General features: G+C 39.7%; 2 protein-coding genes and 10 non-coding genes across 12 annotated transcripts in view; 5 read left to right on the top strand and 7 right to left on the bottom strand.

Annotated features, from left to right (window-relative positions):
- Window positions 1–26,044: 26,044 nt before the first annotated feature.
- On the bottom strand, window positions 26,045–26,116 carry TRNAA-AGC. Its single transcript has one exon. It is a non-coding gene; the product is annotated as a tRNA-Ala (tRNA).
- A 20,016-nt stretch (window positions 26,117–46,132) lies between these two features.
- On the top strand, window positions 46,133–46,204 carry TRNAA-UGC. Its single transcript has one exon. It is a non-coding gene; the product is annotated as a tRNA-Ala (tRNA).
- Window positions 46,205–53,660: 7,456 nt separating this feature from the next.
- Window positions 53,661–53,732, top strand: TRNAA-CGC. Its single transcript has one exon. It is a non-coding gene; the product is annotated as a tRNA-Ala (tRNA).
- A 12,498-nt stretch (window positions 53,733–66,230) lies between these two features.
- On the bottom strand, window positions 66,231–66,303 carry TRNAR-CCG. Its single transcript has one exon. It is a non-coding gene; the product is annotated as a tRNA-Arg (tRNA).
- An 8,985-nt stretch (window positions 66,304–75,288) lies between these two features.
- TRNAK-UUU lies at window positions 75,289–75,361 on the bottom strand. Its single transcript has one exon. It is a non-coding gene; the product is annotated as a tRNA-Lys (tRNA).
- A 3,780-nt stretch (window positions 75,362–79,141) lies between these two features.
- On the bottom strand, window positions 79,142–79,213 carry TRNAA-UGC. Its single transcript has one exon. It is a non-coding gene; the product is annotated as a tRNA-Ala (tRNA).
- A 15,777-nt stretch (window positions 79,214–94,990) lies between these two features.
- TRNAF-GAA lies at window positions 94,991–95,063 on the top strand. Its single transcript has one exon. It is a non-coding gene; the product is annotated as a tRNA-Phe (tRNA).
- A 2,547-nt stretch (window positions 95,064–97,610) lies between these two features.
- Window positions 97,611–97,682, bottom strand: TRNAA-AGC. The gene has a single exon. It is a non-coding gene; the product is annotated as a tRNA-Ala (tRNA).
- A 14,110-nt stretch (window positions 97,683–111,792) lies between these two features.
- Window positions 111,793–111,864, bottom strand: TRNAA-AGC. The gene has a single exon. It is a non-coding gene; the product is annotated as a tRNA-Ala (tRNA).
- Window positions 111,865–120,025: 8,161 nt separating this feature from the next.
- LOC119540329 (KRR1 small subunit processome component homolog) lies at window positions 120,026–121,256 on the top strand. The gene has a single exon (XM_037844465.1). The coding sequence runs from the start codon at window positions 120,028–120,030 to the stop codon at window positions 121,171–121,173; it is 1,146 nt and encodes a 381-aa protein (XP_037700393.1). The 5' UTR covers window positions 120,026–120,027; the 3' UTR covers window positions 121,174–121,256.
- A 4,255-nt stretch (window positions 121,257–125,511) lies between these two features.
- TRNAS-UGA lies at window positions 125,512–125,593 on the top strand. The gene has a single exon. It is a non-coding gene; the product is annotated as a tRNA-Ser (tRNA).
- A 13,591-nt stretch (window positions 125,594–139,184) lies between these two features.
- LOC119540330 (zinc finger protein 239-like) overlaps window positions 139,185–144,179 on the bottom strand; it is a 13,778-nt gene continuing 8,783 nt past the window's right edge. Inside the window, exon 5 of the mRNA XM_037844466.1 lies at window positions 139,185–143,509. Coding sequence (XP_037700394.1) covers window positions 142,662–143,509 — 848 coding nt within the window. The 3' untranslated portion in view covers window positions 139,185–142,661. The remainder of the gene's footprint in view (window positions 143,510–144,179) is intronic.

The following is a 144,179-nucleotide window of genomic DNA, read 5'->3' as shown; positions in this document are numbered from 1 at the left end:
GTAAATCAATTTCAGTATAATTTGCAGATCATGTCTTTTTACATCTAATAGTTCAGTGTGTATTTCCTATTTGACAGTGCAATTGTCAAACTCAGAAAGTTTAACATGAATATAATACTATTCTAATTTATTAATTTTCACTGGAGGTAAGTGAATTTCTTGAAATCCATTTGTTCAGAAAATATTTCACATTCACACAACTAATAAAAATTTTAAAAATTTTCTGGTGGTCTAGATAACTCAGAAGAAGCATTCCTCATTTTCTCTTTTGATATTTGGTTTGTTTATCTGAGCTAAACATCACTAAAGAGTGCTTAAAATTACATGATTGAGCAATTAATCTCTTATGTTTTCTGAGAGAAAGAGAGGAGGAGAGAGGAAAAAAAGAGAATGTGATTGGAAGCTATCTAAAGAAAGTTACAATAAGCTAACTATGTTCTTTTTGCTAGAAGGGAAAACACACTTATCCCCTCAATTTCACAGACACACATATACACAAAAGAGATATTGCAGCCTCACTTCTACAACTTTAGCCATCAGTCAAAAGAAAATACAGAACACAAAATGAATTAGTCTTGGGCTCTGGTCCTCAAATACCTTTATATTCAGACACATATATACACATGAACATATATATATATATATATATATAGTATATAAGAATATGTAAATATGTATACACACAGAGATTTATACACACACATACACACATTCATAGTAGCTTATATATAGTAGAAGTATCCAAAAGGATCAACAAATTAGAAAATCCAGAAGTTATAAGGATCCCCAAACAAAAATACTAACCAACGAAAGATCAGAGTCTCTGTTTCCTGCCACACAATAGATACCATTGAAAGATCAGATTGTAAAATCAGAAACAAATTCCTTCTTAATTGCTACTAATGGAGACATAATCAGCCACTGAAATTCCAAATCACCTTGGTACAATGATGCCACTTAGTGAGTGAACACCACAGTTAGGATTATACTGAGGATACAGAGAGGAGGCAGGAATTCTGCTAGGAAAAGGCTACAAGCTTAGATATAGAGAAATACATCTTAACACATAAGAAAGAAGACTCATGTTAGCCTGTTTTTAACTATGTCTGTGAAATGAAGTCTCTGCCCATAACCGTTCAGTCAAGGCTGTATGACCAATAACTTTAAAGCCATTAGCCCCAGAGTATGGAAACATAAGAGGACAGCTTTCTCCATTAAAAACATGATCTCTCAATATCAACAGTAACAAGATATATTGATAGTATATATCCAAGATATGATGTGATGAAAATGGCACCTCATTCCCTAAAACTCATAACCCAGGCTAATCATGACAAAAACGTCAGACAAATTCATTGATCGTAATAATGTACCATCCTAATGTAAGATGTAATAGTTGGTGAAACTGAGTGCAGGGTACATGGAACTCTGTAATAACTTCTCATTTTTTTTCTGTGAATCTAAAGCTGTTGAAAAATAAAGTCTATTTATAAAATAAAATGATCTCTCTTTTAGACACCCAAGACAAAAGGGTGTTTAGAAGGACTTAGAGCAATGATTTTGCTCCAGAGAGTGAATGCATTTCTAACAGGGCTCTTGTACCCATTAGTGCCCAAGTTCAACAGGTAACTTATGAGGCTTACGCCACTCTCTGATTTCTATGAAGATTTCCTTGTAATACTCAACACAGGCTCAAACCAAATAGTAAATAGAAAACATAAACAATTCCAGAACTTTGTTGAAAAAGAACAAGGAGTAGAAGGAAGATAAGGAGAACAAGGAGAAGTCATAGGCAAAAACAGTATTTCACCAAGGAAAGGAAGTTTCTATCAAAAGCCTTCTTTTGGTTCTCAAAACTCAGGAGAGCCAAACATTGTTCAGAAGTTTCCACAAAGTTCTCAAGATCAAAAATTCAAATCCTAGTATGAAAAAATAAATTTAACTAACTTTAGTGAAAATAGTTCAGTGATACCAGTCCAAAACTCATATGATTGAGACACAGTTAAACCGACAGTTTTGAAGGATGGCCGGAATTCAAACCCAAAGGGCTCAGTGAATATACCCTAATCACATGAAGAATCTTCGGTGTTTGTCAGCAAAATGAACAAAAAGTCCTTTAAGAAATCTCAGATGGATTTATAAATTGTTGAGAAAAATTAAAATTCAGTGACATATGAAAAATAGAAGTGGAATTTATTTCTTGCTTGATCAGGAGAGAACTGCATGCAGAAATGGAATGCCTCACCAAATGAAAAAAAAAAAAAGGCAGGGTAGACAAAGGATTTTGATGTATTCTTAAGCATAGGTTAAATTTAAGCAAACAATGCATTTCTGTGGTTCAAAGCAAAAGGGACTGCAAATTAGCCCTGGGCTGTCCTACACATCCCTTTTTACTGAGGAACTATAAAGTTGAGATAAATGTCGATGCTTTTTTCCAGTGTATTTGTTGTGAAATCCATGATTTAATGCAATGCTATTCTCAATTCACTCAATTTATATTTTCATTCAAAGTTCAAGTTTGAAGATAAGTTTGGATAGTGATGGCATTGATATTACTTGCGGAGTGTAAGTTTTACCCCACGTAGTTGAAATTTTCAATAATTTTTATTGTTAAATTTATGTATACTAAAATATTCCATCTACATTACGAACATAACATTCTTAGGTTTTTTTTTTTTTTTTTTTTTTTTTTTTTTTTTTTTTTTTTAATGATCATTTTATTGAGATATATTCACATACCACGCAGTCATACAAAACAAATTGTACTTTCGGTTGTTTACAGTACCATTACATAGTTGTACATTCATCACCTAAATCAATCCCTGACACCTTCATTAGCACACACACAAAAATAACAAGAATAATAATTAGAGTGAAAAAGAGCAATTGAAGTAAAAAAGAACACTGGGTACCTTTGTCTGTTTGTTTGCTTCCCCTACTTTTCTACACATCCATCCATAAACTAGTCAAAGTGGAGTTTGGTCCTTATGGCATTCCCAATCCCACTGTCACCCCTCATAAGCTACATTTTTATACAACTGTCTTCGAGATTCATGTGTTCTGGGTTGTAGTTTAATAGTTTCAGGTATCCACCACCAGCTACCCCAATTCTTTAGAACCTAAAAAAGGTTGTCTAAAGTGTGCATAAGAGTGCCCACCAGAGTGATCTCTCGGCTCGTTTTGGAATCTCTCTGCCACTGAAGCTTATTTCATTTCCCTTCACATCCCCCTTTTGGTCAAGAAGATGTTCTCCATCCCACGATGCCGGGTCTACATTCCTCCCCAGGAGTCATATTCCACGTTGCCAGGGAGATTCACTTCCCTGGGTGTCTGATCCCACGTAGGGGGGAGGGCAGTGATTTCACCTTTCAAGTTGGCTTAGCCAGAGAGAGAGGGCCACATCTGAGCAACAAAGAGGCATTCAGGAGGAGACTCTTAGGCACAAATACAGGGAGGCCTAGCCTCTCCTTTGCAGCAACCGTCTTCCCAAGGGTAAAACTTATGGTAGAGGGCTCAACCCATCAAACCACCAGTCCCCTATGTCTGTGGTCATGTTAGCAACCATGAAGGTGGGGTAGGCAAATACCCCTGCATTCTCCACAGGCTCCTCAAGGGGGCACTACATCTTTTTTTTTTTTTTTTTACCTTGTTTTTCTTTTTTCTTTTTCTTTTTTTTTTTTTTTTTAACTTTCCCTTCTTTTTTAAATCAACTGTATGAAAAAAAAAGTTAAAAAGAAAACAAATATACAATAAAAGAACATTTCAAAGAGACCATAACAAGGGAGTAAGAAAAAGACAACTAACCTAAGATAACTGCTTAACTTCCAACATGTTCCTACTTTACCCCAAGAAAGTTACATAATATAGCAACATTTCAGTGAACTTGTTCCTACTACATCCATCAGAAATTAACAGACCATAGTCATTTCTGGGCATCCCCAGAACGTTAAATAGCTTATCTGTTCTTCTTGGATTATTGTTCCCCCTTCCTTAATTGCTCTCTACTGCTAGTTCCCCTACATTCTACATTATAAACCATTTGTTTTACATTTTTCAAAGTTCACATTAGTGGTAGCATATAATATTTCTCTTTTTGTGCCTGGCTTATTTCGCTCAGCATTATGTCTTCAAGGTTCATCCATGTTGTCATATGTTTCACCAGATCGTTCCTTCTTACTGCCGCGTAGTATTCCATCGTGTGTATATACCACATTTTATTTATCCACTCATCTGTTGAAGGACATTTGGGTTGTTTCCATCTCTTGGCAATTGTGAATAATGCTGCTATGAACATTGGCGTGCAGATATCTGTTCGTGTCACTGCTTTCCGATCTTCCGGGTATATACCGAGAAGTGCAATCGCTGGATCGAATGGTAGCTCTATATCTAGTTTTCTAAGGAACTGCCAGACTGACTTCCAGAGTGGCTGAACCATTATACAGTCCCACCAACAATGAATAAGAGTTCCATTTTCTCCACATCCCCTCCAGCATTTGTAGTTTCCTGTTTGTTTAATGGCAGCCATTCTAACCGGTGTTAGATGGTATCTCATTGTGGTCTTAATTTGCATCTCTCTAATAGCTAGTGAAGCTGAACATTTTTTCATGTGTTTCTTGGCCATTTGTATTTCCTCTTCAGAGAACTGTCTTTTCATATCTTTTGCCCATTTTATAATTGGGCTGTCTGTACTATTGTCATTGAGTTGTAGGATTTCTTTGTATATGCAAGATATCAGTCTTTTGTCAGATACATGGTTTCCAAAAATTTTTTCCCATTGAGTTGGCTGCCTCTTTACCTTTTTGAGAAATTCCTTTGAGGTGCAGAAACTTCTAAGCTTGAGGAGTTCCCATTTATCTATTTTCTCTTTTGTTGCTTGTGCTTTGGGTGTAAAGTCTAGGAAGTGGCCTCCTAATACAAGGTCTTGAAGATGTTTTCCTACATTATCTTCTAGGAGTTTTATGGTACTTTCTTTTATATTGAGATCTTTGGTCCATTTTGAGTTAATTTTTGTGTAGAGGGTGAGGTAGGGGTCCTCTTTCATTCTTTTGGATATGGATATCCAACTCTCCCAGCCCCATTTGTTGAAAAGACCATTATGGCTCAGTTCGGTGACTTTGGGGGCCTTATCAAAGATCAGTCGGCCATAGATCTGAGGGTCTATCTCTGAATTCTCAATTGGATTCCATTGATCTATATGTCTATCTTTGTGCCAGTACCATGCTGTTTTGGCAACTGTGGCTTTATAATAAGCTTCAAAGTCAGGGAGTGTAAGTCCTCCCACTTCGTTTTTCTTTTTTAGAGTGTCTTTAGCAATTCGAGGCATCTTCCCTTTCCAAATAAATTTGATAACTAGCTTTTCCAAGTCTGCAAAGTAGGTTGTTGGAATTTTGATTGGGATTGCATTGAATCTGTAGATGAGTTTGGGTAGAATTGACATCTTAATGACATTTAGCCTTCCTATCCATGAACATGGAATATTTTTCCATCTTTTAAGGTCCCCTTCTATTTCTTTTAGTAGAGTTATGTAGTTTTCTTTGTATAGGTCTTTTACATCTTTGGTTAAGTTGATTCCTAGGTACTTGATTTTTTTAGTTGCTATTGAAAATGGTATCTTTTTCTTGAGTGTCTCTTCAGTTTGTTCATTTCTAGCATATAGAAACATTACTGACTTATGTGCATTAATCTTGTATCCTGCTACTTTGCTAAATTTGTTTATTAGCTCTAGTAGGTGTATCATCGATTTCTCAGGGTTTTCTAGATATAAGATCATATCATCTGCAAACAATGACAGTTTTACTTCTTCTTTTCCAATTTGGATGCCTTTTATTTCTTTGTGTTGCCGGATTGCCCTGGCTAGCACTTCCAGCACAATGTTGAATAACAGTGGTGACAGCGGGCATCCTTGTCTTGTTCCTGATCTTAGAGGGAAGGCTTTCAGTCTCTCACCATTGAGTACTATGCTGGCTGTGGGTTTTTCATATATGCTCTTTATCATGTTGAGGAAGTTTCCTTCAATTCCTACCTTTTGAAGTGTTTTTATCAAAAAGGGATGTTGGATTTTGTCAAATGCTTTTTCAGCATCTATTGAGATGATCAATTGATTTTTCCCTTTTGACTTGTTAATGTGTTGTAATACATTGATTGATTTTCTTATGTTGAACCATCCTTGCATGCCTGGAATGAACCCCACTTGGTCATGGTGTATGATTTTTTTAATGTGTCTTTGGATTCGATTTGCAAGTATTTTGTTGAGGATTTTTGCATCTATATTCATTAGGGAGATTGGCCGGTAGTTTTCCTTTTTTGTAGCATCTTTGCCTGGTTTTGGTATTAGATTGATGTTAGCTTCATAAAATGAGTTAGGTAGTGTTCCATTTTTTTCAATGTTTTGAAAGAGTTTGAGTAAGATTGGTGTCAGTTCTTTCTGGAAAGTTTGGTAGAATTCCCCTGTGAAGCCATCTGGCCCTGGGCATTTATTTGTGGGAAGATTTTTGATGACTGATTGGATCTCTTTGCTTGTGATGGGTTGGTTGAGGTCTTCTATTTCTTCTCTGGTCAGTCTAGGTTGTTCATATGTTTCCAGGAAATTGTCCATTTCTTCTGCATTATCCAGTTTGTTGCCATACAGTTGTTCATAATATCCTCTTATAATTTTTTTAATTTCTTCAGGATCTGCAGTTATGTTACCTTTTTCATTCATTATTTTGTTTATATGGGTCTTCTCTCTTTTTGATTTTGTCAGTCTAGCTAGGGGCTTGTCAATCTTGTTGATCTTCTCAAAGAACCAACTTCTGGTGATATTTATCCTTTCTATTGTTTTTTTGTTCTCTATGTCATTTATTTCTGCTTTAATCCTTGTTATTTCTTTTCTTGTACTTGGTTTAGGATTGGTTTGCTGTTCATTTTCTAGCTTCTTCAGTTGATCCATTAGTTCTTTGATTTTGGCTCTTTCTTCCTTTTTAATATATGCGTTTAGTGCTATAAATTTCCCCCTTAGCACTGCTTTTGCTGCATCCCATAGGTTTTGGTATGTTGTGTTCTCATTTTCATTCGTCTCTATATATTTAGCAATTTCTCTTGCTATTTCTTCTTTAACCCACTGATTGTTTAGGAGTGTGTTGTTTAACCTCCAGGTATTTGTGAATTTTCTAAGTCTCTGATGGTTATTGACTTCTAATTGTATTCCATTGTGGTCAGAGAATGTGCTTTGAATAATTTCAATCTTTTTAAATTTATTGAGGCTTGTTTTATGTCCCAGCATATGATCTATTCTGGAGAAAGTTCCGTGAGCACTAGAAAAGTATGTGTATCCTGGTGATTTGGGATGTAATGTCCTGTATATGTCTGTTAAATCTAATTCATTTATCAGATTGTTTAGGTTTTCAATTTCCTTATTGGTCTTCTGTCTGGTTGATCTATCTATAGGAGAGAGTGATGTGTTGAAGTCTCCCACAATTATTGTGGAAACATCAATTGCTTCCTTTAGTTTTGCCAATGTTTCTCTCATGTATTTTGTGGCACCTTGATTGGGTGCATAGACATTTACGATTGTTATTTCTTCTTGCTGAATTGCCCCTTTTATTAGTATGTAGTGGCCTTCTTTGTCTCTCAAACCATCCCTGCATTTGAAGTCTATTTTATCTGAGATTAATATTGCTACACCTGCTTTCTTTTGGCTGTAGCTTGCATGAAATATTTTTTTCCATCCTTTCACTTTCAGTTTCTTTGTGTCCCTGTGTCTAAGATGAGTCTCTTGTATGCAACATATTGATGGTTCATTTTTTTTGATCCATTCTGCGAATCTATATCTTTTAATTGGGGAGTTTAATCCATTTACATTCAACGTTAAAACCGTGAAGGCATTTCTTGAATCGGCCATCTTATCCTTTGGATTATGTTTGCCATATTTTTCCCTCTGTCTATTAATATCCTTTATTGTACCCATACCGAATCTCTTTAGTACTGAACCTTTCTCCAGGTCTCTCTGTCCTGTCTTTGTTTCTCTGTCTGTAGGGCTCCCTTTAGTATCTCCAGTAGGGCAGGTCTCTTGTTAGCAAATTCTCTCAGCATTTCTTTGTCTGTGAAAAATTTAAGCTCTCCCTCAAATTTGAAGGAGAGCTTTGCTGGATAAAGTATTCTTGGCTGGAAATTCCTCTCACTCAGAATTTTAAATATATCGTGCCACTGCCTTCTTGCCTCCATGGTGGCTGCTGAGTAGTCACTACTTAGTCTTATGCTGTTTCCTTTGTATGTGGTGAATTGCTTTTCTCTTGCTGCTTTCAGAACTTGCTCCTTCTCTTCTGTGTTTGACAGTGTGATCAGTATATGTCTCGGAGTGGGTTTTTTTTGGATTTATTCTATTTGGAGTTCGCTGAGCATTTATGATTTGTGTATTTATGTTGTTTAGAAGATTTGGGAAGTTTTCCCCAACAATTTCTTTGAATACTCTTCCTAGACCTTTACCCTTTTCTTCCCCTTCTGGGACACCAATGAGTCTTATATTCGGACGTTTCATATTATCTATCATATCCCTGAGGTCCATTTCGAGTTTTTCAATTTTTTTCCCCATTCTTTCTTTTATGCTTTCATTTTCCATTCTGTCATCTTCCAGGTCACTGATTCGTTGTTCAACTTCCTCTAGTCTTGTACTATGAGTGTCCAGAATCTTTTTAATTTGGTCAACAGTTTCTTTAATTTCCATAAGATCATCCATTTTTTTATTTAGTCTTGCAATGTCTTCTTTATGCTCTTCTAGGGTCTTCTTGATTTCCTTCATATCCCGTACTAGGGTCTCATTGTTCATCTTTAGTTCTTTGAGTAGCTGCTCTAGGTGGTGTGTCTCTTCTGGTCTTTTGATTTGGGTGCTTGGGCTTGGGTTATCCATATCGTCTGGTTTTTTCATATGCTTTATAATTTTCTGTTGTTTTTGGCCTCGTGGCATTTGCTGAACTTGATAGGGTTCTTTTAGGGTTTGTAGACCAGTTGAAGTCCTTATCTCTAATTTATCAGATCTACAGCTTCGTGGAGTACACTTTCTCTAACTAACCAGCAGGTGGCGTCCACGAGCCACCTGTTCTCCACAAGCCAGATCTCCCCTGCTTAGCCTTTTTGGTGAGTGGGGGAGTGAGTCTTGTGGGGCCCAATTGGTGTACCAAGCTTGCGTGTGTAGTTGGTGTTGCCTGCCCTGTATGTGGGGCGTGTTTCTGGGCAGTCGGGGAGGGGGGGTGGCCCTAACAATCAAATCTCCCTGATGATCCTAGAGTTTTAAAGCTGCTGCAATAGTCTAATCCTTCAGTTCAGTCCTGCCACAGTTTGTCTCCGCCACTGACCCACAAGTCTTTGGTATTGGCGTATGGCTCCTGAGACTTGCAAGTGGGCCCCTCTTCCAGGCTGTGCACCCCGGGTCCTCTGTTGAGGGATGACTGTGCTATGTCACAGATGAGTGCCGTCCCCCCAGGGCAGTTCTGGGCTGCTGGGCTGTGTTGGGAGGCTCCCAGTCTGCTCAAATGATGGCTGAATGGGGCTCTGTTAATTCACACTGCTCCCCCTTCCCAGCTCTGGGACATTCAGCTGAGGTTGCAGGGAAGGCTAATGTCCACGCCCAGTTTTGTGGTGTTTGCCTGTTATTTGAAGCACTTCCGTCACACTGGGTTGTCTGGGGCAGCTCTGGGCTATGGGGCTGGCGATGGGCAGGAGTGTTTCCTGTCCACCAGGATGGTGGCTGTGAGCGGACACCCCCCTTTTCTTGGGAAGTTGTGTTGTTTAGTGAATTTTCTCAGCCACTGGAATATTGCCTTTTGTCTCAGAGCTCTCTTAGTTCTGCTCTTGACTTGACGTGCCCAAATTTCAATTCTTTGAAGCTTTCTGTATTGAGCTTCTTAGAGTAATTGTTTTAGAAAAAGCAAAAAGGATTTAAAAAAAAAAAAAACAAAAAAAAAACAAAAAAAAAACGGCCCTCCTCAGAGATCTAATGGGTTATTGAAATGCTAATAGACAAAGCAACCAGGGCCATTAAGGAAAGGTCCACAGGGCAGAGAGATCAGCTTTGCTTCGGGATTTGCATATGCGCCTCAAGGCCTGATCTCCGCCTTTCCCCTTTCTGTGTTCACCAGAACTCGAAAAATCCTCTGCTTTTATTTTGGAGTTTTTCGTGTTGTTTTTTTTCTATGTCTGTCTCCTCTCTGCTGGGCTGGCTGCTCTCAGAGTCTCTGGTGTCTGGTCTCAGTCTATCTATGGTTGGAGTTTGAATCAGTAGAATGAGTTTCCGATAAGAGCAGGCACTGCAATTCTCCCTTCTCCTTCCTGGAGCTGACAGCCCCTCCTCCCCCGGGACTGAGCCTGGCAGGGAGGGGCGCGGGTCCCCTGGCCGCAAAAACTTACAGATTTCGCTGATCTCAGCAGTTCCACGTTTTCATGAGTGTTGTATGAAGTATGCCCAAAGACAGATTGCTCTGTGGTGTCCAGTCCACGCAGTTCCTGGCTTTTTACCTACTTTCCTGGAGGAGTAACTAAAACATACAGCTCACCAGTCTGCCATCTTGCCCTGCCTCCTCTTAGGTTTTTATATAACACTGAAGAAAATATTGTTAAAGAAGCCTCTGGTTCCTTGAGACTTCCTGAGATATGCTACCTACAAGATAATCTATAATCTTCCCCTCCTCCCTGTCGATTACAATCAGTCTCACCCTACATTTCATGACCCCCCTCCCTGCCTTATGCTCTCATACCTATTGGAATGTCGATATTATTTGTGATATAAGCCCTGTCAAGTGTAGGGGAAACTGTTCATCAAGAAGAAATGAGATTGTTGAAGTCATGAAAAGCAAAGTTGAAAATCTCTTTCAGGAAGAATCACCAACAAAAGGGAAAAAAATTTTTTGTGGAAATTTGGAAGTCAAACGTGTAATGTCATGGAGACACTGAAACCTCAATCTTCTTTCACGAGAAAAAAGTCTTTATTGGTTAGGTCATCAGTCTAAAGCTGTGGAAAATCCCATTGCAATCTACTGTATTTGTTTTTATAGAACTTGTGGGTTCACAGAACAATCATGTATAAAATACAGGATTCCTGTACACCACCCCACCACCAACATCTGGCATTGGTTTGGAACATTTGCTGCAATCGTTGATAGCACATTTTTATAATTGTACTATTAACTATATGTGGGAGCCCCAGGCCCCCAAGTGTCTTGTAGACTGCACATAGCAGTTTGCTTGACCTAGGATAGTTAAGGTTTGACCTATTCGCCTTGTAATATCAGGTGCTCGGTGTAATCTATACCGGAAACTACCGACTCCCTGAGATACGTTATCTATAATCCTCCCCTCCTCTCTGTTGATTACAATCAGTCCCTCCCTACATTGCATGACCCTGCTCTCCACCTTATGCTCTCACACCTATTGGAATGTCGAGCCCTTATAACCAGCTTATTCAGCTCCCCCAAAGTATGGATTATTTCCACATTGAGTTCTGAACTCACCGCCATTCAGAGAAGCTCCTGAATTCCAGGCAACATGACCTGACTTTCCCACCCTGTAGGTAAGCCTCATAATAAAGGCTCATGTCTCAGAGCATAAGGCAGGGAGCAGCGTCCTGCAATGAAGGGAGAGACTGATTGTAATCAACAGGGAGAATTCTTTAGTCTTTTGGCTACAAAAGCCCTCTTGGGCTGTGACACTATAGTCCAGGGTTTAACTTAGGGTTCATTGTGTAGCATAGTTCCATGGATTTTTTTAAAATTTTTATTCTCTTACTGTATATATAGTCTAACATTTAACCTTTTAATCATATTCAGATATATATTTTAGTGCTGTTAATTATGTTCAGTGTTGTGCTACCACCACCCTCATACCAAAGCCAGATAAACATAAGTCAAGAAAATAAAATTACAGACCAATCTCTCCAATGAATATAGATAGATGCAAAAATCCTGAACAAAACACCTGCAAACTGAATCCAACAACATATTAAAAGAAATTTACATCATGATCAAGTGGGATTTATCCCTGGTATGCAACATTGGTTCCACATAAGAAAATCAACTACTGTAATACACTATATTAACACAGGGAAGGGAAAATAATCACATGATCATCTCATTTAATGCAGACAAGGCATTTATCAAAATCCAGCACACCTTCCTAATAAGAACACTTGGACACCAGGAATAAAGTAAACTTCCTCATCATGAGAAAGGACATATGTGAAAAACTCACAGCTAACCTCCTACTCAATGGTGAAAAATGGAAAGTTTACCTCCAAGATCAGGAATAAGACGAAGATGTCCATTGTCACCACCATTAACCAGCATTGTACTGGAAATTCTTGCCAGAGCAGTTAGGCAAGAAGAAGAAATAAAAGGCATCAAAATTGAAAAGGAAGAAGCAAAGCCCTTCCTATTTGCAGATGACATGTTCCTATATACTGAAAATCATGAAAAATCCACAATAAAGCTCCTAGAGCTAATAAATGAATTCTGTGAATGTTTTCAGAACTATGTCTAGAGTCCTTAACCTAGACCTAAGGACTCCAATTAATCTGAAGCCAGATTACATTTCTATTCTAATTTCATAATCCTATGTGGCAAATGCATTTGTTTTTCTTATCAGTGTAGAGCTCTTTAGTTATTCATGACCCAGTTTAAATGCAACCTCTTCCACTAAATGGGGGTTGAAAGCCACAGGAATGTAAAGGCTCTGGGGTATTTAACTAGGTCCCAACCTAAGTCTTTTATAGAAATGTTTTCACAGAGTCATGCTCCTAACTTTCTGACCTCTCTTGGCCTTGGATTCGACACCAATAAGTTTGAGGGTTAACAGTAATACCCCAAGGAGGAGCATGAGTGGTACAGATGGTGAGGCAGTCTGAATTCATGCTTTCATTTGTAATACAAAAAGAAAATACAGGCTTAAAAGCAACAGGAGGAGGAAATCAAGAAGAAAATTCCATTTACAACAGCAACCAAAATAATCAAGTATTTAGGAATAAACTTAAACAATGCCACAAAAGACCTATACACAGAAAACTACAGGAAGCTGCTGAAAGAAATCAAACAGGAATTAGAAGACTTAATATAATTAAGATGTCAATTCTACCTAAACTGATTTATAGATTCAATGCAATACCAATTAAAATCTCAACAACTTACTTTGTGGAAATAGAAAAACCAATAACCAAACTTATTTGGAAGGGCAGTGTGCCCCAAATAGCCAAAAATATTTTGAGAAAGAGGAATGAAGTGTGAGGTCTCACACCACCTGACTTCAAAACATAATACAAAGCTACAGTGGTCATAAAAGCATGGTACTGGCATAAAGACAGATATACCGACCAATGGAATCAAATTGACTGTTCAGAAATAGACCCTCTCATCTATAGACAATTGCTCTTTGTTAAGGCAGTTAAGCAAATGCAACTGGAACAGAGCAGCCTCTTCAATAAAAAGTGTTTGGAGAACTGGGTATCCATTTCCAAAAGAATGAAAGAGGACTCCTATCTCACACCTTATACAAAAATTATCTCAAAATGGATCAAAGACCTAAACATGAGAGCTAAGACCATAAAACTTTTTGCAGACAATGTAGGGATATATTTTAAAGGTCATGTGATAGGAGGTGGTTTCCTAGACCTTATACCCAAAGCACAAGCAGTGAAAGAAGAAATAGATAAATGGGATCTCCTCAAAATTAAACACTTTTGTACATCAAAGGACTTTGTCAGAAAAGTAAAAAAGCAGCCTATGCAATGGGAGACAATATTTGGAAACCACATATCAGATAAGGGTTTAATATCTGGAATATATAGAGAGATCCTACAACTCAACAAAAGAAAGACTAACAACCCAGTTAAAAAATGGGCAAAAGACATGGACAGACACTTTTCTGAAGAGGAAATACAAATGGCTCAAAAACGTATAAAAAGATGCTCAACTTCACTGGCCATTAGGGAAATGCAAATCAAAACCACAATGAGATATCATCTCGCACCTACTAGAATGGCCATTATAAAAAAACAAAGAAACAGAAAATTACAAGTGCTCAAGAGGATGTGGAGAAAGAGGCACACTTATTCACTGTTGGTGAGAATGAAGAATGGTGCAGCCACTCTGGAAGGCAGTGTGGCAGTTCCTCAGGAAGCTAAGTATAGAATTGCCACATGACCCAGCAATTTCACTTCTAGGTATATAGTCAGAGGAACTGAAAGCTGAGACACAAATGGACATTTGTAATCGATGTTTATAGTGGAATTATTCACAATTGCCAAGAGATGGAAACAGCCCAAATGTCCATCAATGAATGAGTGGATAAACAAACTGGTATATACATATGATGGAATATTAGGCAGCTGTAAAACAGAACAAAGTCATGGAACATATAACAATGTGGATGAAACTTGAGGACGTTATGTTTTGTTGTTGTTGTTAATTTTAAGATTACTTTATTTATCAAATAAAAAAACATTTCCAACAAAACAAAATCAAAGCAATGGGAAAAACAAATATCCTGAAAACATCATTCCTTCCAATATATTCCTATACGTAAGTCAGTAATGTTCCTATACAGCAGAAATGACATAACTGAAGGGACACTCAAGAAAAAGATTCCATTGTCAATAGCAACTAAAAAAACTGAGTACCTAGTAATAAACTTAACCAAGAACGTAAAAGACCTCTACACAGAAAATTACATAAGTCTACTAAAAGAAATAAAAGGTGTCCTAAAGAGATGGAGAGATAGTCTGTGTTTGTGGATAGGAAGGCTAAATGTCATTAAGATATGAATCTTACCCAAATTGACCTACAGATTCAACGCAATTCCCAATAATCTACTTTGCAGACAAGGATGTTATGTTGAGCGAAGTTAGCCTGAAACAAAAGGACAAACACTGTATGGTCTCACTAATATGAAGTAACATTAATGAGCAAACTTTGAGAGTTAAAGCTGAGAACACAGGTTATCAGGAGATAGAAAGAGGGTAGAGATTGGGCATTTGATGCTGAAGGAGTATGGAGTGTTCAACAGGATTTTTTGTATAGACCTGGAAATGGATAGCACAACACTGGGTGGCAGTAGCACAATATTGTAAGTACACTGAACAAAGATGTCTGTGAGTAAAGAAGAACAAATGAATGTCAATCTTGCAAGGTGTTGAAAAAGGGATGGTATTGGGGAAAAATATAATAAATATAATATATAATATAATAAATGCAAACTAGAGTCTATAGTTAACAGTAACAGTGTAATATACTTCCATTAATTGTAACAAGGCATTATACCAAAGCTAAATGTCTATAAGAGGGGGATATAAGGGTGGTGTATGGGATTCATGGTGATGGTGTTGTTGCCTGACCTTATTATTGTATTTTATTTTATTTTTATTTTATCTTTTATCTTTTTCTTATTCTTTAAAATTTTTTTTTTGGAGTAATGAATATGTTCAAGTGCTGATTGTGGTGATGAATGCACAACTATATGATGATACTGTGAACAATTGATTGTACACTGTGGAAAGCCGCCTCCCGAATCGGGCCTAGCGTATGCGCTGCAGCCTGCTCTAGAGTTACCCCCGCCCATCGAGTGAGCCAAGATGGCGCCTGCATCCTGTTTCCGCATAGTGACGCATGTATCCGCCACCCGCTCCTACCAATCGAAATCCTGTATACGCGATACTAGCCTAGAAGCTTATTGGTTGTTAATTGTGTATAAAAGGTCTTACCCGGACGGGGTAGGGTGAGACAGCCCACAAGGAGCCGTGCCTGACGGCCACATCGAGGCTGCTCTCCCACGAGGCGCCGTGCCCCGTGTGGGAACCAGTAACACAGAATGTTCATCTAGCTGTAGTAAAGGGCTTGCTTTCACAACTGCCGTGTGGTTCGAGTCGTGATTCATGACCAGGTTAGTTCGCGCAGTCTGCATCTCTCTCTCTCCTTCCCTGTTTCCCCTCGCCGGCCGGGAACTGGGGACCGAGCGGGGCAGCGCCGGACAAGTGGTGGCCCGTACGGGGAAGCTCCTCCTCCTGCCTCGCTCTCGACGGTCCCTCTGTGAGGAGAGCAGCGCTGCGCGTCGAGCTTACGGCGGACTTCCCGCGCCTGATCAACGCGAGAAGGTGAGTGCGTCTTATTACATGATAGTTAGGGCCCGTGGGTTTTCAGGTGACCCCGGGGGACTCGGAAGAGCTCTCCGAGTGACTGAAGTATAGTGCCGACTGCAATCATGGGGCAGTCCGGAAGTTCACCTCTCTTAGCTCCCTTAAAGAACCTTTTGAAACAACAGGGTATCTCGGTCAGGAAAAGCTCCCTTCAGCGTTTTCTTGATGATGTTGATACTTTTGCCCCTTGGTTTGCCTGCACCGGCAGCCTTAGCCTACCCTCTTGGATGAAGCTCGGTCGCGACATAGACCGAGCGCGCCAGACGGGCGTGTGTATGGACCCGATTCTAGTACCCATATGGGAGACCGTCCGTGCGGTCCTTGAACTAGAATCGGCTACCGGCCTAAGCCCGCCCTCTGTCTTGCAAGAAGCACGGTGCGCGCTCCAAGAAACCCAGTCAGTTTCGTCAGCGGACGGCTCCTGTAAGGGCAAACCGCCGGAGTCCAGTGACTCTGACTCAGAGTCAGATAGCGATACTGACGAGAAGGCGGAAGCATCCCCGCTAATTGAGTGGGAGGAGCCTCCCGCCACACCCGTGCGGCCTTCCGCCCCGCCAATGTCTACCGCTGCACCCCCAGGGACACCCCAGCTCCCAACTGACGCCTTGGGCGGTCCCACCAAAGGACCTTGCCGAGAGCTCCCTCTAGTGGCCATGCCCAGTAAATGTAATTATCCTTTGCTGCCAGACCCGGAAACCCCGATGGGTCGGTCAGGGGAGGGGCAACCTTTGCCGTACCCCCCGCCCGAGTATACAGGCCCTCAGGACCCTTTGCCATTAGGTAGTGGTGGGAGACATTTCTGGAGATGGAACCCTTTCACAACATTTAGACCTTTTGGCATGCTGGGTGGCTACCAGCCACTTGAGCCGCAGCCAGTCTCAGAAATGTACCCGGTTATTATCAATCCCCAAGGTGGCAATCGGCACGAATCATATGATTACAAACTATTGAGGGAATTGAGGCAGGCCGTCCATCAGTATGGCCCCAATGCCCCTTATACCTTGAACATGATCGAGAACCTCTCTGCTCTAAATCATACACCCGCAGATATTTTTCAGCTAGCCCGTGCTTGCTTGCCGTCAGGCCGATTCATAGATTGGAAAGCATGGTTTGAGGAGTTAGCTGAAGAGCAGGCCGCAAGGAATGCGGCGGGGAGACGTGGCGGGTGGAATGCTGACATGCTGTTGGGGAGAGGCGCCCATGCCCAGAACCAAACGGGTTTCCCACAAGAGGTCTATGCCCAGATCTTCCGCTGTTTTGTGGGTGCCTGGAAAAAGCTAACAGGTGAGGGAGAGGCTCAGGCCTCACTCAGCAATATACACCAAGGCCCCACAGAACCATTTGCGGATTTTGTAGCCAGGATGCAAACCGCAGCTGAGAGAATCTTCTCAGATCCAGGAGTAGCAGAGACTGTGGTTAAGCAAATGATTTTTGAGCAGTGCAACAAGGAGTGCAAAGTTATCCTGGCACAAAACAGAGCAAAAAATTTGACAGAGTGGGTCAGGCTCTGTAGAGATGCTGGCAGCCCTTTAACTAATGCAGGTCTAGCTGCCATGCTAGCCAGCTCCCTACAGGTGGCTACAAAAAGCCCGAGAACCTTAGGGGCAAAGTCTAACGGGTGCTATGGCTGTGGCCAATCAGGGCACTTTAAGAGAGATTGTCCCAATAGACGTCAGCCCCCTGCCACTCAACGGTTTGGCGAACCAGGTGCAGCAACCAGGCCGTGTGGCCGTTGCCACAAAGGCCCCCACCGCGCAGAAGACTGTAAATCGGTTTTCGATGCGCAGGGTAGACGCCTCTCTGGCCGCCCCGAGCAGATTCCAAAAAACGGGAAGAGGGGGTCCGCCCTTTCGACGGACCCCCTTGCATGCCATTCGACAACACAGGATCCGATCAAATTCGTGCGTCCCCCGGCTCAGCAGGACTGGACCTCTGTGCCACCTCCAGACTCGTACTAACCCCCTCCATGGGTGTCCAGTTAGTAGGGACCTCCTTCAAGGGGCCCTTACCGGCTGGTACTGTAGGGCTCATATTGGGAAGAGCATCCACGGCCCTGAAAGGATTAACAGTTATACCAGGACTTGTAGATTCAGATTTCACAGGCCGTGCCCAAGTTATGGTTCAATCTCAGCGGGGCACCTTAGTCATTGCAGAAGGTGATAAGCTGGCGCAGCTCCTGCTCTTACCCAGCTTACATGCAGTCTTTCCAAGCAGAATCAGACAGAGAGGGGAAAAAAGGGTTCGGATCCAGTGGAGCGATTTTTGAGGGACTCCATATGTCCCTGGAGTCTCGACCTATGCTAACCATTAAGGTGCAAGGCAGATCTTTCTTGGGCCTGCTCGATACAGGGGCCGATCGGTCTATCATAAGACAACAAGAATGGCCCCCCACCTGGCCAACGAGCAGGGCGGAAGAGCCCATTAGAGGAATAGGCCAAATTTCAGCGCCCATGCTCAGTGCAGCTGCCCTTCATTGGGCCGATGAAGAAGGACACCAAGGCAGTTTCCAGCCTTATGTATTAGCCCTGCCTGTGTCTTTGTGGGGAAGAGACATTCTGACCCAAATGGACGTTACTTTAATTAGCGGCTACTCCCCAACCTCTAAGCGACTGCTAAAAGAAATGGGGTATACCCCCGGCAAGGGTTTAGGAGCTTCACTGCACGGACGTGCGGAGCCTATACAAGCTGCCCCCAAGTCTGACAGACGAGGCTTGGGTTTTTCATAGGGGCCACTGAGGAGAGATTCCCACCCACACCTATAAAACTAAAATGGAAAACCGAGGCTCCGGTGTGGGTGCCTCAGTGGCCCTTGCCACAGGAAAAACTTGCAGCGTTGCACGCCCTAGTATCAGAACAACTAGAAAAGGGCCATATCGCCCCTTCCACGTCACCGTGGAACACCCCTATATTCGTAATAAAAAGAAATCTGGTAAATGGAGACTGCTACATGATCTAAGAGCTATTAACGATTGCATGGAGCCTTTAGGGCCCGTTAAGATGGGACTGCCCCTCCTCTCGGCATTACCGGAGCACTGGTCGATTTTCATCATAGATCTGAAAGATTGCTTCTTTTCTATTCCGCTCCACCCTGAAGACACCCCTAAGTTTGCCTTTACTGTGCCCTCTAGTAATCAAGAGGAGCCCTGTCAACGCTTTGAATGGACAGTCCTGCCCCAAGGCATGGCTAATAGTCCTACCATGTGCCAGCTGTATGTCGCTGCGAAGCTAGCTAGCACTCGGCAGCAGTTCCCTCAAGTGAAAATCATCCATTATATGGATGACATTCTCTTAGCCCATAGAGACACAGATCTTCTTAAAACAGTTTTGTCACATTTAGTCCTTAGTCTTAGAGAAGCTAACCTAGAGATTGCCCCTGAAAAAATCCAAATGACTGACATTACCACTTTCCTGGGGGCGAAAGTCGCACCCACTCATGTTTCCCCCCAAAAGGTGTCTCTCAGGCTAGACAATATACACACTCTCAATGATCTACAAAAACTCATGGGGGATATCAATTGGATCCGTCCATACCTAAAAATACCCAATGTCAAACTAACACCTTTGTTCGACCTGTTGAAGGGGAATTCTAATATAAACTCACCTCGAAGCTTCACTCCAGAGGCAAGGCGAGCACTATGCCAGGTGGAACAGGCGCTCAGTGGCGCTGCATTGAAGAGAATAGACCCTGATGAGCCTTTTGAAGCCTGCGTGCTGCCGACAGAATTACAGCCCACTGTGGTACTGTGGCAGCGGGGGCCGCTGCTCTGGGTCCACCCTGGAGTTTCCCCCAAAAAAGTCCTAGAGCACTATCCTACAGCGGTTGCAGACTTGGCCCTAGAATGCATTAAAAGGGCTGTGCAGCATTTCGGTCAGCAGCCCAAAAATCTCAGGGTGCCTTATTCTTCCCAGCAGCTTGAGATACTCACCGGATGCATAGATCAATGGGCCATTCTCCGGTGTACATTTCTTGGTCCCATTAACAATCAGTTCCCTAAGGCTCCTCTCTTGCAGTTTGTCACCCAGCACCCAGTGATTTTTCCCAAAGTAACCTCTCCTAGGCCACTAGCAGGCGCCCCCACCGTATACACGGACGGCTCCAGCTCTGGAACAGGGGCGTATTGTGTGGAGGGGGACACTCCTAAAACAGTGCTCTTCCAACCACAAAAGCCTCAATGGGTAGAACTGCAGGTTATCATTGCAGTCCTGGAAAGCCTTTCCGAGCCCTTAAATGTCGTCTCGGATTCTGCTTATGTTGTGAACTCTGTACAAATTTTAGAAACGGTGGGCATTGTTAAACATTCCTCTACAGTAAGGACGTTCTTTGCCAAACTACAGGAGGTTATATGGACCAGGCAACACCCTTTTTACATAACCCATATTAGAGCCCACACAGGTTTGCCTGGCCCTATGGCCCAGGGGAACCATAGCGCAGATGTAGCCACTCGACAGCTGCACATCTTTCCGACGCTGGTACCGTATCAACAAGCCCGAGAATTCCATGCCAAGTGTCACATCAATGCAGGTACCCTAGCTAAGCGGTTCAGCATACCACGTGCAGCTGCTCGAGATATTGTCCGAGCCTGCAACAATTGTGCAGAGCAGAGAGCAGTCCCCTCGGTTGGGGTCAACCCTAGGGGTCTCACCCCAGGGGATACTTGGCAGATGGATGTCACTCATCATTCAGAGTATGGTAAGATCAAGTACTTACATGTGTCGGTGGACACATGCTCCCAAGTTTTATTTGCCTCTGCTGAACCAGGAGAAAGAGTCTCCCACGTCATTGCACACTGCCTTGCTGCATGGGCAGCTTGGGGTAAGCCAAAGACGTTAAAGACGGATAACGGGCCTGCCTACACTAGTAAATCCTTCCAAAAATTTTGTGACAACATGGATGTCCAATTAAAACATGGCATCCCCTATAACCCTCAGGGGCAAGGAATCATTGAAAGAGCGCACAGATCTCTCAAAGACTTGCTTAAAAAACAGAAAGAGGGTATAGGCCACGGCCTGTCCCCAAAAGCTCGACTGTCTGTAGCCTTGCTCACATATAATTTTTTAAACGAAAATTCACAAGGAATGACACCTGCCCTGCAACACACCACCCCGAGTCCTCCGCATAGAGGTCTAGTCCGTTGGAAGGATGTCCTGTCGGGGCAGTGGAAAGGCCCTGACCCGGTGCTCAGCTGGGCCAGAGGCTCTGTTTGTGTTTTTCCCCAGGAACCAGGACGTCAACCAGTGTGGGTTCCGGAAAGACTGGTGAGAACCGTGACATCACCTGAAGAAGCCAAGGAACAGCTGTCAGAAACGCCAACGAATATACAACCTGAACCATTAGACCAAGCCTCCGACCCTGCTGATGATGGCGACGACCGACAAGACGATAATAGTAGGACTGACCACCCCGCGGTTGCCCAAAAGAGGATCGGTAACTCTGTTCTTTGCTCTCCTATAGCAATCCTTCTAATCTGCCTTTTTCTTTTTAGTGGAACTATATTTCCTCCACAAGCTTCAACGAGTCCTTCCTCCTCACCAATGACACACTGATCCTCTCTTTTGCTAACCTCTCTGTCAAGGTTGTCAACACCACAGTTGCGGCGAATGCTACTTGTGAAACTGGTAATGGCGAGTTAAGTAAGGGAGTCTTGCTTGAATTTCTTAACGTTACAGGGAAGAGCCGCCAGTCTTGTGAAGGGATCTTGAGTAAAAAGGAGACTCAAAGGTGCCTTTTCCTTCCAGGGCTTGCTCCTACAGTCTGCAACCGTTCCAAAGACCCGGATGCCTCGCCGCCCCGCTATCCTAGTGTATCGCCCAAGTTATGTCTGGCTCCCCGTCAAGGCAACCGACTGGGTTGGCCCTGTTTCTCAAGTTGTTTCACTTAACAATATCCCCTTCTCTAAGTCTAGGCGTCCAAGAGGCATAAAAGAATGGCTATCGAATGCTGCCAGTGTAGCTTCCTCTTTGTTTGTCCCAACGATCGGGCAGGCTGTGCTACAAGCATGGACAGATCGGCAGCTCGCCATAACGATGGAAACGGTAAATGGCTTGGTCAACCTTATCCGAGACGTGCTACGCCGCCACAATCAGATGCTGAACTTAAATTTCCAGGCCATTCAGAAACTCCAAGCGGAGATAGATGAACTTGGACTGGAAATAGATGGACTCTGGAGAGTGCTTCAGCAAACATGTGACACCCGGTGGCTTACGGTTAAACTCTGTGTCACTCCTGTCAGGGCCAACGTGACCGGAAGCATTTCCAGAGTCTCTGATTGGCTGAAAAGGTCATATTTTCCTGAATTTGTTAATCTCTCCCAACAGGTGGAATCTAGTTTAGACACAATTGGGGGGATCAAGTTAAAACCCGTTAAAGTCGATCTCTCCGGGTTAGGCGAGGTTCTACAGAAACTATTGCACAGTGTTTCTTCCTGGTTCTCTTGGCCCAATTTAACTAATTGGATCCTCATTGCAGTGGGATTATTGGTGGGATTAGTCATTGTTAAATGTTTGCTAGAACGCCTGTTTCAAGCGCAGCAGCAATTGCGTGTTACCACTATGATGGCTATGACTCCCACCTCTGTTACCCCCGATAGTGACCGATTTATTAACCATACCCCTTCCTGGTCGCCTCAGGTGGGGCGCTTTGGAGCAAAATTTGTAGCGAATCGCATGGCTGTTTCTCGGGTGTAAAAGGCGACACCAGTAGTCATAATTTTGTCTCAGGTGGGTCTCTAGGGCAGAGTCCTAGTTGTGGCCAGACTGGACCCTAGCCATTGCACAGAGACACCTAGTGACACCCCCGACTCTGGTTACTGCTGTTCCTGCCCCCGTCGTTGTTCCCCAGTTGCCAGGCAAAGCACTGCAGGGAGAGTCACGTTGCTTCCAGCTTACGGACTCTCCGGTCTCCATATGACGTGAGCATTCTGGTTGGTGCTAGAGGCTCCGCCGCTGGATGGCTGAGGCCTAGTCCAGACTCCCCAAAGCACCAAAGAGGTTGTGAACCATTTGGGTTCACGGGAGCACGCTCATCACTGGAGACACTGGGTCAAAAATAAATAAGAAAGGGGGAGATGTGGAAAGCCGCCTCCCGAATCGGGCCTAGCGTATGCGCTGCAGCCTGCTCTAGAGTTACCCCCGCCCATCGAGTGAGCCAAGATGGCGCCTGCATCCTGTTTCCGCATAGTGACGCATGTATCCGCCACCCGCTCCTACCAATCGAAATCCTGTATACGCGGATACTAGCCTAGAAGCTTATTGGTTGTTAATTGTGTATAAAAGGTCTTACCCGGACGGGGTAGGGTGAGACAGCCCACAAGGAGCCGTGCCTGACGGCCACATCGAGGCTGCTCTCCCACGAGGCGCCGTGCCCCGTGTGGGAACCAGTAACACAGAATGTTCATCTAGCTGTAGTAAAGGGCTTGCTTTCACAACTGCCGTGTGGTTCGAGTCGTGATTCATGACCAGGTTAGTTCGTGCAGTCTGCATCTCTCTCTCTCCTTCCCTGTTTCCCCTCGCCGGCCGGGAACCGGGGACCGAGCGGGGCAGCGCCGGACAGTACACCATGGATGATTGTATGATATGTGAATATATCTTTATAAGATTGCAGGGGGGAAAATAAGAAACAGAGGGATACAAGTGCTGGAGAAAACATGGAGAGAGGGATGTACCTATTCACTATTGGTGGGGAAGCAGAATGGTGCAGCCTATCTGGAGGACAGTGTGGTGGTTCCAGACGAAGGTACATATGTGGGTGCCGTAAGGTCCTACAACCTCATTATTGGGTATATACTTAGAAAATTAAGAGCAGGAACACAAATGGACACTTGCACACTGGTGTTTATGGTGGCAGTATTCATGATTTGCAATGGATGGAGGTGGCCTAAGGGTACATCGACTGAAGAACAAAATGGTGAACTATGGTGTTGGGGTACAATAGAATACTGAGTGGCTGCAAGAAGGAATGAAATTGTGAGATATGCAACTAGGTGAATGAATCTTGAGGGCAGCATTTTGAGTGAAATAAGCAGAAACAAAAAGGCAAAAATTATAACACCTCACTAATATGGACTAACTATAATGTGTAAACTCTGAGAATTGAATCTTAGAGCACAGATTATCAGGGGAATGCTTGTTGTAAAGGTCCCTAGATTGTAAATTCTTACAGCAGTCACATCTATTCCTGAGTTGCAATGTTTATCTCTAAATTCTGAGATGCTGAGCTCTTTGTATATAACCTGATCCATCTCTGGAACTGTGGGTATCTGTGTGACACCTCTGACTCAGAGCTAGAGTTTGGCAGCTATGAATATCAGTATTACCTCATACAGCAACTGTTAAAAAAGCTGAGAATCCAGACTTCAATTAGAGATATGAATGAAGCAGACCTGGTTAGGACTAAGGCAAATCAGGCCAAAGGGTAAAGGACAATATTGACTGTGTTTTACAACTTCAACTTCTGTGGGAGACCAAGGGAAGAGATGTCTATTTGGTGCAAGATCTATATTTTCTGTAGCACAGTAAATAATTTAACTTGTATGGTCAGTTTATTCAAACACCATAATTACATGGAACCTAGAATAGAAAGTGAGATCTGGTAGGTTTGTACAGGTTAGTGAGAAACCCCGATACATCCCAAAGTAATTTGGGCAGGGAATAAAAATGTATTTGCAGGGGCCCCCTGAAGAACTGGGGGAAAATGTGGAAATTTAAACTTCCCCTTCTGGGGAATTACTGGTATTCTCACAAGCATTGAAAACTACCAATTTAGTAGTCCAAGCCCTTGATCTTGGGGCTTGCCCTTATGAAGCTTGTTACTGCAAAGGAGAGGCTAAGCCTAATTATAACTGTGCCTAAGAGTTTCCCCCAGAGAACCTCTTTTCTTGCTCAGATGTGGCATCTCTCTCTAAGCCAACTCTCCATGTAAATTCACTGCCCTCCCCGCTATTTGGAACGTGACTCCCAGTGGTGTGAATCTCCCTGGTGACAGGGGGCATGACTCCTGGGTATGGGCCTGGACCCAGCATCATGGGATTGAGAAAGACTTGACCACGAAGGAGAGGAGAAATGAAACAAAATGAAGTTTCAGTGGCTGGGAGATTTCGAATGCAGTGAAGAGGACATTCTGGAGGTTACTCATGTGTTATGCAGATATCCCATTTTATTTTTGGCTAGGAGGAAGCACCCAAGACTGTTGAACTGCAATCCAGTAGCCTTGATTCTTGAAAATGATTAAATAACTGTATAGCTTACACAGTATGACTGTGTGATTGTGAAAACCTTGTGGCTCATGCTCCCTTTATCCAATGTATGTCAGATGAGTAGAAAAATGAGGACAAAAATTAAATGAAAAATAGGGTGGGAAGGGGGGATGGGGTGTTTTAGGTGTTCTTTTTTACTTTTATTTTTATTCTAAATTTGATTTTATTCTTAATTTTATATTTATTTATTTTGAGTAATGAAAATGTTCAAAAATTGATTGTGGTGATGAATGCACAACTGTATGATGGTACTGTGAAAAACTAATTGTACACTGAGGATGATTGTATGGTATGTGACTATATCTCAATAAAACTGAATTTTAAAAAAAGACAAAAAATGTGACATTTTCTCTTCTTCAGTCTGTCAGCTGACATGGACATAGAGAGAGAAAGAGAGGGAGGTAAGGAGAGAAACGGGTGAAAAACAGAGAGAGAGCAAAAATCTAAACGATTGTCTGACGGCTTCACGTTCTGTTTTCCCTTTACATTAGTGGTTTCTTTCCTTTTCACACCCTAATATTTAGTACTAATTCATTTTGGCGCCTAAGGCCTTCATTAATCCCAAAATGCTGAAGCGACTTCAACTAGGAATAAGTTGGATTCTCTGTTACTATACAATTTAGGAAAAGTCGGACCCACGTAAAAATGGAGGTACTGGGGATTGAACCCAGGGCCTCGTGCATGCTAAGCACGCGCTCTACCACTGAGCTATACCCTCAGACATGCATACCTCCTCAGGGTACTGGAAGAACTGATTCCAGTATTATCTGCTAGTGTTGGACGCTTTATATCGAGAGGTCAAAATCTATTCTACTGTTTCTGAAACCCTCTAGAAAACAGACATTGCATTCTGGAGCGAAAGACCCTGTTCCTGCAACTGGGGATCTTTTCGCATTCGTCGGCCCCTCCAAGGACTGCTCCTAGTTGACTTCATAGCTTCATGGTAGTTCCTTACCAGTTCCAAGAAGAGTCCCAGGATGGAACATTCTCTTAAGACTTCAAATCCCTTCCTTTCAACCTAGAAAAGACAGAGTGCGGTAAGATATAAAAATCAGTACGGAGACAGCTTCTCAGGAAATTTAGGTACAGGTGGGGAGATAAGACCGAAGTGGAATTAACTCACAACACTTGGCGTTGTGAGCCCAGTTTCTTTGTCTGGAAAAGTGGAAGCGGCCTTCAAGCGGCCTCCAAGACGCTTTCTGTAACTAAAGACACGGAGGAGAGGATTAGGAAGGGCGCTCCTGTCGATTCTGCCTCTTTCAGACAGAATCCTTTCCGCAATGAGCGAACACAAGGGGAGCCAGAGAAACAAATTAGCTTTTTGTAAACCCTCCCTACGTCTGGACAGATCTCAAACCCAGGCTTTCCCAGGGGCACAAAAAGTAGACGTTTCCCTCCTCTATACAAAAAGTGTGCGACAATCAACCCAGACAAGTGCTTTGGAGGAAAACATGACACGAGGGGAGGGGCAGCAACGTACATAATTTTAGTTGCCGTCCCCGCTCCCATCCCCCACCCCCCACCAGTGATTATGAAAATCAGCAAGGTTAGGCTACCACTAGACTAGCAAGTCAAATGTCTGAGAGCTGGAGAGGGCTGAAGAAGAGAAATGGCGCGGAGGAAAGGTATAGAGAGGCGAGAGCATTATGACACGAAAGTGGGGAAAGTAAGGAGGCAAGTGTGCGAAGCAAGTGGGAGAAGTAAGAAGCAGGGAAGAGAGAGCAGAAGAAGGAGAGGACAGGAAGAGGTTTGGAGGCGACCCTCTAAACACAGATAGAGTTAGGATAGGCAAGGATGTTGGACGCTGTCGCAGCCCAAGAGGGCCATGCCAGTCCAGAGGCCAGAGAAGACCACGAGCATTTTCTGATACACGAACTTTTATTCAGGGCTTACTTACAGGGTGAGAAGTCGTGGAGAGATCATGATGGCTCTCTCAGGCTGGGCAGGCATCACGTTCGCAGGGAAGACGACCCAGGATGCAAAAAGGACAGAAAGCCTTTTATAAGGGGTTAAGACAAAGGCCTTCCTAAGGGTTGGGGAGCATAGATGCAGGAACAGATTACTTTGACCGGGGGGTGGTGCAGGAAGGACTAGAATAGCACTTAAGTAATTACATTTTGCTCTTTTTGTGAGACTAAGCCTCTCACTTCCTACCTGCTTGCATGAAGTTACATTTTAAAGTCTTACTGGCTTAGAAAGACAAACATTTAGGTTAAACATTTAGCTCCCTAGGTCATGCAGACTTGTGCACCAAAGATCTGCAGGCCTGTTTTGCTCAGGCCACGGGTTGCTACAGAGGCATGCAAGCTCCTCGTTTCCCCAGCGTTTTCACCAGGTCGGCAGTAAGAGGGAAGGCTCCTTTCTTTGGCAAAGTAGGCTGAAAACGTAAGTCCCAAAAGAAGATCCGGTTCGTTTTGTCCAAGATTATCATGGTTTGAGAGCGCCTCGCTGGATAAACAGGTTGAGCAATTTGTGGAACGCTTATGTGTTAGAATTTTTGTTGCAGTGCAGTGCCTGTTGGAATCCGCACCTCTGTACAGAGAAGCAGGAAAAGACGCGTTGTCTGTACTGTTGTCTGTCTGTGACTGTAGCCGGAGCAGATTGAGTGTAGAAGCAGGATCCACCGGCGGCTTTGGGCTTAAGTATCTGAGGCAGCAATTGATTTTTAGCTTGTTGGGCTTGGAATATCAGGGGAAAATGAGAAAGGTAAGTCAGACAAAAAGCAAATATATTTGACTTGAGTACTTTTTCAAGAATGCTAATGTCACCGCTTCGGAGAGCTCATCAGATTTAATCTGAGGATCCAGACTGCAAGTCTTTTCGCCGATTCTTTAGTTCTTCCATTCTTGTTTCCTGTTCTTAAACAGAAGTTCCTTGAAACCCAGTATTCTTCTGGAAAACTCTTTGGGCATTTTCGATGTTCTCCTTTACTATTAATATCCTGCACTTATCTCAGCGGGAGTTTGAAAAGGCAGGGTTTGAATAGGGGAAGTCAGGTTTACAGTACCATTTGAGAACAACCCTATAGTTTATGTAAATATCTTGTTCTTGTCAAAGTTTCATCCATAACGTCGGTATTGATTAGAGAATTGTGCTTGAATCAATCATTACATGATAGTGCAAAATGATGACTCTATCATTCCTTCCCCATTTATTAATTGGCATAACTGTAAGGAAAACTTTCTCTCCTTACTTCCTTCTCTTTTTCCTTCCTTCCTTCCTGTTCTTCTGCTTTTCTCTTTTTCTCTTTCTTTTGTATCAATATGGACTCAAGTAGATTTATTTTATTCAGTGGGTTATACTCCCTCTTGTTCGTTATTCATTTCAATGTTCAGAGTTTCCAAGATTTGCCCAAGTAGATTCTATGGCCTTTTGAGTTCCAACCACCTTTTTTTTTTCCCTAAGAAAATCACTTTATTCTAATTAGTTCACAGATAATAACATCACTGTAGCTTGTTTAAAGAGGCCACACAAACATTTGTCCAGCTCCAAACTCTACACTAGCTCAGTGGACTTCTATACTATAAGAATACCTTCTCACTTTGTGATTCTGCAGCAAAGGGTCTATTAACCATAGAGGAGAGGTTTAACTGGTGACTTTACACTTATACTTTCATTATCAATTATAGTTTTATGCTACATTAGCTTGGACATGAGAGCAGATTTTCCATTTCTTCATTTTCAACTTCTTAATTAGGTGAATCCATTTGCAAATCTGTTCTGCTTCGGCACCTCACTGAAACCCTCACAAATCTTAAGGTCACCCAAGTTCTGGGCACACTCCAAAAACTATTCCATCTCATGGTAACAAGGACCAAACTGCTGCTGCTGGTAGTGGTGGTTTGCTGGCTGGGCTTCCTGAGGCTCCTGCTAAGTGATGTTGGGCCCTGAGGCCCACCAAGCCCCCAGTGATAGCATGACCCAGGGCTATTTTCTGCCTTCCTCTTTCCAAGTTTTGTGTATTGCTTTTCTCATAATGAGAAGAGTGGCTTCCAATGACAACAACATATTTACTCATTTGCTCAATCCTTAGATACACAAAAATAAAATCCTAATTGCTGCACTTATAGCCCTACAAAAATTTATTTGTGGCTCTTTTGTCTCTGTAATGTAATATAAGTTCAAAGTACTGTGAAAAACTTACTTGGATTAATTCATTTTTTTTTTTTCTATTCAGTGTGGTTATATTATCATTTGAAATGCAGTTATTGTTTTTGTTGTTTTTGTTGTTCTGTTTGTGTTCAAATTTAAAGTGCTTTTCCTCTATACTTGTTAATCTGGTTTGAAATTTGTCTATAAAAACTATTAACATAATCCCAAGAGAAGTGTCACTGAAAAGAGAGATTTTGAAATTGCAAGAGAATGTTGTATCTTGGGACTCTCTGAAGTGGAGGAATGGAAGTGTCCGTAAGTCATCTTCTCTGGACTGGACTTAAGGGTGGGCTGACAGGAGTGGATAGATCCTAGGAACAGTGCCTTTCTGTCTAGAATGGTTACCTTTTTCCAGATGGAGCTGTGAAAGAGAATGCAACATAGGGGTTTCAGAAATAGCAGAATTGTGTATAAGAGATCTTTGTGCTACAAGTTTCGGGTCCTCTAATACACACAGGCAATAATGGATACATGCCATAAATATATCTTGAACTTGGCACACAGCTCAAGGAGGGGGGATATAGCTCAGTGGTAGAATGTATGCTAAGCACACATTTGTTACTAAGACTTAGATATGAAGCCACTAAAAGTTTTGTACAGAGGAATGACCTTGTCTGGTTTAGTATGTTCTTGTCTAGTTTAGTCTCTAAAGAGTCATGAGAGACAGATGCGGAATTACGGAATACACTGAGAGGCAACTGAATTCATCTATGTGGGAGATGGTGGCTGAAAAGTTGGTGAGATGTGGTAATATTATGCATGTATAATTTTTTTCATTTTTTTTTATTGTGGAATATAACATATATACATAAAAGTGATAACTTTCAAAGTGTGATTTAATGAGTAGCTAGCAAATTTCAAAGAATGTTATGGGTTACAGTTCCACCATTTTAGTTCTTTCCTTCTAGCTATTCAAATACCCTAAGAATGAAAAAAATTATGTAAAGATTCACTATTCATAATCCTTTGTTAGATTCTATCTTGTCTGTTGTTACCCCTTCTTCTAGTTTAATCACTTGTCAGATCTTCAGGAATGTCTAGGCAGTGACCACCCTAACTTGTTCATGTTGAAAAGGGATTGTGCCAGTTTGGATGTATTATGTCCCCCAAAATGCCATTATCTTTGATGCAATCTTGTGGGAGCAGATGTATTAGTGTTGATTAGATTGGAATCCTTTGATTGAGTTTTCCATGGAGAAGTGACTGAATCAACTGAGAGTGAAATGTTTGATTGCATAATTTCCATGGAGGTGTTACCCCTCCCATTCAGGGTAGGTGTTAATTGGATCACTGGAGTCACATAAAGGAGTTCACAGACAGAAGGACCTCAGAGCAACTGAGAGTGACATTTTGAAGAAGAGCTGCAGCTGAGGGACACATTTTGAAGATGGCCTTTGAAAGTAGACTTTTGTTACAACAGAGTTTGCTCCAGAGATACTAAGAGAATACCCCCAGATGTCTAAAGAGAACTGTCCTGAGAGAAAGCCATTTTGAAACACAACCTGGGAGCCAAGGAAGAAGACATCTGCCACATGCCTTCCCAGACAACAGAGGTTTTCCAGATGCCATTGGCCATTCTTCTGTGATGGTACCCTATTGTTGATGCCTTACCTTGGATACTTTATGGCCTTAAGACTGTAACTTTGTAACCAAATAAACCCTCTTTATAAAAGCCAATCCATTTCTGGTGTTTTGCAAAATGGCATCATTAGCAAAACAGAACAGGGGTGTTGACATTATAGGAAAGGGGGATGCATCTGGTTGGTGTTCTTGAAGAAGATGTTGCCTCTGGTTTGGAGACTTATCTGGCTTGGGAACATGCTGAAGGTTTTAAGTTCCTGAAAAATAAACTTAGTGAGTGAAACTTTTATAAAGTTTCATATAGGGACCAAGGTATTCTTTAAGGTTTCCAGGACTACTGTTGATTTGGGCTTGTCATACGGTGGCTGTTTGGCATATCTAGCTAAATCTTGCATAGGATTAACCTCCAGGATAGCATCTCAACTCTATTTGAAATCTCTTAGCCACTGAAACCTTATTTTGTTGCATTTCTTTTGCCCCTTTCGGTCAAAAGGCATTCTCAATCCCTTGATGCCAGGGTCATGCTCATTCATGGGATCCATGTCCCACATTGCCAGAGAGACTCACTCACCTGGGAGTCCTGTTCCTCATCAGGGGGAGGGTGATGAATTTATTTTCAGACTTGGGCTTAGAGAGAGAAAGACCACATCTGAGCAGCAAAAGAAGTCCTCTGGAGATGACTCCTGGGTGTAATTGTAGGTGAACTTAGCCTCTACTTTACAGCCATAAGTTTCACAAGAGCCAGCCTCAAGATCAAGGGCTTGACTTAATAAGTAGGTGGTTCCTAATTTCACATAACATATGTTCTGTCCAAGATAAACAATCTGTGGCTCACGTTATCTTCATGTGGTTGTACCATCATCATCACTCTCCATTTTAGTCAGTTCTCATGGCCCAAAACACCCGAAATCTCTTATCAGCACTTAATTATTTATCCCTAGTATTTGTGTGGTACTAGTAGGGTATTCCTATTGATTGTATTCCCTAGTATTCAATAGATAGTTTTTCCCATATACCACTCTGTTGTTAACTGTTTGTACCAGTATCATAGCTTAGAGATATATCATGCAAGCACTTACTTATATTTGTAGTGCTAATCTTTGGGATACATGCCTTTAAATAACCCCTTTCCACCATGTTCACCTTCAATGCAACTCTGATACTTATAATCCCATTAACGAACAATCATCACCCCTATCTATTCCCGTAACTTTGAACTCCCCCTCATTAACATATCTGAACATATTAGGTTATCATTTCCTTTTCACTAGCTTCTGTCTATCCTTGGTCCCCCATATTCTACATTATAAGACATGATTTTACATTGTTCAGGGAGTTCATAATAGTGGTAACATACAGTATCTCTCCTTTTGTGTCTGACTTTTTCACTCAGCCTTATTTCTTCAAAGTTCATCCATGTTGCCATATGTTTCAGGACCTCGTTCCTTCTTAGTGCTGCATGGTATTCCATGACTTGGATGTACCACATTTTGTTTATCAATTCATCTGTTGAAGGACACTTGGATTGTTTCCATCTCTTGGCAATTGTGAACAATGCCACTATGAACATCAGTCTGCAAATGTCTGTTCATTTCCCTGCTTTCTTCTGAGTATATACCGAGAAGTGGAATTGCCGGATCATAGGGTTACTTGATATCTAGTCTTCTGAAGAACTGCCAAACTGTTTTCCACAGGAGTTGTACCATTATACATTCCCACCAGCAATGAATAAGAGTTCCAACTTCTCCACATCTTTAGCATTTGTTGTTTCCTGTTTGTTTAATGACAGACATTCTTATTGGTGTGAGATGATATCTCATTGTGGTTTTGAATTGCATTTCCCTAATACTTAGTGAAGATGAACATTTTTCCTGTGTTTTTTAGACACCTGTATTACCTCGTCAGAAAAATGTCTTTTCACATCCCTTGCCCATTTTATAATTAGGCGTGTTTGTATTATTGTTGTTGAGTTGTAGGATTTTTTATATATGCAGGTTATCAGTCTCTTATCAGATATATCATTTCCAAATATTTTCTCCCATTGAGTTGGCTGCCCCTTCACCTTTTTGATGAAGTCTTTTGAGGCACAGAAGTTTTTGATTTTGAGGAGTTCCCATATATCTATCAAGACCTCCCACTTTGTTCTTCTGTTTTAGAATGTTTTTGGCCATTTAAGACCATTTTTCCTCCCAAATAAATTTAATAACTCACTTTTCCAAGTCTGCAAAATAGGTTGTTGGAATTTTGATTGGAATTCACTCTTAAACTTGATATCCTGTAACTTAAATACATCATAACAGTCCTCATATCTATAACTGGTCATAGCTCATATTTATCACTAACTTCTTCCACTACCCATTCCATGTTCCCTTTACCCTCAGCAAGCACTTCAGCTGGCTGTGGTTCTTTGCCTGGTGGGGTGACACAAACCTTCATTCCTGAAGATTCTGGGCCATTGGTAGTCCTGCCTGGATTGGGTTGTTGCAGTTTTTCATTGACTTTAATCACAGAGTATGGTAATACTAAGAGATACCCTAGGGAATCTCTTGTATTCCAGGAAAATTCTTCTTTACCTCTAGTGTGTAATTGCAGTCCCAGTTCCCCTTGCTAATCAGGATCAATCACCACCTCCAGTGCAGTAATTCCCTTCCTTGTCTGATGATTCAGAAGCATGAGAAGCCCAAAGTGGCCAGGTGGCAGTCTTAATTTCCAGTTCAACGGAATTATTTTGTCTTCTGGTAGGAGCAATCCTCCTTTCAGAACTAAGACCTGTAGATGAGCAGAACTTAAGGTTGCAGAAACAGGAAGCGAAAATTTTTCTAGTAGACATTAGGGGTGATAGTGAATGGTGCCACTCCCATTTCCACCCCTTGATTCCTGGACCTGTGAATCCTGGCTATGCGAGAAACAGCATCAGAGTGAATGCTGATTCAGAGCATGCACAGCCTCCTGGAGAACATTTCCCCAGCCCTGCAAGGTATTGCCATCTAGTTAGCACTGTAATTGAGTCTTCAACAGGCCATTTCATCGTTCTGGCAACCCAGCTGCCTCAGGATGGTGGGGAACATGATAAGACTAGAGAATTCCGTTAGTATGTTCCCATTCCCATACTTCATTTTCTGTGAAGTGGGTTTCTTGATCAGAAGCAATGCTGTATGGAATACCATGTTGGTGGATAAGGAATTCTGTAAATCCATAGATGGTAGTTTGGGCAGAAGCATTGTGTGTAGGGAAAACAAACCCATATCTGGAGTATGTGTCTATTCCAGTTAGAACAAATCATTGCCCCTTCCATGATGGAAGTGGCCCAATGTAATTAACCTGCCATCAAGTAGCAGACTGACCACCTCAGGGAATGGTGCCATATTGGGGATTGAGTGTGGGTCTCTGCTATAGCATATTAGGCACTCAGTGGTAGCTATGGGCAGGTCAGCCTTGGTGAGTGGAAGTACATGTTGCTGAGCCCATACATAACCTCCATCCCTACAACCATGACCACTTTGTTCATGAGCCCATTGGACAATGACAGGAGTGGCTGTGGAAAGAGGCTGATTGGTATCCACAGAACAGGTCATCTTAGCCGCTTGATTATTAAAATCTCCACTGCTGAAGTCATCCTCTGGTGAGCATTCACATGGGACACAAATATCTACATGTATTTTGCCCACTCAGAAAGGTCTATCCACATACCTCTTCACCAGACTTCTTTGTCACCAATTTTCCAATCATGTTCCTTCCAAGTCCCAGGCCATCCAGTCAAACCATTAGCAACAGCCCATGAATCAGTATACAAACACACCTCTGGCCAGTTCTCCTTCTGAGTGAAAAGAACAACCAGGTGCACTGCTCGAAATTCTGCCCACTTGGAGGATTTCCCCTCACCACTGTCCTTCAGGGACATGCCAGAAAGGGGCTGCATTGCTGCAGCTGTCCACTTTCAGGTGGTGCCTGCATATCATGGAGAACCATCTATAAACCAGGCCCAAGTTTTCTCTTCCTTAGTCAACTGATTGTAAGGAACTCCCCAAGAGACCATGGCTCTGGACTGGGAAAGAGAAGGTAATGTGGCAGAAGTGGGGGCCATGGTCATTTGGGCCACTTCCTCATATAACTTACTTGTACTTTCAGGACCTGCTCAAGCCCTGTCTTGTATATACCATTTCCATTTTATGTGCTGTACATGCCCAATGTATGGCTTGGTGGGTCAGAAAACACCCAGCTCATGATAGGTAACTTAGGTCTCATGGTAACTTGGTGGCCCATGGTTAAGCATTCTGTCTCTACTAAAGCCCAGTAGCAGGCCAAAAGCTGTTTCTCAAAAGAAGAGTAGTTATCTGCAGAGAATGTTAAGGCTTTACTCCAAATTCCTAATGGCCTGAGTTGTGATTCTCCTATAGGAGCCTGCCAAAAGCTCCAAACAGCCTCTTTATTTGCTACTGACACTTCCAGCACCATTGGGTCAGCTGGATCATATGGTTCAAGTGGCAGAGCAGGTTGCACAGCAGCCTGGACCTGTCACAGAGCCTCCTCTTGTACTAGTCCCCATTCAAAACTAGAAGCTTTTCTGGTCACTCAGAAAATGGGCTGGAGTAGCACACCCAAATGAGGAATATGTTGTCTCCAAAATCCAAAGAGGCCAACTGGCATTATGCTTCTTTTTTGGTCATAGGAGGGGCCAGATGCAACAGCTTATCCTTCACCTTAGACGATGTGCCAGTTTGAATGTATTATGTCCCCCAAAATGACATTATCTTTGATGCAATCTTGTATGGGCAAATGTATTAGTGTTGATTAGATTGTAATTCTTTGAGCATTTCCATGGAGATGCAACCCACCCAACTGTGGGTGATAACTCTGACTGGATAATTTCCATGGATGTGTAGTCCCGCCCAATCAGCATGGGCCTTGATTAGTTTACTAGAACACTATATAAGGTCAGACAGAAGTAGTGAGCTTGCTACAGCCAAGAGGGACACTGGAAGAATGCAGGGAAGCTGAGAGAGGAGCTAAACAGAGACATTTTGGAGATGACCTTTGAAAGCAGACTTTTGCTCCAGAGAAGCTAAGAGAGGACAAACACCCCAAGAGCAACTGAGAGTGACATTTTGGAGAGAAGCTGAAGCTTAGAGTGGACCATCCTAGAAGAAAACCACTTTGAAACCAGAACTCCAGAGCAGAAGCCAGCCATGTGCCTTCCCAGATAACAGACGTTTTCCGGATGCCATTGACCATCCTTGAGTGATGGTACCCCCTTACCTTGGACACTTTATGGCCTTGAGACTGTAACTTTGTAACCAAATAACCCCCTTTTGTAAAAGCCAATCCATTTCTGGTATTTTGCTTAATGGCACCATGAGCAAACTGGAACAGGAGAGATATCTTGACCTTCCCCACATCACTGGACACCTAGCAATTTTACTGAGTTGGAAGTCCCCTGTATTTTTGTGGGACTTATCTCCCATCCTCTCACATGCAAATGTCTTACCAATAAGTCTAGAGTAGTTGCTACTTCTCGCTCACTAGGTCCAATCAACATATTATCAATATAACGGACCAGTGTGATGTCTTATGGGAGGGAGGAATGATCAAGGTCCCTGTGGACTATACTGTGACATAGGGATGGAGAGGTTATATACCCCTGAGGTAGGACAGTGAAGGTATACTGCTGGCCTTGCCAGCTGAATGCAAAGTGTTTCTGGTGGTCCTTACTAGCAGCTATTGAGAAAACAGCATTTGCCAGATCAATAGCTGCATACCAGGTACCAGGTGATATGTTGATTTGTTCAAGCAATGGTACCACATCTGGAACAGCAGCTGCAATTGGAGTCACCACCTGGTTAAGTTTACAGTAGTCCGCTGTTATCCTCCAAGACCCATCTGTTTTCTGCACAAGCCAAATAGGAGAATTGAATGGAGATGTGGTGGAAATCATCACCCCTGCATTGTTCAAGTCCTCAAGAGTGGCATTAATCTCTGCAATCCCTCCAGGAATCCAGCATTGCTTCTGATTTACTGTTTTGCTAGGCAGGGGCAATTCTGGTGGCTTCCATGTGGCCTTTCCTGCCATAATAGCCCTCACTCCACAAGTCAAGTAACCAATGTGTGGATTCTGCCAGTTGTTGAGTATGTCTCTTCCAATGAGGCATTCTAGAACTGGGGAAATAACAACATAATGGGTCTGGGGACCCACTGGACTCACCATGAGATGGACCTGAGCTAAAACTCCATTGATAACTTGACCCCCATAAGCCCCTACACTGACTGATGGACCAGAGTGATGTTTTAGGTTTCCTGAAATTGTCACTTCTGAGACAGTATCTAGTATTCTCCAAAATATCTGATCATTTCCTTTTCCCCAATGCATATTGACTCTGGTAAAAGGCTGTAGGTCTCCCTGGGGAGGACTGGGAGGAAGATTAACAGTATACATTTTTGGCAATGTAACAGGATCTTTCCCTCATTCAAGGGGCTATGGGTCTATAAACTGTCTTGTCTGGGAGTTGATTAAGGGGCCATGACTCTGGTTTTGTAATTCAGGCTAGACTTTTGTTCACTTGACCTAGAATTCTTCTGCTTATACAGATCAAATGAGAATTTACTAGACTGCCCATCAATTTTACTTCTCGGTAACCTATGATCCACTAGCCACTGCCATAAGTCTCTGTGAGTCAGATTATTTTGACTGCTGGTTTGAGCCTGCTTTCTGTTTTGGTAGCCATGCCCACCTTGTCTCCAGGATTAACTGCTGCCACGTAACTTTTGCCAACTGGAGTTCCAATTATCCCCATTGTGTTTAAGGATTCCAGCTCAGTGACAGCAGTTCCCACAGGAGTAGCTGCCCTGCAGAGAAGGGGGACTACAGAGCTTCTCAGGGATGATGAAGCTAGTCTCACAAATTTATTCCTCACAGTCCTAGTAAAAGGTGTGTCTTCTGGACATTCCTGGGTTGTGAGTAATCCTGGGATTACTTATATGTTGCCTCATCCTGAAAGGAATATAAGGCTTTCTTTTGATCCCCATATGGAGAATATAAGGAGAGTGCTACAAACATTGTTTTCCAATCATTTATTCATTAGAAAGTATTTATAAATTATGTGTAATGTGATAATCATTGTAAGAATCCTTTATATTTCCAGGCTTTGCACATTAGGAATTACTAAAGGATAGGTAGTCTGTGGCTTCAGGAAGTTTTGTCTGGTGCTAGAGGGGCTGTGGGAGACAAATGCATCAGAAATTACAATATTAACTGATAGGGTGACACACAGTCCTTTCAGTTATTTGGGTGAGGAAGCCATTTTTCAAGATACAGTGTTGAGGGGCAGTACCACCACCTTGGATGGCAGAAGATAATTATTTTTATATTCCACATACTAATATTGAAGTACTTTTTTATTTCCCGAGTGGAGATGCCCAGTAATCAGACTAAAACACATATCTGGGCTTCACATGTAATTGTGGAGGGTAGAAGGTTGGAGGGGAAGATGGAGATTAATTGCAGAGAGAATGCGCTTAAAATCACATATTTATGGAAAAGCTGATCCAGAGATGGGTTGAGTGATAGGAAGAATATATGACAAAGGAAAAAAACTCAAAGAATCACTAAAATTTTAGGACTCTGTTGTAAAGAAGCCCAAGAATAAGCTTTAAAAAGAGATTTAAAGAAGTTGGAGGGGAAAAAGGTATCCAGGAAAAATAAGCTTCAGTGGCAGAGAGATTCCAAAAGGAGCCGAGAGGTCACTCTGGTGGGCACTCTTACGCACAATATAGACAATCCTTTTTAGGCTCTAATGAATTGGGGTAGCTGGTGGTAGATACCTGAAACTATCAAACTACAACCCAGAACCCGTGAATCTCTAAGACAATTGTATAAAAATGTAGCTTATGAGGGGAGACAATGGGATTCGGAAAGCCATAAGGACCATACTACCCTTTGTCTGGTTTATGGATGGATGAGTAGAAAAATAGGGGAAGGAAACAAACAAACAAACAAACAGACAAAGGTACCCAGTGTTCTTTTTTACTTTATTTGCTCTTTTTCACTTTAATTATTATTCTTGTTATTTGTGTGTGTGTGTGCTAATGAAGGTGTCAGGGATTGATTTAGGTGATGAATGTACAACTATGTAATGGTACTGTGAACAATCGAATGTATGATCTGTTTTGTATGACTGCATGGTATGTGAATATATCTCAATAAAATGAAGAGTTAAAAAAAAAGAGTGAATTTTAAAAATGGCATGGCAGTTGAAAGCAGCCCAAGTGTCCAGGAGCAGATGAATAGATAAATAAAATGTGGTATGTACACTAAATGGAATATTATTCAGCCATAAAAGGAATGAAGTCTCTGATGCATGCTTCAAACATGGATGAATCTTGAAGACATCATGTTGAGTGAAATAAGCCAGACACAAAAGGACAAATATTGTATGATTTCACTTATGTGAAATACCTAGGTTATGTGAATTCAGAGAGACAGACAGATTACCGGTTACCAGGGTGGGATGGGGTGGAATTTAAGGGTAAGGAGATATTGCATAATGGGTGCAGAGTTTCTGCTCAAGATGATGAAAAGTTGGGGTAATGGATGCTGGTCATAGTGGCTCAATACTGTGAATGTAACTAATACCACTGAATTGTACACTTGAAAGTGATTAAAATGGGAAATTCTGAGTTGTATACATACTACCACAATAAAAAGTTTAAAAAAAAAAAGGTACCCAGGAAGCTCAAGGAGGACTGAGATGTAAGGAAGTGGTCAAGGAAGATATGTTCAATTCTTAAACCCTGGTAGCTCTAAATGTAATGTTTGGAAATAGGGTTTTTGCAGAAGTAATCAAGTTAACATGAGACTGTACTGGATTAGGTTGGGCCCTAAATCCAATGACTGGTGACTTGATAAGAGAACAGAGAGATGTATTTGAATACAGAGATGAGAGGAGACAAAGGTAAGAAGGTGATGTGACAATGCAAGCAGAGACTGGAATGACAACTACAAGGTAAGAAATGTCAAAAATTGCTGGGAACCACCAGAAACTAGGAAGAAACAAGGAAGTATTCTTCCCTAGAGCCTTCAGAGGGAACACGGCCCCGCTGGCAACTTGATTTCAGACTTCTAGCTTCCAAAATTCCCCCAAGAGTTTCTTGTAACCTACCTCCCCTTTGGGCGGTTCCCCTGCATGACAGCCTCTGAAATTTCACATGCTGTGAGATTTCCCCTCCCACACAAACTGTCAAGCTAATGCCCCAATAATTAGCTTGTGTTTTTTTGCCATCTACTGGTCATACCTTTTTCTTGGTCAGCTCTGAAATTCTCACACCCAAAGTCTTGACAGCATATAGAGAAGAAAAATCAACCAATCTAATACAAGCCAGAATTGATACAGAAACATTCCAGATATTCAGGAAGTTAAGTATAGACACAGAAGATAAAAAAGAGGTCTATATTCAACTTTTAGTGATGAAAACTCAACACTTGAGAAGAAAAAGTTACACTTGATAAATGTAAGAGCAGATTTGACATTTCAGAAGAAGAGATTAGTGAGGCAGAGGACATAGCATTAAAAAGTTTACAAAGTGAAACACAGAAAGCAAAAACAATTAAAATTGAAAAGAGGACCAGTGAGATGTGGGACAACTTGAAGTAGCCTAATAAATGGATTTGGAGTTTTCAAAAGAGAGAGTAGGACAGACAAAATATTTGAAAAAGTAATGGCCAAAAAATTCCCAAACTTGATGAAAAATATGCGCTCACAGATACAAGAAATCATTGCACCCCCAACATAAGAAATATGAAAAAATCCATACAAAATGGCATCATAATCAAATTGCTAAATACCAGTGGTAAAGAGAAAATCTTATAAGTAGCCAGAGGAAAAAAGATATGTTACATACAAAAGAACAAATACAAGAATTACTGTGATAAGATATGTTACATACAGAAGAACAAATACGAGAATTACTGTAATTACTTGTTGGAGCCAATGCAAGTGAGAAGACAGAGGAGGAACATCTTAAAGTGCTGAAAGACAAAACTTAACCTAGAATTTTACATTTGGTGAGAATATCTTTCAAAAATGAAAGCAAACTGCATACTGATGTTCATAGCCGTGTTATTCACAATAGCCAAAAAGTGGAAGCAACCCAAGTGTTCATCAACAAATGAATGGATAAACAAAATGTAGCACACTCACACACACACACACACACACACACACACACACACACACACAATGGAATATTATTCAGCCATAAAAAGGAATGAAGTTCTGACACATGCTACAACATGGATGTGATAGGTTGAATTATGTGCCCCAGAAAAAAAACATGTTCATAATCTTAATCCATTCATGTGGGTGTGAACCCATTGCAAATATGAATTTTTGAAAATGTTATCTTTAGTTAAGGTGTGGCCCAAGTGAATGAGGGTAGACCTTAATCCTATTACTGGAAGGTTTATGAAGAGAAGGGCACATGAAGAAAAAGCAGCTGGAAGTTAATGGAACCTAGAATAGAAAGGAGAGGACATTACCATGTGACATGAAAGCCAAGGAACCCAAGGAACTCTAGTAGCAAGCACCAGAACACCATGGTCTTTGGGGAGAAAGCGTCACTTTGCTGACACCTTAATTATGAACTTCTCCTAGCCTTAAAACTGTGAGCCAATAAATTGGCTTGTTTAAGCCAACCCGATGTATGGTATATGTGTTAGTAACCTGGGAAATCAAGACAATGAATGAACCTTGAAAACATGTTAAGTGAAATAAGCCAGACACAAAAGGACAAATATTGTGTGATTTAACTTACATGAAATAACTAGAATATGCAAATTTATCACAAAGACAGGTTGCCAGGGGCATGGGGTGGGAGTGAATGGGGAGTTGATGCTTAATTGATACACAGCTTTTGTTCAGGGTGATGGAAAGTTTTGGTAATGGATGGTGTTGATTACATACAACATTGTGAATGTAACCAACACCATTGAATTGTATACTTGAAAATGATTAAAATGGGAAATTTTATGTTTTATATATTTTACCACAATAAAAAAAGTTTTAACCCCCCCCAAAAATGAAAGCAAGCTAAAGACTTTTCAGATATACAAAAACTGAAAGAACTCATCACCAGCAAGCTCACATTATAAGACCTGTTAAAGGCAGTGCTCCAGTCAGAAGAAAATGACAGCAGATTAAAATCTTGACCTACATAATGGAGTGAAGAGCACTGGAAATTGTAATGATGTGGGTAAACATAAAAGTTTTTGTCATTATTTAAGTCTCTTTAAAGATCATTTTTAAAATGCAAATAAAAACAGAGTATTGTGGCTTTATGGTATATGGAGTAGCATAAGGCACAAACACTGGAGAAGAGACATGGAGGTATACTGTTGTAAAATCTTTATACTATACATAAAATAATATAACCAATTGATATTGAAGGTACATTGTACTAACTTTGAAAGGTATACTATGTAGCTTAAAGAATCCACTAAAATTGGACCATAGATTTAAAAGTAAAGCATAAAGCCATAAAAGTTCTAGAAGAAAATAGGAGAAAATCTTTGTGATCTTGAGCTCAAAGTGCAAACCATAACCAAAAATTTGATAAATTCCACATTGTGAAAATGTAAAAATTCTTCTCTGTAGAAGACATGGTTAAGAAAATGAAAAGACAAACCACAAGCTAGAAGACATTCTTTGCAAAGCATATATCTGATAAAGGATTTGTAGCTTATATATATACAGAACTCTAAAAATTCAATGATAGGAAAATTCAATTTAAAAGTGGACAAAATATTTGAACAGGACTCCACCAAAGAAATTATAAGGATGGCAGCTAAGCACATGAAGAGATGCTCAACATCATTAGTTATTAATAAAATGCAAATTAAAACCCTAATGGCATACCACAGCACACCTACTAGGGTAGCTATTATTATAAGAATGACCATACCAAGTGTTGACAGAAATGAGAGGAAATGGAACTTTTTTACATTACTTTGGAAAACAGTTGGGTAGTTTCTTAAAAAGTTAACCATGTACCAACCATATGATTCAACCATTCCACTCCTATGTATTCACCCAAGTGAAAAGGAACTATATGTCTGTAGACCTGTACTCAAATGTTTGTATCAGCTTTATTTGTAATAGCCAATAACTGCAAACAACTCAAATGTCCATCAAGAAGTGAATGGATAAACAAATTGTGGTATATCCATATGTTCTAGTTTATTAATGCTGCCAGAATGCAAAACACTAGAGATGGATTGGCTTTTATAAAAGGGAGTTTATTTGATTACACAGTTACAGTCTTACAGCCATAAAGTGTCCAAGGTAACACATCAGCAGTTGGGTAACTTCACTGGAGGATGGCCAATGGTGTCCGGAAAACCCCTGTTAGCTAGGAAGGCACATGGCTGGCGTCTGCTCCAAAGTTCTGGTTTCAAAATGGCTCTCTCCCAGAACATTCCTCTCTAGGCTTCAGTTCCTCAAAAATGTCACTCTTGGTTGCACTTGGGATGTTTGTCCTCTCTCAGCTTCTCTGGAGCAAGAGTCTGCTTTCAACGGCCATGTTCAAACTGTCTCTCATCTGCAGCTCCTGTGCTTTCTTCAAAGTGTCGCCCTTGGCTGTAGCTCCTCTTCAAAACATCACTCACAGCTGCACTGAGTTCCCTCTGCCCGTCAGCTTATTTATATGGCTCCACTGATCAAGGCCCACCCTGAATGGGTGGAGCAACACCTCCATGGAAATTATCCAATCAGAGTCATCACCCACAGCTGGGTGGGGCGCAGTCTAAAGAAACACTCAAAGAATTACAATCTAATCAACACTGATAACGTCTGCCCACACAAGATTACATCAAAGATAATGACATTTGGGGGGACATAATACATTCAAACTGGCACACCATACAATGAAATACTTCCAGCAATGAAATGTAATGAAATACTAATACATGCAACATGGGTGAATTTCAAAATAATTATGGTAAGTAAAAAAAGCAAGACACAAAAGAGTAAATTCTATATTATATTATTTGCATATACCTCTACAAAATTCAAATTAATCTATCCTGACAGGAGGCAGATCACTGAATACTTGGGATAAAGATGTGGAGAGGTTTGGGAAGGAAGGATTACAAAACGGCATGAGGAAACTTTTGTGGGGGACATACATGCTCACTATATTGCTTGTGGTGTTGGTTTCATGGATGTATACATATATCAAAGATTATCAAATTGTATATTTTAAATATGTGAAATTTCTTTTATGTCAATTATACATTGATAAAGCTGTGGGGAAACCCTTTTTTAATTATAAAGAAAACAACAATGAAATACCACTTCATCCCACTAAAATTTCTAGTATTAAAGACTGCCAACAACAAATTTTGGTGAGGATGTGTGTCAACTGGAACCCTTATTTTTCAGAAATGAAAATGATACCGACACTTTGGAGAACAGCTGGCCAGCTTCTTGTAAAGTTAAACATATGTGTATTAGTCAAGGTTCTCTATGGAAACAGAACCAACAGGAGATATCTGTAAATATGAGATTTTATAAATGTCTCACACAACCGTGGGGATGCACAAGTCCAAATTCCACAGGGCAGGCGGTGAACTAGCAACTCCAGTATAGGGCAGGAAAGGTTGGCTGGCTGAAGAAGAAATGGAAGTTCTCTCTTCTCCCTTAAAAGTCTTCAATGAAGTGGATTAAATCCAACTGATAGGATTCTTTCATTGCGGAAGACACTCCTTTAGTTGACTGTAATCAGCCACAGATGCAATCAACTAACTGATGATTTAATAACCCAGCCTTCTGGTTTATTAACCAGCCACGAAATGTCCTTGCAGTAACATTTAAGCCAGTGCTTGCTTGATCAGACAACCGGGCACCATCACCCAGCCAAGGTGACACATGAACCTAACCTTCACAATATACCCACCCTATAAGCCAGTAATTCCTCCCGCAAGAAAAATAAAAACACAAGTCCACAAGAAGGCTTGTGAAAGCATGTTTATCGTAAAGCCTTGATCTCCCTGTTTGTAAAGGAGAAACAAAACAATATACCAACCAGGGATTTTTTTTATGCTGCCACAGCTTGAAAGAAATCGGGTGCTGTCCATCTTTCCCTTCAAGAAGAATCAGAAGTAGCTTTGCACATTGTCTTCTATTCATTCAGTTAAAGATATTTATTAACCATTTATTATCGATAAATAATTACTTCATTCAAAGGCAAGAATGAAGTGGTTCCTGACCTGATGGAGTTTGACAGGAGGGGTCAGAAGGTAAATACATCAAAGCCCACAAGACTGGTAACTGGGGACACCCTATTTCTTCTCTGGAGTTGCCAATTATGGACTGAGATCATTTCTCAGGATACGGAACTGAGGGAAAGAACACAACTGAAACTAAGAGACAGTGATTTTTATTTTGCACAAATTGATGTTGAGACGTTTCCTGTATTTTCCAGAGGAAAATATATTGGGCTTTATTTATAGATTGCTGGTGAGAAAGATAAGGCTGCGTATAAAAAGCGAAGGCAGAGACTAACTGCAGCTACTTGAAGACATGTGAGGACAAGAAAGCCGAGGGAAAAAAGTTAGAACGGTCTACAGGAGAAAGACACGATAGAGACGAGGAGGATATTGACAGGAGAATTCCATCCTGGAACTTTCCGTGGAAGCGGTTCCAAAACAAAACAAAGCAGAAAAATGGGCATTCCGATAGTGAGAGGATTTTGGAGAGACTGACGGGGCTGGGAAGAAACTAGGATCAGGAACTGTATCTTTTAGTCTATAATTCATTTATCCTTGAGTGTACCGCAGAAGAGGGTCTAGTTTAGATTATAGAAATAGAGTTGAATGTACTTTCCACTGACAAAAATATAGCTTTTCAAGGGACTACAGAAAAATAAATGATATATTTCCAAATATATACTGAAATGTATACTGAAATATATTCAAATATATTCTGAAAAATATATGAAAACCGCAGTTTTGCGTGGGGGTGTAGCTCAGTGGTAGAGCGCATGCTTTGCATGTATGAGGCCCCGGGTTCGGTCCCCGGCACCTCCAATCCGAAACCAAACTCTTTTTAGTCCTTGATACAGCACCTCCAACCGCAAGCCAAACTCTTTCCAGTCTTTAATACACATTATACCTATTATGCTTCAATTGGCTCTCCGACTTTTCTGTCTTTCCTTAATTTTTATTCCTACTCATTTCCTGCTCTCGAGGAAAGTAAGCATTGGTGCTGTGATAGCTGAAGAAATAAACGAGAAAGGTACGAATTTTGCTCAATATCCACCGAATGCTATCAAATTAACCAGTTTTTTACCTAGACTACCATTTTGCAATATTACTGAAGGAAAACACAAAGAAGAAACTAAAAAGAAACCCATGTACAGTTTCTTTAGCCATAATAGCTAATCCAACAAACACTACGCAGTGGAGAAAATGCAGATGCTATGGACAGAATTCCAACTGTCCCTGGAAAAACGCTTTGGACTGCAAATCTAATGCCTTGGACAAACAACTACTCATGAACCTCGATGAACCTCCTTTATCGAGTACCTGGAATAGATCTCGTGAATAGGAATAAAGGCTCTTATTTCTAGAGTAAGAAACAAAAGAAAACAGAGCCCTATCACCAACCTGTTTTAATTTTGAAGACAAAGCGTTTTTAATACCGTGTGTTGGAGAACACTTGGCTCAGATAAATTCAGTTGATGGAGAGGTTTTGGCTTCTAAGAAGTCAGCCATCTCCCAGTTTTCTTACCTTACCTTCCACTAAATCTGAAAAATATTGAGAAGCAGATGCTCAGCACCAGTTGTGTGTTCCGGAAACAGAAACGCATTTGGTTTCTTTAACAGGCACTGTCCAGTAGAAATATAAAGTGAACCTCATAAGTAATTTTAAATTTTCTGATAGACACATTTTAAAACCAAAAAAGGAAGGCATGAAATTAATTTAGTAACATTTTAGTTATTTAATCCAAAACATCTAAAATGTTATCATTGCAACATGTAATAAATACTTTAAATTTTTTGAGATATTTTACATTCTTTTTTCTTTAAGTCTTAAATCTGTTATGTATTTTACATTTATAGCCCATTTCAATTCAGATACTAAATATTTAATCAGAAATACTTGATCTGTATTTAGATTTCTTAAAACTTACAGCTAGAAAAGTAGATTCACTTCCCTAAAAGTTTTGCAATAACTAAATCAAGTAACAAAAATATGTTCCCTTAATATTTGCACCCACAAAGGCGAAGTGATTCATCTTTTCAGATGTCTTGATTTGAATTTTTTTTTTAATTTTTATTGGGATTGTTCAGATACCATACAATTATCCAAAGATCCAAAGTGTACAATCAGTTGCCCCTGGTACCCTCATACAGCTGTGCATCCATCACCACACTTAATTTTTGTTCAATTTTTAGAAACTTTTCATTACTCCAGGCCAGAAATAAAGTGAAAGATGGGGGGAGGGGGAAGAAAAGGAAACTCAAATCCTCCCGTATCCCTAACCAACCCCCCTCAATTACTGACTCGTAGTGTTGGTATAGTACATTTGTTACTGTTTATGAAAGAATGTTGAAATACTACAAACTGTAGTATATAGTTTGCAATAGGTATATATTTCTTCCCTATATGTCCCTCTATTGTTAACTTCTAGTTGTATTGTCATAACATTTGTTCTGGTTCATGGAAGAGTTTTCTAATATTTGTACAGTTAATCATGGATATTGCCCACCATAGGATTCAGTTTTATACATTCCCATCTTTTGACCTCCAACTTTCCTTCTGGTGGCATATATGACTCTGAGCTTCTCGTTTCCACCTCATTCACATGCCATTCAGCACTGTTAGTTATTCTCACATCTTGCTACCTACACCTCTGTTTATTTCCAAACATTTAAGTTTGTCCTAGTTGAACATTCTGCTCATACTAAGCAACCACTCCCCATTCTTAAGCCTCGTCCTATATCTTGGTACCTTATATTTCATGTCTATGAGTTTACATTTTATAATTAGTTCTTATCAGTGAGACCCTACAATATTTGTCCATATGTGTCTGGCTTATTTCACTCAGTATACTGCCCTTGAGGTTTTGATATCAACCCATTTTTTTTTAAGATGGTTTTGTTCACACCCCATACATTTCATCTCAAGTAAACAATTGATAGTTCTCTTTATGGTCACATATTTATGTGTTCACCACCTTCACCACTATCTATATAAGGACATCTACATTTCTTCCACAAGGCAGGAGGGAGCATCAAAGAAGGTAGAGAGGGAAAAGAAAGAGGAAAAAAATGACAGCTAGGAAGTAGCAAAAGGAAAAGTAATCTTAAATCAAAGTAGGGTAAAGAGTCAGACAACACCACCAATGTCAAGTGTCTATCATGCCTCCCCTATCCCCCTTCTTATCTGCATTTACCTTGGTTTATCACCTTTGTTACATTAAAGGAAGCATAATACAATGATTCTGTTAGTTACAGTCTCTAGTTTACATTGATTGCATCCCTCCCTCAATGCCTCCCCATTTTTAACACCTTGCAAGGTTGACATTTTCTCGTTGCCCTCGTAAAAGAACATATTCGTACATTTTATTACAATTGTTGAACACTAGATTTCACCGAGTTACACAGTCCCATTCTTTATCTTTCCTCCTTTCTTCTGGTGTCTCACATGCTCCCAACCTTCCTCTCTCAACCATATTCATAGTTATCTTTGTTCAGTGTACTTACATTGCTGTGCTACCATCTCCCAAAATTGTATTCTGAACCACACACTCCCGTCTTCTCCTATCATTCTGCATTGCTCCCTTTAGTAATTCCTGTAGGGCAGGTGTCTTGTTCACAAAGTCTCTCATTGTCTGTTTGTCAGAAAATATTTTGAGCTCTCCCTCATATTTGAAAGACAGCTTTGCTGGATATAGGATTCTTGGTTGGAGGTTTTTCTCTTTCAGTGTCTTAAATATATCACACCACTTCATCCTTGCCTCCATGGTTTCTGCTGAGAGATCTGCACATAGTCTTATTAAGCTTCCTTTGTATGTGATGAACTGCTTTTGTCTTGCTTCTTTCAGGATTCTCTTTTTGTCTTTGACATTTGATAATCTGATTATTAAGTGTCTTGGCATAGGCCTATTCAGATCTATTCTGTTTGGAGTACGCTGCGCTTCTTGGATCTGTAATTTTATGTCTTTTATAAGAGATGGGAAATTTTCATTGATTAGTTCCTCTATTATTGCTTCTGCCCCTTTTCCCTTCTCCTCTCCTTCTGGGACACCAATGATACGTAGATTCTTGTATTTTGTTTCATCTTTAAGTTCCCAGAGATGTTGCTCATATTTTTTCATTCTTTTCTCCATCTGCTCCTTTGCGTGTAGGCTTTCAGGTGTTTTGTTCTCCAGTTCTTGAGTGTTTTCTTCTGCCTCTTGATGTCTGCTGTTGTATGTTTCCATTGTATCTTTCATCTCTTGTGTTGTGCCTTTCATTTCCATAGATTCTACTAGTTGTTTTTTTGAACTTTCAATTTCTGCCATATATATGCTCAGTGTTTTCTTTATAGCCTCTATCTCTTTTGTGAAATATTCTCTAAAGTTTCTGAATTGATTTAGCATTAGTTGTTTAAATTCCCGTATCTCAGTTGAAGTGTATGTTTGTTCCTTTGACTGGGTCATAGCTGTGTTTTTGTTAGTGTAGGTTGTAGTTTTCTGTTGTCTAGGCATCGGACCTCCTAGGCCACCCCAATCAGGTTTTCCCAGATGAGAACAGGTTCAGGTCACTGGAGGAAATATTCAGTATCCAGTTCCCCTGATGGTTTTTCTTAGAGGATTAATAACAACTATGCTTTTCTGTTTGGCAGGTGCAGTCTGTCACTGCCTGTGTAAGGGGGTGTGGCCTGTGGCTCCCCTCCCTCAGGCTTTGGGGTCTGGTTCCGGAAAGGCGGGCGGTAAAGCTGGGCCCCTCGCTTTCCTTTGGGAAGCTATGCCCCCTCCAAAGAGGTCACTGCCTATCAGGAAGTTCTTCGTTTCTTTGACTCTGCTGATCAAAGTATTTTGATTTTAAAATAGCTGAGTCTGTCTTTACTGCAAAGCGCTGGGGGCTGAAAGCGGCTGCAGTTTTCTCCACAGAAAGCAAAAGGGACAGAAAAGCTCCCAGGTTCACCCGTCAGCCTCTGAGCTTCTCGTCCTGAGACAGATATGTCCCTCGACTCTCCGAAGGTCAGTTATCCCCAAAAGTCTCTGTCTGCTCGTTGAGGATTCACTGTCTGTATTTAGCAGTTAACATTAAAATCCCAGTTGGAGCTGGGCGCGGTGCACTAGCTTGTTCGGAGAGTGCTGCTCTCTAGCACCGCACGGCTTCTGTGAGGGAGGGGCTCTCGGCTCTCGGCTCTCAGCGCGGGTCCGCAGTTTTACTTACAGATTTTATGCTGTGATCTCGGGCATTCCTCCCAATTCAGGTTGGTGGATGGTTAAGTGGGCAATCACGTTTGTCTCCCTGCAGTTATTCCTGGTTATTTACTAGTTTTTTGGTCATTTATGAATTGTTCTCGGGGGAACTAACAGTTTTCCACTTCTCTCTATGCCGCCATGTTTTCTCAGTTTTCTTGATTTGAATTTGAAGCACATACATATTACTTTCAAAATTATTTCTGTTCAAGTAAAGTAAATTCATCAACTCTTGTGTCAATTCTATTATCAGATTGAAAAAGGTGTTGCATTTGAATGAAACTCAAAACTGCCTGATAAAACAATTTTAAATTTAACCGTATGAACAAAGTATCTATGCTGGTTTGTATATAAATATATTATGTTCCCAAGAAAAAGCCATACTCTTTGACGCAATCTTGTGGGGGCAGATACATTAGTGTTGATTAGGTTGTAATCTTTTGATTGTTTCCATGGAGATGTGAGCCAATCAACTGTGAGCAAAATGTCTGATTGGATAATTTCCATGAATATGTGGCCCCTACCCATTCAGGGTGGGTCTTGATTTAATTACTGGAGTCCTATAAAATAGCTCACAAACAGAAGGACCTTAGAACTTCTGCAGCCAAGAGAGACACTTTGCAGAATGCACAGGAGCTGAGAGTGGAGCTGGAACACAACCTGGTATCTGCAGCAGATGCCAGCCACATGCCTTCCCAGCTAACAGAGTTTTTCCAGCTGCCAATGGCCTTTCTTTGGTCAAGGTACCCCATTGTTGATGCCTTCATTTGGACATTTTCATGGTATTCAAACTGTAATTTTGTACCCAAATAAACCTCCTTTGTAAAAGCCAATCCATTTCTGGTATTTTGCATAATGGCAACATTAGCAAACCAGAGCTGTTTTCTTCAAATAGGTCTTGCAATTTTTCTGGCCAGTCTACATGATATTGTCAATTACAACTGAAATATTTTCTTTGGATGGATTATATGGTGTGTGAATATATCTCAATAAAATTGCATTTAAAATCTGCATATTGCTTAGGTTATAAAAATCTGTAAATTTCTTATTGATATATATTATGAAAAATTTCATACTTAACATAAATTCTCATATCTGTTTAGCTAGCTCACTAATAAGCTTTTCTTTGCCTTGGATCTTCTAATTTATCTTGTTCAAATGAATTGTGACATCTGTGAGAAAATGTAAGTTACACTGCCATTTTTCTTTGGCTATTGATCATTTGATAAACACTGCTTTTGTTTCAAGGAAATGTTGAATTAAAGTTAGTAGTAAATCTTTGTAAAACTTTTACATGATTCAAAAAAAAGGGAAGAGTGTTTCATAGTCTTGTATTCTCTGGCAAAGAATATAAGATCATCAAATTCATTCTCTTATATTCCTTTCACTAGATCCAAGTACTGGCAATGATTCACAGCATTTGCTCACATATACTGAATGAGTTTAACAACTGTATCTATAACAATATTTATAGAGTTTGCCTCAGAAAACTGAATACAACTCTTTTCAATAGTCATACAGGAAAACACAGCAATAAGGGAAACAGCCTCTTTATCTAAAATTCCAGTAAATCTGGAATGTTTGATTTAACATACCTGAAGCACCATCTATTGTGACATAGACTGTATTTTTTCAGATCCTCTTTGATAGATATAAAACAATTAAAATATGCTATGAATTCAGATTTTTTAGGCCATGAGCTTTTCCCTTCTTTTTCTTTTCCCTTTTCCATTAATGGAGTCTCCTGATCCAAATCTTCAGCATCCACTAACCGTGGTCCAGGGTTCCTAGAACAGTGCCTGTCTGGTAAGAATGTTTGTCGTTCTTCTTTTAACACGAGTTTTTTTTTTTTTTTAATTATTATTCATTTTATTGAGATATATTCACATACCACGCAGTCATACAAAACAAATTGTACATTTGATTGTTCACAGTACCATTACATAGTTGTACATTCATTACCAAAATCAATCCCTGACACCCTCATTACCACACACACAAAAATAACCAGAATAATAATTAAAGTGAAAAGGAGCAACTAAAGTAAAAAAGAACACTGGGCGCCCTTGTCTGTCTGTTTGTTTGTTTCCTTCCCCCACCTTTCCACTCATCCATCCACAAACTAGACAAACGGGAGTGTGATCCCTATGGCCCCCCCAATCCCACTGTCCCCCCTCATAAGCCACATTTTTATACAATTGTCTTCAAGATTCATGGGTTCTGGGTTGTAGTTTGATAGTTTCAGTTATCCACCACCAGCTACCCCAATTCATTAGAACCTAAAAAGGGTTGTCTAAATTGTGCGTAAGAGTGCCCACCAGAGCGACCTCTCGGCTCCTTTTGGAATCTCTCTGCCACTGAAGCTTATTTCATTTCCTTTCACATCCCCCTTTTGGTCAAGAAGATGTTCTCCGTCCCACGATGCCGGGTCTACATTCCTCCCCGGGAGTCATATTCCACGTTGCCAGGGAGATTCACTCCCCTGGGTGTCTGATCCCACTTAGGGGGGAGGGCAGTTAACACGAGGTTTTGTGAATTCAGATCTAAATTTCCAGACCAACATTAAAGTTACTCATCTTGCCATATGTCATATGTCATTTTCAAGTATTGTTAAATGGTTCTTTTCCATCTTTTCTCCCCACATTGACCTGAATTGCCTGAGGCAGCACACTAGCTACTCTTTTTGTATTTTTGCAATACTTTTTGTGTCTCTCTGGCAGTTTTGTAGGCAGAGGGAAAGAAATTGAAAGAAAACGAATTGGGGACAGAAGAGCATATTCCAACATGGGACTCTCCCTGGTGGTAGAATGGAACTGGCATTCTTAGTTGCTAATGAGTGGACTTGGGAGCAAGATAGCAAGAGTGGCAAAGTAGTAGGATCACAGACTGTAGCCTTCGAAGTAACATCCAGTTACTCTTCTAACGAAACCGCCAGAGAATAACCAGTTTACTATACTCAAATAACGTAATTTAACCAGTGTATTTACCCAAGTTTCCGAAAATAAAAGCAACAAAACCGCGGAGAATGTTTGGTAAGAATCCCTCCAAAGAGCGACGTTGTCGGAGGGGGTGTAGCTCAGTGGTAGAGCGCGTGCTTCGCATGTACGAGGTCCCGGGTTCAAACCCCGGCTCCTCCAATCGCTCTTCTTCCTCCCCCCACAACAACCTGAAAATGGAATAACCTTCCCCTTCTTTTAATACACCTTGTTACCATTTCCTTGCTCACACTAACACACTTGAAAAAAAAAAGGCCACTGAATATCATTTCCATTCCATGTTCCATATTACCGCTCAGGGCACAGGCATGGACAGAAGGAAGAGGTGGCGAAAAAAACAAAGCAACCACACCCATCGAGATCTACTTCACCCATTCACTCTGAGTTCACTAAAGAGCAGGATAGGAAAAGAAGAACGGAAGTGGGGTAGGGATGGGAGAGCAGCTCCGCGAAACAATTGTCCTGCATTTCCCTAGTTTTATGAGCATTGGGTTATCCAAGGTGCAGGGGCAGAAAAGCTTCCTACTGGTTTTCTTAGACCTCTCTTCTACGGATTCCCCCTTTCCCTCACAGCCTCCGCCGCCCCCAAAAGTTGGATCCAAGCAGCAAAATTAGGTTCCAAGTTTTTCTAGACGAGTGCGTGGACATTGGACAAGCAAGCGGTGGCACTTAGACAAGCCTTTGCCACAAGAATGTTTAGAACCAGCTCTCACTTTCGCTGAAGTAGCTTCAATGAGGAGCCTTCCACCAAGAGGTTTTCAAGATTCCATCCCGGATTTCCGGAGCACAGTTATTTTTGGTTCATATTAAATAGGCTTTCCCAAGAAGTTTCCACACAATATTTGATAGAAGACAAACACCAACTCCTTATTCTCACTCAAATACAAAACCCCTAACTGAAGTAAAATCGGAGCACCGGCGGATAGCGGATTTAAATTTCTTGTCTTCTACATTTCCTTGCTGAACTTCAGTGTTTTGTTTTTTAAATCTTTAAATGAATTCATAACATCTCACTTCCCAGAGTAAGATGGGGGAAAAAGATGTTTGGGTATGGAATAAAAGTAGCTATATAAATTGCTCGTATTTCCATAAAGAAACAATTGTTAAAGGGTCAGCAAAAAACTATAGTTTACCATTGTTCTTCGCTGTGCTTTCTATACTAGTCGTGTGATGGGTGGGTGTACGCAAAACAGTTCCATTATTTCTTAAAACCTGTGCACGATACCTTTTATATTAGAAAAACGGTTTTAAAATTGTAAAGCCGAAATTTAAAAGATGACTTCGTTTTCTGTCCCCAGATCTCCCGCTTAGGAACTTCAGCGCGTTTTAAACCGGCACTCTTGCTGAGCTATCTCCATATAGATTGTTATGCTGATGTCTAAATTGTTTCAAGGCGAAAACTGAGTTGATAAACTTTCCTTCTGTTGACTCTCATCCCCTTAACTCCTGGCTGGGGCTCCGAGTCGCCCAACAGTGAAAAACAGCTTGAGCGGCCTTCGGTTCTGCCCATCTTTTTCTCTTGCTCTAGGTAGCCTCACTATATTTGGTGTGGAGCCCCGATTCTGCCCGAGGGAAACTCCCAGGCAGCTGGCAAAAGTCGGGAGAGAATTTTTGCCATAAGGCAACAGAACTCTGGCCACTGCTGCTGTCGAGAGAATCCACGTTATGGATGTCTTCTCACGGGGAAAGGGAATAACTAAACCCTAGGACCTCCAAGCTTCAGACACTGATATGGATGACAGGCGTTAACTCAGGTGGCTTCTGCCTGGAACTCTGAATTTGCTCCTCTTTCTCCTAACAGTCTCCGCGGTATCACAGATTTCCCACGCCATCACACAAGGCTCCCTGTACCTCCACTACTTCTGGCTCAGAGCCACAGAGGAAACTGCTAGGCGGAGGGTACAAAAGAGCGGAACTCGACAAGTTGGCTCGGGAAATTTCGATGCAGATAGAAAGAGAAAACCGGTCCTAAATGAAAAATAAGTATACGAAGTCACGAGCAGTCACTGCTCTAGTAATACCTGGAACCCAGCATCATGGTTGGGAAATCCGACAGTGGCTTTGCCTTGGAACTCCCCAGATATATGTTTAGTTCCTTGATGAAGGGCATCCGCTTCGTCAAGGTTGGAAGCAGTGATCCCAGTCAATTCTGGTGGATTCCAGCTTGTGCCTTCCTGTCCCTGCTGCCTCTGCTGCAGACTTCAAGCTCCAACAACAGACACAAAGACAACGGCTTACAAGAATGCTAAAGTAGCACCCACAATTGTATATTGTCAAATTCCCATAATAAAACAATCGTCAATTAAGAAATGTAAAGCGTTAGTCCCATAGGAAGACGAAGCTCTTTTTGCACAAGGCAGTCGTGGCTCTGAGAGCGCCTTAACGCTCCTATTTGTGGAAATTATTTTCTCAACAGTGGATTTTGGAAGGCTCAGTTTCGTGAGAAGCGTCTTTCCCTTGGACAGCATCCTAGAAATTCTTCACCGAGAAAGAACTGAGATCACAGGTCTCCATGACTAGTGGTTAGACCGACCTTTTGCTGGCCAAGATTATGTGGGAGGGAAAGGAAGCTTAGGGACCAGAGGGAAATGGAAAACGAGAAGGAAATTTTTCTCTTTAGCCTGCAGTCTGTCCATGGACACAGGCACAGTTGAGAGCGGGGGTGGGGGGGTGGGGAGGGAGTGGGGAGTGTATCTAAAAGTAATTGTGCAAGGGCCTTTTTTTTCCCCCTTCTCTTTCCATCTGCCTTTTATTTCTTCCCTGCCTAATAATAATGAGAAATGGCAGCAAAGAACGGGCCTTCTGTTGTGTGATGTCATGCTTGTTGCTTCACTTTCACTGAGTGAGCAGCTTTTTTATCCCAGTTTGTTCCTGACTTTATTGTGCTGAAGATGTCAGGTTAAGAGGACTGTGGAGTGTCAAAGGCTATAGTAGAAATTAGTAAATACCATTCAGTTCACCTTTGCTGTGAGGAGGAAAAGGGCAAGTAAAGGTATTCACAAAGAAGAACGGGAAAAGACTGAAACAAATTTATAAACATTCAGCTGTGAGAGAGCGAGGTAAATACTAGAAGCTTGGAGCATCGAACCCAGGACCTCGTGCATGCTAAGCACGCGCTCTACCACTGAGCTACACCCCCTTATTCGACTGGTTTTTTTGATAGCATCTGATATTACGGATCTCCAAGTCCATTACATTCAATTCCTCTATTTCTGAAGCCCCTTGACGGGATCCTGTCTCGCCCTATAGCAGGAGGAGAACTGCATTCTGCACCGCAAGATTTTTCAATCTTCCCATAGTCATAGGCGCCTTCGAGGACTGTTTTTAGCCAAGGGCCTGTGAAAGTGCCAGGATTGAACATTGTTATGTCTTAAGATTCTCCCTTCTTAAAAAGTCCTTCTTTTCTGCCTACCAAGATGCCAAAAAGACGCAAAAAGTACTGCAGGGGAATACAAAGACGAGTCTCAAGAGTAATGTCGAGGGAAGATAGATCCAGGTGGGGAGATAAGACAAGAAATTAATTATTAGACCATAGTTTTCCAAATATAAAGCGACAAATGAATGTCTCGGGCAGTCTTGCACGTTCTTGCAAACCACTGCGGCTGGGTTTGGAAACGTGGCAGCGGCTTTGTCTCTGCGACGTTGTAGTTCAGGCGTTGTAGGCAAGACACAAGGGGCGGATGACAAAGGAGAGAGGGGAAAGGCGGATGCTTCTGTCGTTACAGCGTCTCTTGCAGACCAAATTATTTCCGCAATGAGGAAAGCACAAGGGAAGCTGGGCACAACCTGCGAAACAAATTCACTCTTTGTAAGCCCTCCCTACGGCTGGATAAGTCCACAAATGCCATCAGTCCTGAGACGCATAAAGTGGACACTTGCCACCTTTAGACTAAATTTGGTGCGGCTGTTAATACAGATACGAATTTTAGAGAAAATCCTAAATCTTCCTGATGGGGAAGACGGGTGCCCGAAATCTAGAGATAATGTTACTACTACACTAGAAAGACTAGTGTCTGGGAACTGGAATGAGCGGAGGAATGGAAGCGAGAGTGGGAGAGGAGCGAGTGGCCCGGCTCCCGAAGAGAAGGTTGAAGCTAAGCGGGGAAGAAAAGAAGCAGCAAAAGAGAGAAGAAGATGAGAGGAGCAGGGCTTGGGGACAGGTCAGTAAGGATGGATCTCACTCCTTTTCTCACATTCAATTACTCTGATGAGCTTCCTTCTTTCTGGGCCAGCTAAGGGACAAGTTGTTCTAGAAAAATCAAGTTCTCCCTAGTTCTAAGGGGACTTCATGGGATTCCTGTGAACATGGAGAAGATTCCCAGTTGGATGGAAGGAGTGAGAAGTGAAGGTCTCAAAGGCAGGTGTCATACACAAAGATGTGCAGTCACTTGTGCAGAGACATGATGATGGGCAGGAATTAACTTGGTTCTGGATCTTATTGTAAAACACAGTTAGAATAGTTTGGGGTTAATTATTATGTCATTGGTTGCATTGGCTTGTTTAGTTAAATTGAACCTAAGCTTTGGAATCATCAAAATTCTATATAGACTTTACCTCTGTTTCTTTTGGGGAGAGATTCCATTTCTGCTTGGAGTACTCACCTGCATAAGCAAGAAATAAACAAACAAAACAGCTTCGTTTTTCAGATGTGAATGAATTTTCATTTTCCTCAACAATTTTTACCTCCCTCTAAGATTTCTTAAAGGACTCCTGTCATTTTGCTGACAGGCACCAAAGATTCTTAATGTGATCAGGTTACTTTCCCTGGGCACTTTGTGTTCAAATTCTGGCTGTGCCAATTTGGATGTATTATGTCCCCCCAAATGCCATTATCTTTGATGCAATCTTGTGGGGGCATATGTATTGGTGTTGATTAGGTTGGAACCTTGTGATTGATTGTTTCCATGGAGATGTGACCCACCCAACTGTAGACACCTTTGATTAGGGTGTGACCTCTTCATTGAATGTTTCCATGGAGGTGTGGCTCCACCCATTCAGTGTGGATCATTATTGGATCACTGGAGTGCTTTAAAAAGAGCCACACAGGCCCAGACACTGCTGCAGCCTAGAGAGAAACATCATGGGAGAAAGCCGTTTTGAAACCACAACTCCAGAGCAGACACCAGCCACGTGCCTTCCCAGCTAACAGAGGTTTTCCGGACGCCATTGGCCATCCTCCAGTGAAGTTACCCGATTGTTGATGCCTTACCTTGTACACTTTATGGCCTTAAGACTGTAACTGTATAACCAAAAAAAAAAAAAAAAACCCTTTTATAAAAGCCAATCCTTTTCTGGTGTTTTGCATTACGGCAGCATTAGCAAACCTGAACACTGGCCATCCTTCAAAACTGTCAGTGTAAATGAGTGTCCTAACCATGTGAGTTTTGAGCTGTTACCATCGAGCTCCTCTTACTGAAATTAGCTAAACTTATTTTTTCTTACTTAGGATTTGGATTTTTGACCTTCGGGACATTGTGGAAATTTCTGAACAATGTTTGACTCCTGAGTTTTGAGAGCCAAAATATTTTTGAAAGAAACTTCTTTTTCTTGGTGAAATACTGTCTTTGACCTCTCTGTCTTTTTCTCCTTCTCCTTGTCCTTCTTCTTCAACAAAGCTCTAGAATTGTTTATATTTTCTGTTTACTATTTGGTTGGAGTCTGTGTTGAGTGTTCAAAGTAAATCTTCATAGAAATCAGAGAGTGACATAGGCCTCATAAGTCACCATCTTGTTGAACTTGGGCACTAATGGGTACAAAAGCCCTGTTAGAAACGCATTCACTCTCTGGAGCAAAATCTTGGGTGTCTAAAATAGAGATCACTTTATTCTATAAACAGACTTTATTTTTTGAACAGTTTTAGATTCACAGAAAATAAAAGAAGGTATTACAGAGAGTTCCCCTACACCTTGGGCTCAGTTTCCCCTATCTTACTTTAGAATGTAATGTTTGTTATAATTAACATACAAATATCGATGTATTTTTCTAACTAAAGTCCATAGTTTATTCAGGTTTCTTTAGTGTTTACCTGTATCTATTTTCCGTCCAGAATACCACATAACATTTAGTTGTTATGGCTCTGTAGGATCCTCTTGGCTGTGACAGTTTCTCAGGCTTTCCTTGTTTTTGATGCCCATGTCAGTTTAGAGAAATACTGGTCAGGTGTTTTGCAGGCTGCACCTTGGTCAGAATTTGTCTGATATTTTTGTCATGACTAGACTGGGATTATGAGTTTTTGGGAGGTAGACCATAGAGGTAAAGTGCCGTTTTGATCATATCACATCAAGGATATATAGTCATCATGTCTTATCCCTGTTGATTTTGAGAGATCACTATTTTAATGGAGAAACCCATTTCTTTTGTTTTCATACTCTGGAGCTAATGGCTTCAAAGCTCTCGGTCATACAGCCTTGATTGAACAGTTGAGGATAAGAGATTTCACTTCAAACATAACTGGAAATAGGCTATATGACTCTCCCTTATTCTGTTAAGATGTGTTTTACTACAAACAAGCTGTAGCCTCTTCGTAGCAGAATTCCTGCCTCCTCTCTGTATCTTCACTATAATCCTAACTGTTGTCCTCATCTCCCTAAATAGCATATGTGTACCAAGAAAAGTTGTAATTAAAACTGAAGAAATGAGGAAGTGAGGCATCAGATATCTTTTGTGTTTGTATGTGTGGGTGTACGTGTGAGTGAAATTGAAGGGATTACTGTCATTTCCCCTCCTAGAAGAGAAAAGTTAAACTTTTACAGTGGTCTTAGCACATTTTGTATCTTTCTTTAGAAAGCTTCTTCTCTCATTCTGTTTTTCCTCACTACTCTCTTTCTCTCAGGAAATAAAGAGATTAATTGCTCAACTTCATCATTTTGAGCACTATCTAGTGATATGTAGCTCAGATAGACAAATCTAATATGAAAGGGGAAAATAACCAACACTCTACTGAGTTCTCTATATCACCACATAATTTTTAAAAATATCATTAGTGTGTGAATGTGAAATATTTTCTGAACAAACGGATTTCAAGAAATTACTGATCTTTAGGGAAAATTGATAAATTAGATGATCAAGTATATATTTCATTTAATAGGATTCTTTTACTGATTTGGCCTATGGAGACTGATAAGCACTCACTGTGGAGCAAGTTGCTGCACGGTACATTGTGGGAACACAGGCTCAGTCACAATAGGCACCTTCAGCAAATGACTGCTTCATTACTTCCACAGAAGAAACGTTCCAAAAGAGTAGTGGAAGAACTACCATCATGGCCGGTTTCCCAAGAAGGACAAGTGATTGGGTCAGCATGGGTGTATGGCAGTTCTGCCCTCCCCATTTTGGGCCAGAGAGGAGAGACAACTGTGCTGCTAAGGGTAGGATATTTACGTGACCCAAGGAAGGGGCTCTGCCACGGAGATTTTCCAGCCTGAGAAACATTTGGGGCTGCTCGTTTCCATTTTTGGGTTTAAGGCATGTTCAGGCCTTTCTTTAAACCTAACACCCAATGGAATCATACTGAAACATTTGCACATAATAGAAAAGGGGTGGGGGTGGGTAAGCAAGAGCTGGGTGATGGCCACTGAGTGTGTGTCTGTGACTTCCCCAGCACTTAAATAAAAAAAATTCAAGAGTTTCCAGAAGGAAAAAACAAAGTTGAAATTTTAAGGGTTTAAATGTGCTGCTTCTGCTAAAGAAGTTCTCTCAGAAAAGCTGCCACTTAAAAAATATGCAACTTTTGCTGTGGCTGATAGCAAGATAGGAAGCAAAAAAAGGATGGATAATAGAGACAAAGTAATGCTTTAGAAAGTTCATAGTTTTAAACATTCTTTTAATACTAGAGTTTTATTAAAAAAAATGTTGACTCCTAATTTAAACTTTCTAAATTTGTTATTAAAGTTTCATGGGTCAGATATATAAGAATTTACTCCATAAAATATTTAAGGTCCTCAAACTGTAACATTAAATTAAAATTAAGCATTGTTTCTTGTAAACTCCAGATAATTACTGTACTTCATTTTGACATAATCATTTCACTGCTGCTGTCTAGATGAAATTTTTTAAATATTATCTCCTCGCTGTCTTTTAACAGTAAGAGTAATAACATTTCTTTGTAATATAAAAACTTAAATAGGACCTCCAGTATCTATAATTGCCTGAAAGATCTTGAAAATATACTAAATTATACCAAATACTCTTGTCAGGAAGATTTAACAAGAAACAGAAATTTATAAAAATAGACATCTATACATGAAGATATTTTAAAAGCTTTTAATAGAAAACACCTATAAATAATAAGAGGAAAACCAAATGTTCAGGAATATTGACCCTGAAATATATTGCTTTTAACAAAAAGAAAATTATCCTGTCATTTGTGAAAAATAGCACTTCCTTATCTTGAAGTTAGCTTCTTAAGAGGTTATTTGGGTTTGACTGTGGTTTCTTCATTCATTTTTGACAAAAATCCCTCATCAGTAAAACAGAACTCCTAAAATTTCTAATTATTACTTCCAGATGAACGTAATTTAGTATTTTTACTCTGATTATCTTTAAGAATAAGACTTTATTTTTTTACTTTATACACCTATTTCTGATGTTCATATTTTGCCATAATAAAGTGATTTTATGACAATTCTTTTGATATTGCCCTTTCCAGATCTAGATCCAAATTTCTAAATTATAAACACATTTTATGTTCTTTTTATTAAAATTGTCTGTGGTTTCTAAAGCAATTGCTGTACCCCAGGAAAGATTTTCCAACCTTTTATAGCAAGAGGGATACTTTAATTAAGTGGCTGTTTTTACTGTGGTCCACATCTGTAATTAGCTCAAAAACAATTGTGATGCATCCTTCTACAAATTCTATAATTCAAAAAAGAAAAACTTTACCTACCTAAGATAATATGCATATAATTATATGTATATAATTACTTTTACATATAACAGGTAAAATTTTATTAATTTAAATGTGTTTCAGCAACAGTGTACCAATTTCACATTAGAGTGCAAAGGTTCTTGAACCAAAAATGATAGAAAGAATCTAGATTAGTGGCTTCAAAATTAGTGAAATATACCTCAGTGTACCTTGCCAACTTTTAGATTTCCGAAAACCGTCGAAAAGTGGCACTGATATTTCATGAAAAATTTATAGGGCAAGATGATCTTCAGGGATTTACTTGAGTGTTGAGCTCAGGTTTTCCACATAGAAGGTATCACCTGCACCTCATGTGTGTACCTTATTTTGTAGTCCAACCCCTCTTACATATTTTTTTCATTCTCTTCTCAGATTTTCCTTCTCATATGACAAATAAGCCATCACCCAATGTGTTGCCTTTTCCTGTCCTATGGCAGAGACCTCAGCACCACCCAGCAAGGATATTTTTGCAAAAGGAAGATAAGATGGAAGAGGAAAAACCAAAACAAAAACATTTAAACAGAAATCTTCACCAGGAGAAGGAGGTCTGCCAGAATAATAAGGGGAAATTCACCTTGCGTTCTATTTTTCAATAACATTGAAGAACAGAACAGGAAAACAAAAAGAGAAAGAAGAGAAAAAATAAAGGATCATGTGCAATTTCATTGAATCCCTTAATTTTTTAGTCATAGAACAGAGAGTAGACTGAGGAGAAGAAATGAGCTGAAATACAGCTAAAAAAAAAAAAAAAAAAATACAACCACAAGACCTCTGACAAGGATCAGCTTAACATTCCCAACCCCTAGATACCTCTGGTAAAACACCTGCCAGAAGAGGCACCCAAGAGAAATGCGGACAGTAAAGTAAACACAAAAATTGATTGTACAAGTATTTCCAAAAAGAAATTCTGGAAGTGTAAACAAGAAGCAAATAAGCAATTGCAACAAATATAAATATCATACTGTGTCCTTAGCCCTGCTTTCTACACATAGTGTTGCATTGGGTGAAAGAAACAAAATCAATTCCTTTTCCTTTCCAAAGTCTTTGAATACTACCTTTTGAATCTGAATGGACAGGGGAGTAGAAAAAAACTGTGAAATATTAGTAGACAGAGAAAAACTGCAGATATTCAGGGAGACAGACAGTGACGCTTTTCTAAGACAAAAGCAAGCCCCACTGAGACTAGCTTCCGCCTGTTTAACAAACTAGCATCTTAAGCAACTAAGTCGCAGAGCCCTTCATACCGCGGATTTTTAGTTTCACTGTATCAGGAAATGGTTTTGCCAAGCTATTGCCCAAATTCCTCCAGAGCACAACTTGACACAAGGACTGCCCATTCATTCCTTTATGCAAAAGTACGTCGCTCCCCTCCTAGAGTCTCATTCCCTTGGTTTCGACTGCAGACGCGTCACTCAGACAGGGGACAACGCCTTGGACGGTGCGGTCTATTACTCCAGACAATGATTTCACCAGACGTCTTTCTCCTCTTGCTCTTACAACCAAGCATGGAGCTTGGAGCCTCAGTTCTACCTCAAGGAAACCCATGCAAGACTAAAGGGGCGCTTCCGCTCAGACTCCTCTTATAGCACTGAGACAGTCCATGATGATCTGTGAGGAAATCAATATTCTGACCATTTTCCAACCGGAAGAAAGTAGCGAAAGTTAAGGACCTCGAACCTCGCGGCAAAGCCGCAATTGCCTCATTCGCAGGCGACGCGCGGGGTGCGGTGACCCGGGACCCATCGGCTTCAAAGCCGACATCCGCTTGTTAGTGGCTCCTTCTTTGGAGGAGGCCCTGCGATACCCTGTTTCTCACGTGGTTGTACAGGGGTCTTTGTGCTCTCACTGCTCCGGGCTGTCGCCGCCGCTGCGGAAAATGCTGGGCCGAAGTTCAAAGGGAAGAACCTGAAGAGTTGCCTCGGGGAATAGGGATCCAGATGGAGAAAGAAGAAAGAACGCTCTGAGCCTGTGGTCTGAAGACCAAAGACGAGGACCCTCCCATCGATTTTTCCGCCTCTTTCAAGCCCGAGATGAAGAAAATAAGAGGGGAAAGTTCTCTGGACTGTGGTAGGACCTGCAGAGCAAATGAGCTTTGTGTAAAATGTTTCCTTACCTGGACAGATCTTCTGTCATGTCTCTCAACCAGAGTGTTTATTTTTTTCAAAGGGATTCTTAATCATTTTATAATCTCTCCTACTTTTAGGTTTCATTCCGGTACTTTCTTGCCTCTGTGAGGTCTTTATCTTTCTAAAGAATGGAAAGAATATGAACTCTCTAGTTCCTTCCCGGCAAATATCAACTCTTCCCTGCTAATCAAGCCCGGACTGGGTCTCAGCTGGTGCAGGGAAAATCGCACCAGCTGAGTGATAAACACCAACGACCTTCCAACACAGATATCGACGGGTCATAAATGCTGTAGGCCCAATGTCGATGGTTGGCAAACCTGATACTAGTTTGAGAACTTTATAAAATGTGGATTTCTAGGGCCATGGCCCAACCCTGATTGCATTGAAAATAAGATGGGAGCAAGAATCTGTATAATTTTACATCGACCCCAGGTGAATCTAATCATCAGCTAGCGTTGGGAACCACTGGCCTAGACATTTGAACGAGTGAAATTTGGGAACCTGGGAAAACACACAGGGAGAGATGGACGCGAAGGAAACCGCAGGGGATGGGTGGGTAGGAGAGGGCAGAGTGACATAGAGTGATAAAAAGAAAGGCAGGCAGTAGCTCCTGGGAAGCAAGGTGACTGCGGCAGCAAAAGCGAAACTACCAGAGAAGCCGGTGGAAGTGGGCTTGGTCTTGGTATTTTGTAGATTCAAAGGATTTGGGATGATTAAGAAACGTGTCCCAGCTCGCCTTTCATCCTGTGCTTCCTTTAAATCCTCGGGTAGCAAGAATGCTCTCTCCAAGGATAGTGGGCTGAAATTGTTCCGCAGAAAAAATGGGCTAATTTTGCCCAAACTGTGGGGACCAGGAGGGCAACTCGCTGCTCTTCAAACTGGGGACCATGAGGGCAACTCGCTGCTCTTAACGTTGCAGGGTAAACAGACTGAGCACTTTGAAAGTCGCGCATGAGGTTGAATTTCAGAGCTGAAGCCACTGATACTGGAGACTTGCGAGGGAGCTGAAGGGAAGCCAGGTTACTCCTAATACTGCTGTAGAAGGGGGATCCGCTGTAAACTTTGGCCTTGAGCTTCTCAATTAATGGTGTGCTGTGCTTATAAAGCAAGGCAAATGAAAGAAAGAAAGGTTAGAGAACACGCGACTGTATTTGTTTTGAGTGAATTCTCAGGAAATGTTGCGTCCCTGAGGCTGAATGGTTTAGGGGGTAAGCTGAGACTCACTGTGAGTGTCCAGATTTCAATGCCTGTTCAGGGTTTAGGGGCACCCCTCTCTCCCAGCCCTCCCCCATCACAACCACAACAGGTCTTTTTAACTCTTAGATAGGAGCCCCCTGAAACCCAGCTTTCTTCAGAGATACTCATCTGAGCGTTTGCACTGTACTCGTCTACTCGCATCCATTTGACGGCCACCAAGAAATAGTTCTGCAGTAGGACTGTGAGCTAGTAAAACCTGGATCATTTATAGTGTCAGTAACAAACACTTATGAAGCAGGACTTCACTACCATTTAAACGCGATGACAAGATACAGAGTCTTTTTGAGACTCACGTACGAGTTAAGATTTCCGGATAACTTATGTTTGCAGTTGAATCAAAAGTGGCATTGTCGACCACGAAGGGACTCGAACCCTCAATCTTCTGATCCGGAATCAGACGCCTTATCCATTAGGCCACGCGGCCGCCCTGTGAGTGTCTTGGTGTGAATGCTTTTGCTTGCAAATTTTTAATTTTGCAGTTGAAGGAAGATTTAGCAACATTCGAAAAAAGGAATAAAATTACATCTGAAATCTGTGAAAACAATTGTTTTAAATTGGTAAACTACAACATAACCAGAAGTCATCTGATTCTTCGTGGGCGTTCTCATTTAACTCACTGATAATGAGCGCACAAATTTGGACAGAGAAACACTGCCCCAGAACTAAATAAAGCCTTCAACGAGCAAGTGTTGATGATCGAATAACGACAGAGTGTCACCAGTTTGTAAGTTCGGAACTTTTCCGTCTCAAAGATACGGTGGTGCTTGCTTCAGGGGAGAAAGGTCTGTAAACTCAGAAAAGAGCTCCCCTTGTCGGAAAAGCCTGCTTTAATGCCAGGAAAATATTTTATTATAATTCATTCGTACATAGGTGTCACAACTTGATCCTCAAGCAACAATTAAAAGAATCACCCTAAATTGAGGTGGGCGATGGTACTGGATCCCAAACCTCTCTGGCAGGGTGGAGTACTGTATACTCATAAACAAATTATTAATCTTTCTAACCAATTTCAGAATCATTTGCAGGTATCATGTCTTTTTACATCTAATCGTTCAGCATGTATTCACCAAGGGAAAGGTTATTCTCTTAAAAACCACAGTACAATTATCTGACTAATGTATGTTGTCAATACGATACTATTATTTAATATGAAGTCCATATGCAAATATCAATCACCCCAAAAATGTCCTTCACAGCAACTTTTCCCCCAACCCAGGTCCAAATACAGGATCACATATTGCAGTTACAATTTTGTTCTCTAATCTTCTTTAATGTGGGATGGTTTTTCAATCTTTATCTTTCAAAATGTTAAAAGTTTTTGAAGAGTTCAAGCCAGTTGTTGGTTAGAATGTCCTTTCAATTTGAGTTTATGTGATGTTTCCTAACGGTTAGATTCAGCTTATGCTGTTTTGGTAAGAATATTAGTGATGTTACATTCTTACTGCATCACATAGGAAGTACATTCTTTGCTTTTTTTCCTTTATTAATAATATTAATTAAATGCAAAGGTATTTCCTCTCACTGTTTTAATTAGTATGTAATCTGTGGGGAAATATGTGAGGCTTTACAAATATTCTATTCTCCATCAAACTTTTAGCTATACTTTTAGGATTGATTGATGAACTTTGCCTGAAGCAATCATTACCATGATGATGACAAAATGGTAAGACTGTAAACCTCTACCCTGAAGAAAAATGTGACACATTGCTCAGAGAAATAAAAGCAGACCTAAATATCTAGATAGCTGGGGAAGTGAAGGTCTCATGGTGGGAATTGGGAAGTGAGAGAGACAGTCCTTAACTGGTTCACCTGAAGTATTGGTGGAGGTGGAAACAGGTTGGAGCTGGAGGGAAATGTGAGAAGGCAAGGATGTATGGCCAGGGTCTGTAAAATGAGGTCATAAAGGGAGAGATTATGGAGAAGTCTATGTGACTCTGTTGCCTCTCTTTAGCTGTCACATCTGTGGGTTCACAGCCAAGCATCTGATTGTGAGTCCGGAGCTACTGTATACCTTCATTCTCAACTACCCATTGGTAAGAATGGCTGGACATGGAGCCAAGAACAAGATGAAATCCACTGGTCACCTCTGCATCTGGGTCTGACCCTAACAAACAATGAGAGCAATGTTTGCTGCCTCTATTCTGTCTTCCAAGTTCATTGATCTCTTCATTTGGTCAGCTCTAATGAAAAGCCATTCAGGGAAGGGGATTTTGGAAAACATACTTCCTGCTTAACTAAATTACTATAGCACCATCCAGCACAAATACATCCATGTCCTTTGAGCAAAGAAACTCTTGCTTCTATTTCAAGTTAATCATTTGGGTCCATTTGCTTCAATCTGTACAGAAAAGGAAAGCTTTATACACTCACTAAATAGTTTAAATCTATCTTCTCACTCTCACCCCTAGTCTAACCACTTAATTTGAAGACTTTTTAACTCCTGTTTGCTTCTGTGCTTCAACTGCTAACATTTCACTAAATTAGATAATGGTCCTATCGCAGAATCATGTCACTTCCAGTGGTCTCACAATTCATGATTTCAATGCAATATATGTCTTTATTCTTTTTGAATGTTAGTGAATCTTTCACAGTTTTTCTCCATTATGTGCTATTCAAGGTTCAAAGGTTCAAAGTTGGACCTTTTAAAAAAGCAAATAACAAATTGTACCTTTCATCCTGCCCATTTCCACTTGGTATTGGAAATGAGAGTTAGTTTGTGCTGATAACTCATCATGTGCTCCTTCTGATCTTTTCTTATTCCAAGTTTGAACAAGTGCTGGAAACTTTTATTTCACTGTATTGGTGTTGGTGGTGACTCTTTTATGATAATCCTCAACTGAAAAAGAAAATTTCATTCAACATCCCCTGACAGTGGCTCTTTAATCTGAGTTTTCAATTGAGAAAAATCTTCATTGAATGTCTAGGTTGAGCCTGGTCTGAAAAGGCCTATGACAAACCTGACTTGTACTGCCCACAACCACACATTGTTTGGCAGCCCTAGGTTACTCTCAGAAGCCATCAACACCAGTCACTCATGCACAGCAAACAAAAGCTCAAATATACTGTCAATCTCCAAAGTGCTTATATGTTTTTTGGCATCTAATATAAGGCCTGAGCTAGGAGGAACCACTATTGCATGAATATGTGGGTAGTGTATAGTGTGATATTATGAGAAGAGAACCTCCCCTTCCGTACCATACAACTGGGCACAATGACAGCTGCAGTGCAAATCAGATAAAACATAAGAATGGTCTCCACAAACTCCAGAAAATTATATAAAATATATTTAATTGTAATAAGAGAAATGATAACAGTCACTTCATGTGGAATCTGGTAAGGGAAATAGAACTTCTCTTGGTCTTCTAAGGAAGATCTAGGACTAGCATTGTACCAAATATACCAGGATTCAAGATGAATCTAAAGGCCAATATATTCCTTTGTTTTCTACAAGTTAAAATTAATGAGATTCCATTTATTATGGAATTATTCCCTTTTCCAATTATTCCCTTTTCAAGCCTCCCTCTACCTGTCCTCAAGGTCCTTCTCCTTCACAGATATATATAAATATCAAAATCTCCAAGTCAGAGCTTTCTGCAGAATTCTACATTCATGTTTCACTGTTTCTGACACAACCAAATGGGGATCAGGACATCCTTGTGGATTGTTCCCTGTGGGTCTTCCCAGAGCTTACCAAAACCAGTGGATACTGCAGTGAACAACAACTGAAACCCACCTGCAAGTCCTCTAAATTGCCACAGAATGTGCCTTGGGTGTAGACCCAAGACTACTCCCCACAACCACATCTTGTTTGGCAGCCCTAGGTTACTCTTGCAAGCCATCAACACCAGTCACTCATGCACAGCAAACAAAAACTCAAATATATTGTCAGTCTCCAAAATGCTCAGCCTATCTATCCAGGGACAGAAAGAGCAGCAAGATCCTCTTAATGTCCCAACACTCATGGGCAAACTAAGCCAGATTTTACTGTGGACAAGTTTTTTCAGCTCATTTCCATTCTTTCCAAATTCTCAGAGGAAGAACAGAGAGATGGGGATTTTGGCCAACCATGTTCTTTGCATTTTTAAGGACCCATCTCCAAGCAATGTTTCTTTCTCTGCTCTTGTTCTTTCTCTCTCATGGCTGCCTTCCTCCAAGAACCTGCCTCATCCCTAAGTGCCGGAGTCTCCCTTTCCTTCTTTGCCTCATTGCTCCACCACATCCTTCCCCTTCTCCTTTTCTCCTCCCTCTCTTTTTCCCAGGTGAAGTTTTCCAGTTGCTCAGCTCATGCCAATTTCTGCCACTGGACTCTCTAGGCTATCGGTCCCAAACTTGGCCTGTAGTAAGAATCATCTGGTGACTAGAGATTTCTTCTAATTCTTCTAACTGGCTTGCCAAACAGCCAAAATTTTCCCTAAAGGTATCAGGTCTACATTTGGCTCCCAAGTCTCAGATGTGTTTTGAGGATCTGTTCAGACTTACAAGGTTCTAGTTATAGGTTATATATATCTGGCAGATAGGGCCAGGGTTTACAGAATGAATCCCTAATTTACCCTCGTGTAGGAGATGATTCTGTCTGAAAAAAAAAATTATTATGGGCGGATGTGTTTTCATTTCTCCTCTCTATCTTGTCTTTAATCTTTGGGGTGTTCAGAGCCAGAGCCACAGGCATCGTGAATTCATCACCTTATCTCCCTACTTGGAGATAAATTACCAGAGCATTATCCATGCTACTGTCTTTGTATCCCCCTGCTACCTTTTGTGTCTTTCTGATAGTTCTTGTAGGCAAAGGGGAAGAAGGTGAAAGGAGTGAAAATATGGAAACTTAAGAATATGTCCCGGGCCTCTGCGAGGTGGTGAAATGTGTGGCCTCTCCCTCCCCATCAAAGCCAGCCACAGAGCTGATCAGGTCACAAAGATCCCAGGACTAGGCATTGTGTCGTTAAGACAAGAATTAAATTACTTTGCTTCTGCGGTCGCTCCTACATAGAATGCAGCCTAGTGGTTTCTGAAATAATGAAATGAAGACTTTGGACATTCTCTTGCCAATGATAAGGTCTTCTAAGGCAGTCCTTTTCAAAGCATCCATTGAGAATGTTCAACTTTTTAAAGTAAATTTCCACTCTGTTGCTGACTAATACTTTTGTAAAATACAATAAAATGAGTTCCCAGTAAAATTAAAGAGACAAAAAACACTCTATTTTTATTGTTAGATCCAACATATATGAAATTACATTTTGATAACTGTAATTAGAAGAATCATGATAAAGCAAAGAATTACAAAATCTCTACAGTTGTTCATTGAAAGTATGCATATAGTGTTGCTATTCCACTTATAACTTGTTTCATACTTTAGTCATAATTAAACTAAAAATTATGAGTGAAGTTGTAATTGTTCATATATTAAGCACACTTTGAGTATATAAGCTATATATTAAATTTAGAGATTGAATATAACATTTATCTAATCTAAACTGCATTGTCAAAATACAGATGGTTAATGAATATCTAAAGTGTTACTGTGTTTGGATTTCACAGCACTCGTGGCATACAAACCAGTCTCACATATGGATGTTCATGGAAGGGAAAAAGAAATTTCAATGCAATTTTAGCAACCTCAGGATATTCACTTTTACCGTTTATCCAAAATGAAACTAGTGATGCTGGGTTTTCAAAACACAACTTCAAGTCCTTACCTACAGCTAGTGTCAATAAGTTATCTCACAGAGTTGTAATTAACTTATATTATCTTTGCTGTAATAAATCCATTCTGGGTCCATGCATATCCATGTGTGTCTCTTATTTTGAAAGAAAATAAAATTCACAATATTCTGTAAGATTTGCAAATTGTTTGGTGATAACTTTCATTGCTCAGCATGATCAAGATAATTACCCACTTCATAGATAATTATTAAATTATGTAGCACAGCATAACAGGCTGTAGATATTCAACACTTCCAAACTTCTGATTTTGATTTTACTATTTGACTTTATCTGTCATTGAAATACATGTTGTCTTTCTTTCTTGCAAGGAAGAATTTATTAACCTTTTCAAAGAAATAGCTTTTGTTTTCATTGATTTTCTCTATTTTTTTCCTGCTTTCAATTTAATTGATTTCTGTTCTAATTTTTATTATTTCTACTGCTTAAGTTTAATTTGATTTTCTTTCTCTATTTTCATAAGTTGGAAGCTGTCCTAGTTTGAGTTGTCACAAATACCACAACTGGTTTGGACTGAAACAACAGGAATTTATTGGTTCACAGTGTTGAGGCTACAAGTCCAAAATCTAGATACTGGCAAGGATTGCTTTCTTACCAAAGACTAGCATTCCAGTGTTAGTCACAGGAGGCCTTGAGATTTCTTGGCTTTCCTATCGCATGGCGATGTCCTCTCCTTTCTTCACTCCTGTGTCTTCAGGGTCCTCTTTATAAATCCCCAGTAATCTGGATTAAGACCCACCCTCATTCAGTTGTCCACATCTTAACTAAAAATAACATCTTCAAGTTGTCCTATTCACAATGGGTTCATACCCACAGGATGAAGATTAAGATTTAGAACAGGTCCAAATTGGAGTACATAATAGATGCAATGTAGGCACTTAGAATATTCTCATTTCCTCTCTCCCATCCCTTATGACATTGTAGTCATTATTTTACATTTCCATATGCTATAAATATCTAAAACAACATTATTATTGCTTTTAAAAGACAGTTATTTACAATTAAGAGAAAGAAAAAATAAAAGATTAAATTTGACTTTTCTTAAATTCCTTTCCAGTGCTCTTCCTTTCATTATGTAAATCCAAGTTTGTGACCTATATCATTTTCCAGCTACTTAAAGAACTTCTGATTTTTCCTATAGGGTAGCACACTAGGCAGTACATCTCTGGAAGTAAGACACTATGCTTTAACACTTAACTATCAATAAAAACAGCACAACCAAACTTAATTCTTGAGGATTGCACTTTGATGTAAAGATAGTAGGAACCATTTTGTCTTTGTTTTTCTTTTTTTTTTTAATTCCTTCCATAGTCATCATTTGGGATATTATTAATGCTTTATCAGAAAAGATATGTCGTTTATTCATAAAAAGTCCAGCAAAACTTGTTTTGCTCACAGTAAATTAGGTTTAAATATAAATAACAGAAGTTTCACTTTAATAATTTAGATAATTTAAAAATACACATTTAAAAGTCTTGACTAAAAGTTAAACTGGCTTTAAAAATCACACCCCGTGTAGGGAAAATGCTTAGATTTCTCTATTCATATACTTTGGGGTTCAAATGACAGATTAACTTTAAAGAATCATAGTTGTCATGTGGTTGTATTGTGGAAGCTCTTTTATTTTTATGTATTTTTTTTAACACTCTGTTCACCAGGTAAGTTGGGCAACATTGGTCTATGTCCTGTTTGTCATGTCTAGTCCATGACCATATATTTGGATATCACAGATATATACACCTTTACTCAGTTTTCCTGCTCATGTGGAAGGTAAACTCAGCAACCTTCCCTACTGGCCCATTTGACTTCATGACTCTTGGCATTTCTCAACATGACTGTGACTGTGTGATTGTATGGTCTCCAGGAAGACCTGTGAGAGAGACAGGGAGAGAGAGAGAGAGATCAATCCAAATTGAGGTCTGGTGTTAGTGTAAAATACACCAATTCTGAAGATAATATGGAAAAAATGTGAATCATATAATTAATAATTTAAAAATACTTACATGTTGAAATGATAATATTTTGTATATATTCAATTGAATGTATTATTGAAATTATTTCACCTGTTTCTTTTTAGTGCTTTTGCTGTGGCTACTAGAAAATTAGAAGTTACATATGTGGCTTGCATTACATTGCTACTAAACAACCCTGATATAGAACATTTCCTGCATCCCAGAAAGCTCTCTTGTGTATCTTCCTATGCAGTGCCTCCTCCTGGACATAACCACTATTGTGATTTCTGTCATCATTGTTCTGGCTGTTATTGTACTCTTTATAAAAGCAATATTTGTGTTTGACTACTTTTGTCAACACTGTGAGATCATCAATATTGTTGCATGTAGCCACCCACTTCCCTCTTACTTCACAATTGGGTTGTTTGCAGTTTGGGTTTATTTGAAATAAAGCTGTAAACATTTTTAAAAAAACTGTCTTTAATGGACATATGCCCTTATTAATTTTGTTTTTATACATAAAAGTGGCATTGCTGAGTCATATGTTGGTTTATGCTTACATTTGAGAAGACATTATTAAACACTTTTCCAAAGTGTTTGGACCAAATTATATTCCCACCAGCAATTTATCAGAGTTCCAGTTGCTCTACATGCTCACCAACAATTGTGATTATTAGTCATATTTTAGTCATTCTGCTAGGTATGGAGTAGTATCTTATTTTACTCTTAATATGCATTTTCTTGATGAATGTTATGAAGACCAACTTTCTATGTGCTTATTGGCATTTGTGATATCCCGTGTGTGTTCAAACCTTCAGCCCATTATTATTTGGTCCTTCTTTTCTTTTTGATTTATAGTATTCTGAATTCAAGTCCTTTTCAGAAATGTACATTGCAAATATCTTCATTGTGTCACTGATTGACTTTACACACTCTTAATGGTATTTCTAATGCACAGAAATCCTTAATTTTAACAAACTGGAATTTATCATTTTATAAGATGTTGATTTTTTCCACTCTTGAACAAATGTTTGCCTTCTCAGAGGTCATGCAATATTCTTCTATGCATTGTTATTTTCTCTTTCACATTTAACTACACCATCTAACACAAATTAATTTTTCTGTGAACCATTTTGTTTCTGATGGTTATTCTATTATTTCCTTGGTTTGCAGTGGTATGTTTGTCATAAATCACATATATATGATCTTTATTTCTTTGGTCTATTATTGCACCATCATCGTGCCAATACCACACTGACTTGATTTCTTTTGCTTTAATAATACATTCTTTCACCAAATGTTCTTTTAAAAAATATCGAAGAATAAATCACGCAAAAAAAAAAAAGATACACATTATACGTTCAAATTAAAGGACTCTGACCAATATATAAAAACGTATGTAAGTATCAAGTCAAGGTCAAGGTACCAGGGCCTCCAAAAGGAAGCTCAATTTCGGTAAGCTTCTCAAGTCAAGGTTAAGGCCTCCAAGAGGAAGCTCAATTTCAGTAAGCTTCTCACAGTTAAGACACAAAAGGAAGCTCAATTTCGGTAAGCTTCTCAAGTCAAGGTCAAGGCCTCCAAGAGGAAGCTCAATTTCAGTAAGCTTCTCACAGTTAAGACACAAAAGGAAGCTCAATTTCGGTAAGCTTCTCAAGTCAAGGTCAAGGCCTCCAAGAGGAAGCTCAATTTCAGTAAGCTTCTCACAGTTAAGACACAGCTCGGGAAAAGCGAAACCACGACGCCTGAACAGGGACTTGAACCCTGGACCCTCAGATTAAAAGTCTGATGCTCTACCGACTGAGCTACCCAGGCTCCTTTCAAGTGTGTTAAACAGTTTAAGTAAGATTGAAATACTTGAACAATTGGCTTTATATTCCATATCCTAGTGCCTAAATCTCTCCCTAATTTTCATTTCGGGGAAGATTCCGATAGAAAGAGATGTTATGATCGCTGGGAGCGTTTTCTTTTCTTCTCCGTGTTCCGTCTCTTTAAGTTTTCAGAACCAGAGCTACAGCGTCCCTTGGACAAAGCATGGCCGGGTATCGCACCACATTGCTAGGCCCAGTGGGTTTCATTTTTTGCCAAATTTTGTGACTTTATCCCTCGTTTCTTACTTCCCCACCTGTACCTCAGTTTCTCGAGGCAACACTCAAGCTACACTTTATATCCCTCTGCATTGTCTTGCACGTCTTTCTTGCAGTCCTTGAAGGCAGAGAGAAAGAGTTGGAGAGAGAATTTGAAGACGTAAGAGAAATTTCCACAATAGACGTCTTTCTTTGGCAGAGGGAACTGCCACTCAGGCATTCTTTTGGCAAGCGGACCTCACAGCCCCCCGACTGGAGCGGGAAAACCACACGGATCGGTGTCTTTTGGTCTAGCATTCAGGGCCGCTTTTCTTAGGGTGGTGACAATGTAAAGGTTTTAGAAGCAGTGACGCTAAACACACAAGCTTTGTTCTACCAACTATTCGTTACGCAGATACCCACAAAGTGATAATTAGTCGCGGAGGTTTCCCTGGTAGCTATGTGTCCGAGGGGTGGGTATCTGAGTGGAAGAGGGAGTTCTTGGCAAGCAAAGGGGCCTGGGTTTAATGTTCTGAACCTCCATGTTTACCTTTCTTCAAGCCGCAACTCTTCATCCATGTTTGAGCCACTCCTTCCTTTCATTTTCTTTTTCCTCTTCCTCTTCCTCCTCTTCCCCTTCTTTCTCCTCTTCCTCCTTCATGTCTTTACTCACTGTTTGCTTTCACATCCAAAGGATAGGGTTGCTTTTAGTATCCAACCATTTCGATTCGATGTGTCTTGTACCACCCAACATAACTATGCCTGCAAAACAGCAAAGATATACTTTACTCAAGACCTTCGCAACCCTAGGCAACAAATAATGTGTAACAACTTCATATTAACTATCATGTGCAATATTCCTAAGGCAAAAAAGAAAAAGAACAAAAGGAAGGAAGGGAGGGAGGGAGGAAAAAAGAAAGAACAACAAAAAAAGAGGACCACAGATAATTTTCTATCCCTATTTTCTCAGCTGTGCCCATGTCAATGAGCAGATAAGTGGTAGACAAGAGTAGAACATCTGCTCCCACTGGTTTTCCCTTATCCCATTCTTACCTTGCAATTCTTCCTGACATGTCGAGTCAATATGCAGTGAGGAGTGTAGATCTCACCTCTTTCTGCATAAGTGGATGAATGCTGCTAATCACATCGCATAGGAAACGCTGTGATTTCCAGATTCCAAAGTTGAGAAAACTATTAGGGCCATGCATTATAGGAGTTTTGTAGTATGGCTCGATACGGTAAATTTGGAGAGGATTAATCTCAGGGTCTGAAACCTTCCCCAATTTGATTCAAAGCTTGGCAAGTCATCTGGTTTAGGAAAATAAAACAGTAATTCTCCTTTCAGAGTTCAATTACAGAAGCCTTCTAACTACAGATTCTCTCCTCTACCCATTTCCTGTAGTGAAATATCTAAACAGATTGGTGTGGGAAAACAGGAATTCTATGCTCTCATATCTTCCTTGATTCCCCACAAAATGCTTTTGTTCATAACATTTAAAAATGTTAAAGAAATCAGAGAAGACACTAGACAAAGAAGCATTAAATGGGACAGGGCGGGGTGTGGGTGGGGTGGGGTGGGATAGAGGTTACCATCTGTGTAAATAAAAGTGATTCATCAAAAGTTTTAGCTATTTAATACCATTCTTTCAAATCTCTGTGCCAATCTTTCCTGTTGTATCAAACAATTCTCTTTAAAGAAATGTGAATGGTTTTTCTTTAAAGAAATGTGGATGGTTTTTCTTGGTTCTCTACCATACTCTGCTTCCCTGATGTTCCCATAAACTCTTTCCTCCCCCAGACTGGACAAAAAAATAAGTTCATTTAAAATTCATGCAGTTTTGAGGTTTTGGTCTTCCAGCTTTGGTCACAAAACCTGCATGTGAGGTGTGGAGCTGAAACTGAGGAAAATCCCAGAACTTGTGAATGTGCTTGCGAATCCATTGGAACATACCAGCTGGTGCCCAATGTGCTGTAGAATTTTATTTTTCAGCTTCAACCAGAGCCAGTATGCTCCCCAAATGAGGATCAAACCAGGGTGTTAACCATATTCAGTCTAACGCTTCTCACAGAGGCCATTCCAAGAAAGAAAGGGACTTTACTAAATCAATTTCTTAGGAAACAGCATAAGGCATTTCCTTGGTCTAACCAGAGCCATTTAGTCCAAGCCCCAGCACTAGCCTCTGCTGGTCTCAAAATGGATAATTACCTTGATGAAGTAGTGTATATTAGGACTTGCCCTCAGTATATGACTTAAAATAGTCCTTGAATTTTGACCTAAACCTGTTGAAAATAGTGTGAGGAGGATTCAGTGACAAATAGAGAAGTTTAGACGTAAGGAAAAACGAATGTCTAGGGAAGAAAGATGTGATGGGTATGGGAAAACTCACCCCCACACTCCTGTTCAGTGTCCATTCTGGCTAATATGTCACTGTTTGCTTACACTGTCTGAAGAGAGCAAATAATAATAATAACAATAATTACTACATGATATAACTGCACTACCTCCCTAGATAAAATGCTTCCTAAAATAAATAATTGGCCCCAGGGTTCACAGCCAATCCTCAGTCAAGCAGACTTCAATGCCACACTGTCACCCTCCTGAGTGCCTGCTATGGACATTGACATTTTTATTGGAGAGGGAAGTTGGGGCCCAGACCAAGTTCCTGCAGAGCATGGGCTGGTGCTGCCATGAGACCAAAAACGAGGCCAGGCACCGAAGCAGACGAAGATTTATTGGGACTTACAAATGGGAGAGATTCTCTGGTGGTCGGCGATCCAGAGGGATAGCACTCCACGAAGGGGCAGAGGGGCACGAGGGACAATATATGATTTTGAACAAAGACATTTCTATATAGTATGAGGACATCAGGTCTCTAGTATAACCATTAAAGGAGCTTAAGGCCTGATGTTTTATGAGATCAATGTTTAAGACTAAGATACTATCAATGCCGTTTTACATCCAGGTTTACAATCTTCTCCCTCCAAGAAGATTGTTTGCTTTCTTGACCTCTGTCCTTGGTTAAAGCAGGCGTGCTACGTGCCTTTTAGGAAGGAGCCCGGGTCCTGGGCCTTGACAAAAGGCATCAAGAATTGAGGACACCCCAACTTGATAAAGGGTGTCAGACTGTCCACCTGGGAACAAACACAAAATTCTGTTCTCTCTCAACGACAAGTTGATTCAACAGGAAGTATAAACACAGATATTGCAGAATGCTCAGAAAACTATGGGAATTCAAAATGAATTATCAAGCCTTTTTTTTTTCCCCCTTCTTTTTCCGTCTTGCTCTTCAATGACTACACAATAATTACAGAGTCACTTTCCCCAACTGTTCAATGCAGACGTGATTGAATCAAAAGGGAAAAAACAGAGGAAGCAGCCAACACACCTGTGATACCCGCATTTTACATCCATTATGGCAGCTGCTTCATATGGGGCCTCTGATGGACGTTAACATGTTGAAAACACAAAGAACTGAAAGAAACTGTCCGGACGCTCTTTCTTTTATTAAGAGTGATAAGTAGCATCCTCTGGAGGTGCCGGGGATCGAACCGGGGGCCTCGTGCATGCAAAGCACGCGCTCTCCCACTGAGCTACACCCCCTTCGTCAGAAAGCTGTTAAAAAGACTTATCTAGGAGTAATAGTGATTTATTTCTTCGGCTCTTGCGCTTTAGTACTAGTGTTTACTGCTCAGCAGCTACTTTGGACAGGCGGCGCTCCTGAACAGTTGGGAAAAGTGACTCTGCGTAATCCTTTCCCTTTTGCAGGGTCATTGAATAGCAAGACGGAAATAGAAGGACCAAAGAAGAAAAAAAGAGAAGAGACTTGATAATTCATTTTGAATTTCCATAGTTTTCTGAGCAGTGTTTGGGTCGTGCAACTGCGAGGCGACCAAGCAGAAAAGCTTCTTGTTTTGCCTAGTCCGGCCTTTTTCCTCCCTCCTCCTCTGTAAATTCATGCTTCCAAAAATTGGATCCCATTTTCATTCGTGGATGGCACTGGAACCCATATGTTTTAGGGTGAGAGGTGAACTTGAGCAAGATGCAATTAACTACGAAAGAATGCAGGAACATGCATTTAATGCCATTTTGGAAAAACGTCTAAGTGACTCTACTGTTTTGCCGAAATAGCTCAGCAGGGAGAGCGTTAGACTGAAGATGTAGAGGTCCCGGGTTCAATCTCGGGTTTCGGCAACAATGTGATAATTCTACATAGTTACTATCCCTTCCTTAACGGTTCCATCCGTATTCCAAAATGTTTATATATCTCTACATGTTTACTGCCTTTTGCAAATCCATCCAATTAAGGTGTATACATAAATATTTCTATCATTTTCTCCTTTGGTTGTATGTTCCACTCAGGTCTTCCAGGAAGTGTTAACTGACAGCATGCACATTTTCTTTAAAATTTCAAAATCTAGGAAATTATGGGGTTAAGACTTTCCAATAAGCTAATGCCATTCATTATTATTCATTTCTGCTTTGATAATATCTATGTGTGTGGTGGTGAAGGGGTGATTTTATCACAAGAAATGTGGAAATGACCTGTAGTAAAACACCCACTTTACTGTGTGAGTGTACATATATTGCTGCAGTATATGCAAGGAAAATCAAATTTCACAAATCAAAATTCTGAATTTCCATCTGAATCCACTCCATTATTAAATTTCTAGAATAAGGAAAATTGTTGAACATCAGTGAGCTGTAAAGTAATTACATGAACACCCTGAGTTTTCATGTTGACAAGACGTCTCTGCAGCCTTGCACTCCTGACAGGAATTTCCAATTAAGTTATTTCTGTTTTGGGATCCAGGAAAGAGCAAAATTAAACATTTCTCTATGAATAATTTTGTCAAACATTCTCAAGTGGACATGTAATACTGAAAGATGAATGCAAGTGGACAGTAAAGTCATCAAGACTCAGGTACAAGTATCCCATTTTTTCCCGTCCAACTTCAACATCTGTCTTGACATTCTTTCCTGGAGATAATATTGAACTATTTTTTCTTCTTGTCAAATAATTGTTTCAGTTTCAAAATGTCTATTTTCCACTGAAAACCCCTGAACACTGAGTCAGGAGAAAATGTTTTACAGTATTCCTGTGTCAAGTTGCAAAAGGCAAATTGGAACCAAATGAGAAGCAGCATTAGGGTAGGGACACTGACTGCACAGAAACTGGGAATCACACTTCCTTCATTAGTCACCTAGCCCTTCTCAATTCAGAAGATTGTGTTTCATTTGATTGGACAAACAGTATCATTGAGTGTTTTATTGCCTAATTCAGCAACAATTCTCTTACATTCTAGTGAGGTAAGAGGCATAGGCTAATTCCCAAATGTAATTATTCTCCCATTCAATATCTGAAAAATGAAGCCAAACATGACTATGTAAAAAGGGATGGTGTAAAGATCAAAGGAGATCATGTATGTGAACCAGCTTAAGTCCAAGCATGGCATGAAATTTCATTACTGGCAGACCATGCTCCATCTACTCTGGATTTAGTACTTTTCCAGAACAGCAAAGTGCCTAATGAGATATTGTCTACTCTAGTCAATGCTGTCCAATAGAAATATAAAGCAAGCCATAATTTAGAGGCGTTTTTGTAAGTTCAAAATGTCTAGCAGCCACATTAAAAGAGTAAAAATAGACAGATGAAATTCTTAAATAAGCCATTTAATTCACCTGATAGATCCAAAACATTATCATTTTAACAAGTAATCAATATAAAAATTATTGGTGGACAATTTTACATTTTCTCATATTAAGGCATTGAAATCTGTGATATATATTATACTTACAGCACAATGCAACTTGGAGTAGCCATATTTCAAGTATTCAATTATCAGATGTGGCTAGCAGTTGCCATATTGGACAGTGTTCCAAGAGCATTGTTGGGAGACAGTCTGAAAACTGCTACAGATTTTTGATTTTTAAAAATTCCTAATTTCTTCATGACACAAAGAGAAAAATTATAAATTCCTGAGAATCCAACAGACCTCCAGCTTTCTCCAGGTGCAACACAACATAATGACCAACCAGTGTTTCACACACACACACCCATTAGTAGTTGTATGTGTGACACATATCTAGCTCTCTCCTGTGAAACTTATTACTCACAATTTTCTATTCTTATTCAACAAGTCCCATGAGCCAAAAACAAAACAAGCCTGCCAGAGAAATCATGTTCTGCCAATTTCAAAAGACACTCAATGTTATTTTATGAATATTGACAAAGGCTTATATATAGGCAAAAATTAATGGGAAGGGTTAATTAAATCTGGTACTAGGAAGAGGGTTTTCCCTTGGCCTTATGTTGTTCAAAGAACACAATCTCAACCATGGTAAATCCCAGAGTTCAAGAACAGTCTAGGAGAAAGCTTATTTTATTGGTTTTCTACAAATTTCTTAGATGAGTTTCTTATCCCCAAATGTTAAAGCACACTTTTCAGTGTTTATCCATCCTTCACATGCATATTACTACTGATCACTCACAAATCCAAGGCTAGAGAACAGAGTAATAGCGTGAATTCACCTGTAACACCACACCAGAGTGTCCCACAGATACCTTACATTCAACAAGCAAATCTAGCTCATCTTATCTGTCTCTTTACACCTCAGACCTATAATCTCCATTAGGAAAGAAAGGCCTAAACCAAATCAGGTCATGATTCAATGGGTTTGGTCTTCATCAAGTAACCTCCCATTCAATTAAGAATATGGGTACAGAGGAGGGGCAAGATGGTGGCATAGAGAGGAGTGGAGTTCAGTTAGTCCTCTGGAGCAACTAATAAACAACCAGGAACAACTAGTTAATGATCTGGAATAACCACTGGGGGACAACCATGACTGTCCACACATTGTGCGCCAGCCTGGATTGGGTGGAGTGGCTGGGATCACAGCATAAAATTTGTAAGTAGAAACAGCAGAACCACACCAGGGCCCCCTTCCCCCATGGCAGGCTGAGCTGCAAAACCTGGCTGTGGGAGAGACCAGCAGTCCTGGAGTGAGCAAATATAGCTCAGCCTCACTCCAACTGGGGTTTTAATTAACAAATGTGGACTGCTGAATACAAGCTACAAACACAGACAAACCCCTAACAAGCATACAGAGGCTTTTAGTGATGGCTGACCTTAAAGAGCCAGAAAACTCCTGTGTCCCAGGAAAGGGAGCCAAGAAGACCAGGTACTATCTCTGGCTGATGGGTGAAACTGGGGGGCCATGCTCTGGCTCTGAAAGGGGGTTTTCTTTCCCTTTTTCTCTCTCTCAACCTGAGTGGCTCAGTGGAGAGAGCCTCAGCCATTTTCAGTTCATGGCCCTCTGACCCAGATAGAGGTGGAGATAACAGAGTCAGAGAGGCAACAATTCAAATGCAGAAAATAACTCCCTAGGGGGTGTATCTTCCCTAAGAGGAAGGAGGTAGGGTCCAGCTCTACTGCCACCTTCCCTTCAGAACTCAGACCCCAGAGCCTGGGGGAAAACAGCCAAAACAAAAATAAAGGGGCCATACCTCCTTACACCAGTTGGGAGCGACAGGCTGATGGACACCAACTGCTGGGCAGGTTAGGAAAAGCACAGTGGCTTGAGGCCTCACAGGAAAGTCTATCAATCTCTAAGACACATCCTCAGGGAGACTTGAAACTGAATATAACCTATTCTGAGATCTGAACCCATCCTGGTCAGGGAAAATCTGATTGGGGCAACCAGGGAAGCCAGATGCCTAGACAACAGAAAACTACAACCTACACTAGGAAAAACAAAGAGATCACCCAAAGGAACAAACTTACATCTCAATCAAGATACAGTTGAGGAATGGTTTCACTTTAATGAAACAATCAATTAAAGATTTTCAAAGAAATATGTTAAATCAAATCAAAAACCAAATCAAGGAGTTCAGGGAAGATATGGCAAAAGAGATGAAAAATATAAAGAAAACACTGGGTGAACATAATGTAGAAACAAAAGTTTGTAAAAACAATTGGCAGAATCTATGTAAATGAAAGGCACAACATGAGAGATGAAAAACACAGTGGAGACATACAACAGCAGATCTCAAGAAGCAGAAGAAAACACTCAGGAACTGGAGAACAAAACACCTGAAATCCTACATACAAAAGAACAGATAGAGAAAAGAATGGAAAAATATGAGCAATGTCTCAGAGAACTGAATGACCGCATGAAGTGCATGAATGTATGTGTCATAGGTGTCCCAGAGGAGAAGAGAAGGGAAAAGGGGCAGAAGCAATAATAGAGGAAATAATCAATGAAAATTTCCCATCTCATATGAAAGACATAAAATTACAGATCCAAGAAGCACAGCGTACTCCAAACAGAATAGATCTGAATAGGCCTATGCCAAGACACTTAGTAATCAGATTATCAAATGTCAAAGACAAGGAGAGAATCCTGAAAGCAGCAAGAGAAAAGCAATCCATCACATACAAAGGAAGCTTGATAAGACTGTGTGTGGATTTTTCAGCAGAAACCATAGAGGCAAGAAGGAAGTGGTGTGATATATTTAAGATACTGAAAGAGAAAAACTGCCAACCAAGAATCCTATATCCGGCAAAACTGTCCTTCAAATATGAGGGAGAGTTTAAAATATTCTCTGACAAACAGACAATGACAGAGTTTGTGAACAAGCTACCTGCTCTATAGGAAATACTAAAGGGTGTACTACAGACAGATAGGAAAAGACAGGAGTGAGAGGTTTGGAATACAATTTTGGGTGATGGAAGCACAGCAGTGTAAGTACACTAAACAAAGATGACTGTGAATATGGTTGAAAGAGGAAATTAAAAGCATGTGGGAAACCAGAACGAAAGAGGTAAGGTAAAGACTGGGACTGTATAATACAGCGAAACCTAGAGTGCTAAACAATTGTGATAAAATGTACAAATACGTTTTTACGTGAGGAAGAACAAATGAATGTCAGCCTTGCAAAGTGTTAAAAATGGGGTGGTATTGGGGAAAAAATACAATCAATGCAAACCAGAGACTACAGTTAACAAAAACATTGTATTATGCTTCCTTTAATATAACAAAGCTAAATGTCTATAAGATGGGGACATAAGGGAGGGATATGTGACTCTTGGCATTGGTGATGTTGTCTGACTCTTTTATTGTACTTTAATTTAATTCTATCTTTCCTTTTGTTGCTTTTTAGCTGTCATTTTTTCTTTCTTTTTTTTTTTCTTTTGTCTCTACTTTCTTTGACTCTTCCTCCTTCTTTGTGGAAGAAATGGAGATGTCCTTATATAGATTGTGGTGATGGTAATGGATGGAATGCGTGGTGTGTGAATAAAACTGTCTTTAAAAAAAAAAGGGTGATGAAGAAACCTTGAGGGCACTATATTGAGTGAAATAAATCAGACACATAAGGACAAATATTGTATGGTCTCACTGATATGAACTAATTATAATACGTAAACTCATAGACATGAAATACAAATTACCAGGATATAGAATGAGGCTAAAGAATGGGAAACAGTTGCTTATTATGAGCAGAATGTTTAACTAGGTTGAACTGAAGTGTTTGGAAAAGGACAGAGGTGAAGCCAGTATGTTATTGTGAGAATAACAAACAGTGCTGAATGGTGTGTGAATGTGGTAGAAAGGGGAAGCTTAGAGTCATGTATGTCATCAGAAGGAAAGTTGGAGGTTAAAAGATGGGAATATACAAAACAGTGAATCTTGTGGTGGGCAATGTCTGTGATTAACTGTACAAATATTTGAAATCTCTTTCATGAACTAGAACAAATGTATGACACTATAACTAGAAGTTAATAATAGAGGGGTATATAGGGAAAAACATACCTATTTTAGTAGAATTTTAACATTCTTTCATCAACAGTAACAAATGTACTATACCAATACTATGAGTCGATAATGGAGGGGGGTTGGTTAGAGGTATGGGAGGATTGGAGTTTCCTTTTTTTTTCTTTATTTCTTTTCTGGAGTAATGAAAGTGTTCTAAAAATTGTAAAAAACAACAACAACAATGAATTGTGATGGATTCACAGCTTTATGATGGTATTGTGGGCAATTAATTGTGCACTTTGGATCTTTGGATGATTTATGGTATGTGAACAATCTCAATAAAATTAAATTAAAAAAAGAGTATAGGGACAGATGATAGTTTAAAAGTAAAGAGCACTCAAGGCAAGATTCACCTTTTACACATTTTTACTAAAGGAGCACTTAAGGTAAAAGGAACAAGTTTAAAATGTAAAAATTAATTGATACATTACCAAGTCTGGGAGCCCCCACTCCTCCAGACCCAGCTGGATATGAGATCAGAGAACTCCCTCTTGTTTTAGTTACAGAAAATTCTGATTTACAGTAACTTTAATTAAGTCATATTCTATTTTTACATTAAATGATGCTTCATGAAAATGAATGTCTCATGAAGCAAAGCATCTCAATTCATGAGTGGTTCAAGATCAAAAGAAGGTATCCACGTTATCAGAAACTTCACCTTGAATGCCTGTAAAACTCTACTGATAATATTTTTACTAATTAAGCTATGATTTCTGAAAGAGCAATATAATATACTTTCACTTGTATAAAGACTAAAAATTAGAAGAGATTACTATTACTTGTCTCTAACTTGTTAATATAGTTTTTTTTCATTTAATTCTATGATTAGCTTAGCCATTGCATCATACTGATAAACATACATTTGATTAGGACTGTATTCTACCTTGCTACATTATTTACAATTTATTTATGGTTAAAGTAACCACTGCAGCCCATCTTGTTTTCACAGAGGACTAGATGATTGCATGCTATCTTTATCTAAGAGGTTAAGCAGGCCTTTCTGCTTTCTTGAAACTATTCACAGCTTCTTTTAACTGTCTAGCTTCTCCTTCAGTATAATCTTCTAATATGGGACTTGAAGGGTATGAAACATCTGTCCCACTAAGGCCTTTCCACTTTTTAACATTTGGAAATTGTACTTGAGTGTTTTTAGTTAAAAGTTATGTTAAATATGCCTCTATATCAGAAGGAATAACTGGTTCTTGACTATCAGAACAGAAAACATCATATGAGAGCAGCATGGATAGAAGGACTCAGCACTCTCAACAGATTCCTCAGTAGAGATATTATCTTGCGATATCTCCCTCTTCCAGTCTTTCTCCATTTGCAAAAGCTTTAAAACCTCCCTTTTTCTGCATTTCCTCCTGTTCGGTAATGACATAGCTTTTTTTTTTTAAATATATGTTTCATCCACTTTTTTTCCTTGTCCCTCAAAGCACATGCCCATTTACATCTGGTTTCATCCTTATACTTCAACCCTTTTCCTTGTCCCAGAAGTTACTGTTTCATTTATTCCTTATGAATTTCTTTTCTGAACTATTGGCAGGACCCCCTAAGTTATCTGCATGCTGAATATATTCCTCCCTGGTTTTCTTCTGACCATGGATTTCCTCTATCAAAACTGGTCCTTAATATTCCAATTAAGGAAACAGCAACTATCATAAAGTGTTTTAGGCAGAAGAAAGTTGAATTTCAACAGCCTTGTATTTCAGATTAAGACATATCAGAAGACAGCAACTAAAAGAATCAAATATCTAAGAATAAATTTAATCAAGGATGTAAAGGACTTGTATGCAGAAAACTTTAAAACACTGCTAGAAGAAATCAGAAAGGACACAAATAAATGGAAGGACATTTCATTCTTATGGTTTGGAAGACTAAATATTAATATGTCAATTCTATCCAAAGAAGTTTACAAATTCAGTGCAATCCTAACCAAAATTCCACCAGCCTTCTTTGCAGAAATCAAAAAGCCAATAATCAAATTTATATGAAAGGTAAGGGACCCCAAATAGCCAAAGTCATTTTGAAAAAAGGAGAACAAAGTTGAAGGACTCAAACTTTTAAATCTTCAAATTTTATTACAAAGCTACGGTAATCAAAATAGCATGGTACTGGCACAAGGGTAAACATATAGACAAATGTAATAGAATCGAGAGTTCAGAAATCAACCCACACATTTACAATCATAAATTTTCAACAAGGATGCCAAGTGCACTCAATGGGGAAAGAATAGTCTCTTGAACGCATGGTACTGGGAAAACTGGATGTTCATATGCAAAAGAATGAAGGTGGACCCCTACCTCACACCATATACAAAAATCAACTCAAGATAGTTTAAAGATCTAAACATAAGAACTAGAACCATAAAATCCCTAGAAGAAAACAACATAGGGAAGCATCTTTAGGACTTTGTGTCAGGCAATGTATCTTAGGCTTTACACCTAAAGCACAAGCACCAAAAGAAAAAAATAGATAAATGGGACTTCACTAAAACTAAAAACTTTTGTGAATCAGAGGACTTTACCAAGAAAGTGAATAGACGACCTACACAATAAGACTATATATTTGAAAACCACGTAACTGATAAGCATTTAATATCCAGAATATATAAATTCTTCAACTCAACAACAAAAAAAGGCAAACAACCCACTTTTAAAAATAGGCAAAAGACTTGAATAGACATTTCTCCAAAGAACTTATACAAATGGCCAAAACAGCACATGAAAAGATGCTCGACATCATTAGCCGTTAGGGAAATTGAATCAAAATCACAATGAGATACCATTTGACACCCACTAGAATGGCTACTATTTTAAAAAATGGAAAATTATGAGAGTTGGAAAGGATATGGATAAAGAGGAACAGTCATTCATTGTTGGTGGGAATGTAACATAATGTAGCCACTTTGTAAGATAGTTTGATGATTCCTCAGAGAGTTAATTATAAAATCACCATACAACCCAACAATTCCACTTCTAGGTATATTCCCAAAAGAATTGAAAGCAGGAACTTGAACAGATATTTGCACACCAATGTTCATAGCAGCATTACTCACAATTCCCAAAGATAGAAGCAACCCAAGTGTCCATCAAATGATGAATGAAAAAAACAAAATGTGGTATATACACACAATGGAATATTATTCAGACATAAAAAACAATGGAGTTCTGACACATGCAACAATATGAATGAACCTTGAAGACATCATGCTGAGTGAAATAAATCAGATGCAAAGGAAGAATATTGCATGCTCTCACTGATATGAAAAAATTAGAATAAGCGTGTTCATAGGGTCAGAAACTAGAATATAGGTTACCAGAGGCTGGGATAGTGGTAGGTAGGGAAGGGGAAGTTAATGTTTAAATTATACAGAGTTTCTGGTTGGGTTGATGAAAAGATTTTGGTAATTGATGGAGGTGATATCATCACAAATTGCAAACACTAAGTTATATATTTGAATGTGGTTAAAAGAAATTTTAGGTTGTGTATAAGTTACTAGAATAATTTTTATACTGCATAGATCTGTACAACACAGTGAACACTAATGTAAACCATGTACTATAGTTAATAGTGCAATTATAAAAATGTTCTTTCATGAATTGTAACAATGTACCACAATAATGTAGGGTATTAATAACAAGGTGGTATATTGAAACTCTGTATTTTATGCATGGTTTTGCTGTAAAACAGCTTCTCAAAGAAAAATAAAAATATAAAATGTCGTATTTGGAGGAAAACTAAAAAGCCAAAAAGAAGGATGCGATTCCTTGCCACACGAATTAGAAGATGGAGACACTAATGGAAATTTCTTGTGGGTACTATCTAATGCATGGTTCAATTCTTTTCCTTCCATTTCAAACCCTGTACTCTAAAGAATTTGTATTCGCCTTTGGTTCCCGAGCCCTTCCTGCTCAAAGGAATTGCTGATGCTCCTCAACACTGGACACTAATACAGCAACGCGGGATCCTCAAAAAATAAGGGACACTTATTTCCACTTAAGCTAGTGGGTGGTCATCAGAAGGTTGTGTGGCTCAGTGGTAGAGCGCTTGTTTTCCTTGGAGAGTCTGGGATTCAATCCCCGGATCCTGCAGGCTTTTGGAATCTAGTCCCGAAGGAATGCAAATTAACTTCCTAATGTTTTCCCATTCTATACCTGCACACATAGAAAGCGAAAACCTAATCTAATGGATTGTCTTGAATACAAACCCAATTAAATCCTGTGATCCTCAACCTAAAGCGACTGATGAAAACGAGCACAATGAAAACGAGAAGGAAGGTGAGGAAAGAACCGGATTTCCAGCAGAATCTCTTGAACCCGAAACAAAGTGAGTCCATTAAGTGGAGGTTCAGCTTGGCTGCCTTTTTGTATTATTATTAAAGAGACGTAAAGACAGAAAGAAAAAGGAAAAAATAAGCCCAGCCCCCACCCCCACCCCGAGGTCATTCTATGTACTTGCTTTTCTCTCCCTATTACCCACTTGTTCTCTCCAGGCACTGTAGGCAAACAGTGGCGTGTTAGAGTCGACAACTCGCTGGAGACCAAGGCGGAGTGAGGCGGGGGGAGGTGATTAAGGGGCTAGGAGTTGAATTCCAAACTCCAGATCCATTGGATGAGAAATCTGGGGGTGGGACTGAGCGGTCTATGTTTTAATAAGAAAGTCAAGTGATTCTGATGCTAAAACCACCAATACCAGCAGTTCATGAACCGCAGACACAACTCAATCTCACCCGCGCCCCTGGAGGTGCTCCTCTTTTGCGAAGAAAAAGGAGCGAGGTGCTCTAGAAGTCTAGACAGTCTTGGGCAAAACGAGCCGGATCCTCTTCTAGGACAGTCCTCCTTAGGAAAAAAGGGGTTTTCCTCCCGCACACCTGCAGGAGGTCCAGACAGATGTGGAACTTGGACCCACCCTCCACCCTGCCGGTTGAAAGCCTAATCACCTTGAGGATGCTTTCCCTTGCCCTCTTCCCCTCTCCCCTCTTTCTCCTTCTCTTCCTGTACTTCAGCCCACCCTGTCAGCTGGCGCTTCTCTCTCCCACTCACCTCCCTCCCGTCTATTCCTGAATGAAGTTTTTACAATAGTTCAGTGCACTCCTACTCCAGTTTACACCCATTTAAATCTTTGTATTGAGATTTGCTCTCCTGTACCGCCAGCACAGCATTTCTCCAGCGTAGGCTGAGGGACGGTCGGGTTGGGATGAGCTACGCAGCTCGGGGAAATAGAAAGTAGATGAATGCTCCGATCCGGCACGGTGGAGAAAGAATCTGTCAGAATCTAAAACATTTTTGGAAGAAATCATCCAAAACTGTAAATCCGAATTGATCATCACACCGAATTTTGGATAAAGGCAGAAGGTCTTGACTGAGAATCAGAGTCTGCGGTTTGAGACCCTGTCCAGGGCATACAGAGGGTTTCATTAAAATTCTCTTCACTGGTCTTCCTCAACCGCTACAATTTCCTCATTCCGTAGAGGACTGATTCTGAAAGAGTAGCTGCCTCTGGAGGAGTGTTCCTGTTCCTCCCCTCTTCTTTATGTTCAGTCTCAGTGGGTGTAGTGCATTGAATAGTGTCCTCCCCAATTTTTTGTCTACCTGAAACGTCAGAATGTTACCTTATTTGGAATCAGAACCTTTACAAATATGATTGGTTAAAGATCTGGAGATGAGATCACCCTGAATTTAGAGCAGGCTATAATCCAATAACTGATGTCCTTATGAGAAAAGAGAAGGACACAGAGACACACAGAGAGAAGAATGCAAGTGAGGACAGAGGCAGAGATGGAAGTGATGCAGCTCCAAGCTAAGGAATGCTACAGACTGCCAGGAGCCATCAGAGCTAGGAATTGACAAGGAAGGATCCTTCCCTAGCGCCTTCAGAGGGAGCAAGTCCTGTCCATGCCTTGATTTCAGATTTGGAGCTTCTAGAAGTGTGAGAGAACACACTTCTGTTGTTTTAAGCCATGCAGTTTGTGGCAACTTGTGATGGCAGCCCTAGGATACTAATCAGGGGGTTTCCAGAATCTGAACTTCAGAGATTCAAAGAAAAATTGCAGACCTGTCTTCAGATCACAACTCCATGGGACCTACATTAAGAGTCTCTTGGGAAAAGAAATTGTCCCTTAAGACTAAAGATATGTAAATACACTTCATGGCTTTGGAGAGAATGTACCCCTCCCTGATATACCTGCAGACAGTCACGTAGGAGACTACCTTGTATGCTATAAAGACCTGTAGAAATAAGTAGAAAAAAACTTTCTTTTTGCATGGATACTGAGGATGGAGTGTGTTCTGCCTTCTTTCATAATTGGTGCCCAATGTGGGGCTCACCAATCCTGACCACGATGTTTGGAAGCTGCGCATTATTTTTAAAAGGTTATCTGTCACAAAACAGCCCAGTGGAACCCTGAAGCCCACCAGCCTGCTTCTCAGAGGACCAATGATGTTGTAACAACTGTGCAAAGAGGATGCCTCCCGAAGCTGACTCCAGTGCGGATGAACCAGCCTAAGAAGATGTGGCCTAAGAAGACATGGCACCTGTTCCCAAATCCCCCATAATATCCCTATAAATAAGCTTTATGTCACTACACCAAATTGTAATCATAATAAAAAGGGGGGAGATGTGGAGACAAGGAAGGCCCCCTGGCTTAACAAACTGTAGAGCAGGGCCTCCCCAAAGCTACAGATGTCTGAAGGCGGACACTGGAGCTAGGGAAAGGCCAAAAGCCTTGCACATCTGAAAGCAGACAGCAATTTAGATGAGGGAATAAGCTCTGAGCTCTTGCTGGGCTTCTTCCATGCTCCTGTCTCCTGTCTCCTGCCCCTGCTGTTTCCTGTCTAGCTCCCAAAGAAATTGTCCCTTGAGACTAAAGATATGTAAATACACCTCATGGCTTTGGAGAGAATGTACCCCTCCCTGATATACCTGCAGACAGTCACGTAGGAGACTACCTTGTATGCTATAAAGACCTGTAGAAATAAGTAGAAAAACATTTTCTTTGCATGGACACTGAGGACGGAGTTGTGCTCCCATTCTTTCACAATTCCTAATGAATCTGGAAACATCTCTTTTCTCCTAGCTCACCTAAATTACCAAGTTCAAGCTAAGATTTCCAGTTAATAATTTAATTTCTACTCAGTCAGCTCTCTTCAGAAATAAGGTCATGATTACAGACTCTTCTTCCAACCACACTTGTAATCTTCCTGATCACTATATCTATTCTCATTCCAGTCAAATGCCTTTTGTTGCTATGTACTAGAATTATAACTCAAACATGTATGAAACCCTTTTCATCCTCCAGAACTCCTACCACAAGTGATCCATTCTTCCCTAAAGGAAATCAACCATATATACAAGTTATGAATCAGAAATTCCACCAGATGACCTCTTATCTCCATCACCCATTTTCCAGCCAGAATGAACAAAGGCCCAATTCCCAAGATTAGAAATGGATACTGTTTGAAAGGGGAACTTGTAACAGTAAATTTTTAAATAAAATCTTAAAACAGTTAAAAAAAAAAAAAAAAAGAGTCTCTTGGGTGCTCTCACTATATTAATCTGAAACCATAAGTAAATTAGTGCTACAGACAAATAATACTGATTTTACTTTCCTATTTTACTAAATAACAGTAAAATATAAATGTAAAAAGTCAGCTTGATTAGAATTAATGTAGTAGTAAAATAACAAAAATAAATAATTAATTTTTCTCAAATTTGTATGTCACAGCTGACAAACCCACCTTACAATATTGCAATTACACATTCCACTCAACCAACCCCTGAAATTGTTTCTACCTTATTTAACAAGAGTTGTCCTAGCACTGTCAGATTGATATAAGAGTTTTTAATGCTCACAGATGGATTAAAAAACAATTATTAGACACCAGTCTGCAGAGCATAATTTGAAAAACACTAATGAAGAGATAGGATATACTGGAGGCAAGGAGATACCCAAAAATATCCTTTTTTTCTTCTCTTCTTTTCATTTAGATAAAAGCCTAATATACATAAAGTAGAATGCACAGAAATGCAGCTGTGGAGTTTTGAGGTCGCAGGTTGTAAGTGTATTTAATTTTCTTTGACATTTCTAAAGAGTTTTCCAATGTGGATGTACCAATCTTACCAGCAATGTATGAGAGTTGCAGTTGTTCCACATTGTCCTCAGTAACACTTGATATTGTCAGTCCTTTTAAGTTAAATGATTCTGGTAGAAGTTAGTATCTTTTCATTATATTTTTAATTTGCATTTCCCTGATACGTAATGATGTCAAGCACCTTTTACATTACATATTGAACATTTGGTGAAGTGCATGTTTACTCTTTGCTCTTTCTTATAGAATTTTCAGTCTTTTTCATGGCATTTTTAGTTCTTCCCATATTCCAGATAAGTTCTTCGTATACTTTGTCAGATATAAGTATTGATATATCTTGTCATTGTGACTCATCTTCCCTTCCTAAGGAAGTGCTTCAAAGACATCATAATTGGCAGGACAGAAAATGCATTGTTTCACATCTCATGATTTGAAACATTTTGTAAGGAGAGGGAAAACAAAAGGTGGAGAGGAAAAGGTTGATGATGCAAGAAAAGTTCCATCTGAGGACTTTTCCAAGTGTTTGTGGGAAAATACCCCCAGGTAATATGCTGGGGAGGAAACTTTGGAGCAGGCTAATGGGGTGGAATATTTTAGGAGCAGAAATGGTGTTATCTGGTCTATGATCCTTTTACATTTCTTCTAGGGTAGCATCTTAAAAGAAGGTTTAAAAAGTTTAAGAAATCGTGGGCTGTGAAACAGTGCATTTTCTGGCTGACCAATTATATTATCTTCCAAGTCGCCCTCAAAAATACGACTAATATTTCCAGAAATGGCTTCATGGCTTTTCTGACTTGAGAGAAGTGTGGCTCAGTGATAGTGCGTCTTTTACTTATGAGAGGATTCAAGACCATAAACATGCATTTGCTTTTCACAGTGCCCAACAATTCTCTGCTTTTCCCTTTTACAGGCTCATGCAGAGATAAACCCGTTATCCGGTGGATTGCCTTTAAATAAATTCCTTCCCTATTTTTACTTCCTGGGTCTCCACACCACCCAGTGTGGTCATATCAGCACAAGACAAGGAAAAGGAAGGAAATAGAGAAAGAAAATTCTGACTCGGTCAGGATGTCTTCAGTCAGAAGCAAGAAGCCCGACACCACATAAACGTCCCTAATAATCTTCTTTTCCCATTTGCAGTCCCATTGAAGAGCAAGACAGAAAGGGACGGACCGAAAGAAGAGAAAAAGCAGACTCGATAATGCGTTTTGAATTCCCTTAGTTCTGAGCAATGTTTGGGTCGTCCAACAGCCGGTGGCGACCAAGCAGTACAAATTTGTGCTTTGCTTATTCGCCCATTTTTCTCCCTCGTCCTCTGCCAACTCATCCATTGTCTCGAAAATCGGATCCTATTTTTAGACTTGGATGGCACGGAAGCCCATATGAAGATAAGATACAAAGGAGTGCAGGAACTCTGCTAATTAAAAGCCTTAAATAATACTTTGAAATATTGTCGAGGTAGTAACCCCAACCGGCCGAAATAGCTCAGTTGGGAGAGCGTTAGACTGAAGATCTAAAGGTCCCTGGTTCGATCCCGGGTTTCGGCAGTTTTTGCCTAATTACTCTCCCTTAACAGTTGCATCCCGAGTTCTACTGCTTTTCGTAAATCCAATCAAGTTGCGTACATATATATATATATTTTATCATTTTCTCCTTTGGTTGTATATTCTAGTCAGGTCTTCCATGAAATGTTATCTGACAGTGCATATTTCATTCAAAATTTCAAAACCTAGGAAATTATGGAAGAACTTCCAATATGCTGATGCGGTTGCACTTAACTCATTTCTGCTTTGATAATATCTGTGTGTGTGGTCTGGGAGAGGTGTTTTTAATCATAAGAAATGTGGTAAAGACCTGTAGTAAAAAACCAGTGTACTGTGTGTGTATATTTGTTGGTGCAGTTTATGCTAGGAAAATCAAAATTTTCAAATCAAAATTCTGAGTTTCTATCTGATTCCACTCCATTATTAAACTTCTGGAATAAAGAAAATTGTTGAACTTCAGTGAGCTTTTAAACAATTCCAAAAACATCCTGAGTTTTTTTGTTGACAAAACATTTCTACAGCCTTGTACTCCTATAGGGAATATCCACATTTTAAGTTATTTAGGTTTTGGGGTTCAGGAAAGGACGAAAATAAGCATTTCCATATGAATGATTTTCTCAAACATTTGCAAGGGCCTAAAATACTGATAAATGAAAATTAATGGACAATAAAGTCCATTTAAAGCACCAGCTGCATTAGTGCCTAACAACAGAATCGGTCTGTCCTTTGAACCTTTGAAGCCAGGCATTGGCATCTCCTCTCTAGCTATGAAAGTCCTACCTAAATGGCATCTTCTTCCAATAGAAGGCTGTTTCATGAACATTGAAAAATCTGTTGTTTAGTGTAGCCAGTTTCATCAATTATCTTAGCTAGATCTTCTGGATAACTTGCTGCAGCTTCTACATCAGCACTTGCTGCTTCACCCTGAACTTTCATGTTATGGAGATGGCTTCTTTCCTTAAACCTCATGAATCAATGTCTGCTAGTTTCTAACCTTTCTTCTGCAGCTTCTTCACCTCTCTCAACCTTTATAGAATTGAAGAGAATTAGGGCCTTGCTCTGGCTTTGGCTTAAGGGAATGTTGTGGCTGGTGTGATCTTTTATCCAGATCACTAAAATTTTCTCCATACAGCAATAAAACTGTTTTGCTTTCTTATCATTCATGTGTTCACCGGAGTAGCACTTTTAATTTCCTTCAAGAATTTTTCCTTTGCTTTCACAATTGGCTAACTGTTCAGCACAAAAGGCCTAGTTTTCCATCTATCACAGCTTTCAACATGCCTTCTTCACTTAACTCAATCATTTCTAGCTTTTGATTTAAAGTGAAAGATGTGTAACTCTTCCATTCACTTGAACACTTAGAGGATCTTGTAGGGTTATTAATTGGCCTAATTTCAGTATTGTTGTTTCTAAGGGAATAGGGAGACCCAAGGAGAAGGAGAGTCAGGGAACTGCTGGTTGGTGGAGTAGTCAGAGCCTGCACAACATTTATCAATTAAGTTCACCGTCTTATGTGGGCGCAGTTTGTGGCTCTACAAAAAAATTACAGTAAAAACATCAAAGATCACTGATGACAGATCATGATAGCTGATATAATAATAATGAAAAAGTTTGAAATATTTTGAGAATTACCAAAATGTGACACAGAGACAAAAAGTGAGCACACGCTGTTGGAAAAATGGTGCCGATAGACTTACTCAACACAGGATTGCCAGAAACCTTCAATTTGTAAAAAAAACCACAATATCTGTGAAGCACAGTAAAGCAAAGCACAATAAAATGAGGTATGCCTGTACAGGCATAGAGGCAACATAGGATAATCCCTTGCAAGTCAAATGGGTGACCTCAAAATTGGTTTTGCAGATGGCCTGTCCGTGTCTGGTGGAGAGTGAGACAGCCTTTGGAAGGTACATACACAGAAAGAGTTGAGTAGGTTAAGGACTGAAAAGTGTCCTTTCCAATTTGGAGATCAGGAACTCATTTAATGATGGTTGTGAAAAGCCAAAAAGAAAAAAAAAAATGAACTTCGATTCTCAGTTAAGAGTAAAGACAGAACAAAACTAGAAATGAATTGGTGAACTTTGAGATCTTCAGCCAAATACTTTTCTCAATGAAGTAATTTATGTCTGCCGCGCCTTAACATACACTGAAGAAAATAAATTTCTCAATTTTCCAGTTGGAAAAGCTCAATGTTTCTCCTTGGCAGACTCCAGTCTTATCGTGGCCAACCATAGCTCAGAAAACAAAAGAAACTAAACGAAAGTTTGGGGGCCTGTGTTTTCTCATTTGCTAGAACTTCCCACCCGTATCTTTCCATTCTTGTTTTGCTAAAGACACTACAAAATAGAACCAAAGGTGAACGAGCTCGTCAATTTGGTGATGTGCTTCTTGATTCGGATTCAGAGCTGCTGAGAGAGCCAGGTCTTCAACTTCTCTCTCCATGTTGCCTTCCTTTTGCTGATCCAGGAACCCTAGACAAGGCCCGTGAAGCAGAAATGCTGCAGCACTAATAAAAAGAAAAAATGGAAAAGGAAGGAAAGACACTCCTAATGGAGATGCCGGGGATTGAACCCGGGGCCTCGTGCATGCTAAGCACGCGCTCTACCACTGAGCTACATCCCCTACATAAAAAGCCATTTCGAGGGAAAATAATCAAGACTGATCACAGTCCTGCGCTGAGCCGCAAGAATTAATAGCATCAAGATAAATCGAACTACCTGATTTCGCTGTTTCTGAAATCTTCAATCTGGGTTCTGTGTGGCGATTTGCTCTAAAAACGGTAAACCGCATTCTGGTCCAAAAGTCTCTCTTGGCCGTCCTGGGATCTTTCGCCTCCGGAGAGCCTACGTAATTTTCCTGTGGGGATGAAACTTGTTTCCCGCGTCTTCCCTTCGCTCTCTCATTTTGTCTCTCTTTCCTGCTGTTTTTAAAGGGTTGCTAGAAAGCCACAAAGTGTAATGCAAGGTATACGAAAGTAGAGGCCGTATTAGGTTTAGGCAGGGAGAGGACAACAGAGGAGAAAGATAATGGCTCGCAACCACCTCTCTCTCGGACCCCAGCGCCCGGACTACGGCTCGATTGCTGAGACCCACCGAGAAGCAGACACTGCAGAGGAGAGGGGAAGACGCGCAAGCTGTGATAGCGCCCCTTTCGGGCAGAATACTTTCCCCAGGGAGGAGAACGCCTGGAAAGCGCTTTTCTGAGGGACTCCAACTGAGAAACGGAAGAGTTCACCAACCAGATACTTCTCTGGGCTCTAGGGCTCTCCCTCCCAGCCCAACAAAAAGATACCGAGGACAAAAGAGAGGAGAGGAAAGGAAGGAAGGAGGGGAGGGAGGAAGGGAGGAGGAGAAGAAGGGAAGAAGGGAGAACGAAGTGGAAAGGAGGAAAGGAAAGGAAATTTTAAAGGAAAGAGAAAAAAAATCCTGGATAGAAACTTAAAAAGAAATTTCCAAAATCGATATGAGGAAAACTAGAATGCACCCCTGTAAGTAAAAACATTCACTTGGGTATGGTAAATGTATATAATATTCTTGTAAGGAAAGACTCAACTTCATATACATATCAGTTCTCCCTTAGGATAATTTATGAATTTAATGCAATAGAAATAAAAATGCTTTTTTTCTATAGCTGAGAACTTTTAAATAGTTTGTTTAGAAGAACAAGCAGTCAATAATAGCCGAAAAACAAACAAAAAACCTGAAAAACAAAACAAAACAAAACAAAAAAAACAAGAGCAAAGTGAGGGGGGAGTTAACGCAGAACATTGAAAACAAGCTACAAAGCCTCTATAATTAAAACAGTTTGTTACTGGCACCGAAAAAGGAAAATCCCGTAATAAACCCAGTTGCAAATGAAAATTAGTTTACAATAAAGGCAGTATCTCATTAAATGGAGAAAAGATGGACTTTTAAATTCATATTGGTATAATTGGATAGCCAAATGGAAAAAGAAAAAAATTGATCCATTCCTGTATTAAAATCTTAAAATATTAAGTGCATTAAAAATTTAATGTTAAAAAAATGAAACCACAAGAACAAGAAGAAAACATGGTTGAATTCCTCTATAACCTGAGAGTAGGGGAAAATTACATAAATATGACTTCATGTCTTGAAGTCATATTTATAATTTATAAATATATTTTATCATATAATTTATATTGTTTTATAATATAAACTATAAAAATCAAATGAATTTAACTAGGTTTCAAGTTGGTAGCAAAACTACATGGAGAAAAATCATTCCAAGTGACTTTAAAGTACTGTGCTTGAGAAATTGTTGGGGAAAACTCCCCAAACCTTCTACACAATATAAATACACAAAGCATAAATGCCCAGAAAACTCCAAATAGAATAAATCCAAATAAACCTACTCCAAGACATATTCTGATCAGACTCTCAAATACTGAAGAGAAGGAGCAAGTTCTGAAAGCAGCAAGAGAAAAGCAATTCACCACATGCAAAGGACACAACATAAGACTAAGTTGTGACTACTCAGCGGCCACCATGTAAGCAAGAAGGCAGTGGCATGACATACTTAAAACTCAGAGAGAAAAATTTCCAACCAAGAATACTTTATCCAGCAAAACTCTCTTTCAAATTTGAGGGAGAGCTTAAATTTTTCACAGACAAATGCTGAGACAGTTTGCCAATAAAAGACCTGCCCAACTTCAGATACTAAAGGGAGCCCTACCGACAGAGAAACAAAGAAAGGAGAAAGAGATATAGAGAATTTTAACAGACGTATATAGTACCTTACATCCCAAATCACCCGGACACTCATTTTTCTCTAGTGATCACGGATCTTTCTCCAGAATGGATCATATGCTGGGACATAAAACAAGCCTCAATAAATTAAAAACAAAACAAAACAAAACAATTGAACATATTCAAAGCACAATCTCTGACCACAATGGAATACAAATAGAAGTCAATAATTTTTGAATTGTAACTCCACTATTTACTTCCTACATGATATAAAATACACAAACTCTAATGACAAATCAGTGGTTTTGAACTCAGTGTAAAATATGTAATTTTTGACAAGAACTATATAAAAGTGGGGGAATGGAGGAGTATAGGTGCATAGTTTATGTGTCCTATTGGAGTTGAGTTAGTATCAAAGAAAAACAAGATTGTTATAGATTTAAGAGTTTAATTTTAAGCCCCACAGTAAACACAAAGAAATTATCAGAGAATATGACCATAGAGATGAAAAGTAGAGTATGGGTCAAGAGAAATGGGGGAAGGTGCAATGGGGAGTTGAGAAGTGAGTGTAGGGTTGCTGTTTGAGGTGAAGGGAAACTGCTAGTAATGGATGGTGGGAAGGTGATAGCATTGCAACATTCTGGGTGTGATTGTTCCCACTGATGGAATGCTGAGGAGGGGGTGGAGTGGGAGGATTTAGGCTGTATATATGTGTCCACAATTGAGAAAAAAAAAAAAAAAGTCTACATAGATGACGGTTGAATGCCAAGGATGACCCTGGATAGAATCTGGGAATGGGGGACAGGAGGCTCAAAGGGACACAGTTGAGACCTAAGAAAAAGGAGATATAGAGTGTAAGCTTTGTATCATTGTTGAATCTCTTGTACTTCTTGGCTGCGTTTGATGGGATTGCATAAAAGAATGTTCCTGTTCATGGGAATTGTATGTGTGAATTATAGTGTTTGGGAATGTGTGCAGCTAGCTCTCATGTGTTCAGAAGACAGAGCAATAGATGATGGAGGATAGATAGGGAGAGAGGGAGGGATGGAGGGAGGGAGAGAAAGAGATAGCGGTGTGACAACATGTTGGGGTTGGTGGACCGGGGTGTTGGGGGGGGGGTGTTGGGGAATGCTGGGAGTTCTGGGTATGGGGTTTGTGTTGTTTTTGCAACTGTTCCTGTAACTTTGAATTTATTTCAAAATAAAATGTAAAAAAAAAAAAAAGTACTGTGCTTGAGCACAGTAATTTGCCTTTCTCATAGGACTATATGCCTCAAATGAAAACTACCTTATGGACAAAAAGAACTGCCAAAAAATCTTAAACTGTTTTGAGTAATCATAATATTGGTGGTGATGTTGTTATTTTTATTATGACAGCTTTGTGTTATAATGTGATAAATCAAATAAATAATTATGTTGCTGACATTAAGAGCCAAATTTTTTTATGTGGTTGAAAAGAAGTAAAGATGTAAGTTGAATTTGGTTCATTAAAAACTCTGAGGCATGATAATGTGAGGAGCTCTGAGGACACACTTCCCAGATGTGGCAGAAGAGAGGGAGATTATATACACACACACACACACACATATATATATATATATATATATATACACACACACACACAATAAAAATAATATATAATGTTTGAAGTCTCTGGAAATGGTCCTAAGATAATACAGCAAGTTAAGAAATATTTATTCAAGAAAAATCTACCAGACCTCAGTAAAAACAGTGAGAGTCCGTGGTGTTTGAGCCACAAGCCAGTCTCTCACTCCCTCCTCCAAGCCCAGCTTGATGGGAACTCTACTCCAGAAGGGTATAGCCAAGAACACAGGGCTCTCTTCCCCCTCCAACTCCTGGTCTGGGGTCTAAGTATTTTTCCAGAAGGAGCAGGATGTTCAAATTTCTCATCCTTTTCCCAACTACCTGTTGCAGAGGCTAAGTTCTAGGTGAGTGCCCCTGAGAGGATCTTTGAAAAAAATAATTGCCTAAAACTTCCCAAATTTGATGAAAAACATACATTAATCTACACATCCAAGAATGTTAAGAAACTCCAAGTAGGATAAATACAAAAGATATCCATTAAGCTATACAAAGATATGCAAATCAATACAAAGATATCCATTAATCTATATATTAATCTGCACTTCCAAGAACTTCAGGAAACTCCAAGTAGGATAAATACAAGGATATCCACAAACACACACATCATGGAAAAAATGTTAAGGAGCAAATCTTGAAAGCATCAAGGGAAAAAATGACTTGCAAAATGTTAATAATAGGGAAAACTGCAGGGTAGGGGAATATGTGAACTCTGTATTTTCTGCATGATTTCTCTGCAAACCTGTAACTCTATAAAAAATAAATTTTAAAATAAATTTTTGAAAGTTTAAAGTTTTCCTAGCTCTGTACAATAAAAATGCCTAGAAATAATGACCAGCTGAATAGCAAAGTGAACCCTTAGTGCCCAGATACTGGTCTTTACAACTTCTACTAAAAAGAACTGTGTTTCTTTGAGAAATAGCTGATTCTATGTATTTTGCAATAATAAATGTACAAAATGGCCTGGTGCATCCCATCATCCAGGAAAGTAAGGTATTTATGAAATACTACTTGATTCAAAAGAATTCAGGAGGCAAACTGAACAAGCTTTCTCTAGTCAAAGATGAAACAGTTTGGGAAAAAAAAGAAGAAGGAAAAAGATTTTCTTACTGGTATCCTCTATATCTAACCCTCTCTTCTGTCAGTACCATTATTTTGTATCTCCATGCTTTAACTTGAACACTTTCTTCTGAACTCTTTTCCAGTTCACCAATACTCTTTACAGCTGTGTCTAATTTGTTGTTAATTTGTCCTCTGATTTCTTAATTTTGGTTACCGTATCTTTCAATTACAAAATAACTTTTTTATTTTTTATTTCAAATATGTTTTGTCAGTTTTTACAGTTTTCAATTCTCTCCTAAAAATTTTAAGCTTAGCTTTTCTTTCTTTGGACTTAGTAAGTAGTGTGTTACATCTGTGACTGATAATTTCAACATCTAGAATCTTGGCAGTTCTATTTTTTGTTGTCTGTTGTTTCTGTTGGTTCTCACTCATGGATCTAGTCTCTTCATGTGCAAACACATGATTGATTATATGCTGGATTTTGTTTTTGAAAAAAGAAACACACATACACAATTATTTCTAGAAATAATTTGAAACCTAGATTAATGTTTTATTCCTCCAGAGATGATTTTCCTTTGCATCTGCGAGGCACTTAAGTGTGCAGCAAGTCCAAATCACCATAGCCCAACATCAAGATTTGTGATTTTATGGGTTTCCCAAATGATGTTGGCCATGCTTCAGCTTATCTGTGAACTGATTTACTTAGAGGTCCTCCTTACTCCTAGAGTGCATCCCAAAAGAGGGGTGTTAGTGTCTCCATTATTGGCAGCCCTGAATTCCCATTTTTGTCCCTTTATTTAGTCCTATGAGGTTGCCAAAAGTCTAGCTCGGCCTGTGTTTCTAGATTAACAAATGTCACCAGGGCAAAATTGGTCCCAAGTGCTAGACTCACCTCTCTGGGTTTGTTTCTATTATCAGATCCTAGTAGGTCATACTCATTAGTTTACTATCTTTTTGATGCTTTAAAAATAATTATTTTTACTTATCATCTGACTTTTTTCATATCTTCACCAGGAGAGCTAATCTAAATTATGTAGTCTGCCATTACCAGAGGCAGAGTTCTCCTTCATCACTTCCCAAAATTGAAAAGTAGAGCCAGTACCCTTGAATATCAGCTGAACCCACTGTGCTGCAGTCTACAGAATATTCTCATATTCTTAAGGCGTGAGTGACCTTATCCATATCCCTATAGAAAATGCCAGGTTCATTTCTAACTGTGTTTGATTCCAAAGTATTAAACACAATGGTAAATGGCATCTCAAGGTTTAAAGGACATACAAGCTGTTTTGTATGACCATGTGGTATGTGAATATATCTCAATAAAATGAAGATTAAAAAAAAATAATAATAAAGGACATACAAGCCAAAACCTATGTTAATAAAAAGATTAAAAGATATATTCCAGTAACTTCTATCTGAACACCATTGTGCAGGTTTGGATGTGTTATGTCCCCCCAAAAAAGCCATGATCTTTGTGCCAGTTTGAATGTATTCTGCCCCCCAAAACACCATTATCTTTGATGTAATCTTGTGTGGGCAGATGTATCAGTGTTGATTAGATTGCAATTCTTTAAGTGTTTCTGTGGAGATGTGCCCCACCCAACTGTGGGTGATGACTCTAATTGGATAATTTCCATGGAGGTGTTGCCCCACCCATTCAGGGTGGGTCTAAATTAAGTCACTGGAGCCATATAAATGAGCTGACAAACAGAAGAAACTCAGTGCAGCTGTGAGTGACATTTTGAAGAGCAACTGCGAGTGACATTTTGAAGAGGAGCTACAGCCAAGAGGGACACTTTGAAGAATGCACAGAAGCTAAGAGAGTACTGCAGATGAGAGACTGTTTGAAGATGGCCATTGAAAGCAGACTCTTACTCCAGAGAAGCTAAGAAAGAACAAAATACCCCAAGAGCAACTAAGAGTGACATTTTTGAGGCACTGCAGCTTAGAGAGGAATGTTCTGGGAGAAAGCCATTTTGAAATCAGAACTTTGGAGCAGCTACCAGCCAGGTGCCTACCCAGCTAACAGAGATTTTCTGGTCACCATTGGCCATCCTCTAGTGAAGCATTAGCAAACTAGAACAATCTTGTAGGATATTGGGATTAGGTTGTTTTCATGGAGAGGTGACTCACCTAACTGTAGGTGAAGATTTTGATTAGATTATTTCCACAGAGGTATGGCCCCACCCATTCAGTGTGGGTCTTGATTAGTTTACTGGAGTCCTTTAAAAACACTGGCACAGACCCAGATGCTTTCTGGCTTAGCTCAGAGATCCTTGGAGTTGTGAACCCCTGATGCTGGCTGATGCTTAGACATTTGGGAGAACGTCATTTTGAAACAACCTGGAGCAAGCAGATGCCAGCCATGGGTCTTCCCAGCTGACAGGTTTTCTGGATGCCAATGGCCTTTCTCCAGTGAAGGCATCATCTGTTGATGCTTATGCCTTGGTTTGGACACTGTTATGGCCATAGAACTGTAAATTTGTAATATAAGAAATTCCCTTTATGAAAGTGAATACATTTCTGGTATTTTGCATAATGGCAGCGTTAGCAAACTGAACAACCATCATATTTCAGACTTTGTATGAACATACAATGCTATGCTCTTATCTGCAATCTGAGATGTTTTCCCATTCTTACTTCAAAGATTGCCAGCAACACTGATGCAATGAACTGATGGAAAAAAAAAAAAAAAAAGAAAGAAAAAAAAGACAATGTTTATTTCACCTAAATCTTTAAAATCCACTTATTAGAGAGTTTTCTTCATTACTTAAATAGTAAATCTTTGGCCTTGGGTGCAAGTCAGGCCTCTAACTCACTGGAGTTCATCCAGTTGTCACCCTCATTCGTTTTTGTCTCCCAAGCTTACTTATGTGTATATATAAAATAAGTACTTTTAGGAAAACACTTACTATATACTATCAATATAATTTTATACAACCCTGGACTTTTCACATCAAAAAATAGGAAAGCCATGATCAAAGAATAAAGCCCTGTCCTTTAACTTATATAAGTATAGCTTCATGAAAATCTCACTGTATCATCTCTTTTTTCTTTTTCTTTCCTGTGCAGAGAGTGAAAAGTTAAGCACAGACTGGCATTAGCTTAAAAATCAGCTTTTGCAAAACACTAACCTAGGCAATCCAGATGCTAATAACCTAAACAATTTTTAATATACTTGACTACCTCCACTTAATTCTTCCCATGGGAGGGAAGGAAAAGAAGACTTGAAATATGAAGTCAGGTCAGCACTTTATGATGAAAATCAAGACTTTCTATCATTATATAAAAGAAATTTGCTGTTTATTTTCATAGTAGTCCAGTTGGTCTGGATTCAGCACTTTCCTTGCCATAACTTGAGTTCAAGGCAAATTTCGGTATTCTCTTTTGACTCCTTCCTTAGCTCAGAGTTACCAATTCGGGGTGAGATAATCCAAGGGCAACATCAGACTGCTGTGTTGCAATGGGAGTGACAACACTGCAGCGTAAAGATTAGGAACCTACCATGTGTCCATTTGGACTTACCAGAAAGTCCAATTTGGGATGATTCCTCCATGACTGACTGTCTGGTGGCCTTCTCCATGCAGCTAAAGAAGCACCCCCTCCATGCGAGGCCACTAGGTAGAGTCTCCAGGCCTCTTACCACTAGTGCCCACTCCCCTTCCATAAAACTTCCCAAAATACACATTTGCTTGTTTCTTATTGGAAGAAAATGTCTCATATTTTTTGTCTTCTCCTATTTCTCTTAAAAAGGAGCAGCCCCTCTCATCTCACTTCCATTGAATCTATTGGCTGCAGGGAACTCTGGCGTTATGAGAGACAACATGATGATATGGACCTAATAAGGGACTTTGATAGGAGAGGGGCCAGAAATTCAAAAGTCTGTTTCTCAGGGTCTGAGTCTTCATGTCTTTGGGCCTCTAATGAAAAACAGAAATGAGTCAGAGCAAAGAGTAAAATGATTTGGTTGAGGAAGAACAAGTTATTTAGTTTATAAACTGTATTTGGTGCTATGTAGCCATTTAAACAAAAATTTAAGGGAAAAAATATGTGCATAGATGGCAAGAATTTTGTTGTCTTTTTGGTCAGAAGACTAAAAGGAGATTCTGATTTAAATCCCAGCTGGGCCTTTTCAGGCATTTGCCCTGAAGAATGATTTAAAGTAGGTGGACAACTGCTTTAAAGGAGTAGAACCCTCTCACTTCACTGACCCAGAGACCGAAGCAGTCACATTTACTTGGAAATGGTTTTTGTATCACACTGGTGCACTTGTTAATGTTAGCAATTGTACCTCTGTGCTGTTGGTAGGACCTGGTTCTCTCATGGCAAGGATAGTGTACTTAGTGGTTTTCCTTAAGGAAAACTTGTAGTTAAACACAATCTAGAAGAGAGGATGAGAGAAATTTCCTCTGATTCATTACTTTTTGTAAGCTAGCAAGGGACATGGATCATATATGAGCAAAAACATGTAGAAGTGGAAATCCTAAAACAGAATCCTATTAGGACCCACACTAGAGGGGACTGTTGGCTGTGCTGATTGCCATGCTTTTCAGAGACAAAAAAGTCTGGTGAGATCAAGCATGAGATGATCCATGAGCAACTTAAGCTGGTGTTTAGAACTTGGTGAAGAAGACTGAGAATTCCCTATTGATATTAGTTGGTATACTAATGAACTTTTTATCAAATAGAGAAAGGGAGAAGATATATTGACTGCCATTTACTAACTGATATTCCCCTAGACAACCCTGATTTGTTGATAGTTCATATTTTAACAATTCAAGATATACTTTGTGCTGAATATACTATAACTTTTTAATAGTCTGTAATGGAAGCTAACCTTTTACCAATATTGACTCAGATGACTGGACTAATAGTTCTAATGTGAACATATCACCTTGCTAAAGGTTCAAGAGTTAATATCTATTCTGAAAGTACATATATATGACTTCAGGTTGTTTGTGATTTTGTAATACTATGCTAGGGAAACAAAGGAATTTTTAACCTCCTTGGGCACTGTTCCAGTTTGCTAATGCTGCCACTTGCAAATACCAGAAATGGATTGGCTTTTAGAAAGGGGGTTTATTTGGTTACAAAGTTACAGTCTTAAGGCCATAAAGTGTCCAAGGTAAGGCATCAACAATAGGGTACCTTCACTAGAGAAAGGCCACTGGCATCCAGAAAACCTCTGTTAAGCTGGCATCTGCTTGCTCCCAGGTTGCATTTCAAAATGGCATTCTCCAAAATGTCAGCATCAGCTTTCAACAGTCTTCAAAATGTATCTCTAAGCTGCAGCTCCTTCTGACTGTGTACACTTTTATAGGACTCCAGTGATTCAATTAAGACCCACCCTGAATGGGTGGGTAATATGTCCATGGAAATTATCCAATCAAAGGTCTTGCCCATAGTTGATTGAGTCACATCTCCATGGAGACACTCAATCAAAGGATTCAAATCTAATCAACACTAATGCATCTGCCCCACAAAATTGCATCAAAGAACATGGCATTTTGGGGGACATAATACATCCAAACTAACACAAGCACCTTAATCAAAAGTGAAAAAATAGTAATAATTTGTTGGAGGAAAATCAACACTTGAAAAATAGCTCAATTATGAATATCAAAGCCCATACTAAAGTTAGAATTTTTGAAGGTAAAGAAAATGTCCTAGACAACTACTGTTGGCATTATAAATACAGTTCCCAGTAGGATTTCAAGAACCCTGAAGGACATATACAAAAACAACAATCTACCATTTCAGAAAACAGATTGGTCATCTCAAAACTAAATACAGCCAAGGACTTTAGTGTTTCCAGGATGGCCATTTGGTGGTGTCTAAGTCATTCTCCAGAACTTTGATGCTTATGTTCCCTGAAATCACCCATAATGTCAAGGATGAATTGATCCGAACTTTTCAAAATTATTGTTAGGAAAATTTTACTAAAAACTAAAAACTAAAACTATGGCAAGATTTGAATCCTCTACCTCAGGAACCATTTGGACATTTATAAATGGATTTCAATATATTGTCCAATTTTTTTAAAATTTAATATATTTAAATAATATTTGTAAACATAAAATTATATAATTTTTTGTTAGATTGAAGTTTTCTCTTCCAAAAGCCTAATACGCTAACTTAGCCCTGTCAAATAGAAGTTTCGCAATAATGAAGATGTTCTATAATTGTAATGTCCAAACGGTAGCTATTAGCCACTTGTTGCCTATTGAGCACTTGAAATGTGACTGGAGCAATAGCTCTGTTACCAAAAAATAATAATAATAAGTATGTTAAAGCTTATAAAAAAGAGCTTACCATTTATTTTTCTACCTGGGAAATACCTTCAATATTCTCTATTGACAGAGAAAATCACTTCAGAGGTGAACTTCATATGGCTCTTCCACTAAAGCATATACTTTAGTGTCTTTATCATTCCCCCAAACTCTGAGAAAATTGTACAAATTCATGTTTTTTAATCAACATTTTCAAATTTTTAGAAGAGCTTTTCTTAACCTAAAATTCTACCTATAGTCCTAATGATAACACGATCTAGGCCATAAAATCTCCATAAACACTTACCTTATAACATTGTATCAGAGAAATCATCTTTTATCAAACTCTACCTTATTACATTTTTATTTTGCAGGTATTGTTAAAATCTAATGCCAGGTGTACAGTACTATTTCCAGGAGATACAAATTGTATGCCCCAAAGAGATACTATTAGATGCAATATACATGAGTCAGGAAATAGGGTATTTTGAAAAAGAAAGCATGGAAGAATAATCTTAGAATTCCACTGTAAAGGGCCATTTCAGGTATTGTTAGACGTATATATGTTCTTAATCCTTGGGCATACACCCAGTACCATGCTTAACCCTGGGCAAGAAATGTCCTTTGCCCTGGACCCTCTCCTGACCATACATATGACTATGGGCCTGGAGCCCACACTCTACGTATATGGTATCCTGGAATTTCCTGCCCAAACAGCCCTGAATCTCCTTCCCTGCATAGGCCTCTTTCCTCTATCCATCTTTCTGAGGGCATATCATGCAATTAGTGTGCATGCTGACGGGCTGGAGACGTGGCCCAGCAGTGGCACTATGCCATGGGTTTTTATGGGGCTTGGAGGTGTGTGCTGAATTGCTCAAACACATGTGTGAGGCCCCTCAAAATGTAGGATGGAGCCAGGGGAAGGAAGAGAAGGCAGTAGGAGTATATATCTTCATTCTGTGATTCCCCTCCTTAACTTATATTTTGAAATTAGCCAATCAAGTGCTGCTTTAAGTCAATCAGATAAGAGGGCTTGAACTTATGTAACACAATAAAGAACATCTAAAGATTCCAAGGTTTACATCATACTTAACCTAAAAGTTAGTCTAATTAATGTTAGGAACAATAACGATGAGTCAAAGAAAAGCATATAATGTATAAATATAGGGTTAGGGGACAGGGAAACAGGATGGGGAGAGCAGGAAGAGGAAGGTTGTCACTGGAAAGAGTGATGGGGTAACCAGTGGAAAAGTATTCTCCTCCCATCTTCACATTGTTTGTTTGTTTGTGTGTTTCTTGCTGTTCCACAATACCACAAGATATATCCAAATGAGGATCTGGAATCCCGAGCCAGTCAGTGCTTCCCTAGTTTTTTCATTTTGTCTTCCACCTGTTGATGCGGCTACACTGGATAGTGCCTAGGTGCTAGAGTAGAAATACATCAATGTTAAAAGCAAATTAGAACCCTATCTCACTCCCTATCAGGAAACTCAGACCTAAACATAAGAGACAGTACCATAAAACTCCAAGAAGAAAATGTGGGAAAACATCTTCAAGTGATAGCTTTAGTTTCCTAGAACTTACACCCACAGCAGAAGCAATGAAGGAAAAAAATAAATGGGTCTTCTTCAAAATTGAGTACTTCTGTGCTTCAAAAGACCAAAACCACAAGGAACAAAAGAAAAAATATATAACCTCATTAAAACTTGAAACTTTTGTGCATCAAAGAACATTATGAAGAAAATGAAAAGACAACATATGGAATGAAAGAAAATATTTGGAAACCATATATCTGGTAATGATTTAATATCTAGAATCTATTTTTTTTTAAAAACTCCTACAACACAACAACAACGAGACAAACAACCCCAATTAAAAATGAGCAAAGAACTTGAATATTCTCTTCTCCAAAGAGATACAAATGGCCAATAAGCACATGAAACAATGCTCAACATCATTAACCATCAGGGAAATGCAAATCAAAACCACAATGAGATACCATTTCACACCCACTAGAATGACCACAATTAAAAAAAAAAAATACAAATACTGGAGAGGATGTGGAGAAACAGGAACACTCATTCTTTGCCAGTGGGAATGTAAAATAATACAGCTGCCATGGAAAACAGTTTGATGGTTCCTCAAACAGTTAAGCATAGAGCTACCATATGACCCAGCAATCCCAATTCTAAATATATACTCCAAAGAATTGAAAGCAGGGACTCGAACAGATACTTGGCCACCAAAAAGAAATAACCCAAGTTGAATGGATGAATAGATATATAAAATATGCTATATACATACAACAGAATATTATTCTGTGTAAAAAGGAAAGAAGTTCTGACACATGTTACAACATGGATGAACCTTGAAACCATCATGTTGAGTGAAATAAACCAGACCTAATGGGACAGATATTATATGATCCCATTTATATGAAATAACTGTAAAACACAAATTTTAGAGACAAAAAATAGAGTACAAGTTACCTGGGGGTGGGGGTTGGGAATGGGGAGTTAATGCATAATGGGTGCAGGTTTTCTGTTTGGGGTGATGGGAAAGTTCTGGTAATGAGTGGTGGGTGATGCTAGTACCACATTGTGAATACAATTAATCTTACTGAATTGTATGCTGGGGAATAGCTGAGGTGAGAAATTTCATGTTCATGTATATTTCCACAATTCAAAGAAAGAGAGAAATTAAAGAGACAATGAAAATTAAATGCAATACATGATCCTGGACTGGATCTAATAAAGAAGGATAAAATGCCCCAAAGAACATTTATTATTGGAATATATGAAAAAATTGGAATATAGACTGTAAACTTTGTACCAATGTTAAATTACTTGAACTTGATAACTGTACTTAAAGGTGGTTACATAAGTGAATATCCTTGTTCTTGGGAAATATACATGGCAGTATTAAGTGTTGAAGGATGACCATGCATATATCCTATTCTCAAATGTTTAAAAAAATAGAGATAGATAAGTAGAGAGATGACAGATGGAGTATAGATACATAAAATGATATGACAAATGTGACAAAACGTCGAAGTTTAACGAGTTGAAGACTAATCCGAAAGCCTGGGCTACAGTGGAGGTGCCGGGGATTGAACCCGGGGCCTCGTGCATGCTAAGCACGCGCTCTACCACTGAGCTACACCCCCTCCCCTGGTTCCTGTTAGGCAAGAAATATATAACTATTATCACTAGTTCCACTGGCAGCAGGAGAAACTGCACCTTCGGAAGCTCAAATTTTGTACCCTCTATTCTGGATCCTGTCTTGCTGCCCTCCAGGAGAAGGAAAACTGAAAGTTTGACCGAAAGTCCCCACTCCGGCTCTGGGATGTCTCATGCGAACTGCCGCGAGGAGGGGGCAGTCCTGCCTGGCCGCCTCCAGCGAGAGGCCCGGGATAGAATACTGTCTTGTCTCTCCCGCCTTCGGGCGTCTCTCCTCTCTCTATAAAGAAAGTTGCCAGAAAGTCGCGAGTGTAATGCAGGGGGATAAAATGAACCCTAAATGCTGCCGCAAGGATTTAGTTCCATGGGGGAGAGAAGACAGGAGGAGACATGTAGAGAGCGGCTCGCGTGGTTCGCAATCGCCTAGCGCGCCCAGCCTCCAGGTCGGGAACTCGGGTGCGGATGGGTCTCTGGGACGCTGTGGCTCGGTGGTGAGAACCTCCGTGACGCGCGCTCTGGGAAGAGAGGAGCGAGGAGACAGAACCAGAGGTTATACCGCCACCTTTCGGGCGCAATCCTGCCGGGAATGAAAACGTTTTAAGGGATAGTCTTGTTAACTGCGAAATATGGATCCCCAATGCCGGCAAGCGCTTCCCGGCGTTCGTGGAACCGTAGTACCACCGTCAACCCAGAAATGAAGCAAATCCTAAATCCTCTTCCGATTAAGTCGTCTTCTGATTGTCTCTCACCCCTGCGGGGCCTGGGTGTTCTTGGACCCCGAAAATACCATCTCCCCTGATTCCTCTCCAACTCTGGAGAGGAGGAGATCGGCCGAAACCCGGCTGGCTTGCCAGCGGAGGTGCAGACAGACACCCGGAATGGGCCACAGGCCACCTCCTACCCAATGATTAAAGGGGCGTAGATGTCCTTCCCATAAGTGATTTTTAGACAACATTGCAGGGGTCCCCAAACGTGGAGAATCACTTGGGGAGCTTAATAAAAATACGGATTCCGGAGCCCCGCGCGGAGACGCTGAGAGCTTTCAGAATCCCTGGGAGTGGGGTCCGGAATTTTGTTATTAAAATCTTCCCCAGTTGAATCATAATCAGCCAGATTTGGGAACCACTGGGCCTGATAATCTAGCGACGGATCTTAGGGAAAGTTAACACAGGAGGAGAGGAAAGACAGAAAGAGAGGAGAGGGAACTGGGGAGCAGGAGGCGGAAAAAGAGGTGGGAGAAAGAGGGCTGGGGAATGGGTCTTTAACGAGGATCGGGATTTGGATGCTCAGAGAGGTAGGAGCGTCCCAGTTACCCATCGCTCTTTTGCTTCCTCAAGAAAGAAGGCCCCTTCTCCAAAGCAAGGGAGGTGTCGTGTTGATCCTTCTAGCCCAGTGGTGCTCAAACTTTGGGTGCAGCAGAATCATCTGGAAGCCCCGTTGAAACACAAATTGGGAACATCATTCCCAGAATTTCGGCTTCAGTAGGTCTGGGGTGGAGCTGGAGAATTTGCATTTCTAACAGGTCTCCTTGTTATGCTGATGCTGGTCCGCGGACCACATTTCACAACCTCTGTAGGAGAGGTCCTGTTAGTTTGCCCAAAGTTGACTGGCTTCGAGAGCATGTAGCTGCTCAATTTCCGTCCCTGAAAGGGCTCAGCATTTTCGCGAGCGCGTCTCCTTGAGTTTGAGGTTTCTTTAATCATATGTAAGTGTCTGTCGAAAGTGCCACAGGGAAGCCAACCTGCCTGATTGTCCAGGAGCAGCTTTAGATGTCAAAGCGTTAGGCTTGAGCCGCTCGGGTAGCTATGGAAACCACACACTTTTCTTGGTTGGTTGGTTGGTTTTTAGCATGTCTAGTGTGCGAGCCAAGGAAAACGAGGAGACAGCACCGACTGTAGATGAATGCATATGCTTTACAAGATTCTCAGGGAAAAAAAAAAGGTTCTACGATTTCCGTGATGGTTAGGTTTATGTGTCAACTTGGCCAGGTGATGGTGCCCAGTTATCTGGTCAAGCAAGCACTGGCCTAACCTTTACTGCAAGGACATTTTGTTGCTGGTCAATGAACCAGAAGGCTGGTTATTAAATCATTAGTCAATTGATTGCATCTGTGGCTGATTACACCTATGATCAACTAAGAGAGTCTTCCACAATGAAAGAATCAACCAGTTGGCTTTAATCCAATCAGTTGAAGACTTTTAAGGGAGATGAAAGAACTTTCACTTTTTCTTCAGCCAATCAGCCTCTCCTGGGGAATTCATCAAAGACCTTTATCTGAGTTTCCAGCTCCCGGCCTACCCTACAGAATTTGGACTCGTGCATTTCCACAGTTGCATGAGAAACTAACCATCACAGTCCCTTTGAGCCTTTTCTCCTTCCTTGCTAGATCCCATCAAGGATCATGCATTACATTTCCTTGTCCTTGTCTCTCTCTCTCTCTCTCTCTCTCTTTCTCTTTTTAAATTATTGGAATATATATACAACATAAACTTTTCCATCTCAACTGCTCCCAAGCATACCATTCAGTGGGATTAATCACATTCATAATATTGCAATACTCATACCACCTTCCATTACCAAAATTTTCACATATCTCCAAACAGAAACCCTAGACCCATCATGCATTAACTCTGGCATACCCCCTGGCCCTCACCCCTGGCAATTTGGACTCTAATTTCTGTCTCTGAGCTTACATATTCTCCAATATTTTCTTTGTAATTACCATGGAGCTTAACTGTAACATCTTAAGCCTACAACAATCTCATTTGCTTTGATACCAACTTCACTTCAATAGTATACACACTCTATGTCCCTATACCCTGCCATTCCCCCACCTTTATGTAGTTTTTGTCACAAATTACATGTTTATAAATTATGAGTCCAGAACCATTGATTGATCATTACATTTTATGACTTTGCCTTTTAGATCCTGTAGGAAGTAAAGTGGAATTACAAATCAAAAATACACTAGTACCAGCATTTATATTTACCCCTGTCATTACCCTCACCAGAGATGTTTATTTATTCATGTGGCTTAGATTTATTGTCTATTGTCCTTTCGTTTAACCTATAGTCTTCTTTAGCATCTCTTGTATGGCTGGCCTTACAAGATGAATTCCCTCAGCTTTTGTTTATCTAGAAATGTCTTAATCTCTCCCCATTTTGGAAAGATACTTTTGTTGGATAAAGAATTCTTGGTTGACAGATTTTTGCTTTCAGCAGTTTAAATATTTCATCCTACTGCCTTCTTGTCTCCATGGTTTTGAATAAGAAATCAGAACTTAATCTTACTGAGGCTCCCTTGCACATGACAAATTGTTCTTGTGACTTTCAGAATTCTCTCTTTATCTTTGGCATTTGATTATGCTGGTTTGGATGTATTATGTCCCCCCAAAAGCCATGTTCTCTAAAGCAATCTTGTAGGGGCAGACATATTAGTGTTGATTAGGTTGGAATCCTTTGATTGAGTGTTTCCATGGAGATGTGACTCAATCAACTGTGAGTGAAACATTTGATTGGATTATTTCCATGGAGATATGGATCCTGTCTGTTCAGGGTGGGTCTTGATTTAATCACTGGGGTCCTATAAAAGAGCTCACAAACAGAAGGACCTCAGAGCAACTGACAGTGGCATTTTGGAGAGTGGCTAAGAGAGACATTTTGAAGACAGCCTGTTCCTGTTTGCTAAGGCTGCCATTTTGCAAAACACCAGAAATGGACTGGCTTTTAAAAAGGGGGTTTACAAAGTTACAGTCTTAAGGCCATAAAGTGTCCAAGGTAAGGCAACAACAATAGGGAACTTTCACTGAAGGATGGCCAATGGCATCAGAAAACTTCTGCTAGCTGGGAAGGCACACAGCTGGCATCTGCTTGCTCCCAGTTTGCGATTCAAAATGGCATTCTCCAAAATATCTCTGTGTCAGCTTCTCAGGGCAAACTCCGGGCTAGTATCTCAAAAGCATCAGCAAAACTCTGCTTTCAATGGCCATCTTCAAAATGTCTCTGCAAGTTGCAGCAGCAAGCTCTTTCTGTTTAAGCTCTTATATAGGGCTCTAGTAAACTAATCAAGGCCCATGCTGAATGGGTGGGGCCAGGCCTCCACGGAAATAATCTAATCAGAGTTTTCACCTACAGTTGGGTGGGTCACATCTCCATGGAAACAACCTAATCCAAAGGTTCCAACTTAATCAACATCAATTTGGCTGCCCCCACAAGATTGCATCAAAGAACATGGCATTTTGGGGAGCCTAATACATCCAAACTGGCAAACGGCCATTGAAAGCAGACTTTTGCTGACATTTTGGAGATGCTAGCCCAGTGTTTGCTCCGGAGAAGCTAAGAGAGGACAAAATGCCACAAGAGCAACATTTGAAGAATGCACAGGAGCTGAGTGAGGATCTGGAATACAACCTGGGATCAGCAGATGCCACCCACATGCCTTCCCAGCTAACACAGGTTTTCCAGATGCTATCGGCCTTCCTTCAGTGAAGCTACACTCGTGTTGGTGCCTTAATTTAGACATTTTCATGGCCTTCAGATTATAAATTTGTAAACAAATAAACCCCCTTTATACAAGCCAATCTATCTCTGGTATTTTGCATAATGGCAGCATTAGCAAACTGGAACAGATAGTTTGATTATAATATGTCTTGGCATGGGTCTATTTGGGTTTATCCTGTTTGGAGTTCATTGGTTATCTTGGATATGTACATTCATATCTTTCATTAAATTTGGGAAGTTTTCAGCCATCATTTCTTTGAATATTCTCTCTGTTCCTTTCTCTCTTTCTTCTCCTTCTGGGATTCCCATAACGGGTATAGTGGTATGCTTGATGGTGTCCCATAGGTTCCTCAGCCTCTGTTCCACTTTTTTTCATTCTTTCTTCTTTCTGGTTGCCTTGTTTTAGTTTCCTTGGCTTCTCAAGCAAATACCATGCAATGGGTTGACTTTAACAATAGGAGTTTATTGGCTCATAGTTTTGAGGGTGGGAGAAGTCCAAATCAAGGCGTCATCAAAGCAAAGCTTTCTTCCCAAAGGTTGGTGTTCTGGGGCTGGCTGTCAGTTATCCTTAGTACTCGGCAGTGCACATGGTATCCTCTGTGACTCGGCAGTGCACATGGTATCCTCTGCTGGCCGTTCCCTTCTCTTCTGGGTTCCACTGACTTCCAGCTTCCAGCTATTCCCTCTGTATCTTTCCCTCTGTCTGAATTTTCTGCTTATAAAGGACTTCAGTAACAGAATTAATATCCATCCTGATTGGATTGGGCCACACCTTAACTTAAGTAATTTCATCAAAGGTCCTACTTAAAATGGATTTACACCCTTAGGAATAGATTAAGTTTAAGAACTTGTTTTTCTGGGGTACTTAGCTCCAAACCACCATATCTTATCTTCAAGTTCTCTGATTCTTTCTTCTATCAACTCCAATTTGCTGTTGAACACCTCTAGGGAATTTAAAATTTTTGTTACTGTGGTCTTCAGCTCTGTTGGGTTCTTTTTCATAATTTCCATCTTTATTGATATTCCCTTTGTATTCATCTATTGTTTTCCTAATTTCCTTTAGTTCTTTGTGCATGTTTTCTTTTAGCTCTCTGAGCATAATTAGGACCATTTAAAAAAAATCTTTATCTGGTATGTCCCAGGTCTGATCCTCTTCATTAATGCTTCCTAATGCTTTAATCATCTTCTTTGCCATCATTTCCTGTTTCTTTATATGTTGCTATAACCTTTTGAAATTTATGCTCTGGAGCATCTGTTTCTTAAGCCTGTACCAGCTAGTGTTATGACTGAGTTTTTCTTGAATGCTAGGAGCCAAAAAAAGAAAAAAGAAGAAGGATAAGAAAATACCTCTCCTGGTCTTTGTGGACTGACTTGTGCTAGTGCTCTTCAGAGTTTATCCATACAATGGATTATATGAGAATAGCTCCAGGCCAAAGCATAGGGACCTCTCTGATCCTTTCTGCACTTGCATCTTGTTTGGGGCATTGCTGTGTGGTCCTAGAAATTCCCCTCTTCCCTAGGAAACAGTCTCTTCTCAGTTCCAGGCACTGCATTTTATGTCCTACAGCCAGCAATCCCTTGCCCCAGGCAGCGAGACTTAACTAAACTCCCACAGCATTCTGTAGGAGAGCTCTTTGAGCTGCCTTCCACATACAGGGCATGTTCTGGGATGGCCAGTCCTTCAGGCCATCACTAGTCAGATTGGGTCAGACATACATGGTCCCAGCACACGTACAAGGGCCATTCTGCTCCGTCTGGAAGCAGGACGTGGTGTATCCAGTGCCCTGCTGGCAACAGTGCCAGGCAGAACCCCATTCTAGATTAAGGACTCTTGCCATGGAAATAATTCAGAGATGAGAGAGGCCAGTAGAAATAAGTAGCAATGTTTATTAAAGAAAAAGAGAAAGAAGACATGTTAAAGAGATAATGTGGGCATCTTCCAGGGAGAAGCATGCACTGAGTAGGAGTGGGTTGTCTTGTTATATAGGAAAGTTTTCCCGTGATCTTCTTATCTCGACCTTTGAACACCTGGTATCTTTGTTCTAGGAGGAGACAGTTATCACAGTGTTTAGAACCTATGACCTGCCCTCACATATCTAAAATTTGTCTTTGGACAGATGTTTAACAACATTTATGACCCCATGCTTTTTGTCATTAACTGAGAATTTGCTTTGGGTACATGATTTTACAAGTGTTTGTGAGTTTGGAAGTCTTCAGAGCTTTAGGGGAAATTTTGGCTCCATGAAGTCTGCAGTTGAAGCTTTGCAGGTTTGCATTCACTCTTTTGAAGCTGAATAGAAGACCAGGGACCACAGCCTTGATGCCCTGTTCTATCCTGCCTCTCTGGGATCAGCCAGAACCATACAAGATCCTACTGTGTTTTTTTTTTGTAATATTCATTTTATTGAGATATATTCACATACCACACAGTCATACAAAACAAATCGTACATTTGATTGTTCACAGTACCATTATATAGTTGTACATTCATCACCAAAATCAATCCCCGACACCCTCATTACCACACACACAAAAATAACCGGAATAATAATTAAAGTGAAAAAGAGCAACTAAAGTAAAAAAGAACACTGGGCGCCCTTGTCTGTCTGTTTGTTTGTTTCCTTCCCCCACCTTTCCACTCATCCATCCACAAACTAGACAAACGGGAATGCGATCCCCATGGCCCCCCCAATCCCACTGTCCCCCCTCATAAGCCACATTTTTATACAATTGTCTTCAAGATTCATGGGTTCTGGGTTGCAGTTTGATAGTTTCAGGTATCCACCACCAGCTACCCCAAATCATTAGAACCTAAAAAGGGTTGTCTATATTGTGCATAAGAGTGCCCACCAGAGTGACCTCTCGGCTCCTTTTGGAATCTCTCTGCCACTGAAGCTTATTTCATTTCCATTAACACCCCCCTTTTGGTCAAGAAGATGTTCTCCATCGCATGATGCCGGGTCTACATTCCTCCCCAGGAGTCATATTCCACATTGCCAGGGAGATTCACTCCCCTGGGTGTCTGATCCCATGTAGGGGGGAGGGCAGTGATTTCACCTTTCGAGTTGGCTTAGCTAGAGAGAGAGGGCCACATCTGAGCAACAAAGAGGCACTTGGGAGGAGGCTCTTAGGCACAATTATAGGGAGGCCTAGCCTCTCCTTTGCAGCAACAGTCTTCCCAAGGGCAAATCCCATGGTAGAGGGCTCAGTCCATCAAACCACCAGTCCCCTATGTCTGTGGGCATGTTAGCAACCATCGAGGTAGATCCTACTGCTTTTATGAAACATTTTTCTTGATTCAGCACTGATCCTGTTACTACAGTCCTTTAACTGTTTTCAGAGCCCTGAGAAATGTTTCTCCCAGTTCTTGCTGATTGCTCAAAGTTTCTGTGGGAGGACAGAACCTTGAAGCATCTTATACAACCAACCTAATCTGATGGTCGGCTCTCTGCATGGTTCTTTTGATCATGACTAGCCCCAAAGGACACCTATGGAATGAGAAGTTCAGTGATATTCATCAAATTGCTATATGTTGAATGTAATTAACAGCACAGAACTATATATTTGAATGTGGTTAAAAGAGGAAATTTTAGGTTGTATATATGTTACTAGAATAAAGATGTTTAAAAAAACATAGGGGCAATTTGAAGATGGCGTCTTCCTCAGTAAATGGGTCAGCTACGGCGTCTGGGAAATCTGAATTTCGACACCAGAAGCTGAAGCCGGAGAACCGAGATGAAGCAGAGCTCCTCACTGTTCCTGATGGTTGGAAGGAACCAGCCTTTTCCAAAGAGGATAATCCCAGAGGACTTCTAGAGGAAAGCAGTTTTGCAACTTTGTTTCCAAAATATAGGGAGGCTTACTTGAAAGAATGCTGGCCATTGGTACAGAAAGCCTTGAATGAACATCACATTAAAGCAACCCTGGACCTGATCGAGGGCAGCATGACGGTTTATACAACAAAGAAGACTTTTGATCCATACATCATCATTAGGGCCAGAGACCTAATAAAACTTTTAGCAAGGAGTGTTTCATTTGAACAGGCAGTTCGAATTCTTCAGGATGATATTGCATGTGACATCATTAAAATAGGTTCTTTAGTACAAAATAAAGAAAGGTTTGTAAAAAGAAGACAACGGCTTATTGGTCCAAAAGGATCTACACTGAAGGCATTGGAACTCTTAACAAACTGTTACATTATGGTTCAGGGAAACACGGTTTCTGCCATTGGACCTTTTAGTGGCTTAAAAGAGGTTCGAAAAGTAGTCTTAGATACTATGAAGAATATTCATCCAGTTTATAACATTGAAACCTTAATGATTAAGCGAGAGTTGGCAAAAGATTCCGAGTTAAGATCACAAAGTTGGGAAAGATTTTTGCCACAGTTCAAACACAAAAATGTGAATAAACGCAAGGAACCAAAGAAAAAAACTGTTAAAAAAGAATATACACCATTCCCACCACCACAACCAGAAAGTCAGATTGATAAAGAATTGGCTAGTGGTGAATACTTTTTGAAGGCAAGTCAGAAAAAGCGACAGAAAATGGAAACAATAAAGGCTAAGCAAGCAGAAGCTCTCAGTAAGAGACAAGAGGAAAGAAACAAGGCTTTTATTCCGCCAAAAGAAAAACCAGTTGTGAAACCTAAGGAAGGTTCTACGGAAATTAAAATTGATGTGGCTGCCATCAAGGAAAAGGTTAAGAAGGCAAAGAATAAGAAACTGGGATCACTTACAACTGAAGAAATTACACTGAAGATGGAAGCAGATGAAAAGAAAAAGAAAAAAAAGAAGTAACAGACCACAAAAAAAAAAAAAAAAAAAAATCCTGAACTAGAATTTGCTAAGTTATTTCCTTTTGTAAAAGGATTTTGAGATATGAGGACATTAGTTAGTTGCCTTATCTGTAAGAAATAATACTCTGGTCACTTTTTTCTCTGATTGTTTTTGTTCATGAAATAGCATTCTTTTAAAATATAAATTATGGAATTCTCCAAGTGTTTTTCGAAAACTTTTATGCTAGAAAGTGGTATATATGTCTTTGTATATGTTGCATCCCATGTGTTCCAGGCGGGTTTTGCCTAAGCATGATTATAGGAGTAATTCTTTAGTTTGTTTATGTCAAGATTTTGGGGATGAACTGCTGTTTGGCTTTTGTAAGTATTCATCAAATCTGATGTCTGATGCTTTGGTTAATATTTTAAATATAATCATGTCCCAGCATTTGCTTTTGAGGAAAATAAATGTTAATTTTTCAATGCTTTCTCTCTCTAATGATAGCAAGTAAACACTTAGGTGTATCCCACTTTACATCTCTTTTTATGTTTTATTCCAAGATTATGCAACCTATAGGCAGAAAAAGCAAGGCCTCTTAAATTAAATCCCTTAATCAGTATTTTTATCTTGAGTCTGGGAAAGGGATAAACCAGAAAGACAGCAAGTTGCAAGGAAGTGGGAAAAATCAGATCTTTAGAGTTGAGGCAGCATGTGATAAGTAATGTAGAAATGTTTTTTAACTAATAATGAGGACCACTGGTGTTACTTAGAATCATCTAAATGTAAGACACTCATTTTACAGATTTGGAAACTGAGGCACACAGATGCTAGATTACTTACCAAAGATTGCAGCAATGTGGCAGCCTGAAAATAACACTCCGAAAAGTGGAATGCAAAGATGGGTTTATCCTGTAGACTTACGAAGTTGAACAGTTTCATCTCTTGAGTAAGGGCTTACAGCAACATGTTTTTTTTTCTGAAATGTTTTAAAATTAGAAATATACCCAATTGTTATTGTTATTAAAAAAGAAAAGCCAAATACAAAAAAAAAAAAACAAAAAAAAAAAACCATAGGACTGTACAACACAGTGAACCCTCTTGTAAACAATGGACTATAGATAATAGTAAAATTAAGAATGTTCTTTCATGAATTGTAACAAATGTACCACACTAATGCATGGCGTTAACAGGAACTCTGTATTTTATGCATGATTTTTCTGTAAACCTACAATTTCTCTAATAAAAAAATAAATTGCTATCTGTCACAAACCTAATAATTAAGTAGAGTTGTAGTATAAACTTGTATTATCTGCTTGCAACTGTGCAGTTTTTTTCTTAATATCATGACACATGACAAACACACACACACACACACACACACACACACACACACACATACTAGCAGACCATTCTTATGTCAGGCCCTATGCTAGATGACAATGATGCAAAATGCAAATTAGAAACTCAACAAATCTTGCATAACTATCACTAGTTGCTACTTCATCAAATTATATTAGTCTGTTGTCATTTCTCCCAAAGAGAAGTCAATAAGAAAAGCCAAACTCTTTTCTTCTCAGCCCCATCTGGGTCTGAGTAGTTTGTGAATCCTGGAATACTGTAGCTTTAGTAAAGTTCCCTCCATGTCTAGTATCAATAAGCAGCCCTTAGGGCCTTTACGTAGTTAAAGGAATAACGTGATAATTCTTTTCTATGCAAAAAGGCCCTACCTCTCAACATCTTTGTTGAGCTATAGGACACCTCAACTACATTTTTTCTCCCTTGTGTATGCTAAATGTGCAGTCCCTAGATATGGATAGCCAAGCAGTAAAAAAGACTCTGTCCTCTGCTCTGAAATTTTATAATATGTTTTGTTACAACCTTTTTCATTCATTTTGCTTGGCAGTTGTGTTCTCTTGTGGCAGAGACTAGCTAGCTGTTCACCAAACTGTTTCCTCTTCTTCCTGGGCACACAAATAGACTACAGTTCCAATACCCTCTTGGCGTTAGGTGTAGCTATGTGCTTTGTGTTTCTTCTGGGGTTCAATCATAAAAAACTTACTTGGTCAATCCTCCAAGTTCTTTCTCCATCTACTGTCTTAATGCAGATGAGCAGGCAAACTTGGAAGCCATGTGAGTTGAAGATGATAAGTCACATATTCAGAAAAACTTGGGTTCTTGGTTCTGCCACTCATCAGGAGTCCTCGGTCTCCTTTTATTTGGTGCTTAAGTCATTACATATTTGGGGAGGCGTTTTGTGTGTTTGTGTGTGTGTGTGTGTGTGTGTGTGTGTTTTGTTTTTTTTTTTTTACAGCAGTTAACACTAACTAATTCACCTTTTAATCTGGGAATTTACGGCCCTTAATTCTAGGAATTTTAAACAATTATTCCTTTGACAAATTTCTCCTCTTTCTTTTTCTCCTCCTTCTAAGCTTACATCTTACTTTCTCTTTTCTCCTTTCTTTTAGAACTCCTACTAGTTGGTTGTTGAACTGCCTGGAACTATAGCCGGTACAATAAGTGACATAAGACATTGAGGGGATGTTGTAAATGAAAATGGGAGCAGTGGAGCAGAGAAAAGCATTTAGGACCTGGGAAGAAAGAATGAGGAAAATGAAGTTGAAATGACAGAGGTGGAAAAAGGTAATGATGCTTAAGCTTCTGGTCTGTCACTTGCCCTAGCCCTTTCCAAAACCTAACAATGCGTTCACATGGTCATATATTTGTGCAATGTTTGCCAGAATAAGATATTTTAACTGTAGTGTGTTAATACTGCTTTTTCCACTCAGCTTCTCCACTATCACACTTCTTCTCTATCCAGTGGTATTGATGAAGATTCAGGCATTTTAGGGATCAAACTAAAAAAATGTTTAATTGGGATATTTAGTATCCATTTAAAGGGATATAATTATGTACTTTGAGATCTCTTTCATTTATACTTAAGTAATTATTAATCCAAACAACTTGATATGGCCTCCGATTATACTCCTACCTCCCACTGTACTTGAGCCTGTAAATACTGTGAGTCATAAAGAAAAAATGATGTAGCAATGCCTGGAGCCTGAAATCTTACAGGTTGTGATGCTTAATTTCATCTGTCAACTTGGCTAGATTGTGGGATTCAGTTGTTAGGTCATGTAAGCCCTGGCCTGATAGTTATTGTGAAGGTATTTCATAGATAGATTTACAACATTAGTCAGTTGATTGCATCTTAGCTAATGAAAGGTGATCAAAGATAATGCAGCCAATGTAGGATAAAATTATTATAGAGGTATATTAAGTTTTTGTAAATTATGTTTTTGGTGATGCTAGTGTTACTTATCAGATTTCTTTTCTCATTCTAGATAAATATTAACTTTCATATCTAATTTTGTATTCATACTTTTGTATATTTTCTTCTTAAAGATTACCCCCAATATGGTGTAAGCTTTAGGCCCCATAAACTCTGAGTGGGTCCCTGCCACTGAATTTAAAAAAAAAAAAAATCACACCTGTTTCTCTGTGGTGTAGACTATGGTTAAGATCCTTGAATTGGTTCAATTACTGATAAATAAAACAAAAGTAACTTTTCTGTTGGGCCCAATACCCACTTCCCTGCACAGGCAACAGTCTTTCCTTCATCACGCCACTCTTCCTTTCCTCCCAGCTTTCCCTCTAAAGTGTTTTCTCTTATATTAGGAAAAAACAAATATTTTAGTTCATGTTTTGTATGATATGTTTGAGTACACGGTAACTAACGTTTTTTGAGATGAGAACGTAAAATACCGCAAGAAATTATAGAATTTTCACCGTCTTTAACATGCATAAAGCCCATCCAAGTTTCACGCTTGGGTTCAGGAGACACACCTTTCTTCATTCACTGCCTTCTGTAGACAGCATGTTCTCCATCCATACTCAGGTTTGGGACTCTAGGCGAAAATGAGCTTATAAGCAGACCAATTGCTACTCTCGGCTCAGAATCGTGTTTCCCACGAATCAGGGGCAGGCAGGACAAAGCAGTCTTTATTGAGAGTGAACAGTCAGGAAAATGACCTCCAGAGAAACCTCCTGGAGAGTGTACCTGTCCCTTCAGCACAAACATAGTTCTGAGCATCCGTTTGTCAATCTTTCAGGACTTGGCAGAGAAAAACAAGAGGAAGCAGACAGGGAGTTCTGTGGTTTTATAACGATGCTTTTTCCTTTACCTAAGAATCCTCCTTACTCCACCTCAGGACGTTTTGGTTTTGTCACGTTTTCTATTTTTCGGATCCTGTAGTCCATTAATTTTAAGCCTTATGAAAAACCCAAAACATTTTGAGCATGAACCAAGACATTATGAGTGATATCGGTGTTATGGAAAACAATAAAAGCTTTGTCACAGGCGCTGTGATGGCCGAGTGGTTAAGGCGTTGGACTTGAAATCCAATGGGGTTTTCCTTCGCAGGTTCGAATCCTGCTCACAGCGATTGCTTCGTTTTCCGGTTTAATTGCTGAGGGTTAGCTGTGGTTAAAGCGTTACTAGTTGATGAGGCCAGAGAGGAAAGCAAACGATGGCGCTTGACTTTGCGCCTGTGCGCTTGACTTTGTTGAGTACCTAGCAACGTTCCTGTGCTTGACTTTGTGGCTGAAAAACAAAATGTCCAAAGCTAAGGTACTCCAAACTGAAGTGATTTGACAAATCCGTAACTACCAGAAGGGAGAAAATCTCACAGGAGTCAATATTTTTGGAGTGCCTTATCGCGACAGGCTTCAGTGTCTCACACAGAACATGCAACACTTTGCAGAAATCCGAGTGACTGGTGAAGGAAAGCAGCGTGGTCGCCTAAAATTAGGGCAGACTTTGGAATGACATTATATGAACAGTTCTTAGGTTATTCCAATACCATTTAAATTGTTGAGAAGCACAGAAAAACATAAAAGTTTCCCAATTCCTTTTAAAAAGCATGTTTCCAAAGCCATCCATGGCTGAATAAAAAGGAAACCAAAGACCAATCTCACTCGTGTTTTGCTGCAAAAAATAAATTTCCTGAATTTGTTTGCTGGAAACGGTGTTAAGATTCATTCAGTGTGCCTTCTTGCTTTTGGGGCAAAGGAGTGTTAATAAAATTGCTGACTATGGCAGAATCTTTATATTGCAATTTATCTTGGGGCCGTTGCTTCGTTGGACTGAACACTCTGCGACAGGATAGAGGGAGTGTAATCACCTCCGCCCTGAAACAAGATATGCCCAACCCGCAGAAACAGAGGACACCATTTTCCACCCTCAAATAAGCCCTAGCCACAAGCATTTTGGGGACCTACTGGACAAAGTTTTAAATTATTTCCCTGATTACAGCCTATTAATCATTTTCCACAAAAAAATTTAACTGCTCCCTGTTCACCTGTCTATGTTGGAGAAGTAGATTCTCCAGAGCACTGAGAAAAGGACACTTCCACAATGCCAGTGTCTCACACCAGCACCTGCTTTCAAAATCACCAAACCATCCACAGTTGTTGCTTGAAAATTCATCAACCAAAAAACTGTCAGAATAATTCATTAAAATGTCTCCAATTTTTTGAATAAATTAAATCTGGGGAAGTGAGGGGTGGAGACAAATTAAAAGAGAGCTGAAGCTATTTCAATGTTAAACTCAATAAATGCAAGTAAGGTGATTATTTAAGTGAATATCCTTGTTCATAGGAAGTGTACATGAAAGAATTACACGTTCAAGGAGTATGATGTGTGCAGCCTGCTCTCAAATGTTCAGAAAATAGATGAGATAGTACAGATAGATGATAGAGCAAAGGTGACAAAATGTCAAAATTGGTGGATCTGAGTATCTGGAGGGGTGGGGGTATGTCAGAATTCTCTATATGGGGTTTGTATTATTTTTGCAACTATCCTGTAATTTTGAAATTATTTCAGAATAATCTTTTTAAAATTAAGATATAATTCATATACCATAAGATTCATCATTTAAAATGTACAATTCAATGATTTTTCGTGTATTCATTTAGTCTTATGTATAAAGATTTTCCCCCCACAGTTGTCATGGTATATAAACAATTTTCTGCTCTGTCTTCTTCATTTTGCCTAATTTCATCCTCATGTTCCAGTGATTCCATATAGCTGTCACACTTATCATTTTAACTTGGAAGGGGGGAGGGATAATATTTAATCATGTCAGTATCCCTTTGCTTACATAACCATTCTCTAATTGTTTGACAATTGGACTTTCTACTTTTTCCTGTATAATAATTAATGGTACCGTAAACATTATTGTGCAGATATATCTTTATTTTGAATTATTTCCCTGGGATTATATTATACTCAGAGGTTTTGGACTACTGAATAAAGGGATGTGATTAAAAAAAAAAAGAGAGAGAGAGCTGAAGACCTGAGCTAGGGGAGGAAGCTCTGCTGCTAAGCACAACTTCTCTCATTTCCAAGAACCCATGGGAACACAGAAAAGAGATGCGTTTGGGAGAATGCAACATAATTGTCCTTGAAAAGGGAAGAGATTTTAGATAAAATGGACTAGACACATAAATGACAGGTAAATGATCAGTATGGTAGAGAAGGAGCAGAGAACTCACCATTCAGTCCCTGGGGTGAAACATACAGAAAGATTTGCAATTCTTATTTCCCAAGTTTTGTCACTGGGGAGGGAAGTAGAGTAGGATATTGGTATAGATGGGGGTGGTTGGGTATCTTTAGTCAAATTACTTTTGGAATAGGATTATGAGGAAATAATTTCAGTCAAGGATCTAATTACTTTAAACCTTCAGTGTAATGTTCTGCCAGCAGGACTATTTCTGTCATTAAGAATATTTTACAAGTAATTTGCAGGGTGGGTCTTAATTAAATCACTGGAGTCCTATAAGAGAGACTTCTGGAGAGATGCTTGCAGATGCTGACACTTGGAGATGCAGACAGAAGGAGATTTAGCTAAGAGATGAAGCCCAGAGTTTGTCCCAGGATATGCTAAGACAGGACTCCCAGGCACTTAGAGAGAAACATCCTGGGAGAAAGAACCAAGAATGCACAGGAGCTGAGGGAGGAGCTGGAACACAACCTGCCATCAGGAGGCACCAGCCACATGCCTTCCCAGCTAACAGAGATTTTCCGGATGCCATTGGCCATCCTTGGTGAAGGTATCATCTTGTTGGTGCCTTGGTTTGGGCACTTTTATGGCCTTAGATCTATAAATTTGTAACTTAAGAAATCCCCTTTATAAAAGTCAGTCCATTTCTGGTATTTGGCTTAATGGCAGCATTAGCGAACCAGAACACCACCTACCTACCTACTTGCCTACTACCTACCTATCTAATTATCTCTATTTGGCAAATTATGTAGCTACAAAAGTTCCTGTACTAACAATGGCTCAGAGTGACTATGACCTGCCCCTCATTCCACCAGCAGGTAAGGAACGCTGCCTTCCCTTGAAACTTATATACAGAGAGCTGTGATCTCACACCTGGGAGATTTTCTTTAGGGTAGGAGAAATTGACAAAGTTCAACAACTAACAGCCATGCCACTTCCAGTTCAGTCATGGCCCAGATTGTAGAAATGAAATTATTCTAATGTAATTTTTTTTATCATCATTTTATTGAGATATATTCACATACCACGCAGTCTTACAAAACAAATCGTATTTTCGATTGTTTACAGTACCATTACGTAGTTGTACATTCATCACCTAAATCAATCCCTTCTAATGTAATTTTAACACAAAAAATCTGCCAGAGTTCGTGCTTTTATTGATATCCTTTGGCTAAAGAATGAAAACATAGACAGAAGGGATCTTAATACCATCTGGAAAACAAATTTAGAAACTTGAATTGGGCTGTGACACCAGCTAGAATGAGTTTGTCTGCGTTTTAATTGTGGATATATATATATACACATATACACACATATACATATATATACATATATACACACACACACACACACATATATATGCGTATATATATATAAAACATAAAATTTCCCATTTTAACCACTAAGTATACATTTCAGTGGTGTTAATTGCATTCACAATGTTGTACTACCCTCACCACTGTCCATTACTAAAGTTTTTCCATCATTCCAAACAGAAATTCTGAACCATTTAGGGATTAACTCCCCATTCTCTACGCCCATCTTACCCTTTGTACACTATAATCTACTTTCTGTGTTTATGAATTTCATATTCTACTTATTTCATATCAGTGAGATCATATGATATGTATCCTTTTGTGTCTAGCTTATCTCACTCAACATGATATCTTTAAGGTTCATACATGTGAAGCATGTATTAGAACTTTGTTCCTTTCATGGTTGATTAATATTCCATTGTATGTATCTAACACATTTTGCTTATCCATTCATCTGTTGATGGACACTTCGGTTGCTGACATCTTTTGGCAATTGTGAATAATGCCACTATGAACACTGGTGTGCAAATATCTGCTTGAGTCATTCCTGCTTTCAACTCTTTTGGGTATATACCTGGAAGAAGGATTGCCGTTCTATACTTAGCTTCTTGAGGAACCACCAAACTGTTTTCCAAAATGACTGCACCACCATTTTACATTCCTACAAGCAATGAATGAGTGTTCCTATTTATCCACATTCTGTCCAACACGTACTGTTTTCTGTTGTTTTCAGCAGTAGCCATTCTAGTGGGTGTAAGATGGTATCTCATTGTGGCTTTGATTTGCATTTCCCTAATGGCTAATGATGTTGAACATCCTTTCTTTTTCTTTAAATTCAATTTTATTGAGATATATTCACATACCATGCTGTCATACAAAGTGTACATTTGATTGTTCACAGTACCATTATATAGTTGTGTGTTCATCACCAAAATTAATTTTTGAACATTTTCATTATCACACACACACAAAAATAATAAGAATAAAAATTAAAGTGAAAAAGAACAATTAAAGTAAAAAAGAACACTGGGTGCCTTTTTTTTTTTTTTTTTTTTTGCCCCCATTTTTCTACTCATCCATCCATACACTGGACAACGGGGAGTGTGGTCCATATGGCTTTCCCAATCACATTGTCACCCCTCATAAGCTACATTTTTATACAACTGTCTTCAAGATTCAAGGGTTCTGGGTTATAGTTTGATAGTTTCAGGTATTTACTGCTAGCTATTCCAATTCATTAGAACCTAAAAAGGGTTGTGTATATTGTGCTTAAGAGTGCCCACCAGAGTGAGCTCTCGGCTCCTTTTGGAATCTCTCTGCCACTGAAGCTTATTTCATTTCCTTTCACATCCCCCTTTTGGTCAAGAAGATGTTCTCCATCCCATGCGAGCATCTTTTCATGTGCTTTTTGGCCATTAGTATATCCTCTTAGGAGAAATGTCTATGCAAGTTTTTTGCCTATTTTTAAATTGGGTTTTTTGTCTTTATTGTTGTGTTGTAAGATCTCTTTATATATTCTGGATATTAAACCCTTATTGGAGATGTGGTTTCCAAATATTTTCTCCCATCTAGTGGGTTGTCTTTTCACTTTTATGATCAAGTCCTTTGATGTACAAAAGTTTTTTATTTTGATGAGGCCTCATTTATCTATTTTTCTTTTGTTGCTTGTGCTTTTGGTGTAAAGTCTAAGAATCCATTGCCTGGTTATTTGGTATATACTTGGAAAAACTGAAAGCAGGGAAATGACTAGCATTTGTACACTGTTGTTTATGACAGCAGTATTCACAATTTGCAATGGATGGAGGTGGACTAAAGGTACATTGATGGGTAAATAGGGGTGGTGTATATATACAACAGACTACTGAGTGGCTGCAAGAAGGAAAGAAGTTGTGAGGCATACAACTAGGTGAATGAACCTTGAGGACATTATGTTGAGTGAAATAAGCCAGAAATGAAAGGACAAATATTGTGGCATAAATTATCAGGGAATAGAACATGAGCAGAGATTGGGCAATCAATTATGCAGGAGTACAGAAAGTTCAATTCCTAAATTGTAAGCTCTTACAGCAGTCACATCAATTCCTGAGTTTTAATTGCTATTTAAGAGATGTTTATTTGGTACAAAATATGTATTTTATGTGGCACACTATCTAATTTAACCTGTAAGTTCAGTTTATTTAAACAACATAATTACATGGAACCTTAGAATAGGGAATGAGATTTTGTAATTCTGTAAGGGTTAATGTAATACCCCAATACAGCCCAGAGTATTTTGGGCAGAAGATAAAAAAACAAAAATATATGCAAAGTCCACTTGAGGGACTGGGGAGAAATGTGGAAATATTAAACTTCCCCACTTGGGGAATTCCAGATATTCTTGCAAGCATTGGGGACTCCCAATTTAATAAGTCAAGACCTCAAAATTAGGGCTTGCTCTTATGAAACTTTTATTTCTGCAAAGGAGAAGCTAAGCTTATTTATAATTGTGCCTAAGAGCCACCCCCAGAGAACCTCTTTTATTGCTTAGATGTGGCCTCTCTCTCTCTCAGCCAACTCTGCGGATAAACTCACTATCCTCCCCCTGATGTGGGACATGACCCCAAGGGGTGGAAGTCTCCCTGGCAACATGGAATATGACTCCCAGGGATGTGCCTGGCCCTGGCATCATGGGATTGAGAAATCCTTCTTGACCAAAACGGGGAAAAGAAATGAAACAAAATAAAGTTTCAGTGGCTAAGAGATTTAAAATAGAGTTGAGAGGCCATTCTTATGCATTACATAGATATTCCTTTTTAGTTACTATTAGAAATAGATAGTTTATATTAGAATAGATAGAAGGAAACACCTGAATCTGTTGAACTGTAATGCAGTAGACTTGATTCTTGATGATGACTGTATAACTATATAGCTTTTACTGTGTGATTGTGAAAACCTTATCACTGACATGCCCTTTACCCAGTGTTTGGGCAGATGAGTAATAAAATAAAGACAAAAAATACACATAAATAATAGGAGGGGATATGGGGTATGGGAGGTTTTGGGTGTTCTTTTTATTTTTATTTTTTATTTTTTTCTTTATTTTGGAGTAATGAAAATGTTCTAAAATTGATTGTGGTGATGAATGCACAACTATATGATGATACTGTGAACCACTGAAAAGGTGGTAAAAGTTCAGAGGATATAATATAAAACACTTGAAGTTTCAATTCCATTCTAGTTTCCTGGCTGCTGAAGCAAATACCATGCAATGGGCTGGCTCACATTTTTAGACTAGGAGAAATCCAAAATCAAGGCGTATCAAGGTGATGCTTTCTCCCAGAAGATTGGCATTCTGGGGCTGGCTGCTGGCATTCCTTAGTGATTGGCTTTTCTGCTACATGGGAAAGCATATGGTGGCCTCTCCTGGCTTCTCAGTTCATTGACTTCTAGTTTCTGGCTGCTCCCTCTGGCTTTCTCTTTCTTGGTCTGAATTTCATTCTGCTTATAAAGGTCTCCCATAGTAGGATTAAGACCCATCCTGATTCAGTTGGGTTACAATTTAGCAGAAGTAACCTCATTGAAAGGGCCTACTTATGATGAGTTCACATCCATAGGAATGGATTAAGATTAAGAACATGTTTTTCTGGGTTCATAGCTCCAAGCCACTATGAACTCTTTAGTGGATTCTCTTGGATTTCCATGTAAGATATTCATACCATTTGCAAATAAAAATTGATCTTCCTAACCCAATTTTTGTGCCTTTTATTTCTTTCTCCCATACATTGTTATACCTGATTATACTAGACTTACTGCAGATTTATTCCTTAAATAGATGTTGACTTTGGATTCAGTAGACAATCTTGATTCTATTAAGGAATCATTTGCTTTTAGTATAATGATATAGTAGAAGCCTTCTTTCCAACCTGACTGGAATCAGCTTTTGTTTGGTTTTAAAGAAGAATGAGTTAAAGCGGCAATCCAAAAATAATATTACTTAAATTAGTTGGCTTTACCTGAAAATGTTCTCCAATTAAAAAAAAAAAAAAAGATGGGTGGCGGATGTCCACTGATTGGAGTTTCTTGCATGTTTCTTGCACTAAACACACTTCGAATGTGCTTTGTACAGATTCCAGTTTCTGTTTTCTTAAAGGGAGTGAGAACTTCAAAACATTTTGTTACCAGAGTGAGTAATCCTCTTAGATTTTTATATTTCCCCTATATTTGTTCTTGGTGTTATTGTTTTATTAATAATTCCGGCATCTAAACTCTTTGCAGCTGTTAGAATCAAGGTTTAGCTAACTTCCTAAAATGGAATGGGAAATTTTTGTCCTTTTTTTTGGGCTCTGCCATAGTTTTTTTTTTTTTTTTAATGTTTTTTTTTTAATTAAATTCAGTTTTATTGAAATACATTCACACACCATACAATCATCCATGGTATACAATCCACTGTCCACAATATGATAACATAGTTATGCGTTCATCACCACAATCTCTCTCTGAACATTTTCCTTACATCAGAAAGAACCAGAACAAGAATAAAAAGTAAAAGTGAAAAAAGAACACCCAAATCATTCCCCCATCCCACCCCATTTGTCCTTTAGTTTTTATCCCCATTTTTCTACTCATCCATACACTAGATAAAGGGGGTGTGATCCACAAGGTCTTCACAATCACACTGTCACCCCTTGTAATCTACATTATTATATAATTGTCTTCAGCAGTCCAGACTGCTGGGTTGGAGTTTGGTAGTTTCAGGTATTTACTTCTAGCTATTCCAATACATTAAAACCTAAGAGGTGTTATCTATATAGTGCATAAGAATGTCCACTAGAGTGACCTCTTGACTCCATTTGAAATCTCTCAGCCACTGAAACTATTTCATCTCATTTTGCATCCCCCTTTTGGTCAAGAAGATACTCTCAGTCCCACGATGCCAGGTCCACATTCATCCCTGGGAGTCATATTCTGCATTGCCAGGGAGATTTACACCCCTGGGAGTCGGGTCCCACGTAGGGGGGGAGGGCAGCGAGTTCACCTGTTGAGATGGCTCAGTTAGAGAGAGAGAGGGCCACATCTGAGCAACAAAGAGGTACTCAGGGGGAGACTTTTAGGCACCATTACATGCAAGTTTAGACTCTCCGTTGTGGTAATGAGCTTCATAAGGGCAAGTCCCATGCTCCAGGGCTCAGCACATCAAACCACCACTCCCAATGTTTGTGACAACATCAACACCAGTCCAGGTGAGGAAGTCCAACACATCCGCACCTTCCCCCAGATCCTCGGGGCTGGGGAGGGAGTGGCTGTAAATATATGTTTTATTATCCTCCCAAATTACTCTGGGATGTGTCAGTATTTCACTCCAGCCTATACTAACCTACTGTATCTCACTTCCTATTCAAAGTTCCATTCTGCAATAGTTTTTATAATTTTCTATTGGAAGGTCAGGGAAGCATACTTGTTTTTTCCAAATCTTGTGCTCATTCTGGGAACCCCTTGTGGCTTCTCCCTTATCCATGCCCCTGGGTTCCAGTCCATAGTAGGCATGCCCAAAATATTGACTGAGTGGTTTGGTGATAATTTAAATTTTGTCTTAACATAGTGAAAATATTATAGAAGAGAACTTTGGGAAAAGTGCAAGATGTTCCAGGGAAAGATGATTTTTTTTTTGTGGAAGAGTATAAGGTACAAAAAATGAGAAATACTGCTTTGTTTTTGTGTTCTTTCAAATAACATGCCATTTTCAAGAACCCAAATCATCAGGTAAATGGATAGGTGGGTATTATTGCTTTACTTTCATGGTTTGTGTGTTTCAAGTCTTTCCCATCCCACCTAGACTTTTGATGACCTTGGAGTTCTAGCAAAGGACACTTCTATTCTGTGGATTAATTCACAAGTAAGCTAGGGGGCATCTTCTGGTCAAAATACACGGGAAGCTTAGTTCTTCAACCCAGTGACCTATCTGCTTAGATATTTAGGCCAACCAGATTATCAAGACCAAATCAAACTTGGGAAGTCTCCAAGTCAGGCTTGGATGTCACCAAATTCCATGACAAACATGGCCCTGGACAGTGCCCATTCACTCCCTTTTTTTACAAACCTGTAGTGTAAATGAACTGAATAACCTATTTTATTTCCAGCCTTAAGCCAAGCTTGCCCTTCTGGCATGGCTTTCTTTGATGCTTCCAAACATTCACTACCCTTCCTCCAGCACACACTGCCATCATCGCTTTCAGATTCCTGCCCTCCGAATTTACCATCTGTATGCATTCTCTTTTTGCTGTTATCCATATGGATTGCAGCATCAGCCTCCAGCTCAATGTCTTCCTCCCCATCCCACCTCTCAAGGTCATAAATCGAAGATACTAAGTGGTTCACATTAACAAGCCATCTAACTGCCCACCCTGTAATTGTTCCTGACATCCATGGATTCATTTTTGCAAATTTCAGAGAGTGCTGTAAATCATTTTTAAATGTTAATGTGTCTTCATTTCAAATGAGGAACTCTTTATTAAACTAGGTCTTTGGGAATAGTGACAGAAAACTTGCACCCTCTCCTTGCTAGATTTCTTCTGTATTTAATATGACAAGATCCACTTTGTAGTTGGCTGGTGGTGTAATGGATAAGGTGTCTAATTCTGGTTCAGAAGATTGAGGGTTCTAGTTCCTTCATGGTTGTTGTTTTCCTTGTCTGGTTCCCTACCTGTTTAGGTTAGTATGAAAAAGGTGGTAGCCTGAGATGCTTTTTCCTTGTTCCTATCCTTGTCTGGTAGCCAGTTCACACATAAAGATAAAACTCATCTTTAAAAGATATGCCTGGTGTGCAGGCTATGTAACAAGCAGTATACGAATATACGAGGCAGAACTAGTACCTGTCCTCAAGGAACTTACCTTCTACTGGACTGGGGGAACAAAATGACTAATATTTGTTTCAAGTCCTATAAAAGAAATTAGGAAGGGGCTGAGATAAAGAATGAAAAATGGGGACCTTAAACAGAATCGAACATGGTAGGGGCAGTGAAGTACTGACTTCTAAAGAAAACTGGCTATTTCTTTTACAATTCCATGGGTTATCTTAAAGCCTGCCTACCTGCTTTCTGTCTAAATTCTTATTCTGCCAAGAGTTCTAGACTTCCTAAAAGATGAAAAAGAAATGAGATGGAGAATGGGGTGAAAAGTTTTACACTCTATCAGTGGGTGACCACTAGTCCTAAAGGCAGCTACCAGAAATGCATATGAAGTTGTAACTTAACTGTAATGAAAGAAGAAAAGTGCAGACTATGTAATGAGTTTTTCACACAATTAGAGATACTTAAAGACCATCTTTTATTCTTTTTGGTATTAGAAATATTTTGTTTTGATATGGTAGAGCTTAATAATTACTAATAAAAGTTGTAGTTCAGAACAAAAGCTTTAGATTTAAATAAAACACATCAAATTCCATTCAAAGTAAGCGGCTGCAAAATAAGCTCATACCAGATTGTACAGAACATAAGGCACCAACAGGTCATTGGAGAGGAAAGTAACGATCCAGATTTCCACCTTTTGGGGGGCTTCTACCCAAATGTGAAAGACGTCTAATACAGTTCACTTCTTCGCTGTCCAAATATTCATCCATACATAATATTTCATACAAAATGTTATATGTTATTGCATTTTACTCCTTACTCAACCTTGGGACAAGTAGAACATGAGTTTCTTTTTGGAAAGGAAATTTTATTTGTAATAACACGTTGTGTTACATAAAATTGGAATTAAGCTATGTATGTGTCAGATTTCAAATAAACAGATTAGAATAAATTTCCGAAGATTTAGAGCAAATGAGAGATTGCTAAGGTGAGAGCAGCATCTTTATAATGTGCCAGATTTGCGGAGGTGAGTTCTGGAATAAGGTGCAGGAGTTGAGAGATGACATTGTAAATCAAAGCTAAATAGGGATATATAGACTCTACTGCAATTCCAGAAAGCACCCATATACAAGTGGAGGAAAGATACAATTCAAAAAAGCAAGAGAGGAGCAGTACTTCAGGACTACAGAGTTAGAAGCAGAGCTTTCATATTCTTCACAAAACAACATTTATTGGTACTATTTTCCAAGTACTATGCCAGGCTCTGATAATTTGAAAATGAATAAAAGACACAATTTCTCTTTCAAGGAGATTAGCCTAGAGAGGAAGAAAGCCAAATATATCACAGCACACTGCAGCAACTAAAATTATGACAGCAGCATCCGCAGGGCAGTATGGGGACACACAAGAGGAGTATCTGAAACAGATTTGAGGGTCAGTTACACATATACGTAAAATGCTGCTGTTTTCAATAACAACACTAGACAGAAAGTGAAGGGAAGAAAGCAACAAAGTTGCACACATTTGTTAGGACCCTCTACCTCAAGGTCCTTGTGAACAAAGGTCCTTTGTTCACCAAGGGGTGAAGGAGTGGAGTAAAGAGTAAGTTTTTACATCTGTCCTCACTGAGACATTTCAGGTAATTACAAACAGGAGGCCAAGTGAGGAAGGAGGGGAATTGTTCTCTCTCCTATTTGTGTCGCCCTGCCTATTGACCAAGGAATAAGTAGAGCATGGGTCCTTGGACAGTAAGAGAAACCAAGAAAGTGTCTGAGGGATGATAGGATGGATAATAAATTATAAACAAAGTTCTGCTTTGTGGTAAGTTTTGTCTGTTTAAATCATTTTAATTTTTATCACTAAAGAGGGAGTAATGCAGCTGATGTTTCTAACACCAGAAATTATACTGTCTGAAAATGATGTTAAAACAAAGAATATTTAGCTTTTGCCTGGAAAATAATTTAATTCATTTTGAGTTTCATCATATGATAAACAGTAAGTTAGTAATAATTAACTATAATCAAAAGATTAACAATAACCATGACAAAGCCTTGCTTTAACTTTCCACAATTAACAAACCTTGACATCTATACAAACATGACAGTTTTATATTTCAGATGGATAAAACAAGCAATACCATTATCTCTTTACACTGCATGACAATAAAATAAAATAAACAAATATGTCATTTTATAAAAAACCTTTTATTTTGAAATACATACAAGACAACTACAAAATAACAGAAACCCTATACAGGCTATTCCAACATACCCCTACCTCCCCAGATACCCAGACCCATTGATTTAAAAATTTTGTCACACTTGCCATGTCTGTCTGTCTGTCTGTCTATCCATCTATCTATCTTTGCTATATTTTGTCTATTTATCAATCCATTTTCTGAACATGAGTGTGGGTTGTACACCTCATGCTCCTTGAACACTTAATACTGCCATGTACATTTCCTAAGAACAAGGGATATTCACTTATTTAACCACCTTTATGTATAATTATCAAGTTTAAAAAATTTAATGTTGATATAAAGCTTACAATTTCAAGTCCAATTTTTTCAAATGTCCCAATGTCCCTTTGAGCCTTTTCTCCTCCCTCACTAGATCTCATCCAGGATCATGTATTGCCTTTAGTTGTCCTTGTCTCTTCAGTTGCTCTTTAAAAAAAAAAAAATTGTGGGAAAATATACAACATAAACTTTCTCATCTCAATCACTGTGGGAACCCAGAGTTGGGGCCTCTTCCCCTTAATAATAAGAAATAAGAAAACCAACAACACACAGCAGCTTGCATAGTCTAGACAACAGATATCAATATCCAGACCCACTCAGAATGAGGGGATGTGCAAATGGTCATTCACCGTCCAGTGATATATTATTCAGACACTTCCAAGGTCTGCTGGTTCCTGGAACCAAGATTGTTATCCTACTTCAGAGAATTGTATACTCTCTTCTTAGTATGTAGTTAATTTATATGTCACAGGACCCCCTTTTACCTCATACCTAATGGAATGCCTTTGTCCTGGGCCCCTAAAATTGGCCCTGCAGACTCCTGCCTAAGTGCAGAGCACTAACTGGAATCTCCGAACTGCCGCCATCAGAGCTGCTGTCTCCTATTTGTAAGTCTCAATAAACTCTATGTCTCAGTCTGTCCCTGGTGCATTCTTTGGTCTCAGAGCTGCGGAAGGCCTTGGGAACGGGTTAAAACAACCACTCCCAAGCATACCATTCGATGTATGGATTAATCACATTCCATTACTAAAACTTTCCTTTCTCAACAAATAGAAACCCTACACCCATTATATATTAACTCCCCATTCTCCCTGGCCACCGCATCTGGCAACTTGTACTCTAATTTCTGTCACTATGAGTTTACATATTCTCTGATATTTTCTTTGCAGTTACCATGGGACTTACATTTAACACTCCAAATCTATAATAATCTTGTTTGCTTTAACACCAACTGTAATAGTATACAAAAACTATGTTCCTAACCCCTCTATCCCATCACCTTTATTGTAGTTCTTGTCACAAATTACATGTTTATGCATTATGAATCCAAAACCATTGATTTATCATATTTTATACATTTGCCTTTTAGATCCTGTAGTAAGTAAAAAGTGGAGTTAGAAATCAAAAATACAATTGTATTGACATCAATATTTACTCATGTCGTGGCTCTCCCCAGAGATCTTAATTTCATGTGGCTTTGTTATTTTGTCTACTATCCTTTCCTTTCAACCTGCAGAACTCTCTTTAGCATATTTAGTAGGGCTGATCTAGTGGTGACAAAATCCCTCAGCTTTTGTTTATCTGGGAATGTCTTAACCTCTTCCTCATTTTTGAAAGACAGTTTTACCAGACATAGAATTTCTTGGTTGGAAGCTTTTTGCATTCAGCTCTTTAAATATGTCATTCCACTGCCTTCTTGCTTCCATGGTTTCTGCTGAGAAATTGGCACTTTATCTTACTGAGGCTCCCTTGTGAATGCATGACATGTTGAGTCTCTCTTGTGGTTTTCCTTATACCACCTTTTGTATTCAAAAATCTGATTATAATATGCTGCAGTGCGGATCTACTTGGACTTACTGTTTGGAGTTCACTGAGCATCCTGGATGTGTATATTAATGTCTTTAATTAAATTGGGGAAGTGTTCAGCTATTATTTCTTTGAATATTCCCTCTGCCCCCCCTCTTCTCCTTCTGGAACTCCCATAATGCATAACACTTTTCCCAGTCTTTGCAGATTGACCTGTGCAACAGCTCTTCTTCAGGATTTATCTGTAGTATGGGTTAGAATAGGAGCTTCAGGCCAAAGCATAGGGGCCTCCCTGATCCTTTCTGTGCATGCACCTTGTCTTGGGGTGGCGTTAGGTATTCCCTTGTTTACAGGGTTATACATATCCTCTCTTCCCTAGGAAACAGTTTCCTCACAGTCCCAGGCACTGCACTGTGTTCTACAGCCAGCAACACCTTGCCTTAGGCAGCCACTCAACTGTTCATCCAAACTGTTCTGTAGGAGAGCTCCGTGAACTGCTTTCTACCTGTAGGGCAAGTTCTGTGATGGCAAGTCCCTCAGACCATCAGACAGATTGGGCCAGACATACATACTCCCAGCATGTGCCTGAGGGCCACTCTGCTCCTTCCGGAACTGAGACCAAAGATCTGCACTGGGAGCAAGGGCTGGCTCTGAGCTAAGCCTGTGAGGGGTGGGGGAGGGGGCAGCCAGGATGCTAAGAGAGCCTACAGCTTTTAAGTAGCTTTTTTCATGATTCAGTGCTTACCCTGTTATGCAGTCCTTTAAGTCTTTCTGGCACATTGAAAAAGATGTTTCTATAAGTTCTCCCTGGTTGTTGAAAGCTTCTATGGGACAGAACCCTGAAGCATCTCACTACCATCTTGATCTAAGAAATATATTACTTTTGACAGAGAACAGAAATACAGACTACTTACAACTTTAGCTTATTTTAATTAACAAATATATTATTTGTGTAGCAATTTGGGTTGTAAACATTTCATCTCCTTTAGTTCAACATTTCCCAAAAGGGATATTACTGGCATTTTGGATGAAACAATTCTTTCTTTATACTCTACTACAATATACTCTTCTATTTATTTTATATATATAATACAATATAGTATATATTTACAATATACTATAATTCTGTCAATACTATATATGATAATATATACTATATAATATAATGTTTATAATTCCTGGACTCCACCCACAAAATGAGAGTGACACAGCCGTCATTATAACAACCAAAAATGTCCCCAAACATAATGTATTTCCAACGTCCTGGCTTGTGAACCACTGCATACCAGCAGATAAAGAATTATAACATGGTACTTGAATAAACAAAGTATTTTAAGTTTCAAGTGACTTGCTTCATAGCTTCCTTTTAATTAAAAGCTGATTCCCCCTTTTAAAGAGACATTCTTATATCTGATTTCAGATTTCCAAGCTCAGGATAACACATTTGACTGTATCACAAAGACAAAGGAAACCTTGAGAATATTAACATGGTCATAGTTTTATATAGAACAGAATAACTACATTAGCAAGTATATTGTACTTAAGGAATTGATGTTACCATTTTTTTCTTTTCCTTTAAAAGCATAACTTTAAGAGTCCATTTGTTCAGGTCTCTGTTCTTCCCCGCCTAGTTCTGTATGATTCTCAAATTGTAGGAGGGAAGATTGCCCTCCTATATATCAACTCATGAGCGACATATAAACCTTCAGAAGAGTGGCGATTCCTACTTCAATCATCCCACCAATATATCTAAATGTCTTAAAATATTTTTCACTTTATACCACTTCTTAACAAGTATACCATATGGCTCTGGGATCTATCAATTACATTTATTTTAATTGAACTCATTTCAATAAATGTTTATGGAACTCAAGTGCCAGACACTATGCCAGGTACGAGCATACAAAGATGAGGAAGAATAGTCAAGTGGCCTTTCCCTGGCTCTGCTCCAACATCACTAGATCTTTGTGAAAGTTTGGAAATCGGGCTACACATGGTGGTCTAGGTTTGAACAGGAGAGGAAAACATTTTATTTCTCGATACCTTTCAAATGATACCCAGTATAAGACTTTTTGGATGTAATGAGCATCTTTTTTCTTGAAACAGAGAGCACAGGATCCTGAATATCACAAAGCATTGTCTTTATAAGGGAACTCTCAGAGTGAATGAAACTTCCAATATTTCACCTGCTTTCTAAATATCAAAGTTCTCAAATATGTACAGACTCTTTATTTCCCCCTAAGAGTTAGGTTGGAGCTTGGGACTGGTCACTGGGTGAGACTGACTCTTTCCTGAAGGACTATAATGATGGAAAATATATGTATACTTCTACTAATCCCTGGGCATATCCTTGATGGAAATCCTAACGTTAAGTGAATCAAGCAGCTACCACTGAAACATTTTACAATTATTATATTCATATTTCCCCTCAATATCTACTTTCTATAGGTCAATCACAAGGGAAACCTAGAGTTTTACACATATTCATCAGAGTTGTAAGTCCTTTTCTCTCTTTGATGTGTATGTGTGAGTGTTTTCAATGTCTAGAAAGTTCTGAATTATTATGGAATGCTTCCCCACATTCATATTTACAGGGCCTCTCCCCAGTTGAGGATTTTCTGATGTGAAATAAGGTGTTCATTGTGAGTAAAGCTCTTCCCACATTCAACACCATGATGTACCTTGTATGAGTTCTGTGATACTTAATGAGGTGTGAGATTTCACTAAGGGCTTTCTTGAACTCTTTACATCCATAAAATTTCTCTCACATGTGCCGTCTCTGATGTGATGTCAGACCTGCATTCTGACTAAAGCTTTTTCCACAATCTTCACAGCGAAAGGGCTTCTCCCCAGTGCGTACTCTCTGGTGCTTAATAAGGAGTGAGCTCTGATTAAAAGCTTTCCCACACACATGACATTTGTAGGGTTTTTCTCCTGTATGTATTCTCTGGTGCTTGATAAGGTCAGATGTCTGATTGAAGGCCTTGTTGCACACACTACATTCATAGGGTTTCTCTCCAGTGTGAATCCTCTGATGCTTACTAAGATCTGAGCTCCAGTTGAAGGTTTTGCCACATTGATCACATTCATAGGGTCTGTCTAGGGTATGGACTCTATAATGCAGGATCAGACTGGACTTCACGATAAAGGCTTTCCCACATTCATCACACTTATAAGGTTTCTCTCCAGAGTGGATCCTCTGAGGAAGATGAAGGCTGGTGCTTCCACTGAAGGCTTTCTCACAAATTTTACATTTATAAAGTCTCTCCCCAGTGTGAATTATCTGATGTCGAATGAGATTTGATTTTTTAGTGAAGAACTTTCCACACTCATCACATTTATTATCTCTCTCTCCCCTAAGTATTTCCTTTGGTACAAATTTCATGACTTCTCTGTGATCTCTTTCCTGGGGTAAAGCTTTTCTCTCTTTCATCAATAAAAGATTTTCTTGATACCTTTCATATCTGCTCTCAGGGTCACAAGTGTGTTCAATTATAGGCTTCTGGGGATCATCAGCTTTTAATCTTCCCAGTAACAGTGACTGAAATGCTATTTCTTCAGAACTTTTTTTCTCTAAAGTCAATTTTACATTTTTAAACCTACATGCACCTTCTGAAACAAAACAAAAATTATTCAGATTTCACTGCTGAGGGAGAAACATGATTATCAAGTGAGTAATAAATCCTATTTTCCTTTTTTCTATAGATTTACAAGGCCAGATGTAAATGAAGGTTGAGAACGCATACAAATTCACACTAAATTCTAATTTCCTTCCTTACCATCTTATTGGCTGTATAACCTTTGGTAAGTCATATGACTTCTCTGTACTTTTGGTTCTTCATCTAAAAAATGTGGACAACAAAAGTTCCTACTTCATTGGATTGTGAAGCACACATAACTGTTCATGACATACTGCAAGTATACGCACTAGCTGCTATTGTTATCATTGTTGTTTTTATATCTTAGAAATAGATAAGTATTTTTGCTTATCTTAAATTGGAAAACATGAAGAAATGTTTCTCACTCTCTATTTCTAGAAATTCTCTCTTGGTTTTTTGAATGCCACTCTCAGATTATTTATGTCACATGCTGAATAACAGCTTTGTGTGACGTTCCTTGCTATATACTTGGTATAAACATGAATAAATTGCCCACTTGGAGTTTGCAATCTAGAGATGAGCCATATAAGTAAGTATGTCATTACAATGCAATGTGGTAATGCTATATTAAAGGGGAAGCATAAGAGCTATGGGAGCTCAGAGAAGGAAACATCTAACTGCCT

The sequence above is a fragment of the Choloepus didactylus genome, chromosome 7 (assembly GCF_015220235.1).
Source record: "Choloepus didactylus isolate mChoDid1 chromosome 7, mChoDid1.pri, whole genome shotgun sequence".
NCBI lineage: Eukaryota > Metazoa > Chordata > Mammalia > Pilosa > Megalonychidae > Choloepus > Choloepus didactylus.
Note: the sequence above shows the minus strand (reverse complement) of the source record. Positions and strands in the feature narration are given on the sequence as shown.

Excerpts from the sequence above, each read along its gene's own strand:
- LOC119540329 (XM_037844465.1), top strand. The coding sequence starts at position 120,028 with ATGGCGTCTTCCTCAGTAAATGGGTCAGCTACGGCGTCTGGGAAATCT.